The sequence below is a fragment of the Spermophilus citellus genome (genome assembly GCF_964194105.1).
Source record: "Spermophilus citellus genome assembly, chromosome: 10".
Classification (NCBI taxonomy): Eukaryota; Metazoa; Chordata; class Mammalia; order Rodentia; family Sciuridae; genus Spermophilus; species Spermophilus citellus.
The window spans coordinates 72451142-72573037 of NC_138197.1; the positions used below are offsets into that span (position 1 = coordinate 72451142).

At 45.8% G+C, this 121896-nt stretch overlaps 5 protein-coding genes and 1 long non-coding RNA gene across 14 annotated transcripts; 4 read left to right on the plus strand and 2 right to left on the minus strand.

The window, feature by feature from the left end:
* The first annotated feature begins 32302 nt into the window (after positions 1 to 32302).
* On the plus strand, positions 32303 to 59004 carry EIF4B (eukaryotic translation initiation factor 4B). The gene is made up of 15 exons (XM_081309100.1): positions 32303 to 32439; positions 40558 to 40695; positions 42008 to 42216; positions 42702 to 42818; positions 45868 to 45922; positions 46690 to 46824; positions 51543 to 51680; positions 51874 to 52047; positions 54234 to 54462; positions 55630 to 55727; positions 56533 to 56746; positions 57337 to 57392; positions 57974 to 58079; positions 58359 to 58431; positions 58799 to 59004. Exons 1-15 carry the CDS (start codon positions 32427 to 32429, stop codon positions 58877 to 58879), a joined length of 1836 nt encoding a protein of 611 aa, XP_081165226.1. The 5' UTR covers positions 32303 to 32426; the 3' UTR covers positions 58880 to 59004.
* Positions 52056 to 64752, minus strand: LOC308657444. 7 transcript variants are annotated; one of them, XR_014023920.1, is made up of 5 exons: positions 62460 to 64752; positions 61655 to 61713; positions 53624 to 53729; positions 53144 to 53270; positions 52056 to 53035 (listed from the first exon to the last, which is right to left on the minus strand). It is a non-coding gene; the product is annotated as an uncharacterized lncRNA (long non-coding RNA). The 7 variants fall into 7 exon arrangements; XR_014023919.1 differs by lacking the exon at positions 53624 to 53729; XR_014023918.1 differs by lacking the exons at positions 53144 to 53270; positions 53624 to 53729.
* Positions 64661 to 81013, plus strand: TNS2 (tensin 2). Its single transcript, XM_081309094.1, is given in 30 exon segments — positions 64661 to 64910; positions 67366 to 67586; positions 69159 to 69267; positions 69687 to 69724; positions 70633 to 70671; positions 70976 to 71014; positions 71184 to 71233; positions 71454 to 71625; positions 71875 to 71925; positions 72244 to 72366; positions 72455 to 72519; positions 73305 to 73388; positions 73896 to 74008; positions 74097 to 74157; positions 74436 to 74511; positions 75074 to 75203; positions 75308 to 75373; positions 75448 to 75617; positions 75620 to 76892; positions 77037 to 77190; positions 77289 to 77878; positions 77996 to 78085; positions 78377 to 78502; positions 78698 to 78790; positions 78913 to 78990; positions 79138 to 79215; positions 79769 to 79937; positions 80034 to 80102; positions 80194 to 80223; positions 80382 to 81013. Coding segments are annotated over 29 exon segments (4350 nt in total). The 5' UTR covers positions 64661 to 64910; positions 67366 to 67511; the 3' UTR covers positions 80521 to 81013.
* A 151-nt stretch (positions 81014 to 81164) lies between these two features.
* Positions 81165 to 96835, minus strand: SPRYD3 (SPRY domain containing 3). 2 transcript variants are annotated; one of them, XM_081309132.1, is made up of 11 exons: positions 96703 to 96835; positions 95108 to 95254; positions 94112 to 94187; positions 93479 to 93603; positions 93071 to 93206; positions 91086 to 91271; positions 84843 to 84992; positions 84208 to 84265; positions 83304 to 83423; positions 83053 to 83225; positions 81165 to 82518 (listed from the first exon to the last, which is right to left on the minus strand). In XM_081309132.1, the coding sequence occupies exons 1-11, from the start codon at positions 96723 to 96725 to the stop codon at positions 82384 to 82386; spliced, it is 1329 nt and encodes a 442-aa protein (XP_081165258.1). In that variant the 5' UTR covers positions 96726 to 96835; the 3' UTR covers positions 81165 to 82383. The 2 variants fall into 2 exon arrangements, with proteins under 2 accessions (XP_081165258.1, XP_081165257.1); XM_081309131.1 differs by having other exon boundaries at positions 95108 to 95257; positions 96703 to 96804.
* Positions 96836 to 104961: 8126 nt separating this feature from the next.
* IGFBP6 (insulin like growth factor binding protein 6) lies at positions 104962 to 109886 on the plus strand. Its single transcript, XM_081309284.1, has 4 exons — positions 104962 to 105420; positions 108535 to 108671; positions 108820 to 108939; positions 109550 to 109886. Exons 1-4 carry the CDS (start codon positions 105093 to 105095, stop codon positions 109670 to 109672), a joined length of 708 nt encoding a protein of 235 aa, XP_081165410.1. The 5' UTR covers positions 104962 to 105092; the 3' UTR covers positions 109673 to 109886.
* Positions 109887 to 110025: 139 nt separating this feature from the next.
* Positions 110026 to 121674, plus strand: SOAT2 (sterol O-acyltransferase 2). Of its 2 annotated transcripts, XM_081309282.1 has the most exons (15): positions 110026 to 111079; positions 111551 to 111606; positions 112484 to 112620; positions 112921 to 112980; positions 113300 to 113407; positions 115524 to 115800; positions 116246 to 116315; positions 116870 to 116954; positions 117398 to 117443; positions 117625 to 117754; positions 119126 to 119223; positions 119571 to 119669; positions 120162 to 120297; positions 120735 to 120880; positions 121069 to 121674. In XM_081309282.1, the coding sequence occupies exons 1-15, from the start codon at positions 111004 to 111006 to the stop codon at positions 121117 to 121119; spliced, it is 1575 nt and encodes a 524-aa protein (XP_081165408.1). In that variant the 5' UTR covers positions 110026 to 111003; the 3' UTR covers positions 121120 to 121674. The 2 variants fall into 2 exon arrangements, with proteins under 2 accessions (XP_081165408.1, XP_081165409.1); XM_081309283.1 differs by lacking the exons at positions 119126 to 119223; positions 120162 to 120297; positions 120735 to 120880; positions 121069 to 121674 and having other exon boundaries at positions 119571 to 120113.
* Positions 121675 to 121896: the final 222 nt, after the last annotated feature.

Consider the following 121896-nt stretch of genomic DNA (forward strand, 5'->3'; position numbering starts at 1 on the left):
ATCTTTTAAGATGTTAGCAAGGCAACTTTACTCTTTGTAGCCCTTCTTTGTCCCAGGGCAAAACCTTGTGGAAGAATGTTTGAATTTCCACAGCCTTTACACACACCCACTTTACAGTTTACACACACCCCAATTTTCAGAAAGCCCAAGAGCTTTGCAGCAAACCTCAGCCTAAATCACTCCAGCCAGAGGAATATCCCATACAGTATGAAAGCTGTAGAATGAACATTAAAGCTTATGGAAGGAATAGTAAGCTCAAGCAAAATTTTAAAAATTTTTACCAGGTAGAGAGATTATACAACATTTCTCCTCCTCATCTAAACAGCCTTGTATAGGAAGGTGCTAAAACTATAAATCTTCCTGTCTTTTAGGAATGCTCTATACAAATGTTTATAGGTCCCAGGCACCAATTACTACCTCTCCTTTGAAGGGCTTTCCCATCCTCCCCAGGGTCATTTCTGCATTCCAAACATGTTCATAGAAGGAAGGGCAGGTACCTTTTAGTGGGACAGCTTGGGTCTAGGGCCAGACCCTCAATTTCAGCCCTAACTGATTTGAAACACAGAGCATTAAAAAAAAAAAAAAGTCAAGCAACAAAACACAAGATACAAGAATGGTCATAAGTTAATTCAGAGCCAAGGTCTGGGAAGGCAGTAAGTGCTAACAGGTATTCAGGGGAAGGATGGTGATGGTGATTCATGGCAGAAGTGGAACATGAGGGATACTAGGCTTTGTTCTATGAGAGGGTTGTACATTTCAGATGCAAAAACAATGAGAACAATGTGTCTAAGACTCAACTGCATGCCTAGCACCTAGTAGGTACTCAGTAAATACAAGTTCATTGGCTTTACTTGAATTGGGTGACGAGGATTCCAGAGACTAAACCTTCACTCCAGGCTGCAGCAGTGGCAAGAAAGTGTGGTGGGCAATGCCAGGTTCAGACAGTACATCCCCAGGGCAATAACCTTGAACTGGCAGGAGCAGCCAGGCATGCAGTTGGGCTGAGCTGAACCAAAAGCACCAACAAAGGGGTCTTGTCCCTGCAGCTAGTATCAGGGATACCAGCCTCCACTTGCCCCTAAGGCCTCAGGCCCAGATAAGGAGATGAAATCCTGCCTGAAGAACATGACTCTGCCCACTCAGGCTCTTAAAACCCTAGTGCCCACGTTGGCACTGCCTTGAGTCCTAATACCAGGTCCAGCCACATGGTGCTTCACAGGGCTTTGAGATCCCTTTGTTGGCTGGACGGTTACAGTCCTGATCAAATCCAAGCCTTCTTGAGGTCTTCTGCAGCTTCTCTCATTTGCCACCACTTCTAGGCTTCTGTCACCCCAGCTCAGTCCTTTCCAGAAAGTTCTCTGGCTTGTATAAACTCTCACCAACTAATACAAAATCATTTGTAAAGGCAGTGTAGTCAGATTTAATCTCTTATCCAACCATTCCAAACTCTAGAAAGCTCTAAAACCTTAAAAATTTTGGTAATTCACACGTAGAACCTGTCATGAGGGTATTTATGATTTTATATACCCCATTTAGTGTGAACATTCATACATTTGAATACAAAAATATCAATGAGGCTGATTCCAAGATTCCAGGTGCCATCTCAGACTCTATTGTGGTTTTCCTTATTATATGTTATATGCACATTACTCTTCTAAAATCAAAGATTCTGAACTGGTTGTGGTAGCATACCTGTAATCCCAGTTACTTGGGAGGCTGAGGCAGGAGGATTGCAACTTTGAGACCAGCCTCAGCAACTTAGTGAGACCCTGTCTCAAAACAAAAACAAAAACAAGGACTAGAGATGTAGCTTAGAGGTAGAATGCCTGCCTAGTACGTGCAATGTCCTGGGTCATTCCTCATTGCTGAAAAACAAGCAAAACCAAGATTCTGAATCCTGAGAGTTATTGGGATCCAAGAGTTCCATTAAGGAAAGGTGGATCTGCAGTCTAAACCCAGGTTTAAGTTTAGACAGAAGAAACTGGACTACTCCAGGCCGGCTGGGCCACGCCGGTGGCCAAGAGGGAGAGACAAGGAGGAGGAGGGCCTTGTACATGCAAGGATCCTCTTTGCAAGCTCAGTACTTAACCTGACAGAACTGACTGCCCTTCGGCCTGACCTTGGGAAATTGAAAAAGATTCTGTACTTCCATGAGAACCAATTGGTATATCCTGTCAAGAAATGTCAAGAGAGGAACCTTCAATATGGTTACAACCAAATTCTTTCATGCCTGGTGGCTGATGTGGTGGTATTCAACACAGTTTTTAATATGGAGTCATTTCTCACTTTCATTGGAAAATTTATGAAGCTGATTCCTGATAACAGACCCAAGGATCTGGAAAGCATCATCAGACCCAAGTGCCAAGTTATTTACTTTCCCATCAGATTTCCTGATGTGAGCAGGCTGGTTTGGAACTGCTGGCCTTCAAGATTCTGTTGGTGAAGAAATGAAGACTCAAGAAAGTTTGCTGTTTTGACCAATGTCACACAGTAAATGGAAGAGCCAAGATTGGAACAAAGTGCTTCTAATTGCAAGTCCACAATCTTTCTAAAATGGAAACAGTGGAATTATTTTTCACATCAAATGATCTAACTGCTTTACAAGAAGAATGCTAAGGAGAGGGCTGGGGATGTGTGCTCGCCTGGCATGCGTGGGGCGCTGGGTTTGATCCTCAGCACCACATAAAAATAAAATAAAGATGTTGTGTCCACCGAAAACTAAAAAATAAATATTAAAAAATTCTCTCTCTCTCTCTTTAAAAAAAAAGAAGAAGAAGAATGCTAAGGAGAATTGAACCACCGAGTTATTATGAGCAATTTTCAATATCTGTTCCATCAAACTGCAAGAATCCTAGAGTCTTTTTCTCTTTTTGCCTATGCATATTACTTGTGTCTAAAAAGGTTTAATAATAAAGTAGAAAATTTTGTTTTCTTAGGCAAAAAAAAAAAGTCTACTCCACTCAGAGATGCACAGGCCCCTGCCAGGCAGAACAGACAAGGCCTTGAGCTGTTGGACAGGAAGGGTACCAGGAAGATGAGAAAGGTGGAAGAACTGGGACAGCAAAGGACAGTGGCTATTTATCATTTGGTACATAAACACAGCATTTTTATGCTGTCAAAACCCTATGGCATGGGGCTGAGGTTGTAGCTCAGTGGTAGAGTGCTTGCCTAGCATGCATGAGACATTAGGTTCAATCCTCAGCACCACATAAAAATAAAATTATTTTGTCCATCCACAACTAAATATATCTATCTCAAAAAATCTGTGGCAGCCTGGAGGTGTAACTGCTACTCACAGTCATGGCCTTGCCTATCTCTCCCTGTAGCAAGACCTTGAACAACAGACTTTATCTCCTTGCCTGGGCTTCTCCATCTTTTAAAGGAATCTACCAGAGAGCACTAGGTGGAGATGGAAGGACTGAAGCATGGAGAACACTTCAGGAACTCAGTGGGCATCAGCTACTTTGATTGTTCCTTCCTCCAGTGAGTTTGCCTTGACCATCCTGTACCATTCCAGGCCCCTGTAGACAAGACAGAGCATAAGTTACAGTCTGAACTCAAGGAGAGACAGAATGTGCACAATTAAAAGCAAAATTGGGCTGAACAGATTAAAGTAAGATTTCAGAAGAGAGCTTGACCTGGAGAAGCAGCAGCTTGGGCAATAAGAAAAGTGCCCTAGGCTGTGTCAGGAGCCCATGTCCAGACTGACTTACTGTGCAACTGGAGCAAGACTCTTTTCTCTCTGGCCCAGCTTTCCTTACTGACAAAATGCAGATCTAGACTTTGGCCTCCTCAAAGGTCATTGCACTTAGATGCCAAATATCTTCAGGACTCTTCTTTGGAGTCTAATTTATCATCTGATAGATTCCCAAGGCTACCACCAAACCAAAATATGGAAGCCAAATGAGGCAGGTTTTTGCTCAAGGAAAGGATATTTGGAAGGGGGTAATGGGGAACCCAGGAGCATTTTTACATTGGGCTATATTCCCAACCCTTTTTTATTTTGAGACATGGTCTCACTAAGTTGCTTGGAGCCTCACTAATTTGCTGAGGTTGGCCTCGAACTTGTGTTCTTCCTGCCTCAGCCTCCGGAGTCACTGGGACAACAGGGGTGCCAAGGACTTTCTAAGGTGTTCTCCTACACTTAGAAAGGTGCCCCACCTCTCCTCATCCCAGTGAGGCAGGCTTGGGGTTTGTTCATTGGGTAGGGAGTCAGGGCAGATGGACACATGGTCCCTTCCCTCTGAGATTCCATAAACTCTGAATCAAAAGAGGCCTTGGGTTTGCAGAGTGTTTTACAATTTACCAAGTAGATCTGTCTTAAGTTTATCTTTGTAGAAGGTCTAGAAGACAGAGGGGTAGGAACTCAAGTCATGTCACAGAAGGATGCTAGGGGCAGGAAGGAGGAGCAGAAATACCCTCCAGGATACCTGGATGTGATGTGGCCTACATTAAGGGAGGGGAATCTATAGCACATATATTATGGTTTAGATATGAGGTATCCCACAAAAGCTCATGTATGAGGGGCTGGGGTGGTGGCTCAGCGGCAGAGCGCTTGCCTAGCATGTGCAAGGTACTGAGTTTGATCCTCAGCATCACATATAAATAAATAAATAAAGATTAAAAAAAAAAGCTCATGTGTGAAACAATTCAGGATGGTTTAGAGATGGAATGACTGAGTTCAGAGAGTTTTAACCTAATCAGTGCATTAATTCCCTAATAGGGATTAACTGTGTAGTAACTGCAGGCAGGTAGTGTGTGTCTGCAAGAGGTGAGTCATTGGGAGGTGTGCCTTTGGAGTATATATTTTGTTCTTGGCAACTGAAACTCTCTCTCTCTGCTTCCTGGTGCTGTGTTCTGAACTGCTTTCCTCCTCTACATCTTTCTGCCATGATGTCCTGTTTCACTTGGGCCAAAAGCAATGGAGTTGACCATCTATGGACTGAGACGTCTAAAACTGTGAGCCCCCAAATAAACTTTTCCTTCTCTAAAATTTTTCTTGTCAGGTCTTTTGGTCATGGCAGCAAAAAGTTGAGTAAAACCACACATAATACACAAAATACAAATTATCAGTGGTAGAGTGCCTGCTTAGCATGTATAAGCCCTGGGTTAGCACCAAAAAATAATCATAATTGACTGGGGCTGTAGTTCAATGGCAGAGTACTGCAGCCATCCCTGAAAAAATATATAAATAAATATAATAATAATACAAATTATACACCAAATAGAATACAGAGAGTATGTTAATGTGGGGTTAGAGGCAATAAGGACTGGCAGGGGAAGTAGGGGAGGAGTCCATGCCCTCATTCCCCTCTCCTTGATAGGGCATTTCTGCCCCTGCTCTGTGACCATCCCTGTCTCTCACACACACATACCCCTCCTTCTGGTCTCTTGAGGACACATGCTCCCCATCCTCCTCAACTTTGGCCAGACACTAGGGAGGAGATACCACCTTGCTCCTTGAGACTGTAAGTACAGCTGGGCGAACACCAGGCAGACTCACCCACAGGAACCCCCAAGGCACTGTGGTCCAACAGAGTCTGCTCTGCTTTGTCACCGGAGATAAAGGATTATGCCAAGGCTTATAGAGGAGGAGGGCCAGGCAGGAGAAGAAGCAAGGGGACAGCTCTCTGGAGGCAGTGGGCAGCATGCTAACAGAGGAGGATGAGTGGAACCTGGCAGGCAGGTAATAGGGACAGAGAATGGTGGCAGGAGCACCAGGAGTGAGGGCTTGTAGAGCCACTTGCCCTGGGCCTAGGAGAGCTCACCTTCCAGAATTAAAGCAAGGGAAATTTTGGAAGGAGCCAAGACATTATGGAGGGGGGGAAATTGATTTTGAATTATGAAAATACCTCCTCCTACACACTTGGAAATATACTTTTATATATATATTAAAACAGGTATCTCTGGTTCATAAATCGTAGAGGAGCCAGATTACCCACCCTGCAGACTGTGAGCCTGCAGATAGGTTTATTTCATGCATAGTAAGTTCCCTCCCTCAGTGTGTGATTCATATCATATCCAGATGCACCAGGCTCAGAGCAAAGTCTGGTATCTCTCACTTTGCCTGCCCTGTCCAGAAGAAATGGGGTAAGTAGGGGGGTCCAGGTCTTGAAAAAGACATGTGGGCTGCCCTGGGACAAAGAGAAGGTGAATGGAAATGTCAGGGCCTGCAATCCCAGCACACCACTAAATTTTCTCTCCCTTCCTATAATAGCAGCTCCAAATGGCCCCGTCCTAGCTTCCCAGAGAGATGCCCCTGAAACAACCCAGGAGAGGCCACTGCCTCCATTGTCCCTCTTGCATCCTCCCACACCCAGGAATCTGTGCAGGTCTGCACTCAGTGCCTGATTCCCAGGTCCTGACTTGTAGATGGGTGGAGGTGGAGGCCTGGGTCCAGTGGCCACAGGAGAGAAAGGAAACACTCTGGGGAAATTCTGTGAGTGGACTGAACCTCAGTGGTACCCCCGTGGGCCCAGTGTACTTATTGCAAACCATCCCCTGCACTCAGGCACTTGTCCCTCCAGCTGCTCTATTCCCTACTCCTGCTTCCCAGGCTCAGCTCAGGTGAAATCCTGCCTCAGCCAGGTGGCAGCCACAGAATCCTTCCCTGGACAGTGCCAGGACCTCTGGCCCAGAACAGGTCATCCTGTCCTGTGCTACCCAGGAGGCAGGGAAAGTTTTTGGTCCCAGTCTGGTGTGGACAAAGCCCCTGGCCAAGCATGGACACACCACGCAGGTCAGACAACTCCAGGACTGGGAGATGAGGGAGGGTATCTCTCACGGCTCCCTCAGTCCCACCATCCTGGTCCTCACTCAAGGTACTCTGGGCTCTTGGAGCAGACTGTGGCAAAGGTTAAGGGGGAGGAGTCGGGAGATAAGTATGAGACCCTGACCTCTCTGCCCTGTCCTGTGAACAATCCACACACTAATTCCAAGACTGTCTTTAAACCCCTCTCTTGCCACTCCCTCACCACTCTGTAAACACCTTTATGGCTTTCCATTGTTAAAAGAATAAAATCTGATCTTATCCTGGCATTCCAGCTCTCACACCCCCATTCTGTCTCCTTCCTTAACTCTCTAGTCTCCTCCTCTGAACCCTTGGCTACCTGAACTGATCCCAAGCTGTGTTTCCTAAACTGCCTCCTGCCAGGAGTGCTTCTCAGCCTGTTTTCTGCAACCACACTACTCTCCCAGCTCACAAATCACACCTCCTCCCTGAGCCTCCCCCATAACTAACTCCACAACACAGGAGCCCAGACACCTCTAATTGTATTAGCACCACTCATCCAGATTGTTCCTTTACTACTTGGGAAACCTGGTCCCAGCCACCCATGCCTCTGGCCTCTCTGTTGTGTGGGGCATAGTTTATTTGAGTAAACAACCTCAGAGCAGAGATGGTCTGCTATTCCCTCCTAGAAGGGAGGGAGGAGAATCCCATAGCAGGGATGAAAAACTTCCAGCTTGAACCCAAGAGATGTCCACATACTGATCCAAAATGAGAGGTCCCCCTCTGGTTTGCAATGCCTGTATTCTGTGTTAGAGGAGGAAAGCCACCAGGGACACAGAGAGAGAGTCCCAAAGGTAGAGACAAAAGCTGGAGAAAGAGAGATGGAACTGAGAATCAAAGACTGCAGGGGCTAAAGGGGCCCTGAAACTAGGTCCTGGGAAAGAATGTGTGTCATTGTAGATAAAAGAAAATGGAAGCTTCCTGGGGAGGAGGGGTGTCTGGTCTTATCTGATGTTTACATTCCAGAGGGTCCTGCTGCTTCTCTTCTTAATTAGAAAATACCTGCAGAGTGTTCCTCCTGCACGATGCAGGGACAGAGGAATTCTGGAGCCTCCCTCCCTCCCAGACTTGCCCCCCTTCGCCTCTGACCACCCCTGTCTTGCAGTGTGGGTGGACTGATGGGAGCAGGGGTTCTTGATTGTATGCTTCTTTGTCTATGCAGGCCACATCCCTTGAGCTGAATTCCTTGAGGGGTAACGTGAGAGGGTCTGAAACTATCAAGACACTGCAAGAAAAAAAAAGAATGTCAGAACTAGCCAGTGAGACAAATAGATTGAGATTCTCTCAATCTGCCATCCCCTCCATTACCCCACCACCATCATAAGGTTAAGGGAGCTGACACTACCCCACTCCTCCCCCAGCTGTCCTACCATGTATGTGTGAGACGCCATGCCAGGCACAGACACTGCTGTGATGGTCTTTGTCCTCAGTATTAGATGGTAAAGTCATGATCCAGCACTAATCATGCCATGAGCAGGGAGAGACAAAGTTGTCTTAGAGGACCAGGCAAGTTCCCAGAAAAGCAACAATAATTGAGTGGCCCTTGAAGGACCCATAGATGGTGAGTGGGCTGTGAGACAGGGAAGGGTATCTTAGGCAGAGGGAAAAGCCTGGGCAAAATTCTGGATCCCATCCTCTCCTTAAACCATCAGATGACTCCCTCTCCCCCTCACAGAGTCTCACCAACTCTGCTACATCCTTCCCATTATCCCTCAAGCATGTTCTAATATTGCCTGCCCTAAAACATCCTCTCTGGACATGTCCCTCAGCAGCTCCTTTTCCAGCTCTCCTGTTTCTTCTCACAGCTGAGTGACTCACATTATTCTGGAAAGAGGTCTGCATACCTCTGCTCTCTATTCCTCCCCACCTCACTCTTCAGCCTCAGTTTCCATCACTCTTCAGAAGCTGCACTAGCCAAGGTTCCAGAGACTTCCATGTCAGTGGCCACTGGACATCTCTTCTTTCCTTGACCTCTTAACTTCCAGCAACATAGCACTTCCTACTTCTGGAAACACTCTCCTTCCTGGTAGCCTTCATGCTTCATGGCAGATTTTCCTTCTCAGACGATCCTCTTTTACCCTAATCTATAAAGGCTGAGTTCCTCAGGCCTGGATCCTAGGCCCTCTTCTCATTACTTGTACTATTACATCTCCGTCTGTTTCCATGACTTTAATCACATCTTCTACATACCAAAGCCTTCCGAATGTAAATGTCCAACTAAGTCCTTTCTGAAACCACCTGTGAAACTTTCTGCTTGATGCTTCCTTTCAGATGTCTCTTAGGCATCTCAAAGTTAACCTGTTCAAAACTGAATTATCAGTCTTAGCCCCCACCAACTCCTTCTTAATTATGGCTCACTTAGAAAATGGCAAGCCAAGAAGGAGTGGTGCATGTCTGTAATTTCAGTGACTCAAGAGGCTGAGGCAGGAGGACCACAAGTTCCAGGCCAGTCTCAGCAATTTTAGCAAGGCCCTAAGCAACTTAGTGAAACTCTGTTTCAAAATAAAAATAAAGGGCTGGGAATATAGCTCAGTTGGTAGAATGCTTGCCTTGCATGCACAAGGCTCTGGGTTCAATCCCTAGCATCACAATAAATAAATAAAATAAAAATGGGCTGGGAATATGGCTCAGTGATAAAGCCCCCAAAGTTCAATTTCCCCAGTACCAAAAAGAATAAAAAGAAAGAAAAGAAAATGACAAACCATCCATCAAATTGCTCATAATGGAAACCTGGGAGACACACATGCACATACACACATCTTATGGGCATTGATCTCTGAGCCTCCCACATGCTCAGCAAGCACCTCCCTGCCAAGATGCACCTCCCCAGCTTGGAATCATATCCCACTCCTACTTCTTGCTTAAGCCTCCCCCAATCCCAGGCATCTAATGAATTGATAAGTCTAGTTCCAAAGCTTGTCCAAATCTATTCCCTTCTCCCCACCTACACACCAAGTCCAGGCTGCAGACATCTTTTCTCAGTACAACCGCAACACCTTCCTAATAGGTCTTCCTGTGGTCACCATAACCCTTCAGCCTTCTGCCACACACCACCTAGACTGGTCTTTAAAAATAAATCTCTACTACAGAGTTATAGTAACAGAAACTCATAGTATTAGCACCAAAACAGACACATAGATCAATGGTACAGTATAGAAGACACAGAGACAAACCCACATAAATACAGTTATCTCACACTAGACAAAGACATCAAAAACATCCATTGGAGAAAAGATAGCCTCTTCAACAAATGGTGCTGGGAAAATTGGAAATCCATATATAACAAAATGAAATTAAACCTCTATCTCTCACCCTACACAAAACTCAATTCAGTGTGGATCAAAGACTTACTTCAGCACTAGAAGAGAGACACTGCACCTAATATAAGAAAAAGTAGGCTCAATTCTCCACCATGTTGGCTTAGGAACTGATTTCCTTAACAAGACCCCTAAAGCACAAGAAGTAAAATCAAGAATCAATACATAGGGATGGGGTTGTAACTCAGTGGTAAAGCACTTGCCTAGCATGGATGAGGCCCTGGGTTCAATTCTCAGCACCACATAAAAACAAATAAATAAAATAAAGGTTAAATTTTTTAAAAAAATCAATAAATAGATTGGAATCAAACTAAAAATCTTCTTCACAGCACAGGAAACAATCAAGAACATGAAGAGAGAGCCTACAGAATGGGAGAAAATTTTTACCACATGCACCTCAGATAGAGCATTAATCTCCAGGATATATAAAGAACTCAAAACACTTAACACCAAAAAAGCAAATAATCAATAAATGGGCTAAGGATTTGAACAGACACTTCACAGAAGAAGAAATACAACTGATAAACAAATATATGAAAAAAAATGTTCAACATTTCTAGTAATTAGAGAAATGCAAATCAAAACTACAATAAGATTTCATCTCACTCCAGTCAGAATGGCAGTTATCAAGAATACAAGCAGGCTGGGGTTGTAGCTCAGTGGTAGAGTGTTTGCCTTGCAGTGTGAGGCCCTGGGTTCGATCCTCAGCACCACATAAAAATAAATAAATAAAAATAAAGATATTAAAAAAAAGAATGCAAGCAACAATAAATGTTGGTGAGGATGTCGGGGGGGGGGGAGGCACACTCATACATTGCTGGTGAGGCTGCAAATTGGTGCAACCACTATGGAAAGCAGTATGGAGATTCCTTAGAAAACTTGGAATGGAACCACCATTTGACCCAGTCATCCCACTCCTCAGTTTATACCCAAAGGAATTAAAAGCAGCATACTACATTGATGCAGCCACATCAATGTTATAACAGCTCAATTCACAATAGCTAAACTATGGGGCTGGGGCTATAGCTCAATGGTAGAGTGCCTGCCTTGCACATGTGAGGTACTGGGTTTGATCCCCAGCAGCACACAAAAATGAATAAATAAAGATATTTTAAAAATAGCTAAACTATGGAACCAACCTAAGTGCCCTTCAACAGATGAATTAAAAAAAAAAAAAAAGAAAATGTGGTATATAGACACAATGGAATAGTACTCAGCCATAAATAAGAATGAAATTATGTCAGTAAATTGGTGGAGCTGAAGAATATCATACTAAGTGAAATAAGCCAATCCAAAAAACCAAAGGTTAAATATTTTCTCTGATATGCAGATGCTAATTCACAATATGTGGGGGGGGGGCAGGGGAAGGACAGGGAAGAATAGGAGTACTTTGGATTAGACAGAGGGGAGTGAAGGGAGGGTAGGGGGTTTAGGGGTGGGAAGGACAGTGGAATGAATATCACCCTATGTACATATGATTACACGACCAGTGATTTTTACATCATGTACAACCAGAATAAGGAGTTATACTCCATTTATGTATGATGTGTCAAAATGCATTCTACTGTCATATATGGCTAATTAGAACAAATTTTTAAAATTGTATTTAAAAAAAAAAAAAAAAAAAAGAACCAGTGTGGTGGCACATGCCTGTAATCCCAGCAGCTCAGGGGTCTGAGACAGGAGGATCATGGGTTCAAAGCCTGCCTCAGCAACAGCAAGGTGCTAAGCAACTCAGTGAGCCCTGTCTCTAAATAAAATACAAAATAGGGCTGGGGATGTGGCTGAGTGCCCCTGAGTTCGATTCCTGGTAAAACAGGGGGAAAAAAATCCTTCATTTGCCTAGTGAGTGTACAGCCTGTCACCTCTTCCAGTCTCCCTGCTGCTGACCAGCCTTCAGCAACAATGGGCTTCACTTGCTTCTTCTAACCAGCCACATTTTTTGGTAGCCCAAAAGACTTGGTCCTTTCTGCCAGTTTCTCCTCTCTCTCTCTCTCTCTCTCTCTCTCTCTCTCTCTCTCTCTCTCTCTCACACACACACACACACACACACATACACACACCCCTCAAACATTCCCCTTCCATCTCATACTCAGAGATTTCTCTCTCTGATCTTTTCTTGAATTTGGGGAAGGGAATAGGGAGGAGAATGGAGAATGGGGGACAGAGAGAGGAAAATGGTATAATAAGGTTCAGAGCCAGGAGCTGTGGGAGGAACAGTGGGAGCTGAGGGCTGGTCCCTTTAATCATTCCAAAATCTGCCCTGTTTGAGTTACTCTGTTTTGTCCCTGTTATTTCATCGTTAAAATCATCAGGTTTTTGAAAAACCTCTGATGGCTGTTGACTGGTGACTTAGGGGCCTTTAGAAGCAGCCCTTACCTTCCTCTGCCCCCTGGTGGCCACCTATGTGCAGAGACGTTTGTTCCCGTCTAACCCTGGGCCAATATGCTGGGCTTTGATTTCCTGGCATATAGCACCACCATTTGGACAAACTGCTAACAGTCACTTCCAATTTCTTTTCCAATCTTCCTCGGGCAGAGTTCCTAAAATCAGGGCCTCCTGGAGTGCAAGCAAGTCTCTGGAGCCTCCTCTGTGCTTGAAGTTCTGGAGAATCATGCTAGAGGTGTGGCTAAAATGGCAAATGACCTGGGAACATGGCAGAAACCTGTAATCCCAGCAACGCAGGAAGCTAAAGCAGGGAGATCACAGGTTCTGGGCCAGCCTCAACAACTAAGTGAGACCTCAGTAGTAGAGCATCTCTGGGTTCATTCCCTAGTACTGGAAGCGGGAAGGGATGGTAATGACCATGGTTTGGGAATAATGAACTGGCCATAAGAATGTCAGGCATGGCCCCAATTCCTGTCATCTCACTTGTGCCAAAGCTATCCCAGGTTTCCTGGTCCTGCCCCCATCCATCCTCTCCCCATATATCTCTCATCCTCCTTCAAGCTGGGGAGCTGGTGATGTCCACCAACTCCTCCTCATGTTCATATCAACCCAATCTTTGATTTCTGCCCATCTGTCACCACATTTAAAAAATAATAAAGGTTTTAGTTTTTCCTTATTGCAAAAGCAAGACATGCTCATTGCAGAAAATCAGAAAACCCAGATGAACAGAAATAAGAGAAACTTTAAACTTTCAAAATACCACCACCTACGGGTAACCATTTTAACACTTTCAAGATTTTTAACATAGTTTTTGTTTCACAAAAGTGAGATTGGTCATACCCAAATGTACTGTAAGTCTAGACTCCTCTTTACACAGAACATATATAATGGGGATATCTTTTCCTGTCAATAAATACTCATCTACACAGATACTAAAATTATCATTTTTATTGACTGATTGATCATGTACTGGGGATTGAATCCAGGGGTGCTCTACCACTGAGCAACATCCTCAACCCCCTTTTTTTTTCTCCTATTTATTTTGAGATAGGGTCTTACTAAGTTGCTGAAGCTGGTCTTGTACTTGCAATCCCCCTGCCTCAGCCTCCCAAGTTTATAGGGAATGTGCCCTGGGATTACAGGGGTGTGCCACTACACCCAGCTCAAACTGTTTTTGTGTGCTTTTGTTTTGTTTTGTTTTTGTTTTTATTATCGCCATGTATGGGCAATTGTAAACAAGGTTGGGATAAAATACTCCCTTGAAAAAAATCTTTTGTTGGGGCTGGGATAATGACTCAGCAGTAGAGTGCTCTCCTAGCACGCGCGGGACACTGGGTTCAATCCTCAGCACCACATAAAACTAAATGAATGGAATAAAGGTATTGTGTCCAACTACAACTAAAAAAATAAATAATTTTTAAAGATATAAAAAAATCTTTTGTTGGTCCAAGTTCTAAACAACTGCTATAATTACTGTAGAGTGTTTGTTTTTGTTTGTTTGTTGGTGCTGGGGATTGAACCCAGGGCCTTATGCATGCAAAGCAGGAATTCTACCAACTGAGCTACATCCTCAACCCCATTACCATAGTTTTAATAATAAATGTAAGTGCAAGATCCCAATTAACACACCCTTATTACTATCTTTTAGAAAACATTATGGATGGGGCTGGGGATATGGCTCAAGCGGTAGCGCACTCGCCTGGCATGCCTGTGGCCCGGCTTCGATCCTCAGCACCGCATACAAAGATGTTGCATCTGCCGAAAACTAAAAAATAAATATTAAAAAAAAATTTTTTTAAAAAGAAAACATTATGGATATGGAAGTTAATTCAGAGAGTACCCCATGTTTATCACTACACCTATTATTTTGAAAGTAAGTTTGTAAGAGTTGAGAATTGTTTTAGACAGCTTTTTCACTGCTATGACTAAAAGATCTGACCAGAACAATTTTAAAAGAGGAAAAGTTTATTTGCGTTTTCACCGGTTTCAGAGATCTTAGTCCACAGAAGGTCAACTCCATTTCTTGGGGTTGGAGGTGAGACTGAACACCATTGGTGGAAGAGTGTGGCAGAGGGAAGCAGCTCACATCATGGTGATCAGATAGCAGAGAAAGACTCACTCTCCAGATACAAAATGTACACCCCAAAGCCATACCCCCATTAACCACTTCCTCCAGCCACACCCCTCTTGCCTCCAGTTACCACTCAGTTAATCCTATTGGGGATCAATTCACTGATTAGGTTATGACTCACACAACCCAATAATTTCTCCTCTGAAACTTCTTACATTATCTCACACTTGAGCTTTTGGGGGACACTTCACATCCAAACCATAATAAGAACTGTCTGGCACTCTTCAGCCAGAACTTTGACACTTACATATACCTGGGCTCAAACAGTAGATAATAATAAACCACAACAACACAGATACTGTAAAAAAATAGCACTTGACCCCTCCAATTCTGCCACTTGGTATGATCATCTAGAATGTTAACTTGTGTTAACGATAGTGCAAGCCATGTGCCATGATGCACTCTTGTAATCCCAGCAACTTGGGAACTTGAGTCAGAAGGATTGCAAATTCAAGGCCAGCCTCAGCAATTTAGTCAGATCCCATTTCAAAATAAAAAATAAAAAGGGCTGGGGATGTTGCTCAGTGGTAGAACATCCCTGGGCTCAATCCCCTATACTGCAAAATAAACTAAACTAAAACAAAACAAAACAAAACAACAGTGCAAAGTGCAAAACAAGTCAAGCAGAAAGATTTTTGGAAAGTAAAAGTGTCATACAGATTCAGAGTAAAGGTGGCAGATGTTGATTATAGGGTTAATTTCATGCATATGTGGACATGTGACCAGATGTAAGTTCCTAGAAGAGGGCTGCTCTTCACTGGCTCTCTTTTGAAGAGAGTCAACTTCCATTTCTATGTGAACCCCAAGTCCAGCACAGATAATGAGCATGCGAAAGGTTTGGAGCCAAGCCACAGACCCAGATATGACACTTCCTTCGGGGAACAGCATAGGCATCACAACCCAGTGTTAGGGCAGCCAAGTCAAGAAATGCAGTCCTAGGGAGCTAACCTATTTCCCCACAGAGAGCGTGCTGTCCCCTGCCCTCAGCCGATATCCTGTGATTTGGCTATTTCTGCATTAAAACAAACAAACAAACAAAAAACCACCCCATGACTTAAAGGCTAAAATGAACAACCATTTATTAATGCACAACTCTGAAATTTTAGCTGGGTTCAGCTGGGCAGTTCTTCTGCTAGTCTCACCTAGAGTCACTCATGTGGCTAGAGTCCTCATATAGCTAGCAGTTAGCAGGTGAGGTCAGTCAGGGTGCCTCCCTTCTCCCTGTGGCTCTCTAGCAGCATCACCAAACTTCCCGAACTGGAATGGCAGGTCCAGAGGGAGTAACAGATGAATTTGTGCACTCTTCTGAAGTCTGGGCTTCAGAAGTTACTTATGACATATTTGTTGAACAAAGCAAGTCTCAGGGCAATTCCAGATTCAAGGAGTAGGAAAACAGACACTACTTGTTATGGTTGGGATATGAGGTGTCTCCCCAAAACTCCTGTGTTAATGCAGATATAATCAATGGTAGATGTTTGGATTATGACAGCAGTAACCTAATCTGTCCTTCTAAGAGCAGCAGACAGAAATTTGATACGCTAGACAGGGCAGGGACTGCCATTACAACAGTTCCACGTTTCCTATTCCGGCCTGTCCAGCTTCACCTGACAAAGTTTCTAATGAGCTTAATCATTAACAGTATATGAACAAACAGTGATCAGTGCATGATCAACAACCTGATTGGATAAGGGGCGGAAGTTGACGGAGTGTCTCATTCTGATTGGATGTAGAAACTCCCATCCCTAAAAGTTATTAGCCAATAGTTTTTAAAGGTTATCTCCAGCAACAGTATAAACCTCTAGACCGCCCTACCTGGCTGCAATGATCTTTGGACTCTTGCTAAAATTCCACTTTTTCGGTTTCTCTCACTTTCCATTGTCTGCTTCATTCTTTGGTTCTTTGGATCCTGGTGACAAAGAACTTAACACCTTGCTAAGCCTCACCTCCTGGCTTGAATGGACTGAGTAGGTGTTAACTGTATAGGCAGGTGGGACCTGCTTGGAGGAGGTGGGGTACTGAGGACCGTGCCCTGGGTGGTTCCTTGTAGCTGCTTCCCCCTGTCCCCTCTCTGCTTCCTGACCACGCCATGAGTTGATCAGTTTTCCTCCTTGGGGCCTTCTGCCCTGATATGCTGCCTCATTTGGGGCCCAGAGGGATGGAATCGGCCATGTATGAACTGATACCTCTGAAATCATGAGCCTTAAATAAACCTTTCCCCCTCTAAGTAGTTCTCCTAAGGTTTTGGTCACAATGAGCGAAAGGTAACTAAAACACCACCTTTTGTTGAGGCTTCAAATTATTTTGGTTGTATTTTTCACTCTATGGCAAGCTTTCTAATCTATCATTTGATAATCATCACCAATCAGCCAGCCTGTAGTTATTGAATACCCAAAGACTAGACATGGTACTGGAGGGTGAAATATAATCAACTCTAAGATCCAGTCTGTGTCAGAAAAAGAATGTGAATGACTTATGACATGAGCAAAATATTGCAGGGTGTCTTTTCAGTGGAATGTTGGGCTTTGTCTAAGGACCCTTAAGTGTAATTGATTTTGAAGAGGACCCCCCTGCACCTTCTTCTTTTCTTCTGTAAAGGTTTATATATTATGCACAGAAGGAAACTAGTCCTTGGTGTCTGTTTTCTCATGGCAACCAGGACAATGATCAGCTTCTCTCCAGTCGGCCTGCCATAGATGTCAAACCCAGGGCCATGTGCACTGCAAGTCAAGCAGTCTACTAATTGAGCTATATACCCTTTTCTTAATGAACATGACAACCAGTTTGACCTTTTGTTTCCTATCCCACAGGAACTTGGTGTGTTTATTTTTTTTCAATGTTATTTTATTTTTTATACCTTTATAAAAATTATTTATAAATTTTTTTTCATGTGGTGCTGAGAATCAAACCCAGTGCCTCACTCAGGCTAGGCAAATGCTCTACCACTGAGATACAACCACAGCTCTTATTTTGTTAATATATTTTTTAGTTGTAGATAGACACAATACCTTCATTTGATTTATTTATTTTTATGTGGTGCTGAGTATTGAACCCAGTGCCTCACATGTGCTAGGCAAGCACTCTACCACTGAGCTACAACCCAGCTTCCTGGTGTGTTTATTTTAAATTTTATTTATTATTTTAATTGTTTTGGTTTTGTTTCTTTTATGCAGTGCTGGGGTTTCGCACATGCTAAACACACACTCCAGGTAAGGCACCCATAGCAGTAACTATGCCTGGGCTTGCCCATATTCTTGGTAGTCACCTTGTGGCCCTTGCTGAGGCTGATAGCCATGGAATAGTGCAAAGCCATGACTGTTACTCTTTTTTTTTGGGGGGGGGGAGAGAGAATTTTTTAACATTTAATCTTTCAGTTCTCAGCGGACACACATCTTTCTTTGTATCTGGTGCTGAGGATCGAACCCGGGCCGGACGCATGCCAGGCGAGCGCACTACCGCTGGAGCCACATCCCCAGCCCATGACTGTTACTCTTCAATGCCTTCTGTGACAGAATGGTGGTTGATTTTTTTTTAAGTTTATAAAAATATTTTAAAGACTTCCAATAGAATTTCAACATCTGACTTTCGGATACACCAAGAAGATTGTCCCTGTGTTCAGTATAACCTTTGATTGTTTTTTACTATACTTTTAGTTCTGTGAGTTGGAAAAACTGATAGTAATACAAATGATTATGGATGTAAATGCAAATGAATTTTTTTTCTATTGATAGGAAAATGGGTTTCTGCTGAGTATGATGGCACACACCTGTAATCCTAGGGGTTCTAGAGGCTGAAGCAAAAGGATGGCGAGTTCAAAGCCAGCCTCAGCAACTTAGTGAGACCTTTAGAAACTCAGCAAGACCCTGTCTCTAAATAAAATATAAAACTGTGTTTTTTTGCCCACATTCTTGGTGGTCAATCTCAGGTACCAAAAAGAAAAAAGGAAAAAGAAAAGAAAAATGGGTTTCTGCCAAGTAGAAAATATGATTATAAATATTCTTTTTATTACCTCCACAGTATTAATCAGTTTTGTACCTATTATGATTGCCTATAAATGTCTGCTCTTCAGATTCTCCTTTCAACCTTTTTTTCCCCCAATACTGAGGATCAAACCCAGTGCCTCACACATGCTAAGCAAGCGCTGTACCACTGAGTTACATCTCCAGTCCTCCTTTCAATTACTTTTTTTTAACAATTTCCTCCTAATTGATGAGTTAAATAAATAAAAATTCGATGTGTTTACTTCATAGTTGTGCAAGAGTCATTATTTTACTTCTTTGAACTTTTTTTTTTTTTTTTGGTAATGGGGATTAAACCCCAGAGCACTTTAGCCCTGAGCTACATCCCCAGTCCTTTTTATTTTGAGACAACTTCTCCCTAAGTTGCTAAGACTGGCCTCAAACTTGCAATCCTCCTACCTCAGGCTCCAAAATTACTGGGACTACAGGTGTGCACCACTGAACCCAGTTGAAAATAATCCTATACGTTTCCTCATCTGTAAAATGGCAATAATAGCAAGAGGACCTCCTCATAGGATTTTTAGACAGATGAAATTCGATTTGATGTGTATAATTACAGTACTGAACTCATAATAAGTCCTGTTTGGTTTTTTTTGTGTGTGTGTGTGTGGGGGGGGGGTGGTTTAGATGGGGTCTGTGTTGCCCAATTTGGTCTCAATTTTCCTGCCTCAGCTTTCAGAGTAGCTGTGACTATGAGTGCATGCAACTGCACCTAGCCTAATAAATTCTTAATAAATATTAGCAGCCAGACATGGTGGTGCATGCCTAGAGGAACCCTGAGTTCAAAGTCATCCTCAGCAACATCAAGGTGCTAAGCAACTAAGTGAGACCCTGTCTTTAAATAAAATACAAAAATTGAGCTGGGGATGTGGCTCAGTGGTTGAGTGCCCCTGAGTTCTACCCCTAGCACCCGCCAAAATAAATAAATAAATAAATATTAGCTGGGAATGTGGCTCAGTTGTTAAGCACCCCGGATTCAATTCCCAGTACCAAATAAATAAATAAGATAAATAAATAAATATTCTTGTTGTTTTTGTCAAAGGACTTAGAATTTAGTTGGAACTCGCATCTATTCCTGGAAGTGCAGCTACTTGACACGAGCGTGATGGCTTCAAGGTTACTTTGCAGCCGCACAGGGCTTGAGGGCCTTCGGTCCCAATGGGGTGGCTCCATGGCTTCTGGAGGTGGTATTCCTACTGATGATGAGCAGGCCACTGGGCTGGAGAGGGAGGTATTGATGGCTGCAAAGAAGGGACTGGACCCATACAATATACTTGCCCCAAAGGCAGCTTCAGGCACCAAGGAAGACCCTAACTTAGTCCCATCCATCACCAACAAGCAAATTGTGGGTTGCATCTGTGAAGAGGACAATAGTGCTATAATCTGGTTCTGGCTGCACAAAGGCGAGACTTAGTGATGCCCAAATTGTGGAACCCACTACAAGCTGGTTCCCCACCAGTTTGCCCACTGAGCCTCTGCACTCACTCAGAATATGCTGTAAAGTTTCTTCTTTCCAATAAATTCTAGCCATTGCAGTGGCTCCTCCCATTTAAAAAAATAAAAAAGAATTTTTAGTTGGAAAATCATTTGAAACAGCAACAAAGACTTTAAGAACACCATTAAGCTCTAAACTGTACCAAAGGCTATTAATCCCAGTATTCAAAACAGGTTAATAAAGAACAGAGTCCTTGCAGAAGGCTTTCTGGAGGAGGCATGGTCTTTGAAGAACCTTGAAAGTTGGGCAAAGTTTGGATAAGAGAAGAAAAAAAAAGACTATCCCAGACTAGGCAAGGATCTAGGGCTGAGTGTTTTTGCCCACCACCAAAAAATTTCATATGTTGAAGCCTGAGTGTTGGTGTTTGGAGGTGGGGTCTGTGGGCTGTAATTCTTTCATTAGGGTGGAGATCTCAGGAATGGGATTAATGCCCTTTTAAGAAGAGATGGGAGAAGGCACAGTGGAGCACGCTGGTAATCCCAGTGACTCAGGAGCCTAAGGCAGGAGGATAGTTTCCTCTTTCTGCTCTCTGCCACGTGAGGATACAAGACAGCCACCTGCAAACCAGGAAGCAGGTCCTCACTAGACATTGGATCTTCCAGCACCTTGATCTTGGACTTTCAGACTTCAGAACTGTGAGATATAAATGTTGTTTCAGCCATCCAGTCTATGGTCATCTGTACAGCAGAACTGACAAAGACATGAAATCAAGGTAGGAGAGAACATAACTTGACCAAGCTTTGTGATGAGTCTATTCCTAGCTCCCTCCTGCACCCTGTTTACCCATGATTTGTCTATCAGCACACACACACCACTATCATTTTATATATTCATTTCTCATTTACATACAGACAGACATACAATAAAAAACTAATCAGGTGAATTGTTTTCTTATCCACTAAGAGCACCTAATCAACTATAGATTTATAAACTCCTGAGGGTCAAGGGGCTGGGTTTTGTTTTTTCTTTTTCTTTCTCTTTCTTTCTTTCTTTCTTTCTTTTCTCTCTCTCTCTCTCTCTCTCTCTCTCTCTCTCTCTCTTTCTTTCTTTGTTGTTGTTTTGTATTTTTGGTGTTTTTATTGTTTTTAGTACTAGGGATTGAACCCAGGGGCCCTTAACCACCAAGCCATATCGCCAGCCCTTTTTGTTTTTTTGCTTTTTGTTTTTTTCCCTTTTTGTATTTATTTAGTTTCATTGAGTTTCTTAGGGTCTCACTAAGTTGCTGAGGCTAGCTCTGAACTCTCAATCCTCCTGCCTCAGTCTCCCAAGCTGCTAGGATTACAGGTGTGCATCATTACATCTGGCAGGGTTGGTTCTTTAGTTGCTTCTCAGACACACCTGGCACTTAAAAGTGTAGATTGGAACATGAGAAGGAAAAGGGGGAGAATGTTAGCATGCTACAAACATGCCCTAATGAGCACCCCCAAACTGTCTTCTGGTTGGGTCCAGAGTTGAGTTTGAGTTTGAACTGCTTCACTGCAAATCTCTGGTCACAGCTCCATCAGTTCTTTCTTTGACTAACCTCTCCAACCCAAGAGGTGAGACTGGCACTTTTAGTGGAGGAGGCTGGATTTACACAAGAAGCCCCACCCACACTCCCCCAGCAGACATCTTCATCAAAACCAAAAGGTACAGTAACTGTACAGGACACAGAAGAGGAAAAACAAACAAGTATAAAATACCTTCTGCAGCTTATCATTTGATTAGGAGGATAAAATGAAGCAAGTACACACCTAAATGGAAGTCAGGCCAAAGGGATGTCTTATAGATATTCTTGAAGTCTGTTATGCCTCCAGCAAAGGCTTGGGCTAGACTGAGAGGGTAGGCATGCTATATTAAGGAAACAGTGAGCAACATGGGAAGCTCTGGGTAGCACAGATATTGAGGATGACAGATAAGGTTCAAGAAGGAAGCAGAAGGCTGGCTCAGTGGTACAATGCTTGCCTAACAGGTATGAGGCACTGAGTTTGATCCTCAGCACCACATAAAAATTAATTAATTAATTAAAGGAATTCTGTCCATCTACAACTAAAATATATATATAATATTTTATATATAAAAAATATACATATTTTAAAGTACAGCTTAAAAAAAAAGGAGGAGGAGAAAGCAGAGCTGGGCATGGTGGCACACACCTGTAATCCCAGCAACTCAGGAGGCTGAGGCAGGAGGATTGCAAGTTCAAAGCCAGCCTCAGCAATTCAGTGAGCCCCTGAGAAATTTAGTGAGAGCCTGTGTCCAAAAAAAATGCTGCTGGGGATGTAGCTCAGTGGGTTAAGCACCCCTGAATTCAATCCCTGGTACCAAAAAAAAAAAAAAAAAGAGGAAGCAGAGGATAGATTATGCAATGTTTCCAATGCTAGGGAGTGAAGCTTTAGAAAGAGATGGAGTGGTGTGGTAAGAACCCCTCAATTTTTTTGGTACTAGGGATTGAACCCAGGTGTGCTTAACCACTGAACCACATCCCCAGCCCTTTCTACTTTGAGGTAGGATCTCACTAAACTGCTTAGGGTCTTGGTAAATTAGCCTGACTGGGCTTGAATTTGCTATCCTCCTGCCTTAGGCTCTGGGATTACCAGTGCGCTCCACTGTGCCTGGCAGGAACCCTTTTGTGTGTGTGTGTGTGTGTGTGTGTGTGTGTGTGTGTGTGTGGTGCCGGGGATTGAACCCAAGGCCTTGTGCATGTGAAGGGAGCACTCTACCAACTGAGCTATATCCCCTGCCCCAGGAATCCTCTTTTTAAGATTAATACAGGCTGGATGGACGGGTGAAGATGAACTTGAGTGGTACAACTCATAAACCATTCCAGAGAGGAAAATAGAGTCACAACTAGAGCAGAGAAGGGGACAGAGGGGAACAGAAGGGGAGAGACTGGCAACAACCCCCACTACCCTTCTCCCTTGGGTGCCAAGCTTCAGCCACAGTGGTCTCCTCACTGACCTCACATATACCAGGCACGCTTCCTCCTCAGGGTCTTAGCTGTACAATACTCTGCCCCAGAAATCTGTAGATCTCACTCCTTCCTCCCTAGTACCTTCATCTCTATTCAAGTCCTCTTGTCACCTGACCACCGCATATAAAAGAGCACACTTCTCTTCCCCAGCAGACATCCTCATCAAAACCAAAAGGTACTCCTACTTTTTTTTTTTTTTTTGTCAGTGTTGAGAATCGAACCCAAGGCCTCCTCATGCATAATACACATGTGCTCTACCATTGAGCCACACCTCCAGCGTACCTCTCTCATTTTATATTTCCCATGGTACTTATTGCCATCTGACCTAGAGGATTTTGCTAATTTGTTGTCTGACCATACCCAAAACAATGTAAATTCCATTAGGACACAGACTTTTTTTTTAGTTTACCATTGTATTCCCAGTCCCTAACCCAGGGCACTGAGAGGGGACTCAATGAATAATTGGGTTGATGTTGGGTAGGGAGATGAATATGATACAGGGGTCTGAGACTGGTACTTGGAAGATAGGAGTACCATTAACAGACTAGGGACGTTGGGATAAAAGGATGAATTTGTTCAACTTGGTACATGTTGAATTTGAGATGTTTGAGAGATGAATTGAAAATTCAGGACAGATCTGTAAGAGTAGTGGAAGACAGAATCCAAATTCCCAAAAAGTTTGAGGTAAAAGAAATAGTTTAATCAGAATAGTAGGACTGAGTGTCAAGTCCAAAGGGCAACAACACAAAGCCATAAATGGGAAAATAAATTGCTAGGTCAGAAACTGATTAATGTTAATGTTGAGTATGAAATGGGTCAAGAGAAGAAGATTGGGGTCAAGTCATGAAAAAGAATCCATAGGTTATCAACAGTTTGTGTTGGCTGTGGGGTAGAACTGGTAGTTTGAGTACGCAGGATCAGTTTCTGTGGCACAAGTCTGTAATTCCAATAGCTCAAGAGGCTGTGGCAGGAGAACCCCAAAGTCAGCCTCAGCAATTTAGAGAGATCCTGTCTGTAAAAAAAAAAAAAAAAAAAAGAGGTGGGAGAGGTGGGAATGTGGCTCAGTGGTTTAGCACCCCTGGGTTTAACCCTGGTGCAAAATAAATAAATAAATAAAAGGTATGGAGGAGGGGCACTCCAGGGTTTTGCACATGTACTATACCCCTGAGCTATATATACTCCCAGCCCTTGCCTTAATTTTTAATTCTTGCTATAGTTAAGAATATTCATCTTTGACTTTTACAACCTACTCAGTTAATATGGTGCCTCTTCACATGGGATGTGGAGACCTTACATCCATTAGAGGTCCATTCACCACCCATGCCCTGCTATTTTTTAACACTGTAGTAGCAGTGTATGTATTACATCTAAATACGTTTTAAATTCCAGAAGACAATGTTCTAATAATTGCTTTTAATAGATGTATTTTTTAAAAATTAAGAGGAAAAAAAGCTTTTTTATTTTTATTTACTCAGTAATTTACTATTTCTGATATCGCCCTTCCTTGCCAACGGTCTGAGTTTCCCCCTGGAATCATTTCCCCTAAGCTTGAAGAATTTCCTTTAGCTTTGGCTATAATACAAGTCGACTGGAAATAAATTCGTCATTGTTTAGTATCTAAAAATGTGTTTGCCTTCATTCACAAAAACAGCTTTGAGATATAATTCACACATAAAGTATGATTCAGGCTGGGCACAGGGGCATACGCCTGTAATCCTAGAGACGCAAGAGGCTGAAGCAGGAGTATTGTAAATTGAAGGCCAAAAGCAGCACTTTAAGAGACCCTCGGCAATTTAGAGACACTATGTCTCAAAAGAGGGGAAAAATAAAATAAAATAAAAGCAGGACTAGGGGGTGTAGTTCAGTGGTAAAGCACCCATGGGTTCAATCCACAGTGTAAAGAAGGAATGAAAGCGTCGCTGGTGAGCCAGGCTTGGGTGGACCTGGCAGAAGCAGAGGTTTTGAGGGTGGGCTCTGTCCTTGGCTCTCTCCTGACACTTTCAAGCAGCTGGGCAGATGTGTCCTGGCATCCATCCCGCATCCTTGGGAACTCCAGGTGGGTGTGTGGCTCGTCTTCCCGCCCTGCCACGCACCTTGCAAAGAGCTGCGCTCCTGGTATACCCCACCTGACACTCCCGTTTAGGAGCTTAGTCTGGGACAATGGTATGTATTGTCTTTGTATGGTCATTCCAGTTTTGCTCTGGATCTATAAAAAAATTCCTGGAGCCGTACATATACCCAGTGATTTCCCCTTTTGTTAGTCCTAAATGGCCTGGAAAAGCTGTACAATAATCCAGTTTAAAAACAAAAGGCAAAATAGACTGAAATGGATTGCCAACAACAGAGCCAACAGGAATCGATGATAAAAAGAAGGACTAGTCCAATTGTCCCAAAGGATCTCAATTGTTTTAAAAATGGGCCTGATAAATCAGGCATGGTGGCACACACCTGTAATCTCAGCGGCTGGGGAAACTGAGACACAAGTTCAAAGCCAGCCTCAGCAACAGCAAGGTGCTAAGCAACTCAGTAAGACCCTGTCTCTAAATGAAATACAAAATAGGGCTGGGAATGTGGCTCAGTGGTTGAGTCCCCCCGAGTTCAATTCCCAGTACTCCCAAAAAAATTATATAAAAAAAATGGGCCTGATAAAAGCATCTTCTTTGTAATTACCTCTGAGCTTTTTTTCTGAAACTAGAATTCCAGATAGAAAGTTTATTAACCTGAAACTTACCAGGAAATACATGGTATGTAAATATAAATTTAAAATGTAGTTATATTTAAGAACCTCATCCCTAGGTTCCATTTTCATTACAGTAGCTTGCATTTCTATTATTGACATGTATGAATAAATAGGCTTGTGCCAGTAAACACTCAGTACTTAAAGTTCTTGGGCCTCTAGCATTCATTTAGATGAATCTTACTGCTGTTTGCTCTAATTCTATGTGGCCTTCTAATTTGAGTGGACTTAAGTTTTATCATGAATTAATACAGATAATGATGTGAAACACAGAAATAAGGGGCTAGGATTATGGTTCAGTGGTAGAGTGCTCAACAAGCACGTGTGAGACATTGAGTTTGAACCTCAGCACCACATAAAAATATAATAAAGGTATTGTGTTCACCTACAGCTAAAATAAAAAAAGAGAGAGAGATAAGTGCCAGGCACAGTGGTATACATCTATAATCCCAGCCTCTTGAGAGGCTGAGGCAGGAGGATAGATAGTTTGAAACCAGCCTCAGCAATTTAGTGAAGCCCTAAGCAACTTAATGAAACCCTGTCTCAAAATAAAATATAAAAAATGGGGTAGGGATGTGGCTCAATGGTTAAGTGCCCCTGGGTTCAATCCCTGGTACTAAATAAATAAATAAAGGCAAGGAAACAGATTGTCCCCTAGGGCCTCCAGAAGAAACATAGTCCTGCAGACACCTTGATTTTAGCCCAGTGAGACCCATGTCAGACTACTAACCTCCAGAAAAGTCTGAGAATAAATCTGTTTTAAACCTCTAAATTTGCAGTAATTTGTTGTTACAGAAGGAACAAAAAATTAATATACCCTTCAAAAATGATGTTGATATTTTTATTTTGGCAAACAACTAAAGTGATTAGATTCAGACTGCACACTCATTCTCACTTGTGGTAGAACAATTTGTAGCTTGTTCCATGGAAGCATAGCCCAAAGACCAGACAGAAGCTTGGGCAGAATCCACATAAAGAACTCTGGAACTCTTCTTTTCAATATTCTCTCTTTATCTTCAATAGCTGAGATTTCCCTGGGTAAGGCCTTCCTAAAGAGAAATATGGCAGGTTTTCTAGCAAAACTTTAGCCACCCTGTACTACACAAGTTGGGCCATCCAACAGTAGTACCTACTTCCAAGTTCTAGTTCCTCTGTCTTTGCCTTTGTGCATTCCCCACATTTCTCAGATACCTGTGGAGTTTATTTTATTTTTGTCCATAATGTTTTTACTGGAGAGGTGATCTACTGGGAACTTATTTACCATACAGAAATAGGGCCCGCCCCTATTATTTAAATAAATAAAGATTATTTATTTATTGTGGTAATGGGGATTAAACCCAGGGGTGCTCTACCACTGAGTTACATCTCAGCCCTTTTTATTTTTTACTTTGTGAAGGATCTTACAAGTTGCTGAAGGCTTCCCTAAATTGCCCAGGCTGGCCTCCCACTTGCCATCCTCCCAAGTAGCTGGGATTACAAACCTGCACCACTTCACCTGGCAAGAACTATACATCTTTAAAGCAGTGATATATTTTGTTTGGCTTGTGAACAGATAATAGGAGAAAACAATATAAGAGTAACAAAATAGAAATAACTGTCACGTAAACCATATTCCATGATTAACAGATTAATTTAGTCTTATTTACATGAGGACCATCTGCCAGCTTTACTAGGAGAAGGATCATAATATCTATAATTTGCATCACAGACTCATAAAAATGACAAAAAAATTGAAATCATCTAATGTTCTTATTTTACAGACTAAAATTCTCTTAGGACTCAGAGAGAGAAAAGAGAATGCTCTAAAATTTATTGGTTATTGTAACTGAAATGTAATTTTTTTTCAGCACTGGGGATTGAACTCAGGGATGCTCCACCACTAAGCTACATCCCCAGTCCTTTTTATTTTTGAGACAGGGTCTCACTAAATTCCTTGAACTTGTAATTCTCCTGCCTCTGCCTCCAAAGCTCCCTGGCAAGATTTAGTGTTTTAAACTTCCAGGTATAAACAAGGTATTTTAAAATTTTTTTTAGTTATACATGGACACAACAGCTTTTTATGTATTTATTTTTATGTGGTGCTGAGAATTGAACCCAGTGCCTCACATGTGGGAGGCAAGTGCTCTACCACTAAGCTACAGTCCCAGCCCAAAACAAGGTATTATTAAAGGAAAATTTGGACAATTTCAGCCAAGTGATTGTAAGAACCTGAAATACTAAATTAAGCAAATTAGTTTAGTAATATGCCTATTTATATTCATTTGCTTATTTACTTTGTTTTTAACTTAGTTTTTCGGTTTCAAGTTGTCAAAAGGAATAAATATTTTTTGATTTATTCCTATCAAAGAGGCCACTATAGTTTTGTTTTACCAATGTTATTGAGGCATAATTAACAAACAGAAATTATACATATTTAAAATATTCAACCTGATGGGGGAGCGGTACTGAGAATTGAACCAGGATCCTTTCACTGAGCTACATTCCCAGTCCTTTTGATTATTTATTTATTTATGTTGAAACAGGTCTCCCTCCAGAAGGATTGCTGGTCTTGAATTTACAATCCTTCTGCCTCACAATCCTGAGTCACTGGGATTACAGGCATGTGTCACCACACCCAAGTCAATCTGATGTTTTGATAGACATATATATTATGAAACATTATCACAATCAAATAATCCTTCCATCACCTAACATAGGAACCTGTTTTTTTGGTTTTGCAGTGCTGGAAATCAAACCCAGGGTCTCATAGTTACTACACGTGTGTATTGTATATGTGTAGAACACTTAAAAGTCTACTCTCTCAATGGATTTCAAGGACACAATCAGTATTATTAACTATTGTCTTTAATTAGGTCTCCAGAACTTATTTTCTCTATGACCTAAACTCCCTGTTTTGACCTGCATCTCCCCGTTTTCCCCACCTTTTATCCCCTGGCAATTACCCTTCTACCCTCAGTTTCTATGAGGAAAACTTTAGATTTCACATACAAGTGAGACCATGCGGTATTTGTCTTCCTGTGTCTGGCTTATTCCACCTGGCAAAATGTTCTCCAGGTTCATCCTTGACATAAATGACAGGATTTCTTTTGTTTTTAAGGCTGCATAATATCACATTGTGGTTATATGTGTACACATACCCATCTTTTACTTTTTCCACTCATCTGTCAATGGATGTTTAAGTTATTTCTACATCTTAATGCCACTGGCACATTTTCCAGTTCAATTAGCATCCAACAAATCCAGATAAGTTAATATGCATTATGACAACCTCTTGAAAACCCCCTCAATGAATGCAAACTTTAAAAAAAAAAAAAACCCACCGACTCCAATTTTATTTTATTTTTTTTAGAGAGAGAGAAATTTTTTTGGCGGACACAACATCTTTGTTTGTATGTGGTGCTGAGGATCGAACCCGGGCCGAATGCACGCCAGGCGAGCGCGCTACTGCTTGAGCCACATCCCCAGCCCATAATGCAAACTTCTTGAAAGTCTGGTTTTCCAGCCCTGACTTTTAGCACCAACAAATATGTAGTAAGCACCAGCAATGTTCCAGATGCTAATGCACAGAAAGCACAAAGATAAATCAACATGGCTCCTGAGCTTAAGCTGGTGATAGGCAAGACAATTCAAGGAGGAAGGTGACAAGTACCAAAAAAAATGTCTAGGGGCTGGGGTTAGTGGTAGAGCCCTTGCCTAGCATTGTGAGGCACTGGATTCGATTTCAGCACTGCATATAAATAAATAAAATAAAGGTCCATTGACAACTAAAAAAAATATTAAAAAAAAAAAAAAGGGTCCAGTCCTGGTGGCTATCAGAGAAAGGAAAAACTTTCCTGGAAAAGATGAAATTGGGAGAGTCCTTAAAGGATACATTGTGTTGTTGTTGTTGACTCATTCAGCAGTAAAGGAGTAAAGACTACTCCAGGCAAAATGGAGAGAAAGCACAAAGCGTACATAGTTAGAACATAAGCAGACCAGGACAGTAGGAAATAAATTTGGACCAGCAATTTGGAACCAGAGTATACACAGCCTTAAATATCTGCCTAGGCCATGTAAATTCTTAGAATGTTTGTCAGCAAGAGAACATCTGCATTAGGAAACTAAATATGATAATCATATATATACATGGATTAAATTAAAGGAAGTCTGTAAGAAGAAAGCCTGGTTAGAAGGCTAAGGAAAATGGAGAAGATACAGATATAAAAGACTGCAAATACCAAGTCTTGGGAAGTAATTTTCAATAACCAATTTCTGACCCTCAAAAACTATGATATAATAAGTACTGTCTGTAGTTTGATGCCAATGTTTTGGAGTAACTTGTTATATAGCAACAGATAAGTACCACACAGTTTATTTCCTCTGGATTTCCTCAGAACAAATAATACAACCTGGTTGTCATAGACTCATTTTGCAATTTTAACAGTTTTCTTTATTCTTAAAGTCATCTCTGTGAAATAAAAAAGAACTTGGGCCTGACAGCTCTTTGCCTGCAACTCTGCCACTTGCTATTGTACCCTGGGTCAAGAACTTACTGTTTCTGAGTCTCAAGATCATTAACTAAAAACAAGATCAAAATATCAACATTGTAGGGCCACTGTGAAGACTAAGTAAGTTAGTATATTAAATGTTTGGCAAAACACTGGAACATTTTAGGTACAACAGTAACAGAACATCTCTTCCTATCCCATACATGCCTGTCTTATTTAGCTTTTCTCTAAACTTCCTGAAAACTACAGCCTCTGATAATTAACTTAATTCTTAATGCAGTGTCTTTTTAATTCCAGGGTAGCATTCCATTTTATTGGTCCAAATCAGAAAAAAATACAGAAATCTCAGGTCTCACCCAAGTCTTACTGGATTGGAATCTGATTTCAACCAATTCTCTAGATGATTTATAAGCACATTAAAGTCTGCCAGACAGCACTAGACTAGCAGTTATCTCAAACTTAATAGGGATAAAACCCTCTTCAAACTGCTCCATCCCAGGCTTTGTAAATAGCACCACTCAGGTGTTCATAAGAACTTGGGAGTTATCTTTGATAATTAGTTATCTAGGCAAAAGTGCCTGGAGCCCATGAAAAGTCATGTGACCTTAGCACAACTTTTTAACTGTTCTTTATCTTCTATTATTACACCTGTATAATTCACTCACTATTCAGTAACCAGAGTAAACTTTTTATTTTCATTAAAATGACTTAAAGTACACAAATCTTAAAAATACAATCTGTTACTATAAGTGCACTCATATAATTACCACTTGCATCAAGATACTAAGTAATCTTTTGTAAAATTTTACTTCAAATCATGACACTTCCCTGCTTAAAATCATTCCATGCTTTCCCAAACCACTTGGAAGAAAATCCAAATTCCCAAACCTGTATTACAAATTCTCATATGATCCAATCCCTACCTATCAAACTTCCTCTTATTTCCTCTCCGGGGCCATACTCCAGCTACAAGCTTTGCAGTCTTTGATCCAGCTGTGCATCCTCAGTTGTCTTCTCCTAAGGCTCCTTTTTGAAGGCGTCCCAGGGCTGGCAGCTTGTTAGCTATCTATTTTACAGTACTGGAACTTCAACCCAGGGCGGTTCTACCACTGAGCTACTTTTTGTTTTCATTTTAAGATCTCGCTAAATTTCCAAAGCTGGTCTCAAAATTGCAATCCTCCTGCCTCAGCTTCCCCACTCACTGGGATTACCAGTGTGCACCGCCATGCCGGGTTGGCAGTTTATAATTTAAATCTGTCTTAATTTTTCTTTTTCTCTTTCCTCAGGGACCTTCCATTACCAGGCAATCCGAAGTTGCACTCAACCACCTTTTATTATACCCCACTAATTACCTTCAAGAGTGGTTATCATTTCCAATATTTTATTTGTTGCTTACTGCCTGTCTTTCCCTTACTAGAATATAGCCTCCCCTGGGGCACTTTTGTTGTTATGCCCACGATGAAATAGCAATATATGATAAAATAGAACATTAGCTAGAGGAAACATGGCTAGCACTCAGCTCTGAACCTAGCAAAAAACCTGGAGGATTAAAGGAGGTAAAAACCTACGACAATTACGTGTTCAATGTTACCTTCTTTTTCCTTCTAAACACGTCTAATTAAAACCATATTTACACGGTACGTTAGGCTCGTTTTGCCTTTACATAAAGTAACTTAAAAAGAAATTCAGAATTTTCCCGTTCAGAAAATCAATTGTGGCACATCCATTCTAGATTCCAGCCCGTCTCTATTCCATAGAATCAAAAACCCAACCCCGCCCTTTCCACTGAACCCCAGCCGGAAGCCGACACTTCACGAGACCCCGAGCTTCAGACTAGGCTCGGCAACCACGCGCAGCCCTACGTAAAGCGTGAGGAGTTTCGCGACAGCTCAGGCCCCACCCCTTTGGCCACATGTCGCACAGGTCTTCCCGTCGGACGCCGCGCCACCTCCTCGCGCTGCTTTACGAATCTAAAGCGGCGGCGCCCCGCCTCCTGTCTCAGTCCTCACCTCCCCGCCCCCTCCTACTTTCGCGTCTCCTAGCCCGACGCGCCCGCTATAATCACGTGATTGCCTCATCCGGGTCCTTTGCGTTCTCTCTCCCTCTCCCAACATGGCGGCCTCAGGTGAGTGAGCGGCCGAGCGCGGCCAAGGACTGGGCTCTGAAACCACCCTCCGGGCCTGATCCACTCATTCCTGGAGTCGGGGAGTAGGTGGCACCGGCTCCCTTCGGGCTTGGGGGCTGCGGCAGGCTGGCGGCGTGGCTGTGTTAGGTTATCGCCTCGGGATGTTTGGGGGGGAGGGGAAGGTGTCCGTCCCCTCCCCCCTCACACCCTTTTCACCCCGTCTGCGCGAGGTTGGAGTAGGCACTAATGGTGGACTCTGACTTGAATTGGAGGAGGGAGCGCTTAAGGAATCTAGGGGAGGCACGAGGCCTTCTCGTAGTCCTGAAGTACTGTGCCCGCGTGGAGGAAGGAAGGAGGCGGTTGGCGCGCGGACGTGTGCACATTAGACTAGGTCTCCGAGGCGCGAGGCCGTTGCGGACAGGAGTGGGGGCTGGGGAATGGGGGGGCAGTTAGAACGCTAGCGCGAGTCGGTGGAGGGGCGGAGGAAGGCAGTGTTGCGCGTGCGCGGTAGGAAAGCCAGGGGGTAGTGGAGACGGCGCGCCTTAAAAGCATGCGCTGGAGTCCAGATGGGGAGCTTTCACTCGCCGGTGTTGGGCTCCTTTATGTCCTTCCAATTAGAGAGTGTGCCTTCCCCATACTCCTCCTTGAGGACTTGTGTTAGGTTTGGAGGTTGGCGCTATTAGGATTGAGGAATCCACTTTGCTGCGCCCACGTGTTGGAGAAGAGGAAGCTAGAGTGGGCACCTAGATTTCCCTCTATCGTCTTTTCTTGCTTCGTTTTATCAGCACAACATTTAGTGAAATCAAACTATATGCCAGGTTTTGGGAGTGGTGGGCAAAATCAGGTTCCTGTTCTTAAGGAGCTTCCATTTTGGTTGAATTATTTGCCGGGGGTGGGGTATATCACTATGGTGCAAGTTTACTTGCATTTGTAATAAACTTAAGAGAATAGTAGTGGGCCTTTGTAACATGCTATGACATTAATTTTAGTTTTAGTAATATAATTTATTTTCCCTGAACTGACTCTACATTCTGAAAAACGTGTTTTAAATTGCTGTCTCTAGACAACTCATTTCTCAACCAGGAATTTATCTTCTATATTATTACAAGGGAGCTAAGGATTATGGTATCCTTTGGAAAATGTTGACGGATTTGAGGTGCTTTTGAACATAACATTTTTGGTATACTAATTAATTAACCAAGCATTTGTATGTTTGTTGTCTCGTTCGATTGTCTTATGAGGAAATGGTATCTCCCAGCTGAGGAAAATGAAAGATTTATTCAAGGTCGCACAGTTTGCAGGTGTCAGAACAAGGTTAAAATTTTGGACTCCTTATTCTTCCTCTCCAACTTGGAAGTACCAAGGTGTCATCCTAAGTTTTATTTGCTACCCATCAAATTTCTTTACCCTGTCTTAGTCTTTTCCTATGACATTGACTTTGTTTTCTTGTTTTTGTTCATGGTACTGGGGGATTGAACCCAGGGCCTCTGCATGCTAGGCAAATGCTCTGCCACTGGGTTTTACCACCAGTCCTTATTTTATTTTGAGATGGGGTCTTGCTAAGTTGCCCAGGCCAGCCTCTAATTCAATCCTCCTGCTTCAACCTTTGGAGTAGCTAGGATTATAGACCTGCACCACCACTCCTGGCTCATAAGTCTCTTTCACTGTTCATTGAAACTATTTTCAGCAATACCAGTTTTCAGTATGAACCTATTATTGACTTTCAATAACTGAAAGTATCTCAGAACTGTTATCTGAGAATAATTTAAATTCCTAGGAATCTGATACATTGAGCTTGGGTGTTTAATTTTCTTAATAGACCTCTTTAAGAGAATGTTCCTTTAAAATGTGAGATTTTAGATGGACGCAGTGATGCACCCCTGTAATCCCAACAGTTCGAGAGACTAAGGCAGGAGAATTGCAAGTTCTAGACAAGCATGCACACCTTAGTGATACCTTGTCAAAATGTGAAATAAAAAGGGATGGGAATGTAGCTCTGGTATAGTTCCCCTGTTTGGGGTGGGGGAGTGCATGTTTTCAGTCTTAAAATTTCTTCTTCTTCTTTTTTTTTTTTTTTTTTTGTACCAGGGATTGAACCCAGAGGTACTTAACCACCGAGTCACATCCCCAACCCTTTTTTTATTTTGAGATGGGGTCTCTTTAAGTTGCTTCCAGGCCTCACTAAAATTACTGAAGCTGACTTTGAACTTGCCATCCTTCTGCCTCACTCACTCAAATGCTAGGTGTCCACCACCTTGCCCAGCTTTCTTTTTTTTCTTTCAGTACTGGAGATGGAATGCAGAGATGCTCTACCACTAAGCTACATTTATCCCCAAGCCCTTTCCACCCCCACCCCCCTTTTTTTTTTTTTTTTTTTTTTTTGAGACAGGGTCTCAGCCTCCTGGGTCGCTAGGATTACAGGTATGCTACATGCTGCTGGCTCCTTAAATTTTCTTTGTCACTATTTTAGTCAAGTTGTTAGAGCCACTAACCTCCTGAGTCAGAGTTTCCTTGTCTGTAAAGTTTTATCTCCCCTCCCTTTACCAATAAGGAATCAAATATGTTTGATACAGGTTAACATTTAACATGCTTTAAAACTGTAAACAGTGTATGTAATCCGTGTTAGGCCCTTCATTTGCATAACACTATAGAATGCTATTTTGTGTGATTTTATGGGGTGGTTAGAGGTTGTTTTCATGTTATAGTGTTGGCCTTCCTAGTTAAAAAAAAATGGTTTCAAGGGTTGTCATTGTATGCTCTTCACAAATCAAATCTCATCCTCTACCATGTATTTATTCTGAGAATAGGATACTTTGGTTCAGAAAGCCAAGACTAAAACTCCTTGTGAAAATTGAAATACAGGGCTGGGGTTGTGGCTCAGCGGTAGAGTGCTCGCCTAGCACGTGTGAAGCCCTGGGTTCCATCCTCAGCACTACATAAAAATAAATAATGGTGTTGTGTCCAACTACAACTAAAAAATAAATATTTTTTAAAAATTTGAAATACAAATAGAAGTACCATCAATTAAAGTAAAACAGTATTCCTAAGATATGTCAGTGGAAAAAAGATATATACACACCCACTCTTTTGATAACAACTTTGGGGTATAATTCACAAGCCATATGTATTTTTTATTGTATTTAAAGGCAATACAAGTGCTTATTTATGAGTACACACTCAAAAGTCAGTTTCTTAGGTTTATGAGATTTGAGATACTGCTAAGATAGAGAAATGCCCAAAGCAAGAAGCTTAACTTACAATTTTATAGCTCTTAAGTGTCCCTGGAGAGGCAAGAAAAAAGCAATAGGGTATTCTCATTATGTCAAGATGAAGGAATTGGACACAGAAGAGAGATCATGAACACAGGAGAAGATGGAACTTATTAGTTCTGGCTTAGTCTTTACACTCTACTCTGCTAAAATATACAGTGCAGTAAAAGTGAGACCTCTCAACATGATATTGTGTCATTTGAAACTTTTATGACTGAGCCTTATACAATATAATTGTTTTAATTCTGAGCACTCTATTATTTGGGTAAATTCATTGCATTTCTATTCTATGATCTTTGTTTAAGGAAACATGGTAATTATTAAAATAGTTTTTAATTTTAGAGAAATTAACAGGACTCGTTTTAATAACAGCTGTATTCAGATATTCATGTACTGTAAAAAAAATTGTGTATTGGTACTAGGGCTCAAACTTGGGTTGCTTTTCTACTTGAGGCCTTACTAAATTGCTGTGATCCTCCGCCTCAGCCTCCCAATCAATAGGATTACACGACCCCACACAGCTAAAATTTATTCTTTTAAAGTGTAGGGTTTGGTGGCATTTTCATTACCCTGTAAACAAACTGTACTGGTTAGCAGTAATTTCCCCCTTCCCAGCCACTGTTGTACTACTGGGGATTGAACCAAGGAGTGCTCTATACTGAGTTCTGTCCTCGACTTTTTTTTATTTTGTGACAGGGTCTTGCTAAGTTGCCCCAGCTGGCCGTAAACTTGAAATCCTCCTTCCTTAGTTTCCCAGATCACTGGGATTACAGGCATACACTACCACGCCTGACAAAAATTACATGTAATTTTAGACCTTACCCTTTAACTGGGTTTTAACCTTTCTGGAGGTTTTGGTAACTAAGTAATCTAAAGAAGTCAGAGTATGTCACCAAAAAGTTGTACAAGAATGTTCATAGCAGCACTATTTATAATGATATGATACCATTTGTACCAAATATTCAGAGCAAATAAATCCAAAGAAAAAGTAGAATAGAGTTTGGGAGCTGGATGTGATAAATTACAGATTTAAAACCAGCCTCAGCAACTTAGTGAAACCTTGTCTCAAAATTAAGAAATAAAAAGAGGCTGGTAGTATAGCCCAGTGGTAAAACACCTCTAGGTTCAATCCCCAGTACCACCACCAAGAAAGTAATTTTTGATGAAGCGTCATCTGAATGTTGCAGGCTATACACATTTTCCATACTAGAGATAATTATGCAGAAATAGGGCTGCATTTTACAATTAAGTTTTATTGCTTATAGTATTTTAAGGTGTCTTTTGTTTGAAAATAAAGACCCAGCAGCCAGTCTAGATTTTTATCATTCCCAAAATATGTCATTTGGTGCTTTTATTATCAATACAGTAGTGTGGAAATAGGAAAAAATTGGGGGGAGTAAAATAAGAAAGCATTTTATACATACCTGACAGTCCTGGGGACTCATTTTATTACAGTCATTTTCCTGCTGGTATACCTTATGTAGTACTAGCATTTTCTTTTCATTTGTCCCTTTCAATATTGAAGTGGGAACATCTACTTAAAACAGTTGCCGCTCCAACCAAGGGACTGTTTTGTCATCCCCCACCCCTTGAACATTTGGCGGCATCTGGAGAAATTTTCAGGATAAGGGTAGCGGGATTTGCTACTGGCTAATGAGTAAAAGGCAAAGATACTTCTAAACATCCTACAACGCACAGGATGGCCCCCCCAGTAACAAAAAATAGCCCAGTCTTAAGTGTCAGTATTTGAATTAAGAGAAGAGAAATCTTGACTTAAGAGTTGAGCTGATTATATAACTTTTTGTTGTTGTTGTTTAAAGGCCTATTAATACTACAAATATTTTTTGTTTAATGACTTCTAGACTTAAAAACAGTTTTGGAAAATGTGTTATTTCTAAGAGCTTATACTTAACCTTAAATAGGTTTGTAAAAAGCTTGAAATATATGGTCATGTACACTCCCCTCTCCTACCTTCAACCCTTGGTTCATATGGATTTGACCTTAATTGGTACTTGATTTGAGGGCAGATAAAAAGAATTGGGTGAATTCTGTCATTGTGGCAAAGGATTGCTACATGTGGAGCATTAACAATACTTAGAATGCGGAAGAGAACACTGATGGAATCCTAAACATATGTGGGCCTAGGTATTGGAGGAGCCAAGGGCAAGGAGATTTTAGGTAACATCTTTTCTCAAAGAATTGAATAAAATGGAGTTGCACAAACACTGGCACCCACTTTAGGTTTATTTATTTATTTTTTTTTTAATGAGAGAGAGAGAATTTTTAATATTTATTTTTTAGTTCTCAGCAGACACAACATCTTTGTTGGTATGTGGTGCTGAGGATCGAACCCGGGCCGCACGCATGCCAGGCGAGCGCGCTACCGCTTGAGCCACATCCCCAGCCCCTAGGTTTATTAATTATGCTTTTTAAGGGCTATTTCTTTTAAATCTGTTTATATTTTGACTGAGTTGATTTTGCTGCTAGATTTAAGTAAGAGCTCTTACGAGGGAATTTTAGCCTGTCTTGAAGACCTCATTCCGCAGTGATTTCTCAGCCATAGGACATGAAAGGTGATAGGGAAGGGATATGTTCTCTTTGGAAAGACATTTTGAAATTAACAGTGGTTTAGTGTGTTTTATCATGCTAATTTATTTTGAAATATCAAATAACATTAAAATAAGAGTGTGAGGGCTGGGGTTGTTACTTAGTGGTAGAGCTGTTATGTGTGAGGCACTGGGTTCAATTCTCAACACCACACATAAATTAATTAATACAATTAATACATCAACAACTAAATATATATATGAAGAGTGTGAAATTTTTGTCTGTCCAAAGAGGGCGTTAGGAGTTGAAACTGAGCTACAAAATTGGTTTAAGCCAAGTCAGACCAAAGGGCAGGTTAATTCCAGAGTATGCTGTTTTGCTGTAAGATATATAATACCAAGCAAGGAGAAAAGGGGATAGTTACCTTGCTCAGATTCTTCGAACTTGACCTCATTGATGTACTGACCACCAGTTCTGTTTTATTTTGATGGCAGGACTGGATATTGGCTGATGATACTAAATTAAGCCACATGAGGGTAAGGGTCTCTGGCAGGCATCATACTTTCCCAGACACTTTTGTTTTTTCATATTTTTATTGGTAAATTATATAGTTGTACAAAATAGTGGGATTTGTTGTTATATATTTAAAGAATATGAAAATGACTAAAATAAGCCTGTGCATGGTATTTTACCTTATGTCTTGTTCATATTAGCTTATTAAATTGCTTCTAGATCTTTGCTTATGAGCTGCAGCCGTATCAGTGCAATAAGACCCAACTTCTGCATAACTACTTTCTTGTGAAGTTGTAGAATAGGTTTATAACTAGAATAGAATAGCTATGGTCTGTTTGATCATAAAGGATACTTTGGAGCTGGTTAATCTTACTTTTGGAGCTAGATTAGTGTTAAATTATATGAGAAATATGGAAACGTCACATTCTTATTATAATACAGAAGGCTGTATGTAATGTTCATTGCATACATCACCTTTTTTTTTTTTTTTTTTTTTTTCTGGCACTGGAACTTTAAAAGACAGATACCAAGTAAGAGAGTACCTTCAGTTAAGCAAGTGGTATGTATGTCTTGGCTGAAAATAAGAAAAGAATTAGATTGTGGAGAAAGAATTCATGATTATAAAAGCCATGAAGCTGATGTTTGTTACAACAAAGATACTTGCTTTTTTCTTAATAGTGACTGCTGTTGGACCGTTCTAGAATTTCATTTGGTCCTTTCTGTCCTTCTGAATTAGTAGGTGATTGTGCCACCTCAGAGTTCTGAGGATAGAGAGCCAGGGTTAGACAACTAAGTAGAGCCTTTAGTAGACATAATATTTTATAAACACAAAAAAATTTTTAAATATGTTGCTTGTTAGGGTTTTATATTTTCCTTTTAATGTCATATTTCATCTTAGTATGCATGGTTAAGGTAAGGAAAAATAAATTCCTAGAGGGCTGAGAGGTTTAGTGTATGAGTTTTAAATATTTAAACGCTTGCAAATGACAGTGCAGCATTTTACTCTGGTTATGATAACCTGCCATTAAATTAATAATAAGCTTCTTTGAGGCTAGGATCCCTATGGTACAATAGGAAAAACCCTGAGTTTGGTAGGGAAAAAATAAACAAACCTGGGCTTTGATTATAGCTCTGCCATCTAGTATCTCTTACTTTAGGATAGTTCAACCTCTCTGAGACATACATTCCTTCTCTATAAATTGGAAGTGAAGATTCCTCCCTTACATAGTTATTTTATAGGTATTCAACAATCCTTAAAAGTGTCATACAGGCTGTGTTATGGTGTAGGGATATGTCTTGTTTATCTTTGTATCCAAGCTGCAATAAATGTAACCTATTTTAAATAGAAGTAGTTGCTACACTTAGAAATCTTAAAACTGAGAGCATAGCTCAGCAATAGAGCACTTGCCTAGCTTGTTGTGAGGATGGGTTCCATTCTAGCACCATACACACAAATTTTGAGCAAATGTAACAGAAAGTAAAGGTCCCCCTACTGGTCATACTGCCTTGAGAGGAGTGTTGGACATTCTTCCCTTTGCCAAGCATAAATGTGTACTTTCACGTAATATGTATCCTGCAAAGTTTTTCACTTACTGTTGAATTCTTCTATTGTTATGCTTTCTGCATATTTATATCTGCACAGTATTTCTTCACATAAGTGCCATAATCTAATCCTTTGATCACCCTTTATGTTGCTTGCCTTATCAGTATATATAACAATATTGCATTATACAGCTCTGTAAATACCTGAGTAGTCATGCACAATCTTTTCCTTGCCTTTTTAAAACAGCAAAAAAGAAGAATAAGAAGGGGAAGACTATCTCCCTAACAGACTTTCTGGCTGAGGATGGGGGGACTGGTGGAGGAAGCACCTATGTCCCCAAACCAGTCAGCTGGGCTGATGAAACAGACGACCTGGAAGGAGATGGTAATTTTTTTTTTGGTTTGTTTGTTGTCATGTTTGGAATTTCAGTATCTTCTAAACAAAACCTATTCCATAACTATTTGCATCATTTGTAACGTGGAAGGGTCTTACTTTGAAGAACTTGAAATCTTAATTACGTAGCCTCCAGTTGAACAGCTCTGTGGCAGGAAATAAAGTGGACATGGACAATCAAGAGAGCTTCTTGCTAGCCCTAGCTCTAGCATTGACAAACTTTTTTTAGTTTTAAGGCCTCATTGTTTTCCTTTAAAAATAAGGACTAGATTGCGGGGTGGTTTACTGGGAATTGAACTGTGTTCTACCTCTGGCTACATCCTAGCCCTTTTTATTTTATTTTTGCTTTGTTTTGAGCTAAGTTGCCCAGTCTGGCCTCAAACTTGGAATCATCTTTCCTCAGTTCCCAGGTAGCGGGATTACTGATGTATGCCTCCGCACCTAGCCAGATTATCGTTTTCTTTCAGATCTAAGATTTTATGGTATCCTCAAAAAGTGATGTTGCAGTATGACCTATAAGTTCTCTATACTCAGAACTGAGGACTACTTAGTCCTAGAAGTTATTAGAATGAATTTGAGATGAAAGTGGTCTGAGGGAAAGGAATCGGAACAGTAGTTATGGTGGAGAACAGAAGAGTCTCTGGTGTGTCATTTGGTCAAACTCTGCTTTCAGGGGGTAACCAGAAACACATAGGAAGAGTGGGTTTTTTGTTTTGTTTTGTTTTGTTTTTTGATGCTGAGCATCAAAACCCAGGACCTTGGGCCTGGAGTTGTTGCTCAGTGGTAGAGTGCTCGTCTTGCATGCACCAGCACCACATAAAAATTAAATGAGTGAAATAAATGTATTAAAAAGAAGAACAGTCCTTTTAAAAAAAAAAAAAAGGATCTAGTGCATATTAAGCTCTCTATCACTGAGCTATGCCCCCAGCTTCTCACCATTTTTTCCTAAACTTCTTTACTGCAGACCAATATAACATTTTTTTTCCCTTTTGTGGCCTATTTTCATAGTAAAAACAGGAAATTTCACATAAGTTGTACATTCCCTAAGTGTTGATGTTTGAATTAAATTTTATGGACAGGGCTGTACGGGGGAAGGTTTAAGATGGTAAGTAATGAGTTGATTCTAACATTTCAGAAACCTCTTCTCTCAAAGTATTTTCATTACTAACTCCCCAACTCCTTTGGGCTGTTTGTTTTCTGATTCAGTATTTTTAATACTTACCACTTAGCATGGATCCTCTTGTTCTAGGGTGGTAGTAAGGGCGTTTTCCTCTAATTTCTTTCATTGGCTTTTCTGTCCTAGTTTCAACCACTTGGCATAGTAATGATGATGATGTGTACAGGGCACCTCCAATTGACCGTTCCATCCTTCCCACTGCTCCACGGGCTGCTCGGGAACCCAATATTGACCGGAGCCGTCTTCCCAAGTCGCCACCCTACACTGCTTTTCTAGGGAACCTGCCCTATGATGTGACAGAAGACTCCATTAAGGAATTCTTTAGAGGATTAAATGTATGTATAAACATTTTAGACTGTTCAAAGTAATAGTCAAAGTGTAAGAGTTGTCAGTAGTGGTTAATTACATTTGGACTGAAAGAGACCCAGGTTTGAATCCAAACTGCTGTTTTACCATCCGTGGTCTTAAACAAATTACTGTCTGAAACTAGATGTTGAAGGTAGTGACTAAAATTAACTATGGGAGGGCAGTTGCTCTTAATTTATAAAACCACAGAAAATTATAAAAATAACAGAAGGAAGCAAAGTCAGAGATAAAAGGAATACACTGAAAACATTTTAGGTGTGTTTTTTTGTTTGTTTGAGGAAGATAATTCATATGGTTCAGAATTCAAAAAATGTAATAGGCCATGTCTTTTCTGTTTATCTACACTCATTTTCCTCCTGAAGAAAGATAAAGGTTCTTGTGTATTCAGAGAAATTTATTGTGTATACAATGAGGCTTATGTGGTCCCCAAAATACTTCTGTTTTACTCATACAGATCAGTGCAGTGCGTTTACCACGTGAACCCAGCAATCCAGAGAGGTTGAAAGGTTTTGGCTATGCTGAGTTTGAGGACCTGGATTCCCTGCTCAGTGCCCTGAGTCTCAATGAAGAGGTAAAGAAATTAAGGGTAGGGGTTTGGGGTGGGAGCTCACAAATCTCATGTTTATCAAATGGGTTTGTTTGCTTTTGTTTTTATTTTTGTTTGCAGTATTGGAGTTAAACTCAGGGCCTCTACCACAGAGCTACACCCTCAGTCCTTTTTTAAAAAATTTTGTTGCCTGGGCCAGCCTTGAATTTGCAGTCCTCCTGCCTACAAAGTAAAAATCCCTAGGATTTAGAGTATAGGCCCAGGGCTAGGATTGTAGCTCAGTAATAGAGCACTTGGCCTAGGACTTGTGAGGCACTGGGTTTAGTCCTGAGCACCACATAAAAACAAACAAGTTAAGATGTAAAAAAAAAAGAGTATTCGGTCCAGGCTAAGACAGGAGGGTTTAAAGCTAGCCTCAGCAACAGCAAGGTGCTAGGCAACTTGATGAGACCCTGTCTCTAAGGGTTCAGGGTGTGGCTCAATGGTTGAGTGTCCCTAAGTTCAATCCCCAGTATCTCCCCTTCAAAAAAAAAAAAACAAAAGAGTATAGGCCCAGATTAAACTGATAACTTTTTAGTTTGGATGTATAGCTGTTTCAGAGATTCCCATAATATCCACAAAGAAGAACCCAAAATACCATAACATTCAACATCTAGCAAGTCACACTTCAGCAAGTATAGTGATTCATATAATTCAAGGAGGTACTTAACATGTAAAATTGGCAGAAACTCAACACACATTAAAATCTACACTGGTGGGGGTGCTGGGGTTCTGGCTCAGCAGTAGAGCAATTGCTTTGCATGTGTGAGATCTGGGTTTGATCCTCAGCATCACATAAAAATAAATAAGTGAAATAAAGGTATTGTGTCCAATTATAACTAAAAAATAAATATTTAAAAAAATCTACACTGATGGGGCTGGAGTTGTAACTGAGTGGTAGAGTGCTTGCCTAGCATGTGTGAGACACTGGGTTCAATTCTCAGCACCACATATAAATAAAGATCCATCAATAACTAATAAAAATATTTTTAAAAATAAAGGTATTATGCCCATCTACAACTTTAAAAAATATATTTTAAAAAGCTAAATTGATTAACTCAAATGTATTGCTTCAGATCTTATAAAAGGCATTATCTCAGGTCTGAGGTTGTGTAGCTCAGTAGTAGAGCACTTGTCTAGCATGCACACGGTTCCTGTTTTGATCCCCAGCAACACATATACATTCACATAGCACTGTCTGATTTTTGAGAGTATTGTAATGATGTTTTTTGGTAATTATACTAGAGTGTCATTGGTAATGTATGTTCCTAGAAATGTTTTCTGGAAAGACAGTAAACATTAAGTCCTTACACTTGGCCGAGTTTTTTTGTTGTTGTTTGTTTGTTTTTGTTTTAAACTGGGGCTTGAACCTAACTTTATCACTGAGCTACAGTCCCGGCCCTTTATAAATTTTAAGACAGGGCCAGACACAGTGGAACATACCTGTAATCCCAGCAGCTTGTGAGGCTGAGGCAGGAGGATTATGAATTCAAAGCCAGCCTCAACAACTTAGTGAGGCCATAAGCAACTTAGTGAGACCCCATCACTAAATAAAACATAAAAAAGGTCTGGGGTTGTGCTCAGTGGTTAAATGCCCCTGTGTTCAATCCCTGGGTCCCCCAAAAAATAAAATAAATTTTAATGCACGGTCTCAGTAAGAAGTTGCAGAGTTGCTTGGGGCCTCTCTAAATTGCTGCAGCTAGCCTCAAACTTGCCATCTTCCTGTCTCAGCCTCCTAAATTGCTGGGATTACAGGTGTGCACCACTGTATCTGACATTCCTTCTGTCTTTTAACATAGCTCAGAAGTGTTTTCCTACCCGGAGACCCAAGACAATTTGTACTTAGGAAGGGGGGAATGGTTTTTTGTTCCCTTTTGACTACAGAAACAAAGGAACCTGTCAGTTTTTCTTAGAAAGGCAATTTCCTGAGCCATAATTCTCTAGTTCAGACCTGACATTAGACATGATTGAAATAAATGCCTGTTACAATACATTTACTTTCTTAATGTTGAATACCATCATGGTAATCTGAAGGTCAGTATCAAAGAGGGATAAAAAATTATTTAATGTATATGAAGAGCTAAGGTTGCTCCAGATTTTTTTCTTCCTGGATCATTTTCAGATTTCATTAACATTGCCTAATAGTCCAGATGAGAAAATACCAGCTGGGTGCAGTGGTACATGCCCGGCAACTTTGGAGACTGAGGCAGGAGGGTGGGAAGTTTGAGGCCAGCCAAGGCACTTAGCAATACTCTGTCTCAAAATAAAAAATACAGTGGACTGGGGATAATACAGTGGTAAAGCATCTCTGGGTTCAATCCTCAGTACCACAAAAGTAAAAGAATACCATGGTTGTTACTGTCTAAAGTTGGTTATTATGTTTCAGCTTAGGAGTTACTTTATTATTTAAGGATTTCATCATAGTGGTATTTTACATAATTTGGGGTGTTATCAAAAGTCATTGTTTTCCTTCATCTATTGATTCTACTATGAAATGTGGAAAAATTAACAGTAGAATTAATTGGGCTCAAAGCAGTTAAATAATGATGTAGGAGGGATATCATAGTTCCTGGAGGAACTGATTTATCTGAAGGCAATACTGCGTGAAAGAACCCAAGAACACTTTATGCAGTTTTGCTTTATGTAGTTTTGAATAAATAATTGCTTTGACATCAAATATGCATTTTATTTAACTGAGAATTATTTCTAATTCATTATGCTTGATAGATTGCCTTTGATAATTCAAAAGTTAATTCTGTTCTGTAAATTTTGGCTTTGTAAAAGTAGTAAAATAATTGGCTTGATATTCATTTAGGGCCAATTTAAATTTTGTGACTTTTAAGAGGTTATTCAGTTTTCGGTCTTTATAAAGGCTTCTTTAGCCAACAAATTAGGAGTGTTGGCTAGATTACAGTGTTTTTCCTTTATCTTCCTCCTCCTAGTGCTTCCGCTATGCCCAGACGTTCAAGGTCACTCAAATGGGATTTGTGCATAATGGGGCGAAAGGTTGGTTAATATGGTCCTATGCTCTCAGTCTCTAGGTAACAGGAGAATTCGAGTGGATGTTGCTGATCAAGCACAGGATAAAGGTAAGAAAACTGGTAGAACTTGCTGTTTGGTAGTGGTCCAAGAATGACAAAGCAGAATATAAATAGTGGTGAGCCTATCTGAATCTGAGTCATAGTTCTCAATCAGTTTTGTTCCATATGGGACTTAACAATATGTTTGAGGGCATTTTGTGTTACAACTGAAGGAAGTGCTGTTGGTATCTAATAAGTAGAATCCAGGGATTGATCTATAATATGTAGGACAGCCCTTCCACATTCAGTAATTATTCAATCCAAAATGTTAATAATGTTGAAATTGAGAAGCCCTGACAGATTTAAATGGACATTAAATCTATATAAGAAGGGGCTGGGGATGTGGCTCAAGCGGTAGCGCACTCGCCTGGCATGCGTGCGGCCCGGGTTCAATTCTCAGCACCACATACAAACAAAGATGTTATGTCCGCCGAAAACTAAGAAATAAATATTTAAATTTAAAAAATATATATATATAAGAACTAGAATAGCTATCTAGCAGTATATTGAGCACAAGAGGGACCTCATTCATGTATGTTTCAGGAACTCCTGGCCTACACAGACTATGAGAGAGAGAAGCATTCAACCAGTAGAAATAATGTGAGGAAAAGAATGACCTGGTTACGTTGGAAAGTACTCTTACGGGGCCTGGGGAACTTCATGATGACAGTGTGATATAAAAGAGGGATTATTATAATGGTATTTTGCTGTGTGAGAAACAGTGAGGATGTCTTTATGAGGTATCTTGTGGTTTTTTGTTTTTACTCTATCTATAGATAGGGATGATCGTTCTTTTGGCCGAGATAGAAATCGGGATTCTGACAAAACAGACACAGACTGGAGAGCCCGACCTGCCACAGACAGCTTTGACGACTATCCGCCTAGAAGAGGTGATGACAGCTTTGGTGACAGTAAGTTTGGTTTTTTGTTTGTTTTTTAATAGTTTTTTAGTTGTAGATGGACACGATACTTAGTAATTTATTTATTTTTATGTGGTGCTGAGGATCAAACCCAGTGCCTCATATATGCTAGACAAGCGCTCACCACCTATCCAAGAAGAATTGGTAGATACATAAGGAGAATTCACTTTCATGAAGAAACACAACAGATAAGCTAGTGAGGCCAAGTAAGAGTTGAGCAAGGTGGCTATGTGAAGAACTTGCCTACAAGCATCAACTGCCTTACTACATACAAACAAATAATAAAAATGTCATTTTCATAAACTGCCTGAAACCTTAATGGGGATAATTATATGATTATTAACAAAAATACATGAAAAAATTAATGCTGTTTATAATGTTTGGAAAGTAATGGAATGCTTTATCGCCTAACATTACAACAAGAGTAGAATTTAAAACCTGTTACACTGAGGGAAGAAAACATGTATGTATAAAAATCTGAAAAGAGTAATGTGTAATGTTAATACTAATACATTGTAAAATTATAAAAATTTACATGGTAATATAACTACCCTCATGATTATAGATAGGGGTTAGGGATACTGTTAAATTTGTAGTATATTACTTTATTTGTGCTACGGATTGAACCCAGGATTCTTTACTACTAAGTTCTTTTATTTTTTTTTTTATTTTTTTGTTTTGGTGGTGCTGGGGATTGAACCCAGGGCCTTGTGCATTTGAGGCAATAATTGCCTTTTTTAATATTTGAACTATTTTAAATAAAAAGAAATATGAACAAATTCACAAGCATTTAAGTGTTGCGTGAAATTTGTTGAAGTCTGTATCAAATGGGATTGGGGTCACAATAATTCCTTTTAGAGGGAAGTTTTCATTAATAAGTTATAGAAGGAGGGTTAGGGTTGTGGTTCCACTCGCCTATCGAGTGCAGGGCCCTGGGTTCAATCCTCAACACCACATAAAAATAAAAAAAATAAAGGTATTGTGCCCAACTACAACTAAAAAATAAATATTAAAAAGGGATGTAGAAGGAGGAGGAAGGAATGAAAAGTCAAAAAGAAGTTTATAATCTGACTTTATCATCTAGTGTATATAACCAACAAAGCCTTGGGGAGAACTACACTTCTCTTCAGCATTATGCAAGACATTCTATTGATAATAGAAAGAAATGGCTCTTGAAAGAAAAAGCAGATGAACCAAGGGTCCTGTTTTGAGTCAAGGAACATGACTATTTTCTCCCCTGACACCTTAAGGGAATTTAAAGCAAGCTGGATGGATAATAAGAAAGTGAGTATGCTGCTGTTACTCAAAGCTGCCCCAAAGTCAGCTTTTAATTAACATGAGTTAGAAGTCCCAGATGACACCTATAGGGCAAAGGTTCCTATCTGATATATTAGGCCGGGGGGTGGGGGGTGGGTGGGGATGTTAACTACAAAATCTCAACAGCATACACTAATGTGTTTCATTTCTTTCGTGAGGGAGTTCTAGACATTGAACCCCAGGGAACTTAACCACTGAGCCGCATCCCCAATCCTTTTTATTATTTTTTTTTTTATTTTGAGGCAGGGTCTTGCTAAGTTGCTTAGGACCTCACTTAGTTGCTGAGGCTGGCCTCAACCTTGCCATCATCCTGCCTCAGCCTCCCAACTGCTAGTATTACCACACCCATCTAATGTGCTTCATTTTGTGTATGTGAGTGTGTGTGTATGGTGTGCTGGGGATTGAACCCAGGGCCTTGTGCATGCAAGGTAGGCACTCTACCAACTGAGCTCTACCCCTAGCCCAAATGTGCTTCATTTTTATTAACATTAGCTTTCCTTCAATTTTCTATAAGTTTTAAAATACCAGGGAATGTTATGTCTCGTCACATAGAAAAAAAATGATGTGTTTCTAGAAAGAAATTATTATTTAAAAGGCAGTGATGACATAAGTAAGATATCTGCATCACCTGCACAAAAGAAAACTGGAAGATCTGATATCAGACAGCTGGAGCCAAATAGTGAACTACCCCTTTTATCCTTGACTTCTACTTCCCAGTCTGCCACTAGAGCTACTACATTCCTTATATAGATTTCTGGGGTTGGGTGTCTGGCTTAATGGTGAAGAGCTTGCTTGGCATGCATGAGGCCCTGGGTTTGATCCCAGCACTTTAAGAGACTAACAAATTTCCGTTTCCAGGGGCAGGGGCTTCTAATACTAATAAGAATGTGTATGCATGTATATAAAGTACAGTTTATAGCATACTTTTTATCAAATGTGTCCTGAATACATTTAGTAAATGTGATTGTTTTAATAGATAATTTAGATGGAGTCTTAGAACTTATTTGATTTATAGCTTATTTGCTTCACATTTTACTGCTGTAAACAGTATTGCAGTGAATATTCTTGTATGTGTATGTTTATTATAAATCAATTTTTTAGAAATTGATTTGTCCCAGAGAGCCTTGGTTTTAAATCTGTTATACATAATTGCAAAATAACTTTCACAGTGCACTGTTGTTTTAAACAGTGATCAGCAGTGCAGGAATTGACTTATATCCCTAAACTTTACCATTTTGCCATTTTGGCTGTAGAAAACAATATTCTATTAGTTTCCGTTACTTAAAAGATCAGTTTTTTAACAGTTACATGTAATACTTTTATCACTGTTTGCCTTTCAGATTTATGGTTTGTATGTTTTCCCCTGCTGGACTTTTTAAAACAAGTCTTTGGATCTTTGGTATAAAAGCATGGAAAGTTCCAACTGTATTTTGCTAATGTTGTGTACTTTTTTTCCTCACTGCTATACCCCTCCCTCCCAGACATGGTCTCAGATTTGCAATCTTCCAGTCTCAGCTTTCCAAGTACCTGAAATTACAGGTGTAGATCATTGCACCTAACTGCGCTTGGGGGTGGGGAGCAGGGGTGAATACCCCTTTTTAACTTTTTGGAAATTTATTATTGTATATGTAGACATTTTTACATCTCCCCACCACCACAAAAAAAAAAAAAAAAAAAGTGTTAACCTAGCAAAATTAAGAAAAATATAATTCTCTGACATGGATCACAAGTGAGGGTCATGTAACTGTCCTGTAATAAGGTGTTTATAAATGGAACTCAGCCTGGTTTTACCATAACCATTAGCACTCAAAAATTTTTAAAAGCTTCTGAATGCATAATATACAGAGAAATGCTTATATGTAAGCCAAATCTATTTTAATGATACTATTTCTATTACACTACCTTGGGTTTTGCATTAGTGAGTATGACCTAAGATCCCATTTTTTGGTGGGGAGGGGGGGGACCTTGAACATTTTGTAACTTAATCAGTCACCGAGGTTTCACTAATGATGGAGTGAAGTCAGGGAAGGTTTATGTCACATTGATTTCACCAGGATTAATATATCAAAGGGGGAGGTTACTATGCTAGACAAAATTTTAGGGAAAAATGCTACTAGAAATGTATGCATCATCATTGAGTCCAGTTGCCATAAGACATCTTAGCATATTCATAGCATTTTTTAATACCAAAAAAGGCACATCAACTAAAAAGTTCATTCCACTTAAAGGTTTGAAAATGTTTTTTCTAGATTTATAATTTAAATATCTTTAGGATGGATACTAGGTATATCAGTTTATAGTGGCATTTGAAATTAAATGGATTTACTGATAAGGATCAGTCTTTAGTCTTCCATTGAATGATTTTATAGGATATGATTGTTCAGATTTTCTTCTTACTAATAATAGTAAGGGTGAGGGTGATAAGGCAGGTTTTGAGTTTTTTAGTACTATTGAAAACTGCAAGTCTTGGCTATACTTAGCCATAACTTGGTACAAAAAGCCTGAGTAGCTTGTGTGTACTAATGAATTGGTAGAAGGCTGCTCATGTTTGCTTTGTTAATTGCCTCAGGATCTCTCTTTTAAAATAAACTGTTTTAAGAGGAACAGAAGGGAAATCTGCTACCTCTTTTATACACAGTGTGAATCTCAGGGGATTTCCAACATACCCTCATGTAAGGAGGAGAGTAAACAGGAGGAGTGGTTAAGGGCCTCTAGGAACTTAACTGCTCCCATAGGAAAGGAATTGGTCAACGTTGGGCCAGCAGGGTTTTGACTGAACTGTTACCTGCCTTTCTCACCCAGTAAATCAATCCCTGTACTTATTTTCCTCTTTGAAACAAGTCTTGGTTACCTAATTCTATTTTTATTATTATAACTTTAAACATGAAAGTTATTCCTCTAAATTCATAGCAGGTGCCTTACTCTTTGCTTGTATCAAGTCATTCCAGATCAGACTTGCCCTTGGTTTAGTATAGATAATTGGCTTTAAGGTGGTTTTTGCTTTTGTTTTTTTAATGTACAATGTTTTTAATTTGCTATACAATGTTTCAATTGTTACAGCTGGCAATCATTTCATATGTAAAATTACATTCCCTTTGTATTTCATGTGTAATTTGCCAATTGAGTGGGTTTTATATTCAAGTTGGATTATGCATGTTTATGTAAATAACAGCTATGTCTATGTGATTTATTATTTAAATATAAGTTCCCTGAATATTTGGAAAAAGAAAAATCTAATTCAACATGGATTCTTCCACCTTGTAAATAATAATTTATTTATCTTCATAAATAATAAGATAGCAGTGAAGAGGAACTCATGATCCAATCTATTACTGTTTTTACAATGTGAAAAAAAAAAGGAATGGTGTTACATGTCTCTTTTTTTTCTCTAGAGTATCGAGATCGCTATGATTCTGACCGATATCGGGATGGGTATCGAGATGGCTATCGTGATGGCCCACGCAGGGATATGGATCGATATGGGGGCCGGGATCGCTATGATGACCGAGGCAGTAGAGATTATGATAGAGGTAATTATAATATAATTCAATTAAAGTTCTTTGTTTTAAGAACTCATTCTCATGTATTGTTTTTTTGTTTGCTTTTGTTTTTTAATTTTGGATTTTGGGGGGGTTTGTTGTGTTTTGGTTTTCTTGTTGTTATTTATTTGTTTGCCCTAAACCCCCCCCCCCCCTTGGTGACAATTTGTGATGTTATTTACAGGCTATGATTCCAGGATAGGTAGTGGCAGAAGAGCATTTGGTAGTGGGTACCGAAGGGATGATGACTACAGAGGAGGTGGGGACCGTTATGAAGACCGATATGACAGACGAGACGATCGGTCGTGGAGCTCCAGAGATGATTACTCTCGGGATGATTATAGGCGTGATGATAGAGGTAAACATTTTCTTTTTGCATTTAGACACTGGAAAATTTGCAGTTGTAAATTACATTTGTGCCCACTTCCAGTGTTTGGAACACAATTTATGCATTGCCACAGAACTTAGAAAAATATTGGAAAAGATGACGTGATAGAAATAAAGTCGAATTTTTTTCATCTCATATGTAAAGCATATAAATTGTTTTAATTAAAAAACTACCATTTTCTTCTCCTGTCAGATGAGTAATGTGCCAAAGTTAAAGAGAGGTACACCTCAACAATGGCATAAACACCCAGTTATCACACTTATGAACCACAAAGGATCACATTCTTAAAATCAAGATAATTTTGTCTAGTAGTTGATAGTGGCTGAAAATTTCATCCTGGGTAAAAGTAAACAAGATTAAAATTTATTGAAAAATAAAAAATGTTAGGCTTTCTTTTCTTTTTGGTGGTGGTGTTACTGGGGATTGAACTCAGGAACACTCAGCTGCTGTACATCCCTAGCTGTTTTTATTTTTAAATTGCCCAGGATAGCCTCAAACTTGTCCTTCAGCTCAGCCTGAATTGCTGGGATTATAAGTGTGTGCCACTGTGCCCAGTTCTGTCATGTTATAATATCATTTCATAAATTATATTTAAAATAGGTGCTGTTACAGGCACTGTGGCATATGCCTGTAATCTCAGTGGCTCAGGGAGATCAAAAGTTCAAAGCCAGCCTCAGGAATTGAGCAAGGTCCTAAGTAACTCAGCGGGACCCTGTCTCTAAATAATATATAAAAAAGGGCTGAGGATATGGCTCAGTGGTTAAGTGCCCCTGGGTTCAATCCCTGGTACCAAAAAAGATAATAGGTGGTGGTAAACTCTTTTCTCAAAGGAAAGGGAAAGAAATAAAAATATTAGGGGCTGGAGATGTGGCTCAAGTGGTAGCACGCTCGCCTGACATGCGTGCGGCCCAGGTTCGATCCTCAGCACCACATACAAAGATGTTGTGTCCGCCGAAAACTAAAAAAAAAAAAAAATATTTAAAAATAAATATATATTAAGCATGGTCTCATTGTTGATAACTGGCAATATGAGGTTAAAAACCAAGCTGGGTATAGTGATCCCTACCTGTAATCCTTGCTGAGCAAGAGGATCATAGGTTCAAAGTCAGTCTCAGCAACTTAGCAAGACCCTGTCTCAAAATAAGAAATAGGCTGGGGATGTTGCTCAGTGGGTAGCACCCCTGGGTTTGATCCTTGATACAAAACGAGAAAAGGTTTTGTTGATTATAGTGCTTTGTGCCACAATGGATGTTTCTTAACTAATTAGGATTAAGATTTTTAAAATGCCCCTAGTATATTGTATTATAAATCCTGATTTTTTTACTTTTTACATTGGAATTGAACTTTGCCCAAAGCTTTATTTATATCCACTATTTTCTCTTAATTTCATTCAGTGTTTTTGGGGTCACTCTACCACTGAGCTACTTCTGCAGCCCTTTTTATTTTGAGATGGGGTCTTGCTAAGTTGCCCAAGTTGGCCTCAAACTTAGAATCCTCCTGCCTCATCCTTCCAAGTAACTGGGGTTACTGGCTTGCACCATCATACCTGGCTTTATCTTGAGAGTATTCTGGCAGCAAGGATGAAATCTACTTCCCTCGGGGTTCAGGTTATATTCAGGCGTCTTCCTTATTATTACAAGCTTGTTCTATACCTGTTGAAAGTCACTCATCTTCCACAGCCCATTCTATCCCACCCCGCTTTTTCTTCTCCTGTCAGGTGAGTAATGTGCCAGTGTTATAGCAAGGCTTAAAGAGAGGTACATCTCAACAACAGCATGAAAACTCAACCATCACACTTATGAACCACAAAGGATCACATTCTTAAAATCAAGATAATTTTGTCTAGTAGTTGATTATGGATGAAAATTTCTTCCTGGGTAAAAGTAAATAAGATAAGATGATTCATTTACTACTTAAATTTGTATCTTTTGGAGGGCCTTTCCTGCAGTCTCTGTCATAGACATGGTAGAGGAAAGAGTAATGGAACTTTATGTTTAAGCTACCCATTTTCCGATCTCCCATTCTCTTCTGGGTTGACTGGGCCACTAACCTGAATCCCATGTAGAATTTCATGAGAGCTGTGTCTTTGGAATCTGGCTTCCAGCCATTAGCTTATGATGATTTGGAACTATTACTTAGAGTTTTGTTTAACTTAGGTCCCCCCCAAAGACCTAAACTGAATCTAAAGCCTCGGAGTACTCCTAAGGAAGATGATTCCTCTGCTAGCACCTCCCAGTCCAGTCGAGCAGCTTCCATCTTTGGAGGGGCAAAACCTGTTGACACAGCTGCTAGAGAAAGAGAAGTAGAAGAACGGCTACAGAAGGAGCAGGAGAAATTGCAGCGCCAGTTGGATGAGCCAAAACTAGAACGGCGGCCTAGGGAGAGGTGAGGTGTTTTTGTTTGTTTGTTTGTTCTGTTTTGGTATTAGGGTTTGAACTCAGGGCCTCATGCATGCTAGGCAAGCACTCTATACCACTGAGCTGCATCCCTAGTCCAATGAAGTTATATTCAGTTAAAGATTTTTCATTGGTATTTTTAGTGATGCTTAATGGGGGCATTTGGGAAAATTGTGGTTCTTGTTGTCACTGATAAGCATTTAGTGGGCTCTGGGGTATTAGGCAATCTGCAGTGTATGGAACAGTTTTATACAATATGTCCTATCTTTCATGATTTTAGAAAGGCCTTTGCTTTTGCTGCCACAAATGTAAATTGAAGGCACTTTAATATAAAAATAAGCAAATTGTGGCCTGTGTTTGTTTGGGGTTTTTTTTGGTTTTTGTTTTTTAGGTTTTTTTTCTTAATACTTTTTGTTTGTTTGTTTTTTAAATATTTGTTTATTTTAGTTGTAGTTGAACACAATACTTTTTATTTTATGTGGTGCTGAGGATTGAATCCAGGGCCTGGCGCATGCTAGGCGAGCACTCTACCACCGAGCCACAACCCCAGCCCCCTCCCCCCTGTCTGTTTTTGTAGATGAGCTTTAGTCCTTCAAGAAAAAAAATTGACACCCAGTTCTTTTCTATGTAGAATAAAAATCCACAATGGTACAATAAGTGTAAAATTCAGAAATGATGTTGAGATTAATAAAAATTACATTTACTTCTTTTCAAGTTATTGATTGGCATAGAAAATGTTTTTTCTCTTGTGTTAAGTGTAGGCTAGGAATTCACTTGCATTGATTTTTGTGTGTATATACTTAGAACTATAGTATCTTCTAAGTGTTATTTCAGGGTAGTAATCATTACACAAGTATTTAAAAAGTGTATTTTTTATATTTTTTTGGTTGTTGATGGACCTTTATTTTATTTATTTGTATGTGGTGCTGAGAAATGAACCCAGGGCCTCATGCATGGCAAGCACACTACACTGAGCCACAACCCCAGCCCCAAGGATTTTCTTAACCTTTTAGTTTGAAGAAAAGTATTCTCATGCACCCATAGAGGCAACAAGTCTGATAAAATAGTTGCTGGTTCTTAGGGGTCAGCATGGGTCCAAAGGAGCCTTCTTTGAGCTGCACACAATGTATTTTTTTGTTAAATCTCTTTTGTACAGACACCCAAGCTGGCGAAGTGAAGAAACTCAGGAACGGGAACGGTCAAGGACAGGAAGTGAGTCATCACAGACTGGAACCTCAGCCACATCTGGCAGAAGTAAGTCAGACCCTGGTGGGTATCACAAAGTTCCTGTGGCTGGCCTTGTATTTGGGATCATCCTGCCTCCCCAGTTGCTGGTATTACAGTCATCCACAATCAAGCCCAGCACATAACTATTTGTTAACATACATGCAGTCGTTATTTTTCCTATTCTCTGTGCATCAGTAAAGCATTTTCTTAAAATTACATATGTGAGGGCTGGGGATGTGGCTCAAGCGGTAGCACGCTCGCCTGGCATGTGTGCGGCCCGGGTTCGATCCTCAGCACCACATACAAACAAAGATGTAATGTCCGCCGATAACTAAAAAAAAATATATTAAAACTCTCTGTCTCTCTTTTAAAAAAAAATTACATATGAGAATCATAGTTTAGGGATCATTTCATTGATTAGCAGCCAAAATAGGTTCTTCATTTAAGAATGATTATGGAAAGCATTAAATGTGGATGTGGACCATTTTCTACCCTGTTCTGATCCTGGTAGGTGCTAAGAATAAGTCTGTCTTGTGTGTTGCTCTTTCATGTCTTGTCTTGATCTTCCCACTGTTTTGGGGTGAGACTTTTACTGGGGATTGCACTCAGGGGTACTTGACCACTGAGCCATGTCTCCAGCGCCCCCCCTCCCTTTTTTTTTTTTTTTTTTTTAAGAGAGTGAGTATCTCACTGAGTTGCTTAGTGCCTCACTTTTGTTGAGTAGGTCTGGCTTTGAACTCTCCATCCTCCTGACTCAGCCTCCTGAGCTGCTGGGATTATAGGCGTGCACCACTACCCCCAGCTGACCTTCTTCCCACTCTTGACTTCACAGATGCACGAAGGAGAGAGAGTGAGAAGTCTCTAGAAAATGAAACACTCAATAAGGAGGAAGACTGTCACTCTCCAACTTCTAAGCCTCCCAAACCTGATCAGCCTCTAAAGGTAATGCCAGCCCCTCCACCAAAGGAGAATGCGTGGGTGAAGCGAAGTTCTAACCCTCCTGCTCGATCTCAGAGCTCAGACACAGAGCAACAATCCCCCACAAGGTGAGTCAGCTTGAAAGAGCAGCTGGTTAGCCTGGGATAATAAATGTAATACAACTATGGAAAATGTCCTTTGGATGAAGGAGTGTGTATAAATGTTCTCTTGGTTCTCAGTTCAGATTCATAGGTATACTGCTGTTGGCTCATAAGAGCCAATTCCATTTTCTGGACTTTTGATAGCCAGTCATCACTCTAGTGTCTTGAAGTCAGTCATGATGGGAGTATTTTGCCACATGAATCTGCAAATGCTTACATGAATTACTCCTTTCCCTGCCACATATTGGCAGTATAGCAATGGGAGTTCACTTCACTGAAGCCTTAGATCTTTAAGTCTTTTCCTCTTTTGTATATAAGGGGTACTACCACTAACCTTGTACAATAGTGATAGAAGAAATTCTAAGTAGCAGTTAATGAGCAGATTATTGCTTTCATTTTTATTTATTTATTTTAATTTTTATTTTAGTAGTCTATAACATTAACGATGGGACTTCTTGTTTTCTGTAAAGCTTACTGCATGTGCAGAGTAATCGTAAGTTTCTTACATGTTCTTTTCCCTAAAACAAGGGATGATTGTGATCATATTTCCCTTCTAGTGGTGGGGGGAAAGTAGCTCCAGCTCAGCCATCTGAGGAAGGACCCACAAGGAAAGGTAAGACCATACCTAGGGTAAAATGTTTTCATCTAGAGGGCTAAATGAAAAGATATCCATAATAAACCCCCAGACCAAGAATCAAGAAGCTTGGATCCTTGTCTTTATTTATTTATATTTATGTGGTGCTGAGGATTAAACCCAGTGCCTCACACATGGTAGGTAGGCAAGCGCTTTACCACTGAGCCACTGCCCCAGCCCCAACCTGGGATCAGTGTCTCTTGCTTTCCCAAAAGCTTTGTGTTGAAACTGTTAGATTATCTACCTTTTCCTGCCAGGAGAGGGCAGGAGTGGCCTCTGCAGAGAAAATGTGAAGCCTTGCCCTTTCCTGGTAAAACATTTCTTTGGAAGCAGGGAGAAATTGGACGGAAATTAACATATTTAAAGCAGAGTAAGTCCAGATTGGAAATGTCGCCAAGAGCAAGGTCAGAGTTACTACAGAACATCATAGCCCTTGTTTCCAGATAGCTTTTTCAGATTAATAAAGCCTATAAGTGGGACTTTTTTCTACTTGAGGATAACCCAGGACGAGAAGAGTGGTTATTTCACTTGTCTTTGTTTTTGTATTTCTGCTCAAACAGACGATAATAAAATAGATGGAATGAGTGTCCCAAAAAGCCAAACTGGGAACTCCAGCCGTGGTCCAGGAGATGGAGGGAACAAAGATCACTGGAAGGAGTCAGATAGGTATGCATATTTTCTTTCTCATCATTTGCAAATTTTTTATGTGGTTTTAGATGCATGGGTCTTTGTGATAGAAGTTCTTGGTTATCCAAACACTGCCAGATTTCTCATTTCAAACAAACTAAAGTCAACCCAAAACAGTTACATTAAGAGAATGTGATGTCCAGATAGCACGAACAGTTGATAAGGATGTACGTGTTTTGGGTCAAAACTACATTCTTGTCTCTGTATGTTGGGGGAGTCCCCTCCCAAAGATGTGATTTTATGCTTACATCCCTGCAGGAAAGAGGGCAAAAAGGATCAAGACTCCAGATCTGCACCTGAGCCAAAGAAACCTGAGGAAAATCCAGCCTCTGTAAGTGTTACTGGCTTAACCTCAACTTCTCAGCTTCCTTTGGCCTTCTTTACATTTGGGACTGCAGAGTGGTTGGAAATAAGACATTGGTCTTAGTTCAGACTAATGAAAAAAGTTGAGATGAGCTTCTCCCCCGCCCCCTTGTCACATTTACTGCTCTCATGCTCTTGCAAGGTAAAGGTGATGTAAGATAGAACACATGTGCTTCTAGCCCTCTTTCTAACAACTGTGCTAGAAAATGCTATGAGCGAGCCAATGGGTGTAGTCTTTACTGTCATCCCCATTTGCCAAAGTATTTGCATTCTGTCTTGGATTTTGATGTGGGAATCCAAGGTCTTCGTTATCTTGTCACTGTCTTCTGTTACAGAAGTTCAGTTCTGCAAGCAAGTATGCCGCGCTCTCTGTGGATGGTGAAGATGAAAATGAGGGAGAAGACTACACTGAGTAGACCTCTGCGTCCTGTGCTTTCTCCTAGTCTCTCCACCCTGGAACATTCAAGAGCAAATCAAACCTCTATCCAGACAAGACAAATAAAACTCACCATCTCCTGGAGACCTTTCTTAACTTTTTTTTTTTTAAATGAAATGAAATTCTTTTGCATGCTGCTGCAGCCTTTAAAGTATTGAAGTTACCGGAGAATCGCCAATGTAGCCAGAGAGACAGAGACTACAGCTTTTTAATGGAAAAGTTGTGGTGTGTTCTTACAATACCATGCAGTTGCCTGTGTGATTAGTGCCTAGGGGCCTCCATTTAGAAGAAATGGTAATGACAGTGGTAAAATGTCTGGATTGGTTGGGCAGTAGGGGAGGTAGAGGTATAAGGAAGAGTGAGATTTCTACCTTTTAATTCTTATTCTATTGTGGCATATATGAATTCTCAAACATTATTTGAATAAATTTTCCATCCTTGGAAAGGTAGATTTAGTCTCAAATTGTTTTAGTCTCCAGGAGGCTGTCAGCCCTTCTTCTTACTTTAATTCTGAGTTACTGGGGCCAGCCTAGGGGGAATTCCTTTATTTTTTTACCCCCCAGGGGGGTAGTTGGGAGTGAGTCTACAGGCCACTAAAGAGGACTGCTTGGGGACCAAAATAAATGGGGAAATCGTGGTTTGAGAAGCTTTTGGGAGGTGATGGATTAGTTTGCACTGGGTAGTAGGTGTGACCTCCAGTAAACACTTTTATTTCCTGGAGCAGGAAGCACTTAACGGTCATGGGAATTCCCAGTCTTTTGTGCGTCCTGGTTTTGCCCTTTCTAAACCGCTATCCTTTTTAAAAGCTCATATACATCCACATTCTGTTGAAACCTTGAAGCTTTAAAAAAAAAAAATCAGACTCTTGTCATCTCACGTTCTTCATACTACTTTCACCTCCCAAAAAGCAATCCATTTAATTCACGGATCTGCTCTCTTAGGCATTTACATCTCAGCCACTGGAAGCTGTGACCTGAGGAATCACTGCTTTTCTCAAACAAATCAGCTCCTTGATGTCTTTTGATTCTCATTCCTTCCCTCCATCCATGCCTGCTCCTGCTGCTTTGACCCCTCTTACAGATCAGACTAGTGTAGAATTGATGGTCTTGGGTGGTGAATAAGGATGGGTAAACAGAGACAGTTAAATTGGAAGACTTTCTTAAGACTTTGGGGGGGGGGGGGTTTACAAGTTTTCTTCTCTCCACTGAAATTCCACACCAGTGCTTGGATTTATAATGTGGCCTAGACCAATGTGTGGTTATTTTGCTTTTCGGAGTTTGTTTTTTTATCTTCCTATGAGAATAAATAATGGAAAGAACTATTTAACAAGGTCCTGGTTTCTCTTGTAACAGTAGCTTAATTTGTCTGCTTTTATGTGCACCTTTGTAGGGGTCAACTAGGTAGATGGATTCTTCCCCTTCATGGACAGTGTTGGTACATGCAGACAGATGACACCTTGGTCTCTTGTTTGCAAGCTCTTCTGCCTTCAATCTTAGTCTAAAGCCTGGCCAGCCTGCAGAGTATTGGTCTGTGTGCTGCAGCAGTGGGCATAAGGAACCATTTAACCAGAGGGGAAAAGGCATGTCCAGGGAATTAACCTGAAGTAATTGACAGGGTCAGCTAGTAACTAGAAGTGGGCTTTTAGAGAGAACCAAGATCAAGCAGGTTTTTTAAACCATTGGTTGCAGATAATGGAAAGGTAGAGTTTGCCTTCTTCATGTCTACTCCCAGATAGTTATATCCAAAAAAGTGCTGTTTTGTCCCACTCCCCTACCTAGCCCCTGTTAAAATAGAAACAGGGGTTGACTTTTGTCCCACCCTGAATACATGTAAAATTTGTACAAAAATATCTTCTATGAAAATGATTTGTAATCTGTAGACTTACTACCTGGAAGATGTGTTGAGATGTAAAATCCCATCCTTTGGGTTGTGGGTTTTTTGTTTTCTCCAAATAAATCTGATCTTTAAAGTTCATTTTAATGCTGAATGAAATTGATTTGACATACTCACTTAGTGCTTTTAAATTAATTTCCCAGTGTCAACCTGCTCCCTGGCCCCCACTATCTCAGGTTATTCAGCACTGGATGCCATTTTGTGCAAAGGCAGAGGGTGGGGTTACAAAGGAAATCAATTTCAATGTTTATGAGGCCCCAGAACTGGGAATTTGTATCTCGGCTCCCTCTGCTGCATTTTTCCTTGTGTTCTTCTATTGCCACGTACTCCCATAGCCCTGTGCTACAGGATTGGTCATAAGATGTGATCCTTAGGCAGTTCTTCCTCAAGGCCCCATCCTCACTTGACAGTCTACCAGGCCAAGCTGCTCCACTCTGGTGGCTGCAGTTCAGGATGGCAGGCTGCTCCTGAGTCCATACCTGAGATTTAATGGGAATTTTCCGAACAGCTAAGGACAGGCTGGTCATTGTTGCAAGGCGGGAAAGGGGTTAGGACAGTGATAGAGAATCTGAGGTCACAAATGGGTGGAGCACAGAAAGGAACCCAGTCTGGGGATGAAGCCAAGTGGAAGGAGTGGATGTGAGGAGAACTGGGAACACAGGTAGCTTTGCTGGCCAATCCAAACAGCTGCTTTCTTAGTTCCTAGCAAGTCCAGTGACTGGTGTTCTCCAAAATTGGCAGAGTTAAGGAATTAGAGGCTGTGATACGAAAGCTACTGAAGTGTGGAGTTAGGGGAGACAATGGTGCAACTGCTAACTGGGCACCTGTGCAATCTCTATGGCAAAGCTTATTGCAGTTCTACCCCAGGAGTCTGTCTCAGATCCCAGTGTTCCTTTTCAGCCACTCTAGATGTGAAGAGGTCTGGGTGAAAAATGGAAAGCTTGGTTAAGGTAGGGAAGACTTATCAAGAGACTCATGTTGGTGGTACACATGGTAGGAACTCCCTGGACTGTTCCCAAGAGGCAACTTAAAGTTGGCTCTGGCATGGTTGCATCCACAAACATAACCACGTGGATCCTCCCCAAGTCAACCCTCTGCCAACCTCCTGTAAATCCTGAGCTAGCAAAGGTGGGGACAGTGCAAAAGAGACATCCTCACAAGGGTGGACATGGGGCTGGCTGCCTTTTGTACTCTAGGGCAGAGCCTGGTTTCTTTTAACAGAATCGAACACTGTGCTCTGGATCCCAAGGCAATGACAGTCTCAGTTTATCCACCTGGAGTGCTACAAGCTCAAAACATCTGGTTTCTTGGTAAGTGAGCACTACACATCTGCTCCAGGGAAGCAGTATTTGTCAAAATAAGTCTCAGTTTCTCAGCAACCATTGTAGCCTCTAGGGCCACAAGTGAAGGGGGAGGGGGGCTTGCCTTCTCTCACCCTCCTGCCTCCCCAAAAAGAAGTCTGGAAGAGACTACTGCTCCCTGCCCAGCTGCAGCAACCTCATCATAGTTGGACATCCTCTGTCCTCAGCCAAGAGATCCGCCTCTGGAGTCGGTTCTGCCCCTTCCCCCGATCTTCCTGGTTCCCAGCGCCCAAACCCTCCTCATATCTGACCCAGTGGTCTTCCACCAGGATAGCCCCATACCCTTAAAACCCAATTAACTGTTACCTCACCCCAAGGACCTGAGTGCATCCAGCCACAAGCATGCGTTCATCCCAGACCATGGAAGAGGAGGTTCCGCTTTTGGTACCAAGATGGGCCTCCCTCTGCATAGTCAAGGTAAGAAAACCTGCATGGAGGGAGGTCAGAGGGTATTTCTGAAATCCTATCAACAGTAGCCTGGCTTTCTCCTCCTCCCCCCTTTCCTTGTGAAGCTACTTCTGAGCTGATAATCAAGATGCCAGGCACAGTGACACATGCCTGTAATCTCAGCAACTCAGGAGGCTGAGGCAGAAGGATTGCAAATTATAGCCTCACAATTTAGTGAGATAAACTCAAAAACAAAAATGGCTGGGGAAGTAGCTCAGTGGTTGAGTGCTCCTGGGCTCAATTCCCAGTACAAAAAAAAAAAGCCTGCCTAGTTCCATGAATACCCCCACCCCAAGCCAGCACTGTCAATCTCACCAGCTTCCTTCCTGCATACACTCCATCCCCAGGTTGACAGTAGAACTCAAGCCTGGGAGGAGTTCAGCCACCGTTCTTGTGACCCCTTATAATTCCTTGGAACCTCAGAAGTTCCTCTTACAGCAGGGTAGCAATGCCAGTAAGAATGAGGTTTTAGCTCTACCCACCTCTCGGATCCAATCTAATTCCTTTTTGCTTTTAAAGATTAGAACTTAGTTCCATAGCGTGCTCGCTGAGCCCAGCCAAACCCAGCCAAACCCCTGAGGAATGCTGAGAAGGGCAAGGTGTTCAAAGAGCTAGCTGCAGCCTTCAAAGAAAAAACATTTCCATACCTCCTGTATCTCGGTTACTTAATTAAATTTGCCAAAACACATGGAATGTCCTTCAGCCTTGCCCTTCGCCACCCCAACCCTGGCCTCTTTCCCCAGTCCCTGCCCCCAACTTCTTCCTCTCCCAGTGCTTCCCATCCATTCCCTCCCCAGGCTCTAACCTCTGAAACTGCCTGCTGAAAGCTATCACAGCCAAGAGCAGGAAGATCAAGGCTTCCCAGTCCTGGCCACATCCACCCCCTCCCAAACACCAGTCTCTGGGAGGATCCACATTGTCAACATGCCCTGCTTGACAGCCTATTCCTGCCACCAGACTGGAATTAAGTGCTCCACCCCCTTGTAATCAGAACCAGACTTCCCAGCCTTTGCCAAAGACAAGATGAGCACAGAAAGGACTTAGCTGAGAGATGAGACAGGGAGGCCCAGAAAGCCTGAGAGTCAGTGGTGAAGAGTACTTTGAGCAGGTACTGGACATTAAGCTGCACACTGGCTTCTCAGACCCCACCTCCAGTTTTCATCATGGAAACCCAGTGGAGAAGGTGACATCAGAGAAATCGTTTCAGGAAGTGCTCACTTCAAAGAACGCTAAGGAATCAGAAATGGTAATGGGTTCCAGCTTCTAGGAAGATCCCCATCTTATTCCTGCTCTTCACCTTCCCCTCCAGAGTGGCACAACTAAAATCAGTTGGTCCATTAGCTCAATTCCATAAGTTCCCATCCATTACCAGAAGTAGACACTGCAAAAGAAGGGAATGGGGTTAGACTACAGGAAGAACATTCCTTGGGAAGTCTGGGACCTCAGAAGTCTTCCCAAGGAGAATGATGGCCAGCTCCAAAGTAGAACGCCTAGTAGATAACTGGCGCTGCCTGGGGGCCGGGGGTGGGGAGCACTTGAACCTGTTGTAGAGTTCTCAGCTGAGTCCTTTTGGGGAAAGCGCACAGAAATCTCCTGTGGGGCAAAGGATCAGGAAGCAGCATCCAGCAACCTGGGACATGAGAACCAGGTGTCTTCATCTGATTTCCGGCGCCCCCACCAGGCGCAGGCAGTCCTGATGAAGGTCGGGCGGATTCCCATATCACTCCGGGGAGGGGCCGGCCAAGAGAGGCTGAGGCTTCCAGGCTGTTCTCTATCCCCTTGTTTCTCATCCATTCTAGCCCTATTTCTTCTGCGCCTGTCTGGCTCGCATGCTTCTCTTCGCCTGTATGCCACCGGTCAGTCTCTTCCTCTGCTGTGTGTCGCCACGTCGGGATTTCTCCCTCTCTGAGGTCGGCCCAACCCTTCTCCAAATCTCTCCCTAGCTCTGCCTCTTGTCCACCAGGCTCTGCCGGTCCCCGCCTCAGCCAGCCCGCACGCTCCTTCCCTCCGCTCTTTAAGAGTGTGGATTCGCGGGAGAAGGTGGGGAGAAAGGAGGCAGCCGGGGGCGGGGAGCGGGCGGAACGTGGGGATTGGAGCCCGGGGAGAAGGAGGGGAGCAGAAGGGCGGGAGGAAGCGGTAGCCGCGAGCTCAGGGCGCGGCGGGGGCGGGAGGGAGCCAGCCGAGCGCCCGCTCCCCGCTGCTGCCTCCTCCGGGACCCACGGTGCGGCCGCCGGGATGGGCTGGCCCGGGGGCCCTCCCTGCTGCTGCCCCGCCCCGCCGCGCCCCCGTCCCTCCGGGCGCCCCCCACAGGTGAGTGGCCGGGTTGGAGGACCCACGGGCAGACAGCGGCCTCTGCGTCACACCACGCGGGCAGTTCCAGGGGCCGTGCGCCAGGGGGCGCAGGGCAGGGCCCTGGGCTCCACTGGCGCCCTAGGGCCACGGCGAGGTAGAGTAGTTGGGCCCGGAAGGTGACCAAGGGGCGGGGCGCAGCCACATCCCCACTAGCTGGGGTCACCACGCCTTCCCTCATCCCGAGAGCGCACACTGTGGAACGCAGTTGCACGGGTCCGGCCACGCACTGCGCGAGTCCCCGCCACCACTCAGCCACTCAAGCACGGGGCACGCGTTGTGCACAGCCCGTGCAGCTGGCAGCGGCGTTTGCAGGGTGGCCCTGGCCGGCCAGAGCCGGCCAGTGTTCACTGCTCCTCCTTCCATCTGGGACACTGAGGCAGAAAGCAGGCACAGATAAGGCTGACTTGCCTCCCCAGCCCAGGCATCAGCCCCCCAGGTCCCTATGGGCACACCCTGCCTTCCCTCCTCTCCTTCCCTGGGCCTCACCCCTCCTCCTCAGAGGCCAGCTCCCAGCCTCTCATCCAACCACAGCTATTTCCAGGAAGGGGGCGGGGGGGGGTGTGGGTGGAGGGGTTTCTCCAAACAAACCCAAGGCTTCAGAGTGAGAGGGGGCCCTGCTGGGGAGAGGCGAACAGGCTTTGGAATGTTCCAGTCAGGAGGAGGGTGAGGGTCCAAGGGAGTCTGATGGTGTCCCCCAGTGAGCTAATTTTCTTCACCAGCCTCACAGGGATCCTTTCCCCTTTTCTCTTCAGAGTTGCTCTGATGGGTGGGAAAGTACCCAAAGCCACAAGGATTCTGACCAGCCAACACCGACCTATTGAGTCCCACCTCTTGGTGCAGTCAGTGCTGGGTCCACCTCTTTGTTGGGCCTAAGTAGGAAGTGTTTAGACCAGTGAAGGTCAGAGGATTTGGGGACTTTGAGTCCTTCTAGAAGCAGCAGTAGTAGGAAGCAGCATGATGGAGATGTCCTGGTCAGGGCTGTGTGCCATAGGAGCAGAGGAGAGGGCGGGGCAGAGAAAAACCACCCTCACCCAACAGCCACAGTGCCCCATCCTCCCCCAGTAAGGATGGTGTTGGACCATGCTGGGCCCAGTTGCCCACCTGGCCAGGGTCCTAGAATGTCTAGTACACAGCCAGGGCTATGCAGGAGCAAGCACTGTTGCAAAGCCAATTCTCAGTTACAGACTGGGGACCCAGGCCCTGCCACATAGATGCTATTCTGGCCAAGATACCCTAGGGACAGACTTCCTGGTCTAGAGAATTGGAGCTTCCAGGGAGAAGCCTCAGGCTAGACCAGTCCAGGCAGGTCCTCAGAAATGTCCCAAGTGGGCTCCCAAAGCAGAGCTCATCCTGGAGAATGCAGGCTTGGACCAGTGCTCCATCTGGAAGGGCATGAGGGAAGAGGGAAGTTGAAGGCCCCCATGGGAGAAGCCAGAGCTGGGGGAGCTGCCTGAGCACTGGGACATTCAGTAAATACCATGCAAATGAGAGGGGGCACATTTGCTCCAGTGACAGCTACAGCCAGTTCTAAAGGGTGGCTGTCCAGGGCTTGGGGCTGAAGACCCCTGGGTCATTAACCCCTATGTTTTAGGATGATTACTCCTCACCCTTTCCAAGGCCCCAACCACCTCCTTCCCTTGACTCTTGGGACAGGAAGTTGGCCATGTTCCCAGGAGGGAGGCAGGAGGCCCTGAAGCAGGGTGGAATATGTGTTGGGAGGGGGGCCTCCTGTCCGGTCCTCAGGTCCTGAGGAAGGAGAGCAGAGCCAGAAGAGCCATGAAGGTAGTACTCAAGCTTGGGGACTGGGGTGGAGAGTCTCAGGTGCAGGGCTTGGGATCTGTGAGATGGAGCCTGAAGCAAAGTCAGGGACATGTCTAGAGCAGAGTAGCTGAGAGTCCTCAGAAGGGCTTCACATGCCTTGGACTGCAGTTTGGATCCCCATAGGCAGGGCAGTATTCCAGCTGAACCTAGCAGTGTGTATTTTCTTTTTCCTACTTCACAACCAGTGAAACTGAGGCAGGAAGTTGGCACTCAGACCCATTTTTCCTGATCCTAAGGATACTGAATCCTGGGCGGCAGGGTGGAAGTTCCCAGCTCTGATCCCTCCTCACAGGAAGTCCCAAAGGAGCCTAGAGTTCAGGCCAGAAGGCTGGCTGGAACGCTGTGTTCCCCACTGGCCCTTAATTCCCACCCCGCCCCACCAGGGGTTGATCTCAGGGCTGGATCTCAGGACAGATCCCTGGATAGGGTGGATCACTGGGTCTGGGATAGCTCCAGAGCCTGAGGGGGCTGACACTCCCAGCAGGGTAGATCCTGGGAATCTGATCTCCTGGCCTCCTCCACATCCTCCCCCCCACCACTTCCTGGAGCTGCGACCTGCCCCCTTCCCGCCTGCACTTCCCTCCACTTCCAGGGCCAGGCTTCTCCTCACACCAGCCAGACAGCCTGCCCTCCGCCCAGGGGAAGCGACTGCCTCCGCCAGGCTGCTTCCAGGAAGCCCCCGGCCAGGCCCCAGCATTGTTCAGGCCCTGCGGCCAGCACCCCAGCCAGCCGGACACCATGAAGTCCAGCAGCCCTGTGGAGAGGCTGCTCAGAGCCCTGGGGAGGAGGGACAGCAGCCGGGCCACCAGCAGGGTAGGAGTGCCTGCCGGCTGGGCAAAGGTGGGGCAGGGGCGGAGGTGTGGGCAGAGCGGGAGGGACAGAATTCAGGCCAGACCCTCTTCCCAGCTTCTTGTGCCCTCTCCTTTGCCCAGCATCCCTATTCCTCTGCCCCTTAGGGTGGCAGAGGGCTAAGTGTGGGCAGCAAATGTTTGGGTTAGAGCGGATCCTGCCATTTGCTTTGGCTTCTCTATCCCTTTACTGTCCTGGAGTCAGCCCTGGAGCAGTCTTGTCCCCCAAAACTGAGCCCTGAAGTCCCACTTCACTGTTGTACTTCGCCAGGCACTATCCTGGAGCTCCAGAGCAGGGCTGGCATCAGGCCTCTTCCCTGTCCCAGAAAGTTTGGGGGAAATAGGGTAGAGGTGGCAAAGAAATGAGGAGAGGAGGCCAGGTCTTGGGAGAGCTTTAGACTGGAGACTGGAGGTGGTCTTCCCCGGGGCTCCTCTGTATGTGCCGTTAATGCTGCCAAGCGCACCCAAGTGTCCTCTTGGGTTTCTCAAGGTTAGTGGGGCCCAGAACAGTTCCAAGGATAGTCAAAAGGCCAGAGGTGTTCCTGGGTCCCCATCAGTTCTCTTCCCAATTTCTCATCTTGACCCTGAAGAGGGAGCTTTGCACAGCATACACAGTACTAGGTCAGGCAGGTCAAGGAGAGGAGCAGGGCAGCAGAGTCTTGAACTCCAGAGGAGAAAATGGGTAGAAGAGAGGCAAGCTGTCCCCAGACAGGAGGGAGGAGTGAACCAGCCATGGGAGTTTGCCATGGGAACCTTCCATGGGATGGCTCCGAGATAGGCCTGGGCCATCGGGGACATTCCATCTCCTGCCTCTTTGTACCTCTGGGTGGGAGGGGCCAGAGGGGGAATCTGGTCCATCTCCTCCCTCCTCTGTCAATGCTTCAGAGCCATTTGAACACCAAGTGACAGGGAGCTCAGTATAGCCCCAGGCAGCAAGGCAGCTGGACATCTCTCCCCAGTGTCATTCCTGACCCTCCCCCCTCCTTACACAATTGCTGTCTGACGCCACAATGCACAAAGAGTAAACATGTTGTTCTGACCATGGGGGAGGGAGGCAGGTCAGCTGCCTGGAGCGTGGGGACAGGGGAGCAGGACTGCTGAGGCCACTCCTGGTGGCTTGGCTCAGGCTGGGTGACACATATCTGGACCCTCCTCATGGCACACAGGCCTCCCTCTGGGGAGGGCGAGATGGGAGGAGAGTCAGCACCCCTGCCCCACCATGAGGAAAGCCCTAGGGTTTGATTGGCAGTAATGAGGGCATCACATAGCAGGGCCACGTGAGGGGCGTAAATGATTCCTTGGGGAGGAGCTGACCTAGCGAAAGTGACATGAAGCAAGGGGTCACATTCCAAGCACTGCTGAGGACAGGCCTCATGACTGGCCTGAAAAAGCTGTGGCCAGGTGTGTCCTATGAGATTGAGGGCCTGATGGGGAAGAGGAAGGAGGAAAGCGGTGCAGTACTAAGGCAAGGACTCCACCCAGTCCTGGAGATGGGCCCCATTGTGGCATCACACCTCTCTCTGTCCCCTATTCACAGCCTAGGAAAGCTGAGCCACATAGCTTCCGAGAGAAGGTTTTCCGGAAGAAAGCTCCAGTGTGTGCAGTGTGTAAAGTGACCATCGATGGGACAGGCGTCTCCTGTAGAGGTGAGGCGCTCTGCCCTGTAACTCTGAGATACCCCCCCACACACAGACCACACCCAGCACCACTGTGCCGCTCTTGGTAGGCACCAGGGTAGCCAGGAGGCAACTGCCTCCCACTTTAGCAGCCCTGGCTCCCTATGACACACACCTATAACCTTCCCATCCTGACCTATGACTGGGAGGCTTCCCTCCCTCTTCCTCCATCCACCCTGGAACATGGCCTCTGACTACTCCACTCCTTAACCTGGGCAGTAGAACCCCTCTGCCATGTTCTTCCCTCAAACCCTGCCCCTGTTTCCCTACCCCTGGCAGTCCAATAGAGCTGGAGTCCCAGAAGTCCCAGGATCTGCATCTAGGACCTAGGAGATGGTAGATGATCCCACAAAGCCCTGCTAACTCCTCTCCTCCCTTTCCCTGTCTAGTCTGCAAGGTGGCCACACACAGAAAATGTGAATCAAAGGTAGGTATCTGGTTCTACCTGATGGTAGGGGTGGCGCTGGAATTTCTTTCTCCTCCCCAAATAGACTGCTCAGCCATACTTTACCCACCCTCCACCCCTGTCATCTCACCATTGGTGACCCACTCCTGGATGGTAAGGGTGCTGTGCTGGGCCCTTTAAGAACCACCCTACTCCACCCCTGGAGGGCTGGCCCAGGCGGGTGGACAGTGAGACAGCGTTTGTCTTGGTGCTGTGCCCAGGTTGCAGCTGGCGAAAGGATGGGGGTGGGGAAGAGGAGGAGAAGGAGGAGGAGGAAGGGTGGGGTGGGTGGGGAGGGAGCAGGACTGCAAAGACTGGGCAGCCGGATGGGCTGTGCCTTCCCTCTGGGGAAGGGTCCTCAGGATGCATGGGTCTTGTCCTGGGTCCTGGAAAGACTGGCCCTTTCCAGGCACATGCTGTAGATGGCACCCACTATCCAATGGGAACCTGAGACAGCCCCATCTCTAAGGAGCTTTCAGGTTGTCCTTCTGCTGTGCAGGGTGGGGGGTGTCCCACCCTTGGAGCTGGCTTGGGGGAGCAGTGTGCCCAGGGGCGGGGTCTGCCGGTGAAAGAGGCCAGTGTCCGCCCCTGGCCATGGCCGCCTGCATGGCTCTATATATAACTCCTGTCCTGCAGCTGGATGAATGGGGGGTCTGTTGGGCAGGGGGCTGAGAGCCAAGAGCAACAAGTGGGGGGCCTGTGGGGTGGGGGACTGAGAAGCCAGAGGGAGGCTCCCTTAAATAGAGGAACCTCAGCGGGAGCCTGTACCCATCCACTGACAGCCCCTCCACCTTCTTGCTGAAGCTGAGGGGTTGCCCATCCTCAAGCCCAGGAGGGTCCATGGGCCCATTTCACCAGGCACTCAGTCCACTGCTTGGGTCTCTTTCCAGGTGACTTCCTCCTGTCAGGCCCTGCCCCCTGCAGAGCTGGTGAGTGTGCTATGGGATGCATCTGGGAAGGCAAGGAACCTGCCCTGGTGTCCAAAGGTCTGGCTGCCTGTGAGAGGGCCCCCAGGAGGTTACATAGACTGAAGTGTTGTGGGTATTGGGCACCCTGACCAGAAAGGAAAAAATGAGCCCTCTGCTGTTCTTGTCCTCTTGGGCTTTCTGGGGGTTGGACTCCATTCCCCTTGCCCAGAGGGTGGACACTAGTCTGCCCTCCCCCTATTTCCAGGCCCAGACTGGTCCGGGTCCCTGCCCTAACCCCACCTTTTCCTCCCCCATCTCCCTCTAGCGGCGAAACACGGCCCCAGTCAGGCGCATAGAGCACCTGGTAAGGTGATGTGGTAGGGGGTGCCGGGGGTGCGTGTGGAGCGAGAATAGGTAGCTCTGGGAACCAGAACCCAGGTTTCCTGAGGACAAAAGTGCATGGAACCCTGGACTGGGGAAGCTAGAATGGGGGCACCCAAAGAGATGTCCTTACACGGTTTCTGATCCTCCAGGGATCCACCAAGTCTCTGAACCACTCAAGGCAGCGCAGCACTCTGCCCAGGTGAGTGGGAGAGGGGCAAGTCCATGTGACCCCCCTCCTCTGCCAGCCCACACCTCAGCCCATGGCAGTGTCCTACAACAAAACTCCTGGGAATAGCCCCCATCCCTAAACGGAACTCTCCCTTAGGGCCCAAGCAGTCTCACCCTCCCATCACCTTGCCACCCCCCTCTTCCCCGCCTCTCTGTTTCCTACCACGTTGGCTTCGCCCCTTTCTCCGCAGGAGCTTCAGCTTGGACCCACTCATGGAGCGGCGCTGGGACTTGGACCTCACCTACGTGACAGAGCGTATCTTGGCCGCCGCCTTCCCTGCTCGGCCAGATGAGCAGCGACACCGGGGCCACCTGCGCGAGCTGGCCCATGTGCTGCAATCCAAGCACCGGGACAAGTACCTGGTGAGGGACCCGGCAGGCCCGGAGCCAACCAATGAGAAGGCTGAGAGGTCCACATGGGCGGGGCTGCTCACTGACGTCAATCCCTGAGGGGAGGCCGCTGGGCAGCATGGAGTGCAGGGGCGGGGCCAGGATGGAGTTGGTGTTGAATCCTGGAAGGTCGCCATGGGACCCGGCTTCTTACTGTGGGGCCATCTCCATCGCTCCTGGCTGTTGGAGGTCACTGAATCTAAAGGTTCCCCTTCATTTCAGCTCTTCAACCTTTCAGAGAAAAGGCATGACCTTACCCGCCTGAACCCCAAGGTAGGGAAAATGATCTATTCAGACATTAAACTGAACCAAACCCACCCCAGAAGATCCCAGATTCCCCATTATTGATAGAAGCAATTAGTATCTACTTCATTCTTAAGCATTCTTATGACTTAAGGTACCCCAAAAAGTAGTGCAGGAGGTATCAGCTCACTGTCAGTAAAGAAAATGTGAGGCCGTTGTGGACAACTAGCAGGCCCCCAACCTTGCCCCCAATCTTGTCCCTAGGCCCCTGAATCTTGTCCCTTTTCTGCCCCACCCATCCCTCTTTGTTAGTGGCCTTCCCCCCAGCTACACCCCTCCACTCCCCAGGTCCAGGACTTTGGCTGGCCTGAGCTGCATGCCCCACCTCTGGACAAACTGTGCTCCATCTGCAAGGCCATGGAGACCTGGCTCAGTGCCGACCCGCAGCACGTGGTGGTACTATACTGCAAGGTGAGCTAGAACCGCCAAGTCACAAAGCAGGGGCCTCCTCATCCTGGAGGCCCAGGAGGCCCTCTATCCCTGTCTCTCTGTCTCTCAGGGGAGCAAAGGCAAGCTTGGAGTCATCGTGTCTGCCTACATGCACTACAGCAAGATCTCTGCGGGGTGAGGACCTCAGCACCTCAACCGCCCCTTCCCCTCTGTAGCTGGATCTCTTTGTTCAACAGCCCCTCCCTGTAGACTTGGTTTCTGTCCCTCTTTGATCACTTGCATATCATTGTAGTCTCCAGCAGGTGCTCTCTATTAGTTTCCTAGGGCTACTATAACAAAGTTTCACAGACCGGGTGGCTTAAAATAATCAAACTTTATTACCTCACAGTTCTAAAGACTAGAAGTCCAAAATCACCGTGTCCGGGTTTGTGCTGTGAACCTGGGTACTGTTTTCCTCTGCCTCCTTCTAGCTTCTGGTGGTGGCTGGCAATCCTTGGCATCCCTTGACTAGCAGCTGCTTCACTCCAACCTCTGCCTCTATCATCACATGGTGTGTGTCTGTATCCCTGTGTCTCCTCTTCTCTTCCTATAAGGACCATCACATTGGATTAAGGGCCTACTCTGCTCCTGCATGATCTCATCTTAACTAATTACATCTGCAGTGACCCTGTTTTCAAATAAGGTCACATTCTGAGGTACATATCTTCAGAAAGGACATAACACACAACGTGATCTTACTGGCCCATTTTGCATATGAGGAAAGTAAAGTCCAGAGAGCAATTGCCTGAGACCCAACAACTAGTAAAGTGATTATTCTATGGTGCTTCTAATTCTCTTTATCACACACTCTGGGCTTCCTCTAGATTGAGGGGATCATGTGTCTCTTCCTGGGGCTTAGGGATGGGAGGCCAGGATTGAATCCAGCCTTTCACCCCCAACACTGGCCCTGCTTTCCCCAGGGCAGACCAGGCACTAGCTACTCTTACCATGCGAAAATTTTGCGAGGACAAGGTGGCCACAGAACTGCAGCCTTCCCAGCGCCGGTGAGAAGCCTGGGTGGGAATGGGCCAGATTCTCTTCTTCACACAGCACAGCTTAATTGGGCAACTCCTCTGTGCCAGGCATTGTGCTAGTGTTGAGAATCCAGAACAAACCAGGTCCCTGCTCTCATGGGCTTACATGCTAGTGGAGTAGAAAGCAACAAGCCTAGGAATAAACAGAAATGATACATCATTTTGGATTATGAAGAAAATGAAGCTGAGCCTGTGATAAGAGATGTTCGGGACAGCCAGGGCTTTCCTCTATACCATGAAGCAGAGATCTAGGGGAAGAGCTTTCCAGGAGAGGGAACAGCAAGTATAACACCTTTAAGATATCAAGAGAAATTGAAGTTAGATACAAGGAGGAACTTTCTGATAATCTGGAAGATGGGAGGGAAGTACAGAGAAGGGCAAGCCTTCCAAGTTTGGGTAGAGGGTATATATAGTTGAAATGCTCCAAGGCCCTTCTAGAGGGAGGGACTTACATTCTCTTTGATATTCCCCCACCAGATACATCAGCTATTTCAGTGGGCTGCTGTCTGGCTCCATCAGAATGAACAGCAGCCCTCTTTTCCTGCACTACGTGCTTGTGCCCATGCTGCCAGCCTTTGAACCCAGCACAGGTGAGACCTCCGAGGTGTCCTCTGTGGGGAGAGCTACTTGCCACCCCTTTTCCACATCCCTTTTATGACTTCTCCTCTGCCCCTCCAGGCTTCCAGCCCTTCCTCAAAATATACCAGTCCATGCAGCTCGTCTACACATCTGGAGTCTAGTGAGTGATCTGTTCCCAGGTCTGCAGGGCGGGGCTCCCCTCTGCTGCTCCATGGATCCCTACTGGTTTGGCCTTCCCAGACCTGGGCTCCCAGCTCTAGCTACTGAACCTGAGAACAAATACCATGAGGGAGCCCAAGTGACAGATGGGGAGCCTGAGGGTTAGCTGAAGATCCTCCCAGGGCTGACTGTGACCTCCCAGCTCCTGCTTCTGCTGCCCGCCTCTGCACAGGCCCCAGTGTCTGACACAGTTCTCTCTACCTTCTTTCTGCCCCCCAGTCACATCACAGGCCCTGGTCCCCAGAAGCTTTGCATTAGCTTGGAGCCAGCCCTTCTTCTCAAAGGCGACGTCATGGTGAGCAACCAGGAGAGTCCTGGGGAATGTGGGGGTGGGGGGCAGTCTTGCCAGCTGCATAGTTCAAGGCAAATTGGAGAGCAAAAAAAGAGTCCCCCATGGAGCACAGTAGCATGCACCTATAATCCCAGTGGCTCCGGAGGCTGAGGCAGGAGGATCATGAATTCAAAGGCAGCCTCACCAATTTAGCAAGGCCCTAAGTAATTTAGCAAGACCCTATCTAAGTATTAAAAAGGGCTGTGTGGGGGCTGGGGCTGTGGCATGTGTGAGGCACTGGGTTTGATTCTCAGCACCACATGTAAATAAATAAAATAAAGATCCATTGACAACTAAACAACCTTTAAAAAAAATATTTTCAAAGGGAGGTGGTTTGGGGATATGATTTAGTGGGTTCAATTCTGGTACTAAAAAAAAGGGGGGGGGGATAGGGGGAGTCCCATAGATGGAGAGGTCACTTTAAGCTTAAGGCATGGCAGAAGCTGACCAAGCATTCCCTGGGTAGAGGAACTGAAGAGGCAAAGCGGATGTGAAGGCCTGACCCCTGGCCTCCCACCCTCCCCAGGTAACCTGCTATCACAAGGGTGGCCGCGGGACAGACCGAACCCTTGTGTTCCGAGTCCAGTTCCACACATGCACCATCCATGGACCACGGCTTTCCTTCCCCAAGGACCAGCTGGATGAGGCCTGGGCTGGTGAGTCCAGCCAGCTACCCCCAGGGGCACCGCGAGGGCAGTCGGGGGGACAGCGCAGGGCGGTGGGTGGGGCCAGGCCGCTCCTCACTGTTCACTCCCCACAGATGAGAAGTTCCCCTTCCAGGCCTCGGTGGAGTTTGTCTTCTCCTCAAGCCCAGAGAAGATGAAAGGTAAGCGTGGGGGCTTGGGTGGGGCCCGAAGTCACGGGTCCGCTGAGCTTCAAGCCCTGGATGCCTTTCCCCAGGCAACGTCCCCCGGAATGACCCCTCAGTCTCCGTGGACTACAACACTGCAGACCCTGCCGTCCGCTGGGACTCGTATGAGAACTTCAATCAGCACCACGAGGACAGTGCGGACGGTGTGCAGGGTGCCCTGGGCTGGGTGGTGGCGGCAGCGCGGGGCACACTCCTTCCTCTTGGGCAGACCCCGGGCAGCTTCCAGGCCGTCCCTGCTTCTCACCCCGTCTTCTCCACGCAGGCTCGCTGGCCCACACGCGGGGTCCCCTGGACGGCAGTCCTTATGCTCAGGTGCAGCGTGCCCCCCGCCAGACCCCGCCGGCACCCTCTCCAGAGCCACCCCCACCCCCTATGCTGTCTGTCAGCAGCGACTCCGGCCATTCCTCCACGCTGACCACAGAGCCAACTGCCGAGTCCCCTGGCCGGCCGCCCCCGTCAGCTGCAGAGCGCCAAGAGCTCGATCGCCTCCTGGGAGGCTGTGGAGTGACCAGTGGGGGCCGGGGGGCAGGGCGTGAGACGGCCATCCTAGATGATGAGGAGCAGCCCCCCATGGGCGGAGGCCCCCTCCTTGGGATCTATTCAGGCCACAGGCCTGGCCTCAGCCGCCACTGCTCCTGCCGCCAGGGCTACCGGGAACCCTGTGGGATCCCCAATGGGGGCTACTACCGGCCCGAGGGAACCCTGGAGAGGCGGCGACTGCCCTATGGGGGTTATGAGGGACCCCTGCAGGGCTATGCTGAGGCCTCTGTGGAAAAGAGGCGCCTCTGTCGATCACTGTCCGAGGGGCCATACCCCTACCCACCTGAGCTGGGGAAACCCGCCAATGGGGACTTCGGCTACCGCTCTCCAGGCTACCGGGAGGTGGTGATCTTGGAGGACCCTGGAGTGCCTGCCTTATGCTCATGCCCAGCATGTGAGGAAAAGCTGGCGCTGCCCACTGCAGCCCTGTATGGACTTCGGCTAGAGAGAGAGGCTGGAGAGGGGTGGGCTGGTGAAGCTGGCAAACCTCTCCTGCACCCAGTGCGCCCTGGGCACCCGTTGCCTCTGTTGGTGCCTTCCTGTGGGCACCACCATGCCCCGATGCCTGACTACAGCTGCCTGAAGCCACATAAGGCAGGCGAGGAAGGGCATGAGGGCTGCTCCTATGCCATTTGCCCAGAAGGCAGGTATGGGCATCCAGGGTACCCTGCCCTGGTGACCTATGGCTATGGAGGAGCAGTTCCTAGTTACTGCCCAGCATATGGCCGGGTTCCTCACAGCTGTGGATCTCCAGGCGAGGGCAGAGCGTATCCCAGCCCTAGTGCCCACTCACCACGGGCTGGCTCCGTTTCCCCTGGCAGCCCACCCTACCCACAACCCAGGAAGCTGAGCTATGAGATCCCTGCAGAAGAGGAAGGGGATAAGTACCCACTGCCCGGGCACCTGTCCTCAGCAGGACCCTTGGCATCTGCAGGTGAGGGGCACTGGAATGCGAGTGCACAGGGTGGAGGAGGGTCCCGGAAGATGGTGGGGAAGCCAAGGGGGCACGGGATAAAAAAGAATTCAGCCAGACAGAAGAACCTCCTCCTGCTCACAGTCCTTCCTCTCCCCTTCACAGTGGAGTCACCTGAGTCAGTGTCCTGGAGGGAGGGCCCCAGTGGGCACAGCACACTGCCTCGGTCTCCCCGAGATGCCCAGGGCAGTGCCTCTTCAGAGCTGTCTGGTCCCTCTACACCCCTGCACACCAGCAGCCCAGTCCAGGGCAAGGAAAGGTACACAGAGGGGCTAGGGCTGCTCGGGTAGGCATTGCTGGGGTGCGGGCAGCCCGAAGGAGGGACGCTATTGATCCATCTATCCTTCCACCCAGCAGCACCCGAAGACAGGACACCAGGTCCCCCACCTTGGCACCCACTCAGAGACTGAGTCCTGGCGAGGCCTTGCCCCCTGTTTCCCAAGGAGGCACTGAAAAGGCACCTGAGCTGCCAGCTAGAAGTGGGCCTGAGCCTCAGAGTCCTAGCCCCTTCTCCCCAGCCTCCCCTCCCAGCTCACCCAATGACTGGCCTCAGGAAAGAAGCCCAGGGAGCCACTCAGACCGTGCCAGTCCTCGGGGCCCTGTGCCCACTACACTGCCTGGTCTCCGTCATGCCCCCTGGCAGGGCCCTCGAGGCCCCCCAGATAGCCCAGATGGGTCTCCCCTCACCCCTGTGCCTACTCAGATGCCCTGGCTTGTGGCCAGCCCAGAGCCACCTCAGAGTTCACCCACACCTGCCTTCCCCCTCGCTGTATCCTATGACACCAATGGCCCCACTCAGCCTCCACTTCCTGAGAAACGCCACCTGCCAGGGTCTGGGCAACAGCCAGGACCCTGGGGTCTAGAGCAGGCATCACCACCGACCAGAGGTACCAGTCACCATGTCACCTTCGCACCTCTGCTCCCGGATAATACAACCCAACTGCCAGGTATAAGGGCCTTGAGAGCAGATGGGGTGACCTGGAGAGCCCATTCTCCCAGAGAGGGGCACTGGGGAGTCCTGGGGATCAGTGCTGGGGTCTGAACTCAGCCCCTCCCTGTCCTAGAGCCCCCTACACAAGAGAACCAAAGCAATGTCAAGTTTGTCCAGGATACATCTAAGTTCTGGTATAAGCCACACCTGTCCCGTGACCAAGGTGAGAAAGCTTGTCCCCATCTCACCCTACCCTCCAGGGTATCTGCCCTGGCTTGGAAGTCCCATCTAGGTTGAATTTCTTGATTTTACCCTTAGCTGAGCCTCTCACCATCAGGTTAGACTCGACATGTTAAAGCTCCCATGAACTCTGAAGTTCTGTCCCCAGACTCCCACATCCCCCTACCATGGCCATCAGGTCAAAAGAGCCCTGGGTGCTTGTTGGCAGAGGAACATGGTGTATGGGCTACTGTGCAAACCTCTCCTTGCTGCCCCTTACCCAAATACCTTGCAGCCATTGCCCTGCTGAAGGACAAGGACCCTGGGGCCTTTCTGATCAGGGACAGTCATTCATTCCAAGGAGCCTATGGGTTAGCCCTCAAGGTGGCTACACCTCCACCTAGTGCCCAGGCCTGGAAAGGTACAGAATACCCAAGGTTTGTGGGGTGGGAGTGGAGTGGGAGAAGCTACAGAGGCTAGGGGGTGTTGGGGAGACTCGTAATGGGGAGAGGCAGGAAACGACCTCTGCTGCTCAGGAGAGATTCCCATCAGGGGAGAAGCTGGGAGCCTGGAATCGGGTAAAGCTTTACTTTGTTCTTCCTTACCCTCATCTCAGGGGACCCCTTGGAACAGCTAGTCCGCCATTTCCTCATTGAGACTGGGCCCAAAGGGGTGAAGATCAAAGGTTGTCCCAGTGAACCCTACTTTGGTGAGAAGCAGGAGCCTAAGGAAAGCTCCACAGGGCCGGTTTAGGGAGAGGCCAAAGCACCTCAGGAGGGTAAAAGGGAGATCTGTGGGCACCTCAGGACTTTCTCACCTCCTTCCCCACAGGCAGCCTGTCCGCCCTGGTCTCCCAACACTCCATCTCCCCCATTTCCCTGCCCTGCTGCCTGCGCATTCCCAGCAAAGGTGGGTGCTCCCCACCTCTCCTTACTCCTGTAGCCAAAGGGAGAATCCAGAGGTCCTGGCCTTCCCTTGGGATGGGGGGAGTTGTTCTCCAGCAACTGGGGAAGCTTCTTCCCTCCTGAACTTCCTGTTGTTCTTCATTTCTCTCAGATCCTCTGGAAGAGACTCCTGAGGCTCCAGTGCCCACCAACATGAGCACAGCAGCAGACCTCCTGCGCCAGGGTGCTGGTAGAAACCTCTCTTTCTTCTCCCCCTCTATGGGCACCAAGCGGGGCATTGTGAATGGGGTGGCCACTGACAGCCTTGGGTGATAGGCCCTGGCAGGTGCACTTAACCTATGAAGGTGGGAGAGCCCCATATTGGTTAGAGGGTGGGGAAGGGGAGTCCCGTAGGTTTTTTTTTTTAAATATATTTTTTAGTTGTAGATGCACACAATACCTTCATTTTATTTACTTTTATTTTATATATGTGGTACTGTGGAAGGAGCCCAGTGCCTCAACACATGCTAGGCAAGTGCTCTATCACTGAGCTACAGCCCCAGCCCCCAGTTTAGGTTTTCAAGCATCATAAACATGGGCATCATGGTGAGGGAGGGCGGAGAAGGCAGATCCTCAGGCTTCTTCCCCGGGTTTCCAACGCTCTAGATTATCTCCTAGGTGACTCTAGTGCATTTTGACAGCACTGGCTGGGGAAAGTGCAAGAACTGTTGGGGTAGGAGACTCAGGGGTGATACAAGACCTGGGTACCATGCTCCTTCCTGACCCATTTCCTGCCCTCCTAGCATGCAGTGTACTGTACCTGACGTCAGTGGAGACAGAGTCACTGACTGGCCCTCAAGCTGTGGCCAGAGCCAGCTCTGCAGCTTTGAGCTGCAGCCCCCGCCCAACACCAGCTGTTGTCCACTTCAAGGTCTCAGCTCAGGGCATTACACTGACCGACAACCAAAGGAAGTGAGTCTGGGTGCCCACCCCTAGAGAACCCCATGTAAAGCCCTTGGGGGCCCAGATTTCAGAATAGAACCTTCCTTCCTCACCCGCTCCTTGCAGGCTTTTCTTTCGCCGCCATTACCCAGTGAGCAGCATCACCTTCTCCAGCACTGACCCTCAGGACCGAAGGTGAGGCTCCCTCTAAGCCCCTCCCCGCCCTAGCCCCTTCCAGGAGCTGTCCCCTGGGCTATACTCCTTCACAATTCTTCTCTGATTGCAGATGGACCAATCCAGATGGGACAACCTCCAAGTAAGCCTCCCCCACCAGCCCAAGCCTCCTCTCCAAGGGACAGGGTATCTCCATCCTCCCCAACCTGGCATGGATCAGCTCCCCCACCCACCAGCCAGGGACATTCCCCTGTAGAAGAGATGCAAGCGCCCCACCCTTTTCTGACTTTGTTCCCATAGGATCTTTGGTTTTGTGGCCAAGAAGCCGGGTAGCCCCTGGGAAAATGTGTGTCACCTTTTTGCGGAGCTTGACCCAGATCAGCCTGCAGGTGCCATTGTCACCTTTATCACCAAAGTTCTACTAGGCCAGAGAAAATGAAGGAAAGCCACAAGCTCAGCACACATCAACACTGTGCCCCTTCCAGCACCCCACAGCCCTCACTTCCCCTGGCCCCAAACCAGGAGCCACCACCCTCCCTGAGGAGTGGGGATTGGGCAATGGCTTGGGCATTGCCCTTCCCCCAACCCCAGCCAGCTAAGCTAAGTGGATGGGCCCATGAGATGATCTTGCATGTGAGCAGAAGGCAGAGATGGGCGTATGAGGGTGAGGAGGCATCAGCAGTTGAGCCCTGAAGGAAATCAGGACAGCCCTGAAGGAAATCAGGACAGCCCAGCAGGAGAACATCAGCCCTGGAGGGGAACCAGGTCCTGCCAGCTCCACCCAGCAGCAGGTCCCAGCATGGCAGGGAGAGGGAAAGTCTGGGGAGCAAGTCACTCCCTCCCCTTTGAACAGAGATCAGAGTGGGATCTCAAGAATAAGGGGAAAAAAGAGAGTCTATTTTTGTCTATAATAAAGAATTTCTATAAACTTTCGTAGGAGTTGATACCTTATTCACAGAAGATCCGAGCCACATGCCTCCCGGGGCATACCTGTGCTCCCTGGGGACATTCCAAGCACATGTGATCCCCTCCCTATCCTAACAGTGGTCCACATCTGCCCCCAGGAACAAGCTGCCCTCAGCTGCCCCTTGGCCCTGTCCCCTCTGTACTGCAAAGAATTCCTATTCCAGCAATACTGATAAATACAGAAACTCCATCTTTATTGGCTGTATAAACATCTCTAATCTGTACATACATTTCATACATCATAGTGCAGGGCCTGACAGAGGGCCAAGGGGCCCAGCAGCACAACAGCACGCCCACTTCCCCACAGCCCTACCCACTGTGCAAACCAAGGCCAACAGCTCCTGCTCCTTCTTCCTCCCAGCAGAAGTCAGTTTAGGGGAAGGGCTCAGGGTCAAGGGGGTAGAGGGAGATCCTAGGGCTTGGGAAGAAGAGGGTCTATGTAAGTGCTAGAATCAAACACTGAAGCAAAACAGGCAACTGGCACAAGCAGCAAGCTGGGGCAGGCAGGGAGGGGGCAGGCAAAGGGGAGTGAGGTGCCAAGCTGCCTCTCCAGGCTCACTTGCCACAGCATGAGATGTTCCCTGGAGCCTCAGTCCAGGAGCTAGGGACAGTGGTGCAGGTGAAGAAAAGATGGACAGTGAGGCAGGAGCAAGCCCGGTCCCACATCATCTCACAGCCCCTCCTCAAACACTGTGCACCATCTGCGTGTGCACAGGTGCAGGAGCCAGACACTCGGATTCTCTGCAGGATGATGGTGCCTGAGCAGGTTGGAAGTGGGTATCTTTCAAGGGAAAGAATGGAGACCCAAGAAGAATCTATGGGGCAGCAGCCAGTGAAGGGAGAGGTGGCCCAAGAGAGGCCCCCTAGCCAGCCAGGGGGAGGACAGCAGCAACTGGTTCACTGTTCACGGTGAGGACAGGGAACAAAAAAAGAATTCAAGGGGAAATACCACGGTAAGTAGGAGATGGGCTGTCTCTACTCCACCCTCTGCAAAGGTCATGCCCCGATAGCAGTTGAGCCAGGGACTCATTCCACTCATGGGACCAGTGAGAGAATGGGGGCTGCAGGTACACACTGACCATAGTAAGTGGGACCCACTGATACAGCAACACCATTCTATGGGCCTCTTCCTGTCCAACCAGGGACTCAGGCCCAGCAACTAATGATAAAGGTGACACCAGGTCAGAAAGGTGAAGTCTGATGTGGCCTGGATTGGTAAGGGGAAAGTGACTGTACCCCAGGGCCTGCTGGGTAAGCAATCCTGTGGAAGTCAGGAAATGGGCACCTGGCCCCACAAAGGATGCGCAGAGGGAGACGGCGTAGGTCTGGAAAGCCCCTAGCCACTCAAGGGATGCAGGTCAACTTTGACTTTCTCCCCACAGCTCAGCATTCCAATGGTGGGGAAAAAGCCTCCAGAAGGTACAACAGCATCCTTCTTTCCGATGATCTTGCCATTCCGGGTGAAGAAAACCTGGCAGGGGGTGGGGGTGGGCGTTGCAGAATGGTGCAAGTTCTGGCCTCTTTACTTTTTTTTTTTTTTCAGTACTGGGGATTGAACCTAGGGGTACTCTACCAACTGAGCTAAATCTCTAGCCCTTTTCATTTTTTTATTTAGTGACAGGGTCTCACTAAGTCACCTAGGCTTGCCTCAAACTTGTGATCCTCCTGCCTCAATCTCCTAAGTAGCTGGGATTACAAGTATGCGCCACCGTGCTCAACCTCTGGCCTCCTCTCTGCAAACTGGAGTTACACATGCCTGAGGTCCATCACCTCCAACTCCTGGCATGGGCTCCAGGAGACACGTAGGGTGATATGAGAAATGGCCACAAGAGGGCATACTGAGGCTGGAAAACAACTATTGCCCCGTTTTCAAACCCAGTGACCTCAGGACACTCTCAGACCTTGCCCTTTCCCACCCTGGTCCTGGCCCATAGTCCTAATCCCACTAGTAGCCAACCCCTGCCCAGCCCCAGGGCCCAAGAACAACCCCTAAATCACTACTTACCACCACCTTCTTGCCCTCATGCTCCTGTTCTATCTCTTCCCTATCTTCTTCCTCTTCCTCTTCCTCCTCTTCTTCTTCCCCTTCCTGGTGCAGGTACATGACATTCCGAACATTCCGAACAGCCCGCGCAGTTGGGGACAGGATCACTGTGTCACAACTGTCATCACTGTCCCCTAGGAGACCAGAAACCTGAGCCTTTGTGGTACCTCCACTCTGTCCTGAGCAGCTTGATTCTTCCCCATACCACTCACCTTCACTGTCCAGAATATAGTCCCGGGGAAACATGATTCCACAGCCCATAATGTCCCCTTTGTAACAGCGTGGTCCAAAGGGGTCCCCCACACCACTGCCATGGAAGATCTTCCCATCATCTGTAGGAGGAGGGGAGAGGACACACTTAAAGGAGGCGCTGACATGTCCCCCATCCCCACCAAGGCCAGCCTAGACAACTTAATAATGCCTGCCTCAAAATGAAAAAAGATGGGGAGAAAGATGTGGAAAGGGGTATAAGATTAAAAAAAAAAAGAAAGAAAAGGGACACAAAACTGGCACAGTAGCACAGGCCTATAATCCCAGCAACTTGGGAGGCTGAGACAAGAGGATTGCAGCTCAGGCCAGCCTGGTAACTTAGCAAGACTCTGTCTCAAAATAAAAAAGGAGAAACTGGAATTCAGTGGTTAAGCACTCCTGGTTTCAATTGTGATACCAAAAAAAAAAAAAAGGGGGGGGTTGGGAGGTGGGACAGACTATCCATCAGCTAAAGGGAGAACTATTAAAAAAAAAAAAAAAAAAAGAAAGGAGCTCAGCCCTTTGTGAGGAGTAAGCATGCAAGGGAGGGGAGTAGAAAGATGAGACCAGGAACCAAAGCTCAATTCTCTTCTCAAGAAAGCCCTAAAGGAAATGGAGCATACCAAAAAAAAAAAGAAAAAGAAGAATCGGTAAATCTGCAGGAAGGGCGCAAAGGGAGCCAACTCAGAGGCCTGGAATGTCCAGTGTGGGCCCAGCTCACCCGCCCCTGTCCTGCTTCCCTGGCTCTTAGGGTTGGAGGAAAAGCATAGATGAGGAGAAAGCATAAGAAGAGAAAAGAGACCATTTATAAGTGACCACGAAAATCTCCCCCACAATCCCACATTCCCAGGGCAGCCCTCTACTTACCTGCATGATAAGCCACAGACCCTCTGCTCCAGCCAGGGTGCCTGTTCTTGGGATAATCCTGCACCAAGAAGGAAAAAAAAAAAAATCCATGGGACCACACACATAAAAGAGAACAGGAGAGGCCGGACACGGTGGCATGCCAGTAATCCCAGCAGCTCAGGAGGCTGAGACAGGAGGATTGCAAGTTCAAAGCCAGCCTCAGCAATGGCAAGACGCTAAGTAACTCAGTGAGACCCTGTCTCTAATAAAATACAAAAACTGGGCTGGGGATGTGGCTCAGTGGTTGAGTGCCTGAGTTCAATCCCTGGTACCAACCCCACACACACAAAAGAAAAGAAAAAAAAAACAGTGAAAGTGACAACTGAGACTACAATTTTTTGTAACAGGTTATAACCCAGACAGCTGTACACCCACCCCACAGCCTCTCACATCTCAGGCACTGGAGTGGTGAGGAAGATGCTCAGCTTTCAAGGCCAGGGCTGCAGTCTCCCAACACCCAGGCCTGGAGTTGGGGCTGGGGTATGTGGTACACAGCCTAGGCCCTCCTGGTTTCCCCCAAGAGCTTCCTGACTTCATCCCAACAGCCCAAGAGCTGAGGGGACTTCATAGAAAAAAAGTCCAGCATTTGTGCCCACCTTCCGGGCCAGCCCCAAGGCAATGTAGCATTTCTCTCCAGGGTCCACAATCTCCACCTCGAAGTAGTGGCTGCGGGTACTCAGCGGGTGCCGGGCCTGGGCCAGTCCTACATCCACAATGCTCTTGCCCTTCCCCAAGTACTCCAGCAGCTATGGAGGAAGAGCAGTTGGTGATTAGGGGACTGGTTGACATCACACTGGAAACCTGGTCAGAGGTCAGTCTGGGTACCAGTTTCCTGTGTCTGAAAAAAACTCTGGCTGAAAGGAAAAGGATGCTACAGGTGCAACATGGCCTAAAATTCTAGGAAGGCATGGAAGAACAGGGACAGAGGTCAACGGCAGCAGCATGAGCAAGAGGAGCCTTTTGCTGAACCCACTGCCTTCCTAGAACCAGACACCCCCACCCACACAGCTTGGTGAACAACATGGAGTACCAGAAAGTATGCTGGAGGCTTCTAGGCTGGCATTCCTTCCCCGACTAAGCCCACTGACCCTCCCTGCAGGGAAAGGGAAGAAAAGAAGCTGGACAACTTTCTCAGGGGGCTTCACAGGGACAGGGGACATGCAGAAACGAGGTGACAAGTCCATGTATTTGGGGGAAGAGAACAAGCTGAGAACCCAGTTCTGCCCAGAATGTGACTGACATAATCTCTCAAGGTCTTGGTTCACTTGGCCTTAAACAGAGCTGCTCATCACAGGGTCAGAGAGATGCTGAGGGGAGCCAGGAACCCAGAATGACCAGCTCTACTCCTTCATTTCCTGGAGGGGAGGGTCAAAATGAAGACAGAGGGCAGGGTTTCCCGTTTCCAGGCCCTTGCTGCTCTTTCAGGCTAGAGCAGGGGTGCAGAGGTAGGAGAGGGGAGTTGAATGATAGGTTCTCAGGGCTCTTCAGTCCTCCTGCCTGGGCATGATGGGGCGGCAACCCCCAATCTGGGAGGATTTATTTATCAGTTGCCATGGTAATAGAGGGGTTATGACTCAACCCCATCCTCTCTTTCCCCCACCCTTAGCATCACCTGGGATTCCTTAATCCCCTTTTAATTAGCTCAACTGTCCCTCGAGACTTTCTTCTACCCTCCCACCCCTGCAGGCTTGCAGAAAACATGTTCCCTGGGGACCTCCTCCACTTATCCTTGGCAAGCCTTGGGACGCAGGCCTCCTCACCCCCCTCAAGATTCCTGCCTGAACAGGAAAGGAATTATGCTCGCCTGCACCATCATGGAGGTTTGTGTGTATCTCTAGAGAAGCTGGCCCTGCCTGTTCATCCCCTTTCATAGTGGGAGGACAGGGGCTTACACTGCTCGGCCCTAGATACCCCTGAGAAGTGAGGGAGGATCAGGAGAAAAGTCAGAGGTGCACAGAAGGCTACCCTGATCCCGGGCCCAGAACCGCTCTGCCTTCTTCCACCACCCTCAGTATGCTCCTTTGGCCTGGGCTCCTGCTCAGCATCTCTCCCCAGCCAGATGGGAGGGGTGTGGCTTGGCCGGTGAACATTAACTCCTTTCCACTCCACCCAGTCCAAGCAGCCCCCAGCCCACCCTCTCCACCCAGCATTGCAGAACTGGGTGGGGGACCCCACAGCTGCCCTTGACCCACTCCATCCAATTGGCCTGAGTGTAGGAAACAGAGTGTTCTCCAGTTCCACAGCCAAAAGGCGGCCGATCCAGATTCTGATCCTTGGGAAAAACCCGCCCAACCATTCCCTCTACCTCAGCGGCAGAAGGCAGCTGCTGTAGTTCTAAGGCGAGGGTGGGGCTGCTTCCCAAAGCTAAAAGGCCAGAAGAACAACCTGAGCTGACATAGCAGAGGGCTCAGGTTCACTGGTGACATCTGGATAACTGGGCTCTTGAACAGCATGACCTCTTTAAGAATGGAACCACCCTCTCTTCAGTGAAGAAGTCACCAGAAATTACCTGTCCCCCACCCCAAGCTCTCTGGAGTCTTCTCAGAGCAATGAGAAGGCACAATGGAGAGTTCGGCTCCTCTGATGGCTGCTTTCTTGAGTACAGTGCCTTCCTCTCCTCCTTGGGCCACTACTGTTAGGAACCCACACTGTGTGCAATGTTAGCCCTAGAGTCTGAGTTGCCAGCATCTTCATGTGGGTCCTTCAGTCTGTGCCTCAGATATCTCAGTTTGAAAGAGAATCCAAAAGATTCAGGTTCAAGTGCTAACTCCTACTACTTCGCAGCCATAACCTTGAGCAAGTTATATTCACCTCTTTAAGCCTCAGTTTCTTCACCAGTAAAATAGGGACAATAATTCTTGTATCTCGAAAACAGCTGAAAAGACTAAATGAAGTGAGTGTTAAGTGCTTACATGGAGCCTGACCTCTGGTAGGGAACAATACACATTCTACCTCCCCCTACAACAGGAAATGGGAATTATATTGGAACTACCAATTACAAAGAAGGATATGGTCTTTCATCTCGCCTCTTATCTCCAACTAGAATGACCAACCAGAACCAATGACCACTCCCCAGTCACTCTACTCCAAGTATCCTCCCCCTCTGCATGTCCCTTTGAATCTTTGGTGCAGGTAGCGGGAACTCTTTCCTGGGAACCTTCAAGCTGCCCTGACTTCCCCCACTGGTGAACTTGATGCCACCCCGAGGAGGCTGCAGATCAGGGTGCTCTATACCCGACACCCTCCCTTGCCCCTCCTCCCTGGCCGGTACCTGCCCTCCTTCCTTTGCCAGCAGAGACCCTAATCCCTCTTGACAGGAGCCAATGAGGGCTCAACACCTGAGGGCCCAGAAGCAGCTGAAACAGGAATAAAGTACATGCTCCCCAGCGGCCAGCTCAGGCCCCAACACGGTCTCCTTCTGGGTTGGGTCTAGGAAGGACCTCTGAGAGGGTGGGGCCTCTTTCACCTCCCTGTGTTATCAAAGGCTGCCTGATCTGTCACTAAGGAGTTGTCAGAGGAGATATAAACAATAAACAAAGATAGATTAAGTCTAATACTCCAGCTGAATCCACAGCCCCCTCACCCTCCACATAGGACCTCACTCTGTAAGGCTGGAGGGCAGCAGCAATTTTTCAACAGCCCTCTGAACTTGGATGAGAGGAAACTGAGGCCACAGAAAGCAGAGAAAGAACTCCACTCAGGAAAGAGCCACATCTGCCCCATACAAAGACTCAGTGCAAACATAACTAAATATTAATAATCAATCCAGAGAGTAGGTCTATGGGATGTTCTCTTTACTTTTTCAACTTTTCTGTAAGCTTGAAATTTTCTATAATGAAAGGTTAGAAAGAGAAAAGAAGGGCCAGGAATTGAACTGACTCTACTTTATGGGAAGAAACAGTGAGAAGGGAGAAAAAAGGATCACTGAGACCCCAAAATTGAGAAAAGAGATGGGAGTAAAAGAATACAAAGGCAGTCAAATAAACTTACTTAGAAGGGCTTTAGCTAAAGACACTAGACAGGAGAATTCCCAGAAGAGAGGGAATTTAAATCTAGGGACTTCAGATTCAACTCATGAGGAAGGGAGTGGAAAGACAGATGACTGTCCACAGAAGAGCAGGGTTGGTGACTGGGAGCTACAGTACAAAAGAGTATCATTACTATACATAGCTGGCCTAGGAAAAGATCAAAATTCAAAATACAGATTCTACTGAATGCAGATAGCTTTTATATCAAACGAAATGAGTCTAATCCTCCAGCAGTATCCACAGCTCCCACTCTTTACACAGGACCTCATTTTGCAAGGTTTAGGGGCAGTAACAATTCATATCATAAAGTTGGAAAATCTTTTTCTTTTTTTTAGTTATAGATGGACACAATATCTTTATTTTGTGTATGTATGTATGTATGTGACGCTGAGGACCGAACCCAGTGCCTCATGCATGCAAGGCAAATGCTCAACCACTGAGCCACAACCCCAGCCCAAGTTGGAAAATCTTAAGTCAAACTACAGGTCGGGATAATCAGTTTTAGATGGTGGAAAAGATAGTGATAAGAGTCAAAGAATATCTGAGCCTACTTTTGCTACTAGTTAGCTAACATCTGAACAAGTCTCTTCACTTTTATCTGCTACTATTTTTATCATTGAGCTATTTCAATGATTAGGGGAAGGAGCTACTATAATCTTATTTGGGGGCTGAGGATACTAAATGTCTTGCATACTGAAGAATTGTCCCAAGTAAATCATGAACAATCTCCCATGGAGAAATTCTAGACTAGGTCAAATCTAAGGCTCTACCAAGTCCTCATGGTTCTAAAGCACTCTACTGAGAACATTGCCCAGGACAGGAAAAGACTGCAACAGCAGCAGGGGCCTGGAAAGGCTCCTCAGTAGAGGGGGACATAAAAAAAGGGAGGGGCAAAGAGGAGAAACAACTCTACTAGACATCTTTAGAAAACAGGCAATATGGAATGGCTCAAATGATGTCTCCCTGGGTCCCTCCAGGCTGACACAGCTCTGATTGCTGGGTTAAAAATACGGTGGGTGAGGCTGGAGCTGTAGCTCAGTGGCAAAGCGCTTGCCTGGCAAGCGATCCTTAGCACCACTTAAAAATAAACTGGATTTGATCCTTAGCACCACTTAAAAATAAACAAATAAAATAAAGACATTCTGTCCATCTACAACTACAAAAAAAAAAATTAACAAGAAAGAAAGAAATACAGTGGGTGGTAAGAAGGGACAGGATGGGGAGGCAAAGAGATGAGGTGGGGAGCTGGGAGGCCCAAGGCAATGAAACAAATCAGGGAAGAAACCACTCAACCCTCTTATGAAAGATGGGACAGTTGGCAAGACTAGAAGAAGGTACATATCTCTCAAGAGTTCATACCCACATCTGCCCTAGGGGAGCAAGTGCTCAGAGAGCAAGCGGTCCCACCCTGCTAGCTGTCCTAAGCTAAGGTGAGGGTCTGATAGAAGAGCTAAACTCTATAGCCTATGTCTAAGAAAGAAAAAATTCATAAATGAGTGGCCTGAGGGCACTGAGGGGAGGGTGGGGAGGAAGGAAGGCTATTTATAAATGTCTACAGGATTCCGCATCAATTAGAAAAGATGCCTGGGAGGAGCTGGGAGCAGAGTGGGGACAGGTCCAGGCAGGGAAAGGATGCCAGGAAAAAACTCTTTGAGGAGAGGTCAGAGATGAGAGCTGGAACACTGCCCTGGCTCAAGCCCAAGTTCAAGTATGTAGATATTGTCAAAATTATGGTAGAAGGGGAAAAGAAAAGAAAGCAATGAAAGTCAAGAAGTAGGCATCTGAGGCTTTTTGATTCACAGCCACAGTAGCCCCTGGACCCCAGAGCCAGAGGGGTACACAGAGGGGAACACACTTTCTGCCATTTTCCCTGAGTTCTGCTTATCCTGAACTCCACAAGGGGGAGGACTTGCTCATAATCCACTCCCACCCCCCACTGCTTCTGTTTTCCTATCAAAGGCTGATTTGAAAACAGCCTGGGTAGGGGTCAGAGGCCAGAGGGTGGAAAAAAAGGCCAGGCTGGGAGCAAGGGGCAGCAGAGGGACAATTCGAAGTGGGAGGCCTGAGCAGCCCAGTAGAGGTCAGGGCCAGACTTGACTCAGTGTCCAGTCACTCCCAACACAGCAAGAGACACTGAAGGCAGACTAGAGGACTTCCCTCTCTCAAGGTTCATGCGTTTCACAAGAAAGCTTATAACCCAGACTGAGACAAAAGTAGGTCTGAGGAAAAAACAAGACGACAAGCTGCAGAGGCTCAAGAATTCTCCCTGTCTCTTCTAATCCTCAATAAAATGGATGGGGAAGAGAAAAGAGACTGATACTGAAGCTTATTAAACAAAGATCTCCAAGAACCTCCCCCCACTTATGTGGGGCTGGTGACCACACCTGTCCCACAGCATCTTGAATGGAAAGCTAAGCTGGCATCAAGCCCGGAGGGGAATGCAGGCATTCTGCCTCCAAATCAGCCCCCAGCCCTTCAAAGGCAGGCAGGCGGAGCAGTAGATGGCACCAGACACTGAAGGAATCAAATCAGTCAAAGACAGCTTCCACACTTCCCAAGAGTCAACGACTAGCCTGAGACCTCAAATGAAAGAGAAGCGGAAAAAAAAGAAATCAGTGCTAAAGAGAACATGGATTTAGACTCCAAGAATCATGTCACGGGTCCAGGCTATCCTGCCCAAACGCCCACTTCCCAAAGCCCTGCAAAAGATACTGTCCAGGCTCCCGATTCTTAGCCACTCAGATGCGCTCAAGTGTCCACAGGGGTTCTTCCCAGCCCTCTCTGGCCCCACTCCCACTGTACTTTACTCACAGTCCCGCAGACTCTGACATCATGCAGCCGGCCCCATTCATCCTCGTAACTATCCACCATCATAATGCTGTCATCCTCACGGCCCAGCTCAGCATTGAGGTGCAATCGCACCTCCTCACCCAGGGAGTGCATGCCGACTGCTGGGAACAGTCCATCTGGTGACATGGGCATGATGGTGGAGCCCACCTGCAGTGGAGGAAGGGAGAAAACCTCATTCAGAGCCTCTCTTTTCAATTTTACTATAACAACTCACTTTTGCACAGCTCATCTAATTCTCACAAGGGCACTTTAAAGATGATGTAACCAGCTGGGAGTGGTGGTACACACCTGTAATCCCAGCAACTCGGGAGACTGAGGCAGGAGGATCACAAATTCAAAGCCAGCTTCAGCAACTTAGTGAGGCCCTAAGCAACTCAGTGAGACCCTGTCTCAAAGTAAAACATAAAAAGGGCTGGGGATATGGTTTAGTGGTTAAGTGCAGCTGGGTTCAATCCCAGTTACCAAAAAAAAAAAAAAAAAAAACAAAAAACAAAAACGATGATGCAACCAATAATTATGACACATACTGACAGATTTTAAAAAGAGATATAGCCAGGGCTGGGGTTGTGGCTCAGAGGTAGAGAGCTTGCCTCCCTAGTGAAGCACTGGGTTCAATCCTCAGCACCAAATAAAAATTAAATTACCACCTATGACTAAAAAATAAATATTAAAAAAAAAAAAAGGTATAGCCAGGTGTGGTGGCACATACCTATAATCCTGGTGACTCTGGAGGCTGAGGCAGGAGGATTACAAGTTTGAGGCCAGCCTCAACAATTCAGCAAGACCCGGTATCAAAATAAAAAAGAAAAAGGGCTGTGGGCCAGGCATGGTGGAGCATCCCTATAATCCCAGCAGCTTGGGAGGCTGAGGCAGGAGGGTCACGAGTTCAAAGCCAATCTGAGCAAAAGAGAGGCACTAAGCAACTCAGTGAGACCCTGTCTCTAAATTAAAAAAATACAAAATAGGGGCTAGGGATGTGGCTCAGTGGTCAAGTGCCCCTGAGTTCAATCCCCAGAACCATAAAAAAAAAAAAAAGGCTATGGATGTAGCTCAATGGTAGAGTATCCCTGGGTTAAATACCCAGTATGGCAAAAAATAAATAAACAATCTAGAAGTACAGAAAAGTTTAAAATTTTGCCAAGTACTCTCCTGGTAGAGTAAGGTATCCACAGAGCTAGAAGGCAAAGACAAGTCTCTGGACTTACTGTCAGTACTTTGGGGACATGTATGTGTGCACTGCAGTGGGAAAGTGCAGAGGCACAGCTGCTAACAGAGCAGGACACTCAACCAAGGCCTGAGAAAGCAACTGTCCAGTGCAGAAGAGGGAGCTGGGTAAAGAGAGAAAGCCGAGTATCTCTCCTTTCTATTTGTTCTTGTCCCAACTCTTCACACTACTAGTCTCTCTCTGGAGAGAAAAGGGAAGGAGAAGTGAAAGAAGGAAAATCAACCACAGAAAGGATGCGTTATCCCCGAGAGCACACAAGTCAAAAAACCTATAGGGGCCCTCCAGCCTATGCAGTCACGCCACATCTTCCCTTTTTTTTTTTTTTTTTTTTGCTCAAAATCTTCCCCTAGGGCTGGGGATATAGTTCAGTTAGTAGAGAGCTTGCCTTGCATGCACAAGGCCCCAGTATCACAAAAAAAAAAAAAAAAAAATCATCTTTCCCCAAGTCATCCAATTCTGCTCCCACATTTTCTGCTCATCTTCTACTTGCTGCACTGACTTGCCCTCCAGGCCTATCATCTGGGGCACCTAGCTGCCCAGGCAGGGAAAATATCTTCAACACACAGGGAATTTCAGGTGTATCTGAAGTTGGACTGAAGGAGATGGGAACCAAGTACATGTCTCCCGGGGCAAACCCCAGCCAGTGGACTCATCCCAGTTGCTCCCACAAACCCTTGGGCACTTTCAAGTCACTGGAACCCACCCAGGATTTCCTACTCACCCTCTTGCCATTTTTGGTGAAGAAGATCTGGGCAGTCTGCACATCAAAGGACACAGGCTCAATGCCACAGCCAATCCGATCCCCAGAGTTGCACTTTGACCCAAACTGGCGACCCTTGGCTCGACCATTGTACAGCCTGTAAAGTGAGTGGCTCAGACATAAGATTAACTGCCCCCCACCTTACCAGATATTCCACTCCGGATGGCATCCCCCTGTATCCTGGCATGACCTCCACCCTCTCCCCAAAATTTGCACACCTGCAAGGGTAGCCACCAGGCCAACTTCTATCCTGATCAGAAAAGCTCTATGAAAATACCCAAGACAGGAGAAGGAATGGAAAAGCTTTCCTTCATATCTACAATTCCTAATTCCACAGGGAAGGGGTTAGGTTCTACAGGGACCACTTACTTGCCATCATCAGCATGGTAGGCTACAGAGTCAGGCAGCCAGCCAGGCTGGTGGTCCAAGCTATAATACTGAGGAACCAGCCCCACAGCAATGGTGCCCCGGACACCACTGTCCACAATAGACACCTGGAGGGAAGAGAACAGGGCACCGTTATCAGGGATGGGCAATGAATTGCACTGATGCAGGTAGGGAGGAAGGGGAGTTAATGATCAAAAGGCTTAATGAGAAAAAAGACATGGAAATCAGAGAAAGGACCAGCAGAGAGAGAACTGGGGAAGCTGGAGTCCTATTTTCCCATGATTACTTAGACAATTATTTCTGAGCTATGGAAAAACATAGGAGTAGACAGTGGGTTTGGGTATGGGGTAGGAAAGCAACAGGGTCAAAGTCTGGGATATGGTCAAAGTTCGCCTAGGTGAGGGTGAGGGGCAGAAGAAGGGACAGGGTGGTAGAACTCCAAGGCCCCTATCTCTCAGATCAGGGGCCATACTATCCTGCACCCTTTTCCCAGCTAAGGCTAGCCTAATGGAAAATGAAAAAGACAGGATCATTAATCCAATAAAGATACTCCTTGGAGCTTGAGGCTCTCACCCCTGACTTCACCCCTGCTCTGCCCACCCACTGCTTGATCACCTCGAAATAATTGCTGTCCTTGGTCAGGGGTCGAGAAGCCACGTAGCAGCCAACTTCACCAGAGTTGCCATGGTAACTAAAGGAGAAATGAGGGAAGAGTTCCATTAGCAGCCAGGCCCAGGAATGGGGAAGAAGGTCTCAGTATCCCAACTGTACCCTGCCAGGCCTAGCACAGAGGAGAATCCTTCAGACCACATTTCAGGATATCTGCATCCCATCATAACACAATACTTAAGGTCACTCACCCCTCCCACCAACTACAGCCAAGGTCCAATGCAACACAAGCCTGGCTTCTTCAGCTCCAGTGGGGAAATGCAGAGCCTCCCTCAGTTGCCTAATAGGGGTCTCACAACCCTGTCTAACCTCAGACCCTCATGCTGCAGCTTCAGGCCCTTGCCTCTGCTCTGTCCTCAGTGGATCTGGAGAACAGCTGGTCTCTAGCCTCTGTACCAAAGCCCTTTGCAGACTGGAAGACAGTTACTCAGTCCCCAGTCCTCAGTTTTCTTGACTCTAGGCTAAATAATACTATTTCCTTCCCCCATCAGTGACTACTCTGTGAAAGAGGCTAGGAAGGAGTGAGAGAAGGTGTTCAAGACAGAAAAAAGATAAACCTACACAAACCAAAGGGTTGGAAAAACACAAGAGGTGGTGAAAAGAATGCATTACAGAACCGTCCTTCCCCAAACAGGAGGGCCGCTGCCTTTGAACGGGCCATCCTTCACCAAGTCCAGTTTCTGACACATGGGCAGAAGGGGACTCAGACACTCAAGACTCTTTACAGTCTTCTCAACAAAGAACTCAGGGTACTCCTATATTTGACCTGTGACTCAGTGAGAAAGGCAGGGGGGAATACAGGGTAAAGCAACACATACTGCTCCACTCAGAAAGTCAACACATTCCCCTGTGTAGACAGTCCCCTACCTCTGAAAAAGCCCCCCTTTGCCTCTTAAGATCTGGTACAGAAAGGAAAATATGGAACCATTCCCCTAAACTCACCTCAAAGTGTCTCCATCTACTAGAATATGTTTAAACCTCTCCTGATATCGGAAAGCCCGAACCTCTCGAATCTCCCGGATCCGCCGACGCCAATTCAGAAACCGGTAGTGCAGGTTGAGGTCATCCATCTTGTTCATGAGAACAAACCTGCTGAGGGAATAAGAGACTGAGGAGGAAGCAAGGCCCTGAGCAAACCACCTCATCCTGCTCAACCCTGAATGTGGAGAGGGCACTAGACTTGAGGCCCTTTGCCCAATTATGACTTATCTCATAATCCCCATCCTTATCCTTTCATTCAACATTTAATGCACTTCTACTGTGCACTGTCTTAGGTGCTAGAAACAGAACTATGAACAAGATGAACAGGATTCCTGCTCTCTCATACGGTTGCCATTTTAGTCAGTGGAGGAAAAAACAGATGCTATGACAAAGAATGGTGGAGGAATGGTCTCTTTGAGGAGGTGACATTTGAGTTGAAAAGGAACTGGGCATAAGACAGCCCAAGAAAGAGCATTCCAGGCACGGGGGAGAACCAAGGTACAGGTCCTTGGGTGGAAGAGAGCTGGCATGGTAAAGAAAGAGAAAGCCAGGGCAGGTAGCCTGTAGGGAAGGTGAAAATGAAAAAGAAGATAAGAAAGCAGGAACCAAGTAGAGGCCCTATAGACCATGGTAAAGAGTTTGAATTTTATTCCAAGTATGATGGGAAACTTCTGGGGAGTTTTAAGAAAAAAAATGATATGATCTTAAAGCTCACTTAGGCTTCAGGCTGTTGCAGCAGTTCAGATGAGACATGGCATCCATTAAGATGGTAGCAGCAAAGGAGAGGAATGGGATGATCTGGGTATTTAAACAATCTGCAGGGGCTGGGGGTGTGGCTCAGTGGTAGAGTGCTTGCCTAGTATGTGTAATGCACTGGGTTTGATTCCCAGCACCACATGCAAAAAAATAAAATAAAATTTTAAAAAAATCATCAAAAACTAATAAAAATATATATTTAAAAAACCCAACAACCTGCAGTACTAACATACAAATGAATGAACAAATTTCTCTTGAAAGCCAAAAGTGAGAAAAAAGTGAGATACTCTTCTCTTCCCATATCCCAAGCTTCGGACCAGATCTTTGCACACAGTAGGTGCATGGCAAACCTAGGCTGGGTTGAGTTCAATCCCAATGCTCATTTGTAGTAACTACAACCCACCACGTGGCCCAGAACAGTAGACACCTGTGGGGCAGCCTAAGACTCCATACCGGGCTCTTCGCCAGGTCTCAACCCCAGATATATGCTAGTGCCCCAGACCTTTGCGCATCTGCTTGTCCTTGAAACCCACAGCGACTGGCAGCTTCGCTGGGCCCCGCCTCCACCCCCAACGGTCTAGTTAATCAGACTGGACCCGGTGGTAACAAGGCCCCTGCCTACCAGTGTGCCACGCCCCGTCTCCCCAGGCCTTGCACCAGGCAAGGGTGCACTACGAAAGGAAAACCAGTGACCAGAACGCAAGGCCCCGCCCCTGGCCCCGGAGCCCCCGCCCAGGACCCCCGCCTCGGACTCCAGGGAGACCCGAGGCCTCCGGGACCCCGCCCCGATCCCCGCCTACCGGGGCCGCCGCGTCCTCCTCATCCATAGGCCTCTCAGCTCCGCACACAAGCTCTTCGGCCGCCACCACCACACACATCCGGGTCCCCGCCCTTCCTATGCTCCTAAAGACCCGCCCCCCACCACCCGTCTTGGCCAATCTTCAGATGTCTTTGATGAAGGGCACCTTCAGCAGCCAATCGAAGGACGCAAGCAGAGTGTGGGGCGCGGCCCGGTGAGCCGGGTACGGAGCGCTGGGCCGGGTCTAATAAAACCGGTATCTGGAGAACGGGAGAGGAGACGTGGCGGCGCAGACCTGGGAGTCCTGGGCTGAGGGGTGCTGGTCAAGGGGTGGCTTCTGCTCCGAGCAGGGCGGAGCGGGGAGGGGCGGGACGGGGCGGGGCAGGTCAGGTCGTCTGCTCGCACAAGCTTTGCATTTCCTGAACGCTCATTGGGTGCCATATGTGATGCTAAAAGCTTTAACAGGAATGCCCCTTTAATCTACTTACCACCCTTATTAAATAAATTTTGCTTTTATCTCCTTTTTACGCATTAGGAGCCAGAGGCTGGCCTCCGTAGCCCTTGTGCTTAATTGTTACCATGTGCTTTATTCTCTTTCAAGCTCCATTTCGTGTCACGTTCGTTCATTCTGAAAAGGACATTCCATTTCGGGACGAGAGAACTTAAGATGCAAAAAGGACAGTAGCATGAAACCCAATGCTGTTCAGGAGCCGAGAAGTTTGATAGGAATAAATGAAAGGTCGGATCAGAATATGAAAGGAGGAAGGACAGTAACATTTATTGAAAACCTTATTGCCATTGTGGGGAGTTCGCACTCTTGAATGAGGAGTTCGCCTGTTTCCTGCTATCACCAAATCTTTTTTTTTTTTTTCCATACAGAAAGATTTCTCCTTCCTCTGTAGCACCTTATTTATTTACACTTATAACAGTCTTATTTCGATTGCGTATGTAGACCTGTCTCTGCTCCTTCAGACCTCAGATCTATTTCAATCTTATCCTAACTAGATACTCTAAAGTGTTGAATCCAAAAGGATAGAGCCTTTCACATATCATACACAAACAGTGGCCACTTGGCATAATGAAAATGGATGGCAGAAAAGGGGTGAATAGAAAACAGGGAAACTTGGATTAGAGCTTCAGTTCTGTGTGACGGAAAGGTCAGGTCTTGTTCTCATCCACAAACAAGAATTATTGAAGCATGTGTCTTCTTAGCTCCATTCTTGCCGCTGGAGTACACAGTCTTGAATGGCTACCCTACTCAACCCAACTCATCTCCAGCTCCTGGGTCCTGCATCATTTCTCCTCCACTCCTCTTTCTGAGTTAGGAAAATACATCAAGTCCCAAGAGTGTGTGACGTGTGAGTGGCTGCCAGAGTCCTATCCAGCCCACATGGGTCTCCTTTCATAAACTACCTAGCTAACTAGGTCCTGACATGGAGGGAATTGGCAAAAGAAGTTGTTTCCAGAATGGCTGATGGCACTAGGAATTTCCTCATCTTCAAATTCCAGATATAGGACTGGTCCATTGGTATTTTCAGGACCTAATTGGTAATTTATGCTTGGCATCTACATGTAATTGATTAAATAGCCTTATTGAGGTATAACTGACAAACAATAACCCATACATATTTAAGGTGTACAATTATTATGTTGTATATACACCCATGAATATGGCTCCACAATCACAATAGTGACTATATCATCAGTTCCAAAAGTTTCTTCATGCTCCTTTATGATGCTTCCCTTCCACCCTCCCATCTCTAGGACACCACTCACCTGCTCTTTTGATAGCAGTTTATTTACATTCTCTAAAATGTTATATATAAGAGGAATTACACGTAAATGGTATTTGGAGTGTGTGTCAGATTTCTTAGTGTAATTATCTTGAGATTCATCCATGTTTCTTGCACCAATAGTTTATTCCTTTTATTGCAGAATAGTATGCCATTGTTTGGATATATCACAATTTGTTTATCCATTTATCTGTTGATGAACATTTGGTTGTTTCCAGGTTTGGGCTATTACAAATAAAGATATTATATTGGGCTGGGGTTGTGGCTCAGTGGTAGAACACTCGCCTAGTAGTGCAAGGCCTTAGGTTCCATCCTCAGCACCATCTAACAATAAATAAATAAAATAAAGGTATTGTGTCCAGCTGCAACTAAAAAATAAATATTAAAAGAATAAAGCTATTATAAATATTTATATACAATATTCTTTGTATGGACATGTATTAGTTTTCAGTTACTGTAATAATATAAGTCAACTTAACAAGAGGAAAGGTTTATTTTGGCCCAGTTTTGAAGATTTCATTCAATAACTGACTAGCCCCATTGCTTTGGGACTGCAAAAACACAGTCCATCATGGTGAGCAGAGGAGGCCTGCTCACCTCATGACCTAGCATTAAAGAGGCATAAAGGAAGGCAACCCTCTCTTTGGACCCCTTCTTGCAGGAGCTCCACTTCCTATTTCTTAAATAAATCCTCTTACTTTGTTCTTAAATGGAAAAAAAAAAAGAGGGAAAAAGGAGGGGACTAAGTTACCAATACCCCCTTCAAGAGCACACCCCCAAGTAACTGGGACATTTCTAAATAGGCTTCAACTTTAAAGGGGTCACATGTCACCTCCCAATAGATTCAGAGGCTGGTAACAAGTACTTAGCACATAAGCCTTTGGGGCTACTTTTCCAAACAGCAGAACATGTGTTTCATTCTCTCTGGGGCATATATCTAGGAATGATTGCCTGGATTACCCAATAGAAGCATGGCTAACTTTAAAAAAATTATATATAGTTTTTAGTTGATAGACCTTTATTTTATTCATTTATTTATATGCGGTGCTGAGAATGTAACCCAGTGCCTCACACATGCTAGGCAGGCACTCTTCCAATGAGCCACAACCCTAGCCCCATGGCTAACTTTTTGAGAAGCTTCCAATTTGTTTTTCAAAGTGGTTGCACCATTTTAAATTCATATAAGTACTGTATCAGTATTTGTTTTTTTATATACCTTTATTTTATTTATTTATCTTTATGTGGTGCTGAGGATCGAACCCAGGGCCTTACATGTGCTAGGCGAGTGTTCTACATGTGCTAGGCGAGTGCTCTACCGCCGAGCCACAATCCCAGCCCCCTGTATCAGTATTTGAGTTGTTGCACATCCTTGCCCATACTTGGCTGTGGTCATTCCTTTAATTTTAGCAGTGTGTGTGTGTGTGTGTGTGTGTGTGTGTTTATGTGTGTATGTGTAGTAATGCGGATTGATTCCAGGGGTATTTACTTTACCGCTGAGGTACATTCTCAGCCTTTTTTTTTTTTTTTTTTTTTTTTGAGACAGGGTCTCACTAGTTGTTCAAGCTAACCTCCAGTGTAGCTGGTTAACGGTGTCATTCAAAGAGCAGAAGTTCTTAATTGTAAAGATGGTATGACTTATCAAGTTTTATCTTATGGATCACGTTTTTGGTTTTATGTTTAAAAAAATGTAGCCAGTAGCAATGGCACACACCTGTAATCCCAGTGACTTGGGAGACTGAGGCAGGAGGATTCCAAGTTTGAAGCCAGCCTCAGCAACTTAGCGAGGCCCTAAGCAACTTAGAGAGACACTGTCTCAAAAAGGGCTGGGGATGCAGCTCAGAGGTAAAGTGCCCCTGAGTTTAATTCCCAGTACCAAAAAAAAAAAAAAAGGTACATTTTAGGTTTTAATTTGTCTATAATTCATTTAAAATGTTTTTTAATTTTAAACGATTTTACACTTGCAAAAATATTACATGGAGTTCCATATGCCCTTCACCTAGTATTCTTGAATATCAACATTTTATGTAACCATAGTGCAGTCATTGAAACTAATATATTAATGTTGGTACAATTATTTATAGACCCTATTCAAATGTCACCAATTTTTCAATTAATGTCTTTTTTCTTTCACAAGATTCAATCCAGGATTCCACATTACATTTACTTATACCTCCTTATTCTCCTCAGTTTAGAATAGTTTTTTAGTTTGTATTATTCTCTTTTTCTTTTTTCTACTGGGGATCGAACCCAGGGACACTCTACCACTGAGCCACATCCCCAGCCCTTTTTATTTTTTGTTATGAGACAGGGTCTCACTAAGTTGCTGAGACTGGCCTCAAACTTCTGATCCTCTTGCCTCAGTCTCTTCAGAGATTACAGGTATGAAACACCACAGTTAGCTATTTTTATTTTTGTGTGTGTGTGTCTTAAATTTCTAGTTAGATTGTAAGTGATTTGAGAATATCCCCCCATACCTTTTTTTTTTCTGGACCCCCAGCTTCCAGTGCATCCAAAATCCTTCTGGAAGGATTTTGGAATTGACACAAGTAAATATTAGCCTTTTTTGGTGAGAGCAAAGGCAGTCCCAGGAGAGGGGGTTGAGAGGTAAATCCCAACTACTCAAGAGGCTAAGGCAGGAGGATCACAAATTTGAAGCCAGCCTTGATAACTTAGTGCTTAGTGAGCTCATGTCTCAAAATTTAAAAAATAAAAAGGGCAGGGAATGCAGCTCAGTGGTAGAGCACCCCTAGTACCATCAAAAAAAAAAAAAAGTGGTGGGGGAGTAATTATTTAGCCTCACTATATATCTCATACCCTGAGGATTTAGAAATAAATAAGACAGGGCCTTGGCTTTCAAAATTGTAGTCTAGGGCTGGGGTTTGGCTCAGTGTAGAGCACCCACTTAGCATGTGAGAGGCCTTGTGCTCTATCCCCACCACCCCCACCCACCACACACACAAAAAGAACAAACATCAGACAAAATAAAACTGAGAAATATCATACCAAACAACTGACCTATACTCTTGTTTTTTTTTTTTTTAAGAGAGAGAGAGACAGAGAGACAATTTATTAATATTTATTTTTTAGTTCTCGGCGGACACAACATCTTTGTTTGTATGTGGTGCTGAGGATCAAACCCGGGCCGCACGCATGCCAGACGAGCGGGCTACCGCTTGAGCCACATCCCCAGCCCCTATACTCTTGTTTTTAAAATATCTTTTTAGTTGTAGATGTACACAATACCTTTATTTTATTTGTTTATTTTTATGTGGTGCTGGGGAATGAACCCAGAGCCTCACGCATGTGTTAGGCAAGAGTTCTACCACTGAGCCACAACCCCGGGCCCTATTTGTTTATTTTTATGTGGTGCTGAGAATAGAACCCAGTGCTTCACACATGCAAGGCAAGCACTCTACCATTGAGCTACAGCCCTAGCCCATGACCTAAACTGAATAGCCTGGCATGGTGACACACTATGGTATCACCTGTAATTACATGGTGACCATTTGTAATCCCAAAGACTTGCAAGGTTGAGGCAGGAGAATTACAAGTTCAAGGCCAGCCTCAGCAATTTAGTGAGGCCCTAGACAACTTGATGAGGACTTGCCTCAAAATAAAAAAATTTTAAAAAGCTGGGGAGGTTGTGGATCAGTGGTACAGCGCTTGCCTAGCATGTGTGAGGCACTGGGATCAATTCTCAACATCACATATAAATAAATTAATAAAATAAAGGTACATCATCATTTTTTAAAAAAAAAATTTAAAGGGGGGGCCAGGGATGTGGTTCAGTGGTTTGGCGCCCCTGAGTTCAATCCCTGGTACCAAAAAAAAAAAAAAAAAAAAGAATGGAGGGTTGGGAATACAGTAGCAGAACACTACTTCTACTGCAAAAAAAATGTAATAAGAAATATAAAATAGCAACACAATAATATGGATGATTTCAGAGGAAGTTAAGACTTCAGTTGGCCCCTGTCTGCAAGGAGACTTGTGAAACCCCCAGCATAGCTGGGCATACAACTCTGGATATTCATACTGGAAGGTGGAGGAAAGGAGAAGTGCAGTGCTGTGAGCTATTCTGGATTGTGCAATCCTGCTTAGACTATAGGAAGAGACCAAGGGGGCAGTGGGAACCAAAAGCAGGGAGAATGGGCAGGAGGGCAGATGAGGAGGGAGTGGTGGATGTTAGAAATTAGCAGGGTGCCGGGATTGCTAGGCAAAATAAACTACCAGTGAGAAGTACAAATATCCCAAAAGGCACATTGGGACCCTGCAAGTTACCATTTCTCCCCCCTGTTCAACTTCCTATAGATTTTTCCATCTCATTCAGGAGCAACAAGCAGAAATCCAGGAGAAAGACCCTAGAAAGAAACACACGCAGAACAAAAACAAAACAAAGCAAACCATGCTGGGTTCAGTGGCTCACAGCTATAATCCCAGATACTCTGGAGACTAAGGCAGGAGGATCTCAAATTCAAGGCCAGCCTTAGCAATTTAGTGAGGCCCTAAGCAATTTAGTGAGAAGTTGTCTCAAAATAAAAAATAAAAAGGGGGGCTGGGGATGTGGCTCAAGTGGTAGCTCGCCTAGCATGCATGAGGCGCTGGGTTCCATTCTCGGCACCACATAAAAATAAAATAAAGATATTGTGTCCTCCTAAAACTAAAAAATAAATATTTTTTAAAATTTTAAAAAATAAAAGGGACTGGGGGGGGACTGGGGTTGTAGTTCAGTGGTAGAGTGCTTGCCTAGCATGTGTGAGGCACTGGGTTCTATCCTCAGCACCACATAAAAATAAAGGCGTGTGTGTGTGTGTGTGTGTGTGTGTGTGTGTGTATGGCGGGGGCAAGGACTGAGGATGTACTTCAGTGGTGGAGCACTGGTCTAGCAGGCACAAGAAAAAGAAAAGAATGGGGGCCTGGATTCAATCCCCAGTACCACCAAAAAAGAAACAAAAGACTGATAAAGAGTTTAGGCCCAGGAGCCAAGTTCCCCACTCTGGGGTCAGAGCTTGGGAGTAGGAGGTCACAGAGCCCTTGGTGGAGGAGAGCTGTTACCCACTCCTTCTCTTCCCCGACTGTCCAATCTGCCCTGAGTATCTCAGGGCAACGGGAAAACACTACTTCCCAAATGCAGATGCTAGGATCCCAGAGTACCCCTGGAAGGCGGGGCTGCAAATGAGGTTCTTTTTATATTGTATCTGTCCCAAAGTTCAGAAAGTCCTTGCTGAAACTCTTGCTTGGGGGCCCAGAATTTAGACTTAGTCACTGCCTGAAGTCCTTGTTTTAGGAAAGATTGAGTTGGTTGTTGCATAACCCAGAGCTGGGCGGGTGTGGGTTGCAGAAGGAAACATTTCCTCTTCCTTTATCCTGTGATGCTGGAGTGCTAGGGGTTGGCCAGGCACTGCCTGGGGAAGGAAGGGCTGGTCAGGAGCAGCTAAGACAGACCAGCCGAGAAAGGGCAGGCAAGTGTCTGGATGCAAACACTCAGACCCTCTCCAAAGCCTCCTGGGCACAAAAGCATAACCTGAGAAATCTAGAAACCCCGTTGCATGCTTGTGAGGAGGAGGACAGGTTTAGGGAAAGGAGAGGAATGAAGAAGGATAACCTAAAGAGTTGGGAGGTGGGGTGGGGTCTGCTCTCTGTCCACTGTCCCCCAAGAACATCCAGAATATGAGTTCATCTAAATTTGCCCACACACTCCAGAGTTTCAGCTGGATAATACCCCCTTTCCCTAACTCCCAGGTGTTTGGCTAATTTTCACTTTGAACACTCAGCCCCTTTTCAGTCCTTCTAGACTCAACTGTGTCTAGTCCACAATGCTAGGGCTTCCTGCAGCTTACTCCAGGTGTATTCCTCTCCACCTTCTCCCCCATTTTATCCCTAGCTCCCCAGAACCCCTTCTATCATCTTACCCCAGTCCTACTCTCCCTAAACCTATTCTCCCCATAGACACTACTCAGGGAGACTTACTCTTCCCCTTCCCCAATTTTGCTTTTCCTCTCCTCACTTTGGGTCTCTTCCGTCAGCAGTAGGTTCTCCCAACATCCCATGCTCCATCATCTCCATCTTCTTTCTTTGCATTTGTCCCCATGCCTCTCATGACTCCACGCCCCCCCCCCTCCCTTGTCGGTTCGTTTTTTAAGCCCCCCATCTTCTCACTCCAAACCCGAGTCCCCACGTGCCTTTCATACTCCTACACATACACACAAACTGGATTTCAGGTTTCCCCCTCATCTCACTCCAGTCCTTCCCTTCTTCCACTCCTCCCCACCCTCCAGTCCCTCCAGCCAGTTGTACAGCTCCCAAATTCCGGGCGAGATTCCCAGGAACAAAGCAAGAAAAACCAGAGCAATTTGGGAAGTAAACAGAAACTGGGAAGGGAGCGGGGAGAGAAGAGTGGGGAGGACCCAGGTGGTGGTGGGGGCTCTCCAGTCCCACCCAGTTTAGGGAAAGCCTCTGCCTTCTCCCCCACCCCCCCCCTTCACCTGGCTCTTAAAGGGCCGGCCCCTGACCGACGGCTACTTAAGGCAGAGGGGAGGCAACGGGCAGCAGCTGCTCTACGACTGCTCTGAAAGGAGTGGACGGGGCAAAAATCCTGACGATGACCCCCTACAGGCTACTGCCACCACTGCTGCTGCTAACTCTGCTGCTTGCTGCCCGCCCAACAGGCGCCTTGGCGCAGTGCCCAGGCTGCGGGCAGGGGATGCAGGCGGGATGTCCTGGGGGCTGCGCTCAAGAAGATGAGGGACAGCCGGCGGAGGGCTGTGAAGAAACCGGGGGCTGTCTCAGGAGAGAGGGGCAGCAGTGTGGGGTCTACACCCCTAACTGCGCCGCGGGACTACAGTGCCAGCCGCACAAGGACGAGGAGGCGCCTTTGCGAGCGTTGCTGCTGGGCAAGGGCCGCTGCAGCCCGGCCCGGGCAGCAGCTGGTGAGTCCGCGCTCCGCCCCTGCCCCGCCCACCTGAGACCCGCACTTCTCCCCGCGCGGATCTAGAGATGCAGCGAACAGTCCTGCGAGGTAGATCCTGGCCGGTGCTGCTTCTTCCTCCCTGACCTTAGGAGAGGGGCACACTCTGGGGGTAAGGGGCAAGTGCAGGGAACAGAAGGCTGGGATGTGGCTAGGGGATCTAGGAATATAGTAGGAAATGAACTCCTAACTTTCCTTTTTGCTCCTTCTATTTATTCTCCCTTGAGGGAAAGGGCTGGGGAGGAGGATAGAGGGTTTTAGAGCCATCCCACGGGCCCCAGCTCCTTCAACCCTGGATGCCCAAGCTGGAGACAGGACCCAGCTTCCTTCCTTTCGGAGGAGGGAAGGGAACCCCAGACACCCAAATTCTGCACATTGAGCAATAGTTGCTTTCCTCCTAATGTCAGAATTGGAAGCACCTGAACTTGAGGTCTAGAAGAGAAGATTACCAGAGCTGTACTAGACTACACCGGGGAGAGTGGGTAGGCCCTGGAGAGCCCGGGGAGAAAGAAGGAGGTGGGAAAAGAGGGAATTTGCCAAACCATGCTTATGATTTAAACCTGCTCAAAACCCTCCACTGGAGCTCCCCACCCAGCTCTACCCCAGGGAAGAGCAAAGGAGGCTGAGTCATTGGGTGGGTGGGACCAAAGTGAGTCAGCACTCAAAAGATGGGGGACAACAGGGAGATGGGAGGAAGCAGGAAATGCAAGTGCCCCCATCCCAGAGCATCTGAGTTCCTGATTTTTTTCATGGGAGGGATGAGACATGAAATTGGAGTCTCTTTCAATCCCAAGTGCCTGAGTCCAGGCTTCCAGAGGTCCTCCTGGAAGGGGCGATTAGAGTGGGTCAAAGAAGGCAGTTTGAGGTACTAAATGCTGGGTCTTAAAAAGATAGGGAAACCAGAGAAAGAAGGGTTAGAGTCGGATTGGGTCGCTGGTAGTGAAGGCAGATGAGAGCTTGTCCCTGGACATAGAGAAGGAAAGACCGTCCCTGCATTCCTTCCAATATCTAATTTTATTTATAGCTGGGGCAAATTTCAAGCAGTGCATTCTCCCTTCCCTGCCTTAATCTAGCCCTGGATTATTTCTTACCTTTTTCTATTCCTGGACTCTCCACAGGACCACCTCTCTCATCAGAAACTTTCTCTAGAGTAAGAGCAACCCACAGGTTGGAAACCCCTCATTCCTTGTACCTTTGTAACCTTCTTCGCCTCATGGCTAAGGGCTGAATCCACATGCTCCTGGGACTAATAAGGTTGAGCTGAACTGAGCCACAGGGGAACAGAAGGGAGAGGTATCCACTGCAGTGCCCCCAAAGAAATCACATGTTGGGCTGGGGATGTGGCTCAAGCGGTAGAGCGCTCGCCTGGCATGCGTGCGGCCCAGGTTCGATCCTCAGCACCACATACCAACAAAGATGTTGTGTCCGCCGAGAACTAAAAAATAAAAATATTAAAAATTCTCTCTCCTCTCTCTCTCTCTCTCTCTCTCTCTCTCTCTCTCTCACTCTCTCTTAAAAAAAAAAAAAAAGAAATCACATGTCAAACTTGGGAGGGGTAGGTTGAGTCACAGCAGGGTCACAGCCAGGACTTACATTCCATTTGGGTCCCAGTTGATCCCCTCCTACATCATTGCTTTCCTGCCCCATCTTCCTGTCTTGGTGCACCCCCTTGTGGCTTCTGATGGAACAGCCAGTCTTTTCACCTATAGCTTAAAAGCCTCAAAAAAATCAGTAGTGCAAAATTTGTTTTCAATTTTTGTTTTTCAAAATGCCTCTTCTTTATAAGCCTTAAAATTACTCTGGGGGCTGGGATTGTGGCTCAGCGGTAGAGGGCTCGCATAGCACCGGCGGGACCCGGGTTCGATCCTCAGCAACACATAAAAATAAAAGCATTGTGTTGTGTCCGTCTACACCTAAAAAAAAAAAAATAAAATAAAATAAAATAAAAAATTACTCTGGGAGCCCGGCACGTGGCACATGCCTGTAATCCCAGTGGCTGGGGAGGCTGAGGCAGGAGGATTGCAAGTTAAAAGCTAGCCTTAGCAAGATCAAGGTGCTAAGCAACTCAGTGAAACCCTGTCTCTAGATTCATATTCTTTTGTATGTGTGGTGCTGGGAATTGAACCAGGGCCTTAGTGAATGCAAGGCAAGCACTCTACCAGCTGAGCTACATCCCCAGCCCGAAACCCTGTCTCTAAATAAAATACAAAAAACAGGGCTGGGGTTGTGGCTCAGTGGTCACGTGCCCCTGAGTTCAATCCCTGGTACCAAAAAAAAAAAAAAAAAAAAAAAAAATTACCCTGGGAATCCAGGTGCAGTGGCATACACCTATAATCCCAGTGACTTTAGGGGTTGAGTTGAGACAAGAAAAAATCACAAGTTCAAAGCCAGCCTCAGCAATTTAGCAAGGCCCTAAGCAACTTAGCAATACCCTGTCTCAAAATGAAAAATAAAAGGTTGGGGTTGTAGCTTAGTGGTAGAGCACTTGCCTCACACGGGTGAGGCCCTGGGTTTGATTCCCAGTACCATGTTAAATAAATAAGCAAATAAAAGATATTGTGTCAATCTACAACTAAAAAAAATATTTTTTAAAAATGAAAAATAGGGGCTGGGGATGTGGCTCAAGCGGTAGTGCATTCGCCTGGCATGCGTGTGGCCCGGGTTCGATCCTCAGCACCACATACAAACAAAGATGTTGTGTCCGCCGAAAACTAAAAAATAAATATTAAAATTCTCTCTCTCTCTCTTTAAAAAAAAACATGAAAAATAAAAACGGCTGGGGATGTGACTCAGTAGTTGAGCACTCCTAGGTTTAATCACTGGCCCCAAAATAAATAAATACATAAATAAATAAAATTACTTTGGGGAATAATGTCAGGAAAAGTAATATAACTGTTTTCAAAGAAAGAAACTGGCTAGGATGAGGCAGAGGAGCCAGCTTCTAACCTCCCATGGTTTTTTCTCCTACACCTTAAGGCCCTCTGTTCCTCCATTCCAGTGGGTAGGGGTGGACAGGACTCTTCTCTGCATGGCACCTGGCTGATCTTTTGCCTCTTTGTTCTTCCTGTGGCCATAGAGAATCCGAAGGAGAGTAAACCCCAAGGAGGCACCACTCATCCACAGGACGTGAACCGCAGAGACCACCAGAAGAATCCAGGGACCTCCACCACTCCTGCTCGGCACAATCCTGGGGGTGTCCAAGAAACTGAGATGGTGCGTCTGGGGCTGGTAGGAGCAGGAGAGGTGGGGAACCCTGGAGACTTCTATCTCAGACTGCTTCTGGTGGCTTGGATAAGTCTCCAGTGTTGGTCTGGGGTATCCTGGCTTGTGGGGCCCTGAGCCACCGCTCTCCCTCCCCTAGGGCCCCTGCCGCAGACACCTGGACTCAGTGCTACAGCAACTCCAGACTGAGGTCTTCAGAGGGTCTCACACCCTCTATGTACCAAATTGTGACCATCGAGGCTTCTATCGGAAGCGGCAGGTAAGATGAGGCCTTTCCTCCCCAGTACAAGGAATGGGGAGGGGCACTTACAGAGTTGCCTAAATAAGACACTGTCCCTGCCTATCAGGATTTCCAACTTTAGCACCCACACAAACACAAAGAATAATTAGGGCTGAGGATTGTGCTTCAGTAGTAGAGCTCTTGCCCAGCATGCACAAGGTCCTGGGTTTAATCCCCAGCACTGAAGAAAAAAAAATATCTAACTATACATTGTGGTAGAGGACTTAAAGTCCCCAAGGAGTGGCCTCTCAGTAGCTCTCAAACTTGAGGCCCAGAATCATCTGGAAGGCTTGGGAACACAGATGGCTAAGCCCTACCTGCAGAGTCTGGACTCAGTAGGTCTGGGATAGGGTCTGAGAATTTACATATCTAATACATACCCTAGTGCTATTGGTGCTGTTGGTTTGGGAGTCATACTTGAAAGCTATTTTCTGTCCTAGCAGAATGGGCACAACTTAATGGGTGAAGAGGGGGAAGGGAAACCAGGGCCCTACTGTCCTGAGGAACCTGAGGTATTTCTGAATACTCAGGCTGCAGAGTTCCGTCCCACCTCGGGCCTCACCCTTCATCTGTGTGCCTCTCTCCTCAGTGTCGTTCCTCCCAGGGACAGCGCCGAGGCCCCTGCTGGTGTGTGGATCGGATGGGCCAGCCTCTACCCGGGTCTCCAGATGGCAATGGAAGCTCCCTCTGTCACACAGGGGGCAGTGGCTAAAGCAGGGTGGGGAGCAGCAGGGCCAGTGGCAGGAGCGTGGGGCTGTCATCTTGGGTTATTAAGTGATAAGTAACTCAGGGGCTTTGAGTCCCACCATACACCTTCAGGCCCTGTGTCATTGTCCCCCTCACTCCTGGGTCCTATTTCACATCTAGTTGAAATAATTGTTGGTATCAGCCTGGGAGGTTAATAAAGCTGTGTTGGGGGTCTCCGGCCTGTGTCTCTGTGTCCACCTCTCACTGTTCTAAAGCCCCAGGCCCTGTCTCCCACAGCAGCCCACTCATACCATGTCCCCCTTCCCTATGTACTATCTTCAGTCCCTCACACTGCACTTGGGAGGACGCTGTCAAGCCTCCTTCAGCTCTCCACTGGGAGGTAGAGAGAAGGGAGACACTGAAATCATGGCCTCCATCAGAGGTCATGACCTAATTTCCAACAATGATCTTTGGACATGGGGGAGGGGAAGGATTAATAGTTAATCCCCAACAGGAACTCATCAAAGAAAAATTCTCAAAACACCCATTTGTTACTACAAAAAGAGGAAGGGAAATATTTATTGAGCCCATTTCCATGGATCAGGACTGAGCTGTGTGATTTTGACTTGGACTACTTATTTTGGGCTTCCAATAACCTCGTGAGGTAGGGAGTTTTTCCTCCATTTTTCAAAGGAAGCTTAAATAGTTTGAGTCATTTGCCTGGAATTACAGGGCTAGTAAATAATAGAGAGAAGTTTACATCTGGTTCTTCAGTGTCAAGTAAAAACTTGTTTGGTTTCCCTTCTGCCTGTTAACCCAAGCAGGTGTAGGACAGAGCTGACAATCAGGGGCCCTAGCACCCAACATTTCCTAGAGGTGGTCACGCGTACCACCCGCCATCAGAATATTATTGCCCACCTCGTCTCACGGTCTCAGGAGGCTGAATGCACTGATACAGGAAGATGTTTTTAACTCCTCCCTGACCTTCAAGCCTGTGGGAGAATGACTGGAAAGCAAACTGTGATAAGTGATAAGCCTCAGAGAGGCAAAGTCCCCCTTCCAGCCTCACACAGAGCCACCACTCCTGTGGGAGGGATAGCAGGTTTGGAGCTGAGTGACTGGGTAGTGGTGTTGGGGGGATGAGGCCCTCTCGGTGACAGCCAGCAGGGCAGAACTGGCTCTGAGAAACCCTGTCTTGAGATAACCTATTGTGTCCTGGAGGTCCCCGCCACCTGAAAGGACTTTAGCCTCTGGAGCTGCCAGCTGAGCTGAGTGGGACAAGAGCTCAGCAGGCGGGCTGTGAAGGAAAGGAGGGAGCACAGACCACAGCCACTTGCTGACCACTCAGACTGGCATATGGAACCAATGGGGACTCATTTGCGGAGGAGAGAAGGGCTGGGAGGGGAACCGGAGGAGCGACCCTCTGGAGAAGGTGAGCCACCCTCAGGGAGGGCACAAAGCTCAGGGGTGGGGATGCACTGTTGAGCGGGGCCTCCTACCGGCTAACTTCAACCCTTCCCCTTGTACTGGGAGGAAGGGAAGGCAGATGCTAGTGTCTGTCCCACAAGGCTCAGCCTAGATGTGGAGGAGAAAAGGGGCATTCAGAAAGGTGGTCTTCTCTTATCTTTCTGACCCTTTAACCAGAGAGGGTAATGGAATAGCTTTGTATTCCCTGGGGCCCCTGTTTCCAATAATGTCATCATATCTCTCTTGCCAATGGCCTCTTCATCTACAAAAATAACTTCCTCTTCTAGTTGCCCCACCAGAGATACTAGATATTGACTGATTGGGCAGAGGGGAGGCTGCTAAGCTACAGAGGTGTTTCCTGTACAAAGAATACCCCTGGGTCTACAGAACCCTAACTCCTCCCCCTCGAGTGTTCCCTTTGACTCCCTCCTCCTAGGAAACACTGAGACGCACAGAGCCCCAGACTTGGTGCAATGGACCCGACATATGGAGGTGAGGGACCTCAGAGACCTGGGGTCAAGATGGACAGGTCCTTGGGGTGGCAGGAGGCAAGGAAGGGTGAGGACTGGCTTGGTGATAAAGATGATTTGTTCTCAAGTGCAAAGTTCAGATTAGAGCCCAGCACAGTGACTCACACCTGTAGTCCCAGTGACTTGGGAGGCTGAGGCAGGAGGATTACAAGTTTGAGGCCAGCTGGGCAACTTTGTGAGACTCTGTCTTAAAAACTTAAAAGGGCTTAGTGGTAGAGTGCCACTGTGTTTAATCCCCAGTACTGCAAACAACAAACATTAGGTTGGAATTAAGGGTTAAGATGGCAGACTTTGAAATACAGGTTCTCAAGGATGGGACAAAAGTCAGCATATAGAGTGTTAGTGAGGTTAGAGGTCAGAGGTAAGCAAATAAGGATTGGAAATGACCTGATAGAAATTCAGACCCAGGAAGTGGGAGGAGTATTGCTCCTCTGGTCATTCCCTTTTTTGGGGGAAAGAGGGATACCAGGGATTGAACTCAGGGGCACTCAGTCACTGAGCCACAACCCCAGGCCTATTTTGTATTTTATTGAGACAAGGTCTCATTGAGTTGCTTAGTGCCTCACCATTGTTGAGGCTGGCTCTGAACTCATGATCCTCCTGCCTCAGCCTCCTGAGCCACTGGGATTACAGGAGTGTGCTACCCCGCCCAGCTCTGTGGTCATTCTTGATTTTCACTGATGTCACAGGAAGCCAGGAGGCAAATGGCTAGGGAATCTCTGGGCATGGCTTGTCATCTTTCTACCCCTATCACTTGGCATAGAGAGAAGCTAGGTAAATGTCTGGTAAGTGAAAAGAAATCTGGCTGGCTGGAGGAACAGTGGACTTTTGTCCTATAGGCAGTGAAGATGCAATTGTTGGAGCAAGCACAGGAAAAGCTGGTGGAGCTGCTGGATCAGGCCATATGGGAGGCCATACAATCCCACCCGCCACAAGACAGACCTCTGCCCTCCCCTCACCCAGCTCCCTTAAGCAAGTGAGTCTGAGGATCCAGAAAACTGGGGAATGACCGCAGGGTGCTCAGAAGGACCCTGAGCCACAAACTTGTACCTTTTGCCAGCTTTGGCATGGCCTTGACCTCAGGCTCCCCACTTCTCCCCCCATTGCTCTGACTCCCTGATACTAACCTCCACCTTCTGGGCCTTGCTCTGCCCTGATCCTGATCTTCACCTGATACTACCCTGGGCTCACACGTACTGACCTTCTGCATGAAGCTGTCCTCTGCCCACTGCCTTCTTCCTTTGGAGCCTGACCCTAACCAACTGTTTTAATTCAGGACCCAGAAGTCATCCTTTGGGAGACGGAAAGTTTTCGTCGTCCGCAAATCCTTGCTTGAGTAAGTCAGGGGGAAATAGGAACAGGAGGAAAAGAAAGAGCTTCAACTGGGGATCAAGGATACCTTGTTTCTTATTCCTAGGCACTAGGTGGTTTGTGGGGAGAATCAGAGAGGGTTTCTAAGGCTCAGTCCCCACTGTTTGCCCTGGATGTGGCTTGTAGAAGAAAGGAGACCTGGACGAGAAGTCTCAGCCATATCTCAGAACTTAGCTGGAAGTTCTGGATCAGTAGACCCCAAGTCCTTCTGTGTACAGTACTTGATCTAGTCCATATGACCCCGAGGGCTGTCCCATACTGACCTTAGGTCCCTGTCTCTCCAGTGAGCTGATGGAGGTGCAGCATTTCCGTACCATCTACCACATGTTTATCGCCGGCCTGTGTGTCTTCATCATTAGCACCCTGGCCATCGACTTCATTGATGAGGGCAGGTAGGCCCCCCTCCTGCCTGGGATAGGCACGTCAATCAGATCAGACCCTCTAGCTCCCAGTACTCCATGTGCCCCTGACCCCAAAGGGCATATGCTCTGATTGAGGATATTCACCAGCAAACTTCTCACATAAAACACTTTTATACTCCTGCCCTCCCTGGCCTTGGATGGCCCTTGATCTCTCTTCCCAGGGCCAGATATTCTGGGGATACCATGCCCCCACTTTTTTCTCTTTCTTTCTTTTGGGGGATATCAGGGATTGAACTCAGGGGCACTTAACCACTGAGCCACATCCCCAGCCCTGGCTTTGAACTCGTGATCCTGCTACCTCAGCCTTCTGAGCTACTGGGATTACAGGTGTGGCCACTGCACGCAGCTTCTCAATAGTAATCTTGCCTGGAGGCAGATGTAGGTGTGTGCTTATACATGTACCCTCAAACACTCCTTTGCAAGTAGGTCTGTTTAAGTAACCTTCATCATCATGGAGTACCTACTGGCTCCCATGAGCCATTGCTGATCTTATGGGGAAGACAGACATGTGCAATGTCTTGGTTGTTTTTTTCCACAGAGCATCCCCTCCCTATTCTGATGATGAGCCTCAGAGTGCTGCATATTCATGGGGTCTGTATTTTCAAGACTTCCACCTTCCCCCTGACCTCACCTTAACTTGGGCTTAGGAAGCAGTAAAAGAAAGAGGACCAATTATGCTCACCTAGCATTCCCTGAGTTAGATCCCTGTGCCTCAAATACACACAAACAAACAAACTTCAAATACACTTTTTATTGTAAAGTGATAGTCCTTCTTGAGCATTTTTCATGCAGGTGCGTGCGAGCATGCGCGCGCGCGCACACACACACACACTTCAATGAGATGAATGTTGTGGGAGTTTTATTATTTAGTTAGTTAGTTTTTTTTTTTTTTTTAAAGAGAGAGTGAGAGAGGAGAGAGAGAGAGAGAGAATTTTTTTAATATTTATTTTTTAGTTCTCGGCGGACACAACATCTTTGTTGGTATGTGGTGCTGAGGCTCGAACCCCGGCCGCACGCATGCCAGGCGAGCGCGCTACCGCTTGAGCCACATCCCCAGCCCAGTTAGTTAGTTTTAGTTGTTGTCAGACCTTTATTTTATTTATTTATAAGCAGTGCTGAGAATCGAACCCAGTACCTCACACATGCCAAGCAAGTATGCTACTGCTGAGCCACAGCCTCAGGCCTGTTGTGGGAGTTTTTATAAACTCTTGTTTTATATCTATTATTTTGCAATTTGTTTTTACACTGAACAAATTTCTTAGGGATTTTTCCATGTCAATCCACTGATTTTAGCGACTCCAGAGTATGGAGGAACCAGATTTTGTTCATTTAGTTCTTTATTAACAGATATTTAGGTTGTTTCTCATTTTTCACCTTTATAAACCATATCCCTTCCCTCATCTCCCACGCTGAGGATGGAACCCAGGGCCTCATCCCAGCCACATCCCAGCTCATAAACCATGTTCTGTTAACCTAGGGAATCAACAAACTGAACAATTTACATTCTTTTAGCATGGGTCTACAACTACAGACACTCTAAAGAAACAAAACCAGTGAAAATCAAAGTTGAATTCTAAATACCTCATACTATAACATTTGGGATATACAGAGTACTGAACCCCACAAAATTCACAAAGGCCTCCAAGAATCATTTAGAATCAAATCCATTCCATGGCTGGGTCTCCTGAGGCAATGCCCTGGCTAGATTTGCCAGGCAGCAGAGACATCTTGACCACCTTCCCTGATGGGGCATGCACAGCCTTCCCAAGGCACCTCTGTTGCTGTGGTGGCACACACCTGTAATCCCAGCCAGGAGGGAGACTGAGCCAGGGCAATCACAAGTTCAAGGTCAGCCTGGGCAATTTAGTGAGATCCTGTTTCAAAATTTAAAAAAGTAAAAAGGGCTGGGGATATAGCTCAGTGTAGGGCACTTGCCTAGTATGTTTAAGGCCCTGGGTTCAGTCCCCAGCACCAACCAACAAACAACAACAAAAGCCCCGGCAGCTTATCCTCCAAGAGCTCTGACTCAAGAGCACGGGGATCAGGATGGGCTACACTTTTGTCTATAGTCTCTCCTTCCCCCAAGGCTGGTGCTGGAGTTTGATCTGCTGATCTTCAGCTTCGGACAGCTTCCCCTGGCGCTGGTGACGTGGGTCCCCATGTTCCTGGCCACTCTGCTGGCACCCTACCAGGCCCTGCGGCTGTGGGCCAGGCCCAGGGCAGGGTGCGCCTGGATGCTGAGGGCGGTCCTGGGCTGTGTGCTGCTGGCTGCCCACGCTGCGGTGCTCTGTGTGCTCCCAATCCACGTGGCAGTGAAGCATGAGCTCCCGCCAGCCTCGCGTTGCATCCTAGTCTTTGAGCAGGTGAGGACAAGCCCCGCTGCTGCGCAAGCCCAGCGTGCAGGGGGAAGGGGTACAAGCCAAAAGCAGGGCCATTTCTGCAGAGGGTGAGCCTGGAAGAGGGGCGTGGCCCATGTGAAGGAGGCGTTTGATGGTGCTGGAGGACGCAGAGCTAGTTAATAGGGGCATAGTCAGCTAGGAGGATTTGTGGAATCCGCAGGCTCTGAACAAAAGTAAACTAAAGGGGCAAGGGGCAAACCACAGAGGCAGACTGATCTGTTTAGAGGACATATTTTTCTTTTTGTCTGATCATCTGATAGTCCAACACGGAAGGCTTCTGGGAGGGAGGGGTAAAGTGGGACAGGAGAGGCTAGGGTGGGGTCTGCCTCGGTGGTAAATGAGAGCAGAGAGGTTAAGTGATTTGCTCAGAACCACAAGGCAACTTGACCTCCCTCTTACTTCACCCCAGGTCAGGCTCCTGATGAAAAGTTACTCCTTCCTGAGAGAGGCTGTGCCTGGGACCCTTCGTGCCAGAGGACGTGAGGCCTTTCTCTGACCTTGTCATGAACTTGGCCTTCTTGGCTGGTTGAAGGAAGCCAGCAGTTACAGGATGCTCATAAAACTCTGCGCTCCCAAGCTGGTCTTGGCCAGCAGACACAGCTCTGGCATCCAGCTGGGCTCTAAGGCCTTAGTCATTAGAGTTCTCAGGCCCCACCTCTGAGAGACCACACTTTGTTACCCAAGATTTCTGGAGTTTAGACCTGGCGTTGAGAACTTTCTATGAGAAAGTCAGAATAGAAGGGGAAGGAGCCTGGGAATTTGTGGCTGCCAAATGCAGCTCTGGCCACAGTAGGTCCTGTGCTAGAAAATGGGGTGCCTGGAATGGGAGCAAAAGAGGGGGTATGAAATAGCAAATTCAGCTCCTGACCCCCTAATTACTCCTCCTGCCTGAATTTGGACCCCATATCCAGCCTCTCACCCATCTACCCTGTGCTATGTGTCTCTCTATTCTCCAATTCCATCCCCTTCCCCAGCAGCCCATTCACCTCTGTTCTCTGCCTTCCCCCTCCTGATCCTTCTCATTCCTCCCCAGGTGAGGGCATCTGGGCCCCCAGTTTCTCCAGCTACCTCTACTTCCTTTTCTGCCCCACACTCATCTACCGGGAGACTTACCCCAGGTAAGACCCTGGAACCCCTCCCCAAGTGCCCAGGCCCATCAGGCACCTTGACCTTTAACTCATCTCTCACCCCGGGCACTGGCCACTTGCTCAGGAGGCATCCCATAATAAAGATGGGAAATAAATGGGAGGTAGACTAGCCCTTTTCCTTGTGCAACCTATCATTGACGCTAGGATGATTAACTGTCCTGGTTTTCCCAGTTTTGTTCTGATTTTCATACTGAAAATTCTACACATCCCAGAAAACTCCCAATGTTGAGACCCAAGCTATAACTTCACTTGATGTCATTGTTATGAAAAGTCTAAAATGTTCTAGACCCCTATCCCCTCGGATAATCCACCCAAGCCTGAGCAACTGAGGGAGCTGCAGAGAGAGGGCCACAGGCCTGAGCAAGAAATGACACAAAAGGACAAGAAGCATATTATTCTTTTTGCTGCTACAGGACACCCAGCGTCAGGTGGAATTACGTGGCCAAGAACTTTGCCCAGGTCAGAAGATGGTAGAGAAGGGTGGCCAACTGTGATTCATGGTGGCTGGGGGAGACCTGGGGAGGGGGAGAGGGTGGTACCAAGGGAAGAGAGAGGAGAGGCTGGGCCAGAGGTTCAATTCCAAGGCAAAGAGCCAGCTGCCAGCACCCCCTCATAGTGTATGTCCCCACTCTCTCTGTAGGCCCTGGGCTGTGTGCTCTATGCCTGCTTCATCCTGGGCCGCCTCTGTGTTCCTATTTTTGCCAACATGAGCCGGGAGCCCTTCAGCACGCGGGCCCTGCTGCTCTCTATCATGCATGCCACTCTGCCAGGTAAGTCCTCCAGGGTGGGCAGGAGAAGGCTGGGCCCTGGAGAAGGCTTAGCAGGGAAGGCCTCGCTCTTTGCTTTTGCCAGATCCTCTCACATCTCTCCCGCTTGTCCATGCTCATTGCCATTGTCTCCATTCAGCCTCCTCAACTGTCTCCCTACCCCCCCCAATCTTTCCTCTCCTATCTGTGGACTGATGGATGCCCTGGTGAACTTCTGTATATACCCTCCCTTGCTTCAAAAATATCACTATTCTAGCACTAAATAAGGCCTGTTTCAGACTTTCTTTTTTTTTCTTTTCTTTTATTTTTTTAGTTGTAGTTGGACATAATGCCTTTATTTTATTTATTTTTATGTGGTACTGAGGATTGAACACAGTGCCTCACACATACTAGATGAGCGTTGTACCTTGAGCCACAACCCCAGCCCCTGTTTCAGACTTTCTTTTCAAAACAAAACAAGACAAAAAACCTGATTCCCATTGTTGGCATGAGATTTAAACCATTGGTCTGTTCAGGCTTGGTGGCACACCACGCTGTAATCCCAGCTACTCAGGAGGCTGAGGCAGGAGGATTACAACTTAGCAACTTGGCAAGACCTTTTCTTAAAATAAAAAAAAATAGAAAGGACTAAGGTGGTAGCACGTTCCTGGTTTTAATCCCCAGCACCATAAAATAAATAAACAAACAAATAAACCTTTAGCCTGGCACTCAAGGCCCCTTCCTATGTGATCCTAGTCTTCCTTTATTTTATTTATTTATTTATTTATTTTTTATTTTTTGATGTCTCACTATGTTACCCAGGCTGGTCTTGGATTCTTGGCTCAAGTGATCCTCCTGCCTCAGTCTCCCAAATAGCTGGGACTACATACATCTCACATCACCCTGCTAAGCCTATTCTTTTTCAGCCATCAATTATGGTGACCCACCCCTTGCTCTGCACTTCCAAGCACATCCATGGCCATCATACTTAGCTGCCATTACATTTGACCTTGATACATGGTTGGACATGTCTCTCTGTCTCTTTGTGTCTCTCCAACTACTCTGAGAACTCCCAAAGACCAGGGCTTTGAGAATCTTTTTTTTTTTTTTTTTTTTTTTTGGTGGTTCTGGGGATTGAACCCAGGGCCTTGTGGATGTGAGGCAAGCACTCTACCAACTGAGCTGTATCCCCAGACCTGCAAATCATTTTTGTATTTCCAACATCTGGCATGGAGTAGATGTCAAGAACATATTCATGAAAAAATGGGTGAATTAACAAATGCATGAATATATGAACAGTTAATGAATGCTTGGTAAGAGTTGGGCCCTGGTTGTTGGGCAGGGCGGCCTGGAGGTCCAGGCTGGTTGGACAGCAGCCCTTGTCCTCACTGCCAGGCATCTTCATGTTGCTGCTCATCTTCTTCGCCTTCCTGCACTGCTGGCTCAATGCTTTTGCAGAGATGCTGCGGTTTGGAGACAGGATGTTCTACAGGGTGGGTCCTGGACCTGAGCTACCTGAAAACTGGAGGCAGGAAGAGTTAGGGAGGGTTGAGGCGATGATGGCGATTGGGTGTCACCTAGCTATGCTATTAAGCTCCCACATAAGCAATGGAGTTTTTAGGTATAGGAATGATGTGTCCCCTCCACTATCTGACCATCCAGGGCTAGTTGCTTTTATGGGGATGGTACCATGGAATCTTCTTAAGATGGTGGGGTAGGAAAGAGGGCAGGAAGGAGCCGGGGTGACAGGGGAGAGAGTATAGGCAGAGGGGGCACTGGGAAGGAGCTGGGGCCTAGGATGCTTATCTCCTTTCCCCACCGAACTCCACTCCCTCCCCAGGACTGGTGGAACTCAACATCCTTCTCCAACTACTACCGCACTTGGAACGTGGTGGTCCACGACTGGCTGTACAGCTACGTGTATCAGGATGGGCTGTGGGTATGGGCCCTGCAGACCCCTTCATGTCCTACAGGAGAGGCTCTCCAGAGCACCCTCCCCCACCGTCCCACTGCACCATCAGCTCCTTATCAAACCTGATGGCCCTGGAGACAACCTTTCTCCATTCTACCCAACCCAATAGGCAGAAAGTCTTCCTTACAACCTAACTTCCTTCCTTCTTTACTCCTAATTTCACCCTCTCCACAAGATATTTCTTTCCTTCTTAGCTTTGAAGGAACATTCGTAGAGCAATTTTCAGTTACCAAAAGTTTTCACATGCATTTCATTAGCACAGTTAATCCTGAAAAATTGCTGCCAAGGCCCAATAAGCTAATTCAATGCTGTTGAACAAGACTGATGTTAAGCCCTTTGGACCCCCAGATCCCATATTCTTTCCATCACTCCACATTTCCTCCTGGCTTCCTTAAAAGGAGGCTCTTAGTGGAGGGGTGCAGGGAGACTCACTCCCCACTCCCCTTCTTGCTCTGCCAGCTCCTTGGTGGCCGGGGCCGAGGGGCAGCCATGCTGGGCGTGTTCCTGGTCTCTGCAGTGGTTCATGAGTACATCTTCTGCTTTGTCCTGGGATTCTTCTACCCCGTCATGCTGATGCTCTTCCTTGTCATTGGGGGTGAGCTTGGCCTCTGTGCCACTGGAGAGGAGGTCTTCCTCCTGCTTCTGGGAATCCCAGAAGCTGCTGGGTTTGCGGGTGGGTTGGGGAGGGACTTGGGAACAGGGAGGGAGGCCACAGGGATGTCTCGAGGGATGTGGGAGAAGTTTTCTGGTTGGAGAGTATTTGAATAGGGGACATAGATGGAGACAAGGGGGAAAAACTAGAATGTGGTTTGGAGGTTCAGTGTGAGATCCAGGATATTGAAGTGGAAGCTGAGTAATCCTGGTTCACATGAGTCACTTGAGATGTCCAAGAATTTCTGAAGCTGGGTTCAAGGTCTTCCCCAATGAGGCCTTCCTGCCCCAGCACTTCCCAGTACCCTGGGATGGGGGGGGGGGGAAGCCAGGGAGACAATGCACAGGGATCTGGAGTGACAACTTTTTCTCCTACACCAGGGCTACTGAACTTCACAATGAATGACAGGCACACGGGCCCTGCGTGGAATGTGTTGATGTGGACCTTACTCTTTCTGGGCCAGGGCATCCAAGTCAGCCTGTACTGCCAGGAATGGTATGCACGACGGCACTGTCCCCTGCCCCAGGTAAGAGAACACAACCCTCACCCAATCGGTTCCCCATCCCCAGCCGGACACACCCAATAGCCAGCCACAGTGGTTCTCAATTCAACACCCAAAGTCAGGGGCCAGGGCCTGTGGTTCTCATGTCTTGGATGCACCAAGGTGGGTCACCAGAAATGACTTCATTCACAATCCATCCTTCTCTGGTACAGACAACCTTCTGGGGGCTGCTGACACCTCGATCTTGGTCCTGCCATGCCTAGAGGTCAGGACTCTTGCTCCATCCAGATGACACCATCAAGCTCTTCTCTACCTGCAAAGTCTGAGACTGAGGCTCTTCTCTACACTCTCATACCTGGCTCTGAGTCAGGGGACTTGCATGTAGGGTCTCACCAAGGAGTTGCAGGGGCTTGGGTCTGTGGCCCTGCAGGCAGCCGAGCACAGATTCTGCATAGGGGGAGACTCTTCAATACCCATTTCCATGAATTGGGCACAAGTTCCCCTCATAACTGATGGCTTGATAGACTTAGGGAGACTTGAGGGAACCTTACAGATTTGGTGAATGTGGAGGGACTCAGAGCAACAGGGGCCACCAAGATTTGAGAAGGGTTTGGTTTTTGATTTTATAAACTTCTCAAAACAACAATAAATTCTTTGTCTCCCTTTTTATCCATTCATGTGTTTATTTATTCATTCATCATTTGTTGAATTTTCACTTTTGTGCCAGGCACTATTGAAGTGTTGTATTTGCAGAAGAAAGACCTTGTTGCAGGAAGGACTGAGAATCTGAGGTGACACTCTGGTTTACCTCCTCTATGTCAAACCCCCCCGCCCCCGCAAACCCTGACTCAACACCTCTGCCACTTCTGCTCCTTCTCCAGTGCTTGTGTCCATATTCCATTAATTCTTCCACTCCTGGCAACATCTGGCACACTCTTGAGAGTGCATACAGCTGGCCTCCTTTCCTTTAGCAGACCAGGAGAGGAAACTTCTGATAGACACGAGGCAAGTCTTTTAATTTGAAGAGACTGTTTTCACAA

Coding starts and splice junctions, on each gene's coding strand:
- EIF4B (XM_081309100.1), top strand. Junction 54,463..55,629: donor GAACGGCGGCCTAGGGAGAG/GTGAGGTGTTTT, acceptor TCTTTTGTACAG/ACACCCAAGCTGGCGAAGTG. Junction 58,080..58,358: donor CACTGGAAGGAGTCAGATAG/GTATGCATATTT, acceptor ACATCCCTGCAG/GAAAGAGGGCAAAAAGGATC.
- SPRYD3 (XM_081309131.1), bottom strand. CDS start 96,725: ATGAGGAGGACGCGGCGGCCCCG. Junction 94,188..95,107: donor GTAGATGGAGACACTTTGAG/GTGAGTTTAGGG, acceptor TTTCTCCTTTAG/TTACCATGGCAACTCTGGTG. Junction 82,519..83,052: donor ATGAGGGCAAGAAGGTGGTG/GTAAGTAGTGAT, acceptor ACCCCCTGCCAG/GTTTTCTTCACCCGGAATGG.
- IGFBP6 (XM_081309284.1), top strand. CDS start 105,093: ATGACCCCCTACAGGCTACTGCCACCACTGCTGCTGCTAACTCTGCTG. Junction 105,421..108,534: donor CCCGGCCCGGGCAGCAGCTG/GTGAGTCCGCGC, acceptor CTGTGGCCATAG/AGAATCCGAAGGAGAGTAAA. Junction 108,672..108,819: donor GTGTCCAAGAAACTGAGATG/GTGCGTCTGGGG, acceptor TCCCTCCCCTAG/GGCCCCTGCCGCAGACACCT.
- SOAT2 (XM_081309282.1), top strand. CDS start 111,004: ATGGAACCAATGGGGACTCATTTGCGGAGGAGAGAAGGGCTGGGAGGG. Junction 119,224..119,570: donor GAGACAGGATGTTCTACAGG/GTGGGTCCTGGA, acceptor CTCCCTCCCCAG/GACTGGTGGAACTCAACATC. Junction 120,298..120,734: donor GCTCTTCCTTGTCATTGGGG/GTGAGCTTGGCC, acceptor CTCCTACACCAG/GGCTACTGAACTTCACAATG.